The 125,210-nt window shown below is 42.1% G+C and overlaps 5 protein-coding genes across 9 annotated transcripts; 3 read left to right on the top strand and 2 right to left on the bottom strand.

Moving 5' to 3' along the window:
* Positions 1-4,849: 4,849 nt before the first annotated feature.
* bicc1b (BicC family RNA binding protein 1b) lies at positions 4,850-77,422 on the bottom strand. Its single transcript, XM_061232745.1, has 22 exons — positions 77,235-77,422; positions 76,954-77,151; positions 58,521-58,567; positions 43,551-43,620; positions 33,060-33,139; positions 31,415-31,573; positions 28,125-28,178; positions 24,362-24,550; positions 22,198-22,449; positions 20,881-21,012; positions 18,531-18,708; positions 17,297-17,524; positions 16,433-16,620; positions 15,498-15,636; positions 15,015-15,171; positions 13,701-13,857; positions 13,126-13,165; positions 12,435-12,589; positions 11,791-11,944; positions 11,049-11,209; positions 9,904-10,003; positions 4,850-7,948 (listed from the first exon to the last, which is right to left on the bottom strand). The coding sequence occupies exons 2-22, from the start codon at positions 77,144-77,146 to the stop codon at positions 7,818-7,820; spliced, it is 2,964 nt and encodes a 987-aa protein (XP_061088729.1). The 5' UTR covers positions 77,147-77,151; positions 77,235-77,422; the 3' UTR covers positions 4,850-7,817.
* A 2,552-nt stretch (positions 77,423-79,974) lies between these two features.
* Positions 79,975-83,795, top strand: zgc:171971 (uncharacterized protein LOC569690 homolog). Its single transcript, XM_061231868.1, has 9 exons — positions 79,975-80,261; positions 80,525-80,702; positions 81,424-81,470; positions 81,688-81,842; positions 81,937-82,061; positions 82,265-82,367; positions 82,537-82,805; positions 83,091-83,243; positions 83,430-83,795. Exons 2-9 carry the CDS (start codon positions 80,526-80,528, stop codon positions 83,577-83,579), a joined length of 1,179 nt encoding a protein of 392 aa, XP_061087852.1. The 5' UTR covers positions 79,975-80,261; position 80,525; the 3' UTR covers positions 83,580-83,795.
* Positions 82,097-87,926, bottom strand: tfam (transcription factor A, mitochondrial). Of its 3 annotated transcripts, none has more exons than XM_061231871.1 (7): positions 87,822-87,926; positions 86,065-86,186; positions 85,868-85,938; positions 85,288-85,431; positions 84,819-84,911; positions 84,534-84,590; positions 82,097-84,434 (listed from the first exon to the last, which is right to left on the bottom strand). In XM_061231871.1, the coding sequence occupies exons 2-7, from the start codon at positions 86,123-86,125 to the stop codon at positions 84,300-84,302; spliced, it is 561 nt and encodes a 186-aa protein (XP_061087855.1). In that variant the 5' UTR covers positions 86,126-86,186; positions 87,822-87,926; the 3' UTR covers positions 82,097-84,299. The 3 variants fall into 3 exon arrangements, with proteins under 3 accessions (XP_061087855.1, XP_061087854.1, XP_061087853.1); XM_061231870.1 differs by lacking the exon at positions 87,822-87,926 and adding an exon at positions 87,004-87,180 and having other exon boundaries at positions 85,288-85,422; XM_061231869.1 differs by lacking the exon at positions 87,822-87,926 and adding an exon at positions 87,004-87,180 and having other exon boundaries at positions 84,220-84,434.
* A 162-nt stretch (positions 87,927-88,088) lies between these two features.
* Positions 88,089-91,330, top strand: LOC133121965 (CDGSH iron-sulfur domain-containing protein 1-like). Of its 2 annotated transcripts, XM_061231577.1 has the most exons (3): positions 88,089-88,220; positions 88,763-88,968; positions 89,090-91,330. In XM_061231577.1, exons 1-3 carry the CDS (start codon positions 88,196-88,198, stop codon positions 89,177-89,179), a joined length of 321 nt encoding a protein of 106 aa, XP_061087561.1. In that variant the 5' UTR covers positions 88,089-88,195; the 3' UTR covers positions 89,180-91,330. The 2 variants fall into 2 exon arrangements, with proteins under 2 accessions (XP_061087561.1, XP_061087559.1); XM_061231575.1 differs by lacking the exon at positions 88,089-88,220 and having other exon boundaries at positions 88,228-88,968.
* A 997-nt stretch (positions 91,331-92,327) lies between these two features.
* On the top strand, positions 92,328-106,260 carry ipmkb (inositol polyphosphate multikinase b). 2 transcript variants are annotated; one of them, XM_061233178.1, is made up of 6 exons: positions 92,328-93,268; positions 96,198-96,283; positions 98,602-98,698; positions 99,814-99,986; positions 103,979-104,060; positions 104,310-106,260. In XM_061233178.1, the coding sequence occupies exons 1-6, from the start codon at positions 93,049-93,051 to the stop codon at positions 104,945-104,947; spliced, it is 1,296 nt and encodes a 431-aa protein (XP_061089162.1). In that variant the 5' UTR covers positions 92,328-93,048; the 3' UTR covers positions 104,948-106,260. The 2 variants fall into 2 exon arrangements, with proteins under 2 accessions (XP_061089162.1, XP_061089163.1); XM_061233179.1 differs by having other exon boundaries at positions 103,979-104,079.
* Positions 106,261-125,210: the final 18,950 nt, after the last annotated feature.

Below are 125,210 nucleotides of genomic sequence, written 5' to 3'. Positions count from 1 at the left end.
ACACATAAACAAACATGCCCCAGAATCCAAATGCTAGGTAATGGTATTGGGGACCAGATGTATAACTACTATTTCAAAAGCACTGGTAGACAAGTCCACCACTTGTTTCTCTGTGAAAGGTTGTGTGAAAGGTGGAAAACGATCTATTCCTCAGCATCGGTCTGGAAATCCATGGCTGACTGTTTTGTACGGTATCTTTAAGACTTTCTGGGTACAGATCATTACAGACAGAATCACTTGCCTTGACTTGCCACTTGCCACTGCCTTGATTGATATTTTTAGAAATGGGGCGACTTTGGCTCAGGTGGTAGGAGAAGGTAGTTGGATGAATGCCGGTTTGATCCCACCCTGGGTGTGTCGAAGTGTCCCTGACTAACCCCCAAATGCACCTGACGTGCTGGTTGGTGCCTTGACAGCCAATGGCCGTTGGTGTGTATTTATTTTAGTTCTCCATCAAATACAAACACACACCACTTAATTACCTATCTTTCTCTATATAAAGTTCCATAGTTCTATAGAGATTGATAGAGAGAAAGACAGAGTGAGAGAGAGACAGACACAGAGAGAAAGAGAGACAGAGAGAGAGATAGAGAGAGAGTGATAGAGAGGGGGAGAGAGAGAGACAGATGGAGAGAGAGAGAGGGGGGAGAGACAGAGAGACAGAGAGAGAGAGAGAGAGAGAGAGAGAATCCTGATCTCATTCCCCCCTCTTTAAAATCATTCTATTAATAAACCTGAAAGCTGAATAATTTAGAAGCCTACACAGAGCTAACCAGGAATGTTTAAGAGTGTAGAAATAGCGACGTTCAGTTTTGTACTTCACTGCCCCCTAGTGACAATGAAAAAAAGCAAGGAATTGCATCATCGTCCTGCACATACTGGTAATTCAAATCGGTGCCTTTGATTTGCACTAATCAGAAGGCCTCCCCTGAGATGCATGAATTTCCATTCTAACCGCACATCTTAATTGCTTAATTGGAGCCATTGATAGTGTATCACAGTTACTCATTGGTAAAGTTGCTTGAAAGCCATTCAGGACACTGAAAACTGTAGTGGACACTATTACAGTGGTGTTTCTGAGGCCATACATTACATGTCATTCATTATTTGCTAAGGGTGAATGTCAAAGCCATCATTTCAGTGTAATATAGATTAGATATAGATATAGATCAAACGCAGGCTGTTAATGCTGATTTATGCAGCCTGATTTTAATGCGACTGATTTCCTATCAGCCAGGCTCCACCCGCACAAAGCTGTCTCCTTTCCAGTAATTAAATGTGACTGAACCTTATCAGCCTAATTTCTCAGAGTAATGACTTTGCAAACATCCCACCTGAGGGTGCACAGTACCCAGGAGTGGAGAAGCACGGTGTCATAATTAAGCTAATATCGATCAGGGCTGTTAAACACAAGGCACCTCCCTGCATTTTCACCCATCTCCAATCGCTTCTGAGCAGACAGAGCAATCCACTGACCTTGGAGGCACCCTTGGGCAGGAGTCCTCAATCTTATCCAGAAACGGCCAGGCGTTTGTTCCAACCAAGCAGTTACAAACCTGATTCTGCTAATCACAGTGCTTAGCACAAGTCTCTAGTGGTTGATTAGTAGAATCAGGTGTGTTACTCCTTGGGTGGAATGAAAGCTGACGCCCACACCCGCCTTTTCTGGATAATATTGAGGATCCCTGCCCTCAGTCTTCCCAGGGGGAACAGGGTGGGCATCTGAGCCCTTCCTTACCCCACAGAGGTGAACAAGTAGGAAGGTTCTGATAGCAGCAGTTAGCAAGCCTCTGCATGAACAGAATAGTGAGCCAATCAAGGATCATTATTGTATCAAAAAGGCCACTTGGCCCACATACTTTTCTATATTACACTATGTGGCTGCCTGTAGCGTAGTGGCTAAGGTACATGACTGGGCTGCGGACAGTTGGTGGTTTAATCCTTGGTGCAGCCACAATAAGATCTGCATAGCTGTTGGGCCCCTGAGCAAGGCCCTTAACTCCACCTTGCTCTAGATTGTCCCCTGCTGAGTCTAATCAACTGCAAGTTGCTTTGGATAAAAGCATCTGTAAGTTATGGTAAATGTTAAATGGTTGGCATTCATATTGCGGCTTTATAAAGCAATTGATGCTTCTCATTCACCCATTCATAGACGCACTCACACGGCGATCGGCTGCCATGCAAGGCACCAACAAGTTACTTTGGATAAAACAAGTTAGTTTTGAATATAACATTTAAACAAATTTCACAAAATATTTAATTTAGGTCCAGTGTAAATACTTCATGGTGTCAGTGCCATTTTTAAATTGTAGCACATCTGTTAGGCATATAAAAATTGTGTTACTCCTAAATTACCCCAGTTCTCATTGCTTACAGTATATGTTTTTCCACACATAGCAGTCCTGGATTTGGTATAACCAGTTAACTGTCATTGTAATATAGTCACCAAGTCTTGTCAGACCAACCATACCGCAAAGCCATTTTATTTTCTTCAGACCACTGAAATGTTGCTTTAATTTAGGGAAACGTTTCGCTGGTTATTAAAATTGAATGCAACTGTTGACGAGAGAGGAAGCTGAACAATAAAGCGGTCACTGGCAATGCGAAAGCATTCTCCTCTCTCTCTTTCTCTGTCTTTGACACTCTCCTCCTCTGAAAAAAAAATACATACAGCCAAGAGTAAGCGCAAAAATAAGCACACTTAAGAAACTTAAACACTTTAACTCTTAATTCCATTCATAATTGGAAACAGAAGCGTAATTTCATACCTCATTCAAAAGAGCCTAGAAAACCCCCAAAACGTACATTCAGTACATAAACCATTAAACCATTCCCCACAATTAGCAGACATAACAGTGCTCGGAAAGGATATGGAGGATATGGACCAGGCTCTTGTTCTGCGGTGAAGGCCACCCCTTACCTCCTCCGATGGGTTTACCCTGCTCTGTGTTTTCAGGGTTAAACAATCTTATGGCATCGCACAAACTCAAAGGAGAGAAACGCAAGCTCACAAGGGGAAAATAAACCAGGGAAATATGTGAATTGTTGCATTTTTGTAGCCTTTCCCACAAGCCGCAGGGCTGATCTACGAACCTCATTTTGAATACGTATATACAATGGAGGCCTGTTCAGAAACAGGACTGTATTTCAATGCTTTGTCGGATCCTGGAATGTAAGGATGAATATTGGCTTCACCTCAACTACATACACGTGCACACACCTACAAAGCAAGCTCTTCCATATGCAAGCTCATTTTAAATGCAATACATGTTTTGACTACCATCATTTATTAAGCTATAAACCATCTTCAAGAATCACTTTTTTTCATATCCAATCACATAGCGTCTGTATACAGACCTCTACTCTCCGTACCGATACATTGTCACAAGTTGACAAAGATCTCTTATCTCTGTGAACCGCTAACCTAGTGACAGTATTACCCGGGCACAAAGATTTAAGATGCTCCAAATCACCTCAATACTCTGCAGATTCCATGGAAACCAGTTAATTCACCTGTCATTGCCAGGGAAGGCAAACGACTGAAGTATTAAGACGAGCTGCAGCTGTGTTCAGCTTTAGAGAAATACAACAACACGCATACCCCGTTGTCCTGATAGACACCCTCCAGAGGATTACAGGAACGCTGCAGGCTGAATTGGAGGGCATATTTGCTTAGGCATCAAGGTGACATTTCAAGTGAAGGGCTTATATTGGGTCCTTTCATACTGCCAGACTGTCATCTGTATTAACATGGCTTTGCCCTGGCAGGATTAGCATAATTAAAAAGATAGAATTTTACTCAGCACAAACCTTTCCGCAGAGGCAAAAAAAGTGGCCTTTTGTGACTCAATTAGTTTAAACAATTAGCTTTTTAAACCACTTCATCAAATGATTTCCAAAAATTTGACAGGATTCATTAAAAGGATAGATACACAGCCACTTTATTACTCTGATCCAAATGCAACAGAATGCATAATCAACATCTCTCTGTGTAGTGGTTAAGGTACGTGACTGAGAACCAGAAGGTTGGTGGCTCAATCCCTGGTGTAGCCACAATAAGATCCGCACAGCTGTTGGGCCCTTGAGCAAGGCCCTTAACCCCACAGGGGGGGATTGTCCACAGCTTAGTCTAATTAACTGCAAGCCACGTCGGATAAAAGCATCAGCTAAACGTAATCGCTCTGCATGTGCCATTTGCCACATCTGAAATTCAATGTCCAGCAGTTGCACAAACACAAACGCTAGTGAGCCATTAAGAATTTGCAGCAAAAAAAAGTCCTCCTCCAGAACCTTCCTGACCATCTGGAACCACAGTGTACGCTGCAGGCAGCGTACAGGAGCGGATCAGTGTGACGCACGCACACTCTCTATGGGGCAGGGCTGTCATTTCGTGCAGGTGTGATGTGACAAGTGACACTTCCGTGACTTCACTCACATACTGTACTGCATGGGACAAGCCATAGCCAGCGACGCTGCCTGCAGTTTTAAGAGCAGTCGCATTAAAACCTCATTAGTCATGTTTTTGTTTCTCTGGCATTTTTCCCCATTGCTAGGGCCATCTGCAAGAAACTTCCAGATGCCTTCTTAGAGGAAATCAGGCTGACTAAATCTTTAAAGTGTTAGAGAAGGCTCGTTGGCAGTAAGGGGACTTTTTGTACCTTTTGGCTTGTAAACACCAGTGTGTATGTTTTGAGAAGCACAGGTTTGTACAGTGAACTAATGGAAAGTATTTCTGCAACTGATGCATCATGGGAAGATGGGAAGGGCTCAAAACATCAAAACAGTGACTAAGACACAGGCACACATGTAGGCACACACAAAGACAAAAACATTTTTTGCATATGTTTATTATTATCTTGTAACAAGGCCTCCGATTGGTATACAATGTTTGATTTTTTTTTTTTTGATACAGACTTTTGTTTGCTACACAAAGTGTCACCTTGATACACACGTACAATAAACACAACAAAATACAGCTTTACCTGCATTACATTTGCAGATAAAAAAATAACAACCAATAAGGCACTGGCCGGCTACCCTTTGCTTGTACTACTGATTCAGATGTACTGTGTTGTGCATGATACACTTTTCAAAGCCAATACTTAACAATGGCACTGGCGGTATTCCCTTTATCTAACATGAGAACATGTGTCATTTCCAGTGTTCCCTTTTGGACAGCCCCATTGTATCTGGCCCTTTGTTAACAAAAAGTCCTTCTCTCAGGGGTACTCCAGTCTTCCAAAAATGCTTTGCTGCATCAGAAGGCCATGTCCAAAAATGTAAGACTTTTTCCCTCTCAAGCCCTCTACTTTCAAGAGAGCATGATCATTTTTTTGCTAGAGAATCACAGATTTTGATCCACAAAAACACAGCGGAAACCAAGGGATGGTTTTGAATATGGTTTTGAAGGCTAAACCGATTTTAAGAGGTTACCACCAAAAAGGTTTGTGGGAGAATTAAGACAGGGAGCTTTCACCAAGCCTTAAAATTCTAACAATCATGTTTTATGAGGCAGATTTCAGTTCGTGAAATCACACGGCAAACTGGCAATCACTTGCATAGTCTGGAGCACTCAAATAATTTCTTAATAGTAACTTTGTTCGTACACAGTGTAGGGAAGTTTATTTCCGATTGTACTTCAGTACCTATCATTACAACTACAGTATGAAGCAGATTAACTGCAGTACCAGTAATGAAAGAACATTTCTATGAGAAAGACAGGACTATTTACTGTAGACTAACCCTAATGTCCGATCAAACTCACTAATAATGCATCAGCAAAGAACAGTAACTTATGCTAAAGATGTCGATCCTTTGTTTTGTGCAATTCTTTGAAACTACCATTTACACAAAAATGGACATTTTCAACATTACAATAACAAACATAAGCATGATTATACTACAAGTTTCAGGCTATTGCAAAGGCTAAGCAAAGTTAATTCTTGAGTGGTTTACATCCAAATTAAAAGTTGTACCTTTGGAATAACACAGTACATTCCATTCAAACTTCTTCCTTTGGGAAGACTATCCAAAATATACTCGCAGAACTAACAGAGAAGAATATTTAGGCACTTGGTGGTCTTCAATTGGAAAACATTCCTTCATAAGCCAAGAAAATACAAACTGGCAACATTTTTCACAGTTTACGATAACATCATCTGCAAATTGATGGCCAACAACTTGGTCTTTCCCTTTGCTTGGAATACACATCTGACAGAGGAGGCATTTGCTTTATGCTACATTCCTAATGAACGTGGGGCAGAAAACATGAGCTGCTACAGGATTTGTGGTTAGCACCAATGTAGGGTAATGTAAGAGAAATGCCGGACGGCAGTACCTAAAGGCCTCTGCGTCCTGCACTACTTGAGGACTTTACAAGCCTCCAGCCTGCAGATGGCAGTAAGCGAGAACGCTGCTTCAAGGTGTGCTTTTACACCAAAAAACTAGAATGAAAGACCATGAAACTCAACGCAACACTGCCAGAAACTAAGAGAGGAGTGGAAAACCAAACTGAGTGAGTCAGTCAAATTCAAAAACAAAATATTGATGTCAGTCACGGTAAAGCTTTAGCAATATGTTCAAATATTCCATGCAATTAAAGCATTTCAATCTGAACATGAAAATTGAGAGAGAGAAAGGGAGGGAAAGAGCGAGTCGGGGAGGAGTAGGGACAAAAAGAAAACTTGGACACTTGGACACAATCATGACACAAATACACGGCCTAGCCTTTGAGAACAAACATCAGCCCTGCGTAGTTTACAAATTTCCAGTCCTGCTGCGTAAACCAGCATAAAATGGCGGCTCCAGGTGTGAAAATCCTACAGTCCCCAAGAGGCCAGAGGGTAGACAAAATGGCGTCTGGTCCCACAGGGCAGAGGGCTGTTGTGGGCTGATACAGGCCTCAGGCAGCTTGCCTCTTACCCTGGGGCTCCGTCCAACCAGTCTGACTGATATCAGACCAAAATACTCCAAAAATACCAACTCATTCATAAAAAAACAAACAAATGAAAAACAAGAAACAAAACTAAACATGAAAGATTACATTTAACCAAATCATATGTTTGAAACGGATAAAAAATAGGGATAAAAAAAACTTTAAATAAAAAAAAGAATATAAAATAATGATATAAAAATATATATAGGTCAGACTTATACGTACTGCACAATGCAGGGGTGTGAATAATACTGACCAGTCTTAGGGTCAATTGATTGAAACATTAGAATAAAAAAAATCATGTTTCTCACATCCATGCACAGTTGATATGCTGGGACTTCGCTATAACTATCATCATTATCTGTAGCTACACAATGTGCTTACATTTGGCTTGGTACCCAAGTAAGTGCTATGTTATAAGTGGACATTGTATAGGTATGCAGACCAGGGTAATATGAATCCACAGGCATCTAGTGTCTATTCTTAAAGTGCACAGGATTGATACAACAAACTAAGATTGCGTATAAATAGTATCAAAAGATTTTTTTTTTTTAACTAAGCATTCTGTCTATTTCTTCAAACACATGTCAGTGCATGAGTTACATGGGTTCTTCACAATAACAGAACCTTCCCTCATCTGTATGTCCTTCATTGATGAAACTACAAAAGGAGTACCATGTCTGGTAAGTACAAATGTGAGGCTCGACGGCTTGTCTTCCTTTTCTTCACTTTTTTTTTGGCACTTTTAACAGAAGGCAAGCTTTGGTCCCCTTCATCTTGGCCTGGAGTACCTGGAGCTATACGTGGGTGGGGTGGGCCTATGGACAGGGCAACGGGTGGGCGCGGAGGTGGGGCGCCCACGCCCACCGTGGCCCGGGAAGGCCTACCAGCGGCCGCTCACGCTGGCGATGTCCGAGTGGAACTGGCGAGGCAGCCGCCCGCTGGCGCCCCCTTCCAGGAAGGAGGATCGGATGTTGGGAGGCTCAAAGAGCTTCCTCCGGTTCTTATTCAATTCTGCAAAAGAAAAACAAGGAGGAGATTTCTTTAGCGAAAACATTTTTCCCTTGTTTTCTTTTCCCCTCCTAAGAAAGGCTGGACTCTGTACAGTACGGTAATGGACTCCATAAAATACAGTAATGTCAGTCTCACACCCACAAAGCTCGTATTTCGCGTGGGAAGGAACCTTGGTTGCATTTACTGGCGTGCTGGAACGCTCGGTCTGAAACCGACGAGGACCTCTACGGCGGTCAGACCACGAAATACCAGCCAGCGTGCGTGAGATTTTCAAGGCAGTCCCTCCGTGCAGCTTATAGGACAATCCGTCAACAACTGTCAGCGGTAGGCAGCCCGGATGCAGTGCCACGAAGCGTTCCTCTCCGTTTGTGCACCTCAACCCAATGATGCTGGTTTCCAAGAAGAAGAAAAATCCCCAGGACAGTGTGCTTCTAAGCGTGCTGGAATTAATCACGAGATGGCTATATCACTTCGCTGGCGCACCTCCTGAATTAACTGCGTTCCTTGCCAGCAAAAACATGAAATGTGATTCCTTAAGACTGTTCAAAAAAGGGGTTTTCATTTGAGAAAGGCAGTCCTGTGTTTATTATGCCGTTTCTGGCAGGGCTACAGAAAGTGGATCTGAATTAGGTGGGGTTGACAGCACCAGGGTTCTCAGAATATTTCCATTTAATGAAGACGAAAGATGGGATGATATTCCCATTTTCCAGCTCCAGAGGCCATCAGGAGAGATCACAGCGGATGTGCGCTCGGCCGACAAGTCGTAACGGAACAAACTCTAGCCTCCAGCCATTTCCGGTTCAAGGGCAACTGCCAATCAACCCAATGCGCTTCTGCACACATCAGAACAACATTCTTGCATTCTTGCAATTAAAACTAAAGATAGCAAGGTGCAATTAAAAAAGCGGGTGCAGACAATGGCATCCAGCCTCACCCACGAGGATAGGTTTAAATAAGCACAGGGTTGGAAACAATGCAAGTGCCGAGTTAACCCATTCCGTATGGAGCCCAACAGTGGAGCCTTTATGCCTTTTCTGTGGGTGGGAGATTTCTGTTACTGGAGTCAGTAGGAGGGTTTGTGCCGGACTTTTTACCACAGTTTTATTAAAGATTGGAGCTAAATTGTGTGTGACATAGCATATATGGAACACTGATGAGGTCAGGACCTGCAAAACATGAATTCTTTGTTGTTATTGTTCGATTGAACGAACAACATACAAACACAGTGATGTCATGAACCACACAGTGTCATTTGGTGCACCCACAAAACAATAAAAACAACAGTGCCATTTAACAAGCAAGACATTTAATGTTTTTCAAAAAGTTATTGCAGCCTGCATACCATATTCATTTTTTAGGCTCTAGTCACTTATATGTTAAATGAGAACTGTGGGGTAATACAGAATCATTTTCAGAGAACTTCCTTGGATTCCCTAGAGAAACTGCAGTATGGTAACGGTCAAGAGTTGAAAACTTCCGGACTCTTCCATGTGGGAATGCAGTGACATGCCTCATCAACCTAACTGTCAAACACACTGATGCTCAAGCGTGCTGCATCTAGAAAATTATGATTGTGCCGAGCCAATTTCATACTAACTCCAGATTCCTATAAAAAGAAAATGTCCGTACACTGCTTGATGCTCCCAAGAAATAAGACAGTTTAATAGGACCACACACAAAAAAAAACAAGGCACCGTTTCGATCCCACATCCCCGGTCTTGTTTTTTGTGTCATGTGGTCCTAATAAACCTTTTTTTTATTTTCTGGGAGCATCAGGCAGGGTGCAGAAATAATCTTTTTATGGGATTCATCCTTGATCCAGCACTGGCAGAGAGACTTTTGAAGATTTTCTGAACTCCAGATTCCAGTTACAATACACAGCTTGTCCATCAAGACAATCAAGGCCATTGTCAGCCTGCCTAATCCAAAATGGCCGCCTCACACAGCAGACACACCTGAGATGGCCAGCAGCATCTTCCTCCGAGCGCCGAACGTGGTGATGCCGAGCTCCTTCAGATCCTGGTCCGTCAACGTGAGGAACGTCTGAAGATCGATCTGAAGGACAGTGCAGCTCTTAGTTCATAGTTCAAAAACGCCTTAAAACTCATAGAAAACAGTAACAACCAAACAAAAGTTAAATGTTTTGCAAAGGTAAGAATTACTATGTTGTCCTATGAACAAATACAGTGGGGTCCGTAAGTATTAGGACATTGTTCTTTTGGCTGAGTGCCCCAGCACATTGGAAAATCCTATCTTTTGGCCAATGTCTCTGATTGTTTTTTGTTTTTTGTTTTTTTGAGCTCATAAATGGCTTCCTTGACGTTCATTCATACAACTTCAGTCCTCATGTTGACAAATTCCAATAACAGACTTCAATGGCAATCAAAAGCCCAGAATCAGGACTGGAAATGCTTTCTGGTATCAGCTCCAAGGAAGTGATTGAATACACCTGATGGATCAGAAACAGCTAAGAAACAAAATGTCCAATTAATTGTGGTCCCCTAAAATGGGGGGGACACGTATGTATAAAAAGGGATGCAATTCTGACACGGATCACCTGATATGGATGTAAATACCCTCAAATTAAAGATGACAGTCTGCACTTTGTACCACTGTCCAAATACTTACAGATCTCACTGTATTATATTACATTATGGGCACTTACACTACTTGATTGCATGATTTTTTACATACAGTAGTATCCATTTATATCGCTGGATATGTACTGAAGCAACTGAGGTGAGGTACCTTTCTCAAACATACAAGGACAGTGCTCTACCTGAAACCTTTAGGTCACAGGCCCAGTCCTTTATCCATTACCCTACACTGTTGCTTCAATTCAAATAACTGCTGAAGCGTTTGGAAATCATTAAGCTTGATGATGAGGGAGAGATCGCCTCTCCTTCACTGCTCTTCACTCTACAATGCAGGGGTAGAAAATGGCTGACATTTAGGACCAAACCCCCATCTGAATACTTTAAGCTCATGCCAGACAGGGCAGAACTGCAAGGGCATTTCTGAAGGTCCTTAGAAACGGCAAGAAGGCGGCGTTCCCGAGGGTGTTTCCCCCAGGGTCGGGGCCAGGGCCGGGGAGACGCACCTCCTGCTGCTGGAAGACGTCCGTGTACTTCCCCAAGCCCAGCTTGCTGAAGAGCTCGGGGAGGTCCGACCCTTTGAAGGACGCGTTCAGGCTGCAGCCGTTGCTGCCCGTCACCGAGGAAATGCAGTCCATGTAGTTGCTGCTGCTGAGATAGTGCTCCACTGTAGGCAGAGGCCATTGACACACGGGTGGGTTTAGCATGGTAGCATTTCAAACAACATCCACAAGACTATTGTACAGAAGTAATCAATCCACTCCACTGGAATGTCAGCGTTAGCTCAGTGCCAGTGTAACAGGGTCAAACAATTACATGGAATAAGTCACATTCATTATCTGACCCACAGTATTTACATTAATTAAACAACATTATACACTCTACTTTGCCATGTGTTTAAATTATGGCAATTTATAAGAAAGCATAACAGTTTTTATTAGCATTGCAGAGGAGTGCTAGAGTAAGAACTATAATTATTTCTTGGAATGAAGGCAAATAAGCAATTATAAATAATTAAATAAGCCCCTTTTGGTCCAGGCTACTGATTGCTTTGGTTTTGGTAAGTTTAAACTTGCAATTAAATCTATAAAATGGGGTTCAGCTAGGGTATACAGCTTGGTAAATACATTTTTGAGTGAGAAACGACGCAAAAGCAAACCCCATCCCCACATATTCACCCCCCCCCCCCCACTTCCACACATCCACCCCTAAAAGGAGGTGTAGAACAGGGCTGGGCCCTCCGTTCACCTGATTTGTTCTGCTTCCTCTTGGGACTGATGGGGGTGGGGTACTCTGAGTGTCCAGGGAGGGCACCCCCGTTCCTCTCCCTCCAGTTGTCGGAGTCACTGCCGCTTCCCAACACCTCACGGCTGTTGGAGCGGGACAGGGACAGAGGGGACCCCTAAATGGGCAAAGGACACCAGTTAAAAACTCAGGAAAATGGGAGACCAAGATCACATGGTAATGGAGAGCAACATTCAGCTACTTGAGTGCTACTAGCTCCCCCTTGTGGAGAATCTACTGCCTGCCAAATGCTTGCGAGTGTGCGTGTGTGTGTTGACAAAAACATTTGTCAACAACTTTAGGTTTAATGTAACAGAGGGGACAGCACAAAGACATTTGTGTCTACCCATTGTCTCCAGCTGAACAAAAAAATCAAAACAACTCAATTTTGGCTCCTGGGGGTTGCAAGGTAATCAAACTCTCCTTCAACCACAACTCTCTCAGAGCTGAGTAAGGGAGATAAATTTGTTAAATCAAGACCACAATTAGGGTAATTAGGTGGTTAAGCACTTTGCTGGAATGAATCTCCGCCAGCTATCCTGGCTCACAGCGAATTGGCCATCGCCCAAGCCATTTACAGAGCGAAACCCTTAAGTCCTCCAGCGTACCTCGTAGGTGGTGCTCATGGTTGGCTTGTAGGGCACGTGGTTCGCTCTGCGGAGCTCCTTGATGGTCTCGGCGGGCATGGACTTGGAGAAGCCCAGGCCACTCCACGTGTTGGTGGGTGTCCGTACCTCCGTAACCACCGGCTTCTTCAACATGGCTGAGCACCACCACAACACAGCAAATGAAACCAGAGATTCCAGAGGGGCACGCAGAGCAGTGAGGCCATGCAAGGAGAATGGAGAATACGGTCTGGGAATTGTTTTTAAAGCAGGAAAACTGCAACTCTGATCCTGGCAGAATAATAACAGGCCTTGATTGTTGGCTACTGTCAGACAGTGAGAATTTGCAGCCCACAACAAGAGAGTAGTTTAGACTGATTTTATTACAGGGTTTATCGTTTACTGTAAATCAGAAAGAGAGATAATGACACAGCAAGTGAAACCAGACTGCATTTTCTCTTATTTTTATGGAGACATGGTTGTATTGCTCCATTTTCAGCTGACAAAGCGGGATAAACACATCATGTACCATAATCTGGTAACGACCAAGCTTTTCATCGTCACATTAAAAAGGAGGGTAATTCACAGGGATTTATTTTATAGCGTTTACGTCTACTTTATGTTTACTTTATTAAAAATTCAGTTTGCAACATTTTCTGTTTAGATGATGTCGTGTAGTGAAATGGTCACTTACCTTTGGTTGCCAGCAGCTTTTTCTGTTCATAGTCAAATGCCTGCAAGACAGCCAGAGGCCAGAGTTGTTTACACTGTGGAGGACAAGGCTAAAGAATGCCTTCCCAGAATTCCCCTCTCACCATGAAGCGCAGACCCAGCCCAGAGACAAGCTAAACAACCGCTCACAACGTCAGAACTACTGAACACATCGCAGTACTGAACGTTCCTTGGCGACAAAGAGAATTTTACAAGAAGCACTTGATGTTTCCCAGAAAGGTGGATGTGTCATAAGGAAAAGCGGTGTGTGTTTCCACACAGGGGAGTGGAGGGCAGGATGTCCCACCCTGAATGACCCCATGCTCCCACATGCACTTTCTGGACAGAGAGGAACCTCTAACACGGTTCACAAGGCCTTCAGCACACTGGAGTGTTCAATAATCACACTAAGAAGCCAACACAGTGTGAATGTCCTTGTCATGACCATTAAGTTCACATGGATAATTTCATTTGGAAAAAGAGTCCAACTGAAACGAAAGGAAAAGGACTGATGGATTGAGATATTTCTTCTCCTTCTGAGGAGGTGATAACGCGCACCTGCATGCCAGCGAAGGAGGACTGCGGGGCCAGGCGGATCCTCTCCGAGTTCTGCTGGGCCGCCCTCTCCGCGGCCCGCTCGCTGCCCGGGGCCCGCTTGTCCGCCACGGGGCTCTCGGAGGCGCTGGAGTCGGAGTCTGAGAGCAGACAGTCGGAGCTGCGGGAGGAGGGGGCCCTGGGTTAGAGCTCTTTCCATAACACAGCCAGCGTCCAGCTGTAGCCACAAACAACGCAGACTGTAGCTATTCTGCAGTCCCAAAGAATCTGTGCCCTTACTGAGATCCAGATGATTCTAACAGTAACCAACTGGGGTCAGGATGCTTTGCTTTGGAAAATACAGTATAATATCCACCATAATATCCAGTAATATGTCATGTTCATTTAGATTTCAAGAATGAGGACAGAGAAGCGTCATATTCTGCACTTTTAGTAGTCTTTTCAGGTACGTTCACAGACTTTTGCCAAATCGTTTGTTATTGCCAAAATCTAACCATGCCCCCACATCAACGCACTGCCCCAAGGCTCCTTTCTCCCCAAAACAAAAGGCCAAACTCAGCCGCTAGGGTACTTTATGCCTCCACACTGAGAGCTGCTTGGAAACAAGCAATTATTCTTCACAGGCTGACCTTTACAGCTGTCACTGCAGACAATTAAAGAAGGGGAAAACGCTCCTGCCCAAGGGACCGGAGCTACAGGCGGACCGGGGGAACGCCACGCTGCTAGACAGCTCCACGCCCACTGCCTTGTCCTATTCCCGGCATGCGTTTTACCGTCCACCCATAATGAGAGATTTACCGGGCAGGCTACCTTTGGACTGGGCAAAGGGTTCACAAGGCCTTCAGTACACAGGAGTGTTCAATAATCGCATTGAAAAGCCGACATTATGTGAATGTTCTTTTCTTGGAGCAACACGGGCAGTTTACTTTGAGGTTTTCCACATATTTCACAGTTTTTATGCCCATTAAGTTCACATGGAGAATTTTATTTGGAAGAACAGTCAAACTGAAGTTAGTGGAAAAGGAAAGATAGATTGAGACTTTCTTTTGGAGAGGGGGAGGGAGGCCCAAGAGCACTGCAAGAAAAAGTGTGTTGTAGTCTTGTAATGAGACTACAAATCTTATTTCTTTCTCTGAAGTAGAAAATACTAGCTTGTTTTAAGTTACTGTTTGCTTGACAAGTGGAATTTTCTTACTCCATTGCATTGGCAAATCCGTCTGACCTCATAGGCAATATTTTAAGATTTTAAGTGTAAATATGAGACTAAGGTCCGGTTGTGATGGACTTGCGTTCTGGTTCTCGCAGTGAGACACATACTGAAGGTGAGAGTTCTTGGTGCCCTGCAGCAGTTCCACAGCCTGCCGTTTTCCCGCCGAGGTCTTGCACGAGGCCAGCATCTGCTTCAGCTCGTTGCTGTTGGCCGAGTGAGAGGGGCTTCTTGGCATGCCCACCTCCACGAAGGCGTCATTGGAACCTGGAACACATGTGCAGGCCTGTTTTCCTTTCTGCAGCAATAATAAACCCAGGCCCAGACCTGAGCCTCGCCGAGCGCCAAGGAATTTCATGTCATCGGCCTTAATTACCGCCGTCGCGCTCTGGAAATAGCACAATTAATTAACGCCAAGGCTTCAGACCCGCCGCATTAAAGCGAGAATAGCCCGCTCCACTCAGGGAGAATGAGTGGAACAGCGGTGAGGCAGGAAATGACTGCGCTGATGAGCTCGGAGCATGACAGACAGTCCATGTTCCATAGCACCTGTTGCTAGGCAGCGGATATTTGTCCCTAAAGTGTGCCGTTACCTTCGTCTGGGGACTTGCTGGACATGGGCTCGGAGGGGCAGTGCCCGCTGGCCTCCTGGCCGGGGTCGCCGTGCCCGGGGTTCAGGACTTTGTCGGCCAGCGACGCGGCGGACATCCTGCCGTAAACCGACCCGGGGTGCTGCAAACACACAAGCGGCGGTTTAGAAACGGTTCGGAGACAAAGAGTCGCCACGGCCCAGGTGCGCCCCGTTCCGCTCGATGTGCATAATTACTGCCTCCCCAAAAACAAACTACATTATGGGAAACTAAAATTAAAGACTGCTGAACTGCACCAAATCAAGGGCTGACACAATTACACTCTACGAAGCCATACTTGGCCTATGGAATAAAGCTCAATCCAGTTAAATGTATATTTTTTCAGAAATGGACAAAGGTAAGATTTTCAAACATGCATTTTTTGGGCCAATTAAGGGACTTTCTCCAAGGTGGAATAGTTTTAAGCAAATTACTTCACACTCCAGATGACCAATTAGTTTTTTAGTGGAATAAAAGTTTCAGTTAAAGCACGAATGGTCCAATTAGTTACAGTGGAATTATATCAACACATTTCAAGACCTGATAGGAATTAACATCAAGGTAGTTAACAAGCATGGACACATTTCACTGATTGCAATGATTTCTGTCTAATTGGGCGATGCACAAGGCCCAAGGGATATTTCTGTACTTCTCTAATTCGATCCAGCATAACAATATCTTAAGAACCATAGCCTGTCTCATTACACAATGGATCTGTTAAGGATGCTGATTTCACCCGCAGGAGTCTGTGGAGGGGTTATGATTGGTCCCTGATGGGGATTAAGGGTGTGCAGTACCACAGGTGAAACAGCTTGTGTTGAACAGTATTTGCTTGTGAAGGTCACACAGTAGACTTGAACCTCATTTGACCCCGATTGAAGATGCACTGAAACACACACCTTGATATGTCCGTTGAGCGTGGAGGCAGTTTTGCCACAGTCGGGGATCCCGTTAACCTGGGCGTCTATGGGGGCCAGTCCCGGGGGAGGGGAGGGGGTGCTCTGGGTGTACCCCTGGACTCCTGACAGCAGGATACTGGTGAGAGTGGCCTGAGCGGCCGGGTGTATCATCAGGGGGGAGGAGAATCCTGAGAGCAGAGACATCGTCACGGTTACCCAACGGCGCGCTGAGGCTATGAATATCTGTACATGTGTTATAGCCGCAGGATCCTGTGACTTTCTCTGTAGTTATATTTGTACATTGCAATCATTTCGCCAGACTCTTTCAGCCAGAGCAAATGGAAGCACGGTGGAAGTGGTTTTGAATGTGTGATTGCAATGTGCATCTCTCTTTCAGGCTAAAATGTGTGTGTGTGTGTGTGTGTGTGTGTGTGTGTGTGTCTCGGTTTCCGGACTGTAAGTGCGCACACCTGTGTGTGTGCGCTCTTACCCGGTGTGCTGGTTTGGCGGACGAGGGAGCTGGACCAGTGTGTGTGTGTGTGTGTGTGTGTGTGTATGTGACTATGCTCTTACCTGGTGTACTGGAGGTGCTGGCCAGGGAGCTGGACCAAAATGTGTGTATGTGCATGTGTGTGTGTGTGTGTGTGCATGTGTGTGTGAGTGTGTGTGTGCGCGCGCGTGTGTGTGCGCGCGCGCGCGTGTGTGTGTGCGTGCGTGCGCGTGAGTGTGTGTGTGTGTGTGCGCGCGTGTGTGTGCGTGTGCGTGAGAGTGTGTGTGTGTATATGTGTGTGTGAGAGTATATGTGCGTGTGTGCGTGTGCGTGTGCGTGTGTGTGTGTGTGTGTGTACGCGTGTGTGCTCTAACCCGGTGTGCTGGTGGGACTGGCCAGGGAGCTGGACCACAGCGTGGGGCTGGGGGTGCTGGAGCAGGGGGTCTGCAGAGGGCTGATGGAGCAGGGGGTCTGCAGGGGGCTGATGGAGGAGTTGAGGGCGTTGAGGAGCGAGTTGGGCGCAGACGGGCTGTTCAGGGCGTTGAGCAGGGAGCTGGGGGCTGAGGAGCTGGTCATGGAGGCAGCCGTGGGGGCTAAGAGGCCTAGCGGAAACACAAAAAACGCAATTTATGGAACTTTCAACTCCACAAAATAAGGACAAATGCAACTTTACAACTTTATATATTTGTCCGGGCATAATAAAAATGGTTTCTTTCTAGATTACGGGCACCAACGCTCATTTAATTCTATAAATAAATGTTGGCCGCCCTGGCAGGGTAAGCAGTAATCTGGAAGAGTCTACAGCGTTTAGCAGGAGGGAGAGCGGAGGCAGCACGTCTGGCCTGGAGGGAAGTTGGTTTCCAAGGTCAGAAAGGACACTGTAGCTCAGCGTTTAGCTTGCCCAACGGTAATATGGTAAAATGGTCAGAGACAAAGTAGGAGGTTGAGTGGGAACCGTTCAGCTAGAATCAAGATTAGTGCTAGAAACATGCTGCTACTTAAGTGGTGTACACCTTTTTGACCCCAAGGCCCTGTTTCCATGGGAATATATCAGGAACCCCCACAAGAGACATGATAACCTCTATGCTTGTTATCATTGTGACTCCATCTGTACAAACTCCAATGCAGTTAGTCAAGCTTATTTCATTTAACCCCATACAAGTCATTTAAAGTCATTCACCGTTGTAGTAATCCTCAGGTATTAAGAAACCTTAGTTATTTTTACCATTCATAGTACACATTTGCACATGAAATCTAATTACAGTACTTATGATACTGATGTTTTTAAATACTAAGCTTTTAATAATTTCCTATCATCTCAAGAACCCCCTGGCAGCTCTCTGAGGCCCCCCAAGTTGAACACTCCAAGAAAGTGTTTCAAATGTTTTAGTCTTGTAATGAGACATATGTAAATTCTTGTTTTTTTCGGTCAAGTAGAAAATATTAGCTTGTTTTAAGCACTCTCACCCCATTGGCAATCTAACAAAAGTAATAGAAATAAGATTTGAAGTCTAAATGCAAGACAAACATACTGACTGAAGGTTTGGTTTTGGCAGTGAGAAGCCCTGCTGGAACATGGATCATGGTCAGAGAGCTGGGCCTCCTTACCCAGGCTGGTGAGCCCCAGACCGGCCGAGGCCAGGATGTCCAGGCCCACTGGACAGATGACCGCCGGGGGGCTGCTGCAGGGAGGGGCCGACACCCCGCTGGTCTCCAGGCCCAGGAGGAACCTCCGGGCCTCGTACATGTTCAGGGCGTTCCTCTCCACGCTCTTCACTATCACCGACTGGAGGATCATGGGAGAATGACAAAAGCGGGTTAGGATGCCGAGTTGCTCCGCTTCGATTTGGGTTCTGACGCTGCATCTTACAATCCTACAGACTGATTATATGATATCGCGTCTCTCCCCGCTCTTCACAGTCGGAATAGAGGATCACGGGGAAGTGACAGAACTGTCAGGGCACTGCCGTCAAGGCTGGAGTCCCTGCAGAGAAGCCACTCACAGACCCAGACTGCAGCGCTGATTCCTACTTAAGCCACACATCCAGACTCATTACATTTGGGCACGGAGATCTTGCTGAGAAAGAAAAAGCAATTTGGGAAAACAGTGCGGGCGGTGCGGGCATCACCCTTCTGCGGATTACAAGGCCGATAATGGCTGAATATTGATTTTGTGGGGAGCGATTATGGAAAAGCAGAGGACCAAGAGGAAAAAAAAAAAACCACAGCAATTTTACCGCGTCCGCAATCCCAGACTCCGCACCCAAATCTGATGACAAATCTGCCAACTGCCTTCATGGCGGTGAGAGGAAATGGCAGAGGCAGGTTGAGAACTGGCAGCTCTCAGAGCAGGCCCCGGGCAGGGAGAACGCGGGTCACACCGGAGCGCGGTTCACTTTTAACCTACTAATTAGGTCAATTGATATGAAGTAGCCCCTTAGCGATACCTATATACCTATGTTTTTGCTCAGAAGGTCTATATCGCCACTGGAGCACATTCATGATATTTCTTCTCATATACTGATGTTCAATCTATGTTCCGTACATTTTCTTCATTATTTTTTTTTCCTGAGGTCCAATTTTTTTTCCCCCTAGCACACAGACAAAAATGATCTGACGTCAAATCAGACACGCCCTCGTGTGGCAACAGCAAAAACACTTCGGTTCATCCACTTAAGAGACATGTAACTCATTATGCATATGAACTAGCTATGTGTCCTAGGACACAAATGAGCATGAGCAGTGAGCTAAACTGCTGCTTTGCAGGGCAGGATTTCTCCCCATTGGTTTCTATTGGCGTCGCTGTCTCTATAGATCATACACTCTAAGGTTCACAGGCAACACTGCCAGACCAGGGGACCTCAGCAGCAGCCATTACGCAACAGCTGGGAGAGTCAGCAGTGAAGGCTAAACTCCACCTCGTCCGACTAAACGTTGAATGTTGTGAGGGCTGCAGCTGATGTCAAGTTGGCCGTTGGATAGAAACGACCCCCCTCCCCCACTTCCGTCGTCCCCGAGCACACCGTGAGAAAACAAGCAGGTTGCCGCAGCAACCAGTAAGACGGGCGGTTCATGGGCCTGCCACAATTAACAGCTATAAATGTCAGGTCTGCAGGGATGGGAGAAAAATGAAAATCAATACCTTAAAAGGACATTTTGTTCCACCAATACTAAACGATTGTACCGGAATAAAATGACAAAAGAATAATAACTGACAGCTGACAACTGGCAGAACAAAATTAATCTGAAAACAAAATGTATCTATAAAGAAAACAGAATGAGTAAGATGATCTTTATTAATTGAAGTCACCTGCATAGCTAGGCACACAGCTATGCCCCTGGGAGACTTCTGTCCCCATTTTTCCATTGGTGAACTGCTAAAAGCATACACACTCATAACTATCAATAGTGCAGAGCCATTTTAGCCTTTTCCTTGGCTATAGTTCATTGCAATGTGTATGTCTACAATAAGATGTTGGAGGGAGGAGAAGGAGGAGAAGGGAGAGGAGCCACAGTATAAAAGGTAAGGCACAGGAGGAGGGGAGGGGACAGGTACATGGTCAGTGAGGTCAGGGACAGGGCAGGGTGAGGGACAGGGTGTTGTCAGGGACAGGGCAGGGTGAGGAACAGGCCAGCCTCAGGGCAGGGCAGGGTGAGGAACAGGCCAGCCTCAGGGCAGGGCAGGGCAGGGTAGCATCAGGGACAGGGACAGGGACAGAGACAGGGTGTGGACAGGGAAAGGGCAGGGTAGCGTCAGGGACAGGGTGTGGTCTGGGACAGGGTAGCGTCAGGGACAGGGACAGGGACAGGGACAGGGCAGGGTAGCGTCAGGGACAAGACAGGGACAGGGCAGCGTAGGGACAGGGACAGGGTGTGGTCTGGGACAGGGTAGCGTCAGGGACAGGGACAGGGGCAGGGGCAGGGGCAGGGGCGGCTCAGGGGAGTGTACAGTAAGCACCTTGCTGGGTTGCCGAGGCTTTGGCTTGATGCTGATGAACACGTCCAGCTGCTCCATCAGAGAGGTGACACACTGAGGCTCCACCTCCACGTCCTCCTTTATATCAAACATCAGCACCAGGGGAAGACAGCCCTGAGAGAGAGAGAGAGAGAGAGGGAGGGGGGGAGGGGGAGAGGGAAAAAGCAAGGGAGGAGAGATGGAGGGGAGAGAGAGAGGGAGACAGACAGAGAGGGAGAAAGAGAGACGGGAAGAGAGAGAGGGAGGGGGAGAGGGAGAGCAATGGAAGAGAGAGAGAGGGAGGGAAGGAGAGACAGACCAGAATGAGAGCAGTAGAGAGAGAGAGATGGGAGACAGATGGAGAGAGGAGCGAGAGAGAGAGAGGTAGAGCGAGAAGGGGGATAGATAGAGAGAGAGAGGAGAGGGAGAAAGAAAGATACAGAGGGAGAGGGACAGAGACAGAGATTCATACACATTCACACAGCCAACCTTATCCACAGTTCAACCCACAAATTTTCTAAACAGCCAATTATTTCAGAACACCAGCCGGTGACCGGTTTGACCGCGGTCGCGAGGCGCCAGAATCCCCAGTGGGCCGCTCCAGGTCTGATCCATCACCGCTGTGTGAAAACTACGGCAGGTGAGATGGGGAAAGGAAATTGTGTTCACCGGCTGTGACCTTATTTTCCTCCGAGCGCAGCAAAAACTCGTGGACGCTTTCCCAGCGTCCTAATGGGCCTTAATACGCGTGATTACAACTTGTTCAGGAAAGACGCGGCCATCAAACGCCATTATCCGACAGAAGAACAATCATATCTAATCACCCTCCAGCTCCCATTTGGCCATTATTTCCGAATCACACCCCAAACTGTACGCAGCGGTGCAGAAAATCACTGATTATTCTTAAATATGCACTTGCAGCTGGACGCACTCGCGTTGGAGAGCCGGTAGTTGCTGGACCGTAGCTCTCAGCTCTGCCCTCAGGGAGGCAGTCTCCATGGCCTTCAGGACCCAGGCTGCATAACTGCGGGGAGGAGAGACTGCCCCACACAGCAATTACCGTGTTTTCATACGGCACCCAGAACGCCTGCGACTACTTGTGTGTTCCAGACAGGAATCCTGTGTTTACACACCGTTTCCCTTCCCCGTTTGAAGAGCTTTTCCAAGCGCCTTTGGACAGAGACCCGTCGGTTTTTGGAGAAGGGACAGAGCTACGGGACAGAGCGATCAGGGTGCCACCCCCCTGGCCTACGCCGTCGATCTGGGGTGGGAAGATGGGGGAGGAGGGGGGGGTTTTCGAGACGAGAGGCGGGCGTTTACCATGAGGTACTGCCGCGCCAGGCAGACCGAGTCGATGGTGCCCTGGAGGTAGACAGTGGACTTCTTCTGCGGGTTGTTGGGGTCGGGGAAGTGGATCTGCGCCCCGGTCCTCTGCATGATGTGCTTGATGTTGGAGCCGTTGCGGCCCATCATGAAGAGGTGGTGCTGGGGCGCGATGTCGAGCTGTGTGCTCACCGTGATGGCGCCGGACAGGCTGCCCGCCAGGTGCTCCAGGAGGACGGCAGTGCCCCTCTGTGAAACACACCAGCGCAGAGTCACACACACACACACAAACAGACAATATAAACATAAGCATAGTGTTACACACAAACACACAATACAGGCAAATACAGACAATATAAACATGCTAGTGCAGAGTCACATGCACAATACAGGCAAATACAGACAATATAAGCACGCAACACAGAGACATACACAAACACATGAACAATGATAAAGGCAAATACAGAGAATATAAACACATAAGCAGGGTCACACACAAACATATTATACAGGCAAATACAGACACACAATACAGGCAAATACAGATAACAGACATAAACACAAGGTCACACACAAACAAGCGAAACAAGCGAATACTGATATACAACCACATGAAAACAAAAGTCTCACACAAACACACGGACTAACAAAGGCAATCACAGACAATCACAGTGGATGCAAACAAACAGGCAAGTTGCCGCACAAAGGCATCACACAGAAGCGCATGCGCACTGCACGCATGCACGCACACGTACGTACACACACCCACACACACACACCCACACACCCACACACCCACACACCCACACACACACACACACACACACACACACACACACACACACACAGACACACACACACACACACAGACACACACACACACAGGCTCACAGGTGCATCAGAAGCAGAGCGTACAGCCTGCCCACGTCTGGGAGACGAAGGCCCCTGGCCGATCCCTGTGTGTTTTTCTTTGAATATGTACGAACATGAAAACTGTGGAGACTTGAACCACTTTTCACCAGACGCAGCTCATTTAGATGGACGGGGTGGATAAACTCAAGTCTGAAGTCGCAGAAAGAACCACAGGGCCTGTGGATTGACCTAGTTCACTGCTGTTTTTCTTCACTCTATCTCTCTTTCTTTCCCTCTCTCTCTCCCTCCCTCACTACCTCTCTCTCCCTCTCTCTCTCCCTCCGACCTCAGAAACCAGGGTTCCAGTGGGGGCCTCCAGCTCTGGCCGTGGAGGGCAGCTTTTGGCAGTCCCTCCTCTCGCTGCATACCGCACATGCTCCAGAAACCGCGGCCGGTCGGGCCCTCTCCGCAGACGGGCCGAGGCCAGAGGAAGTGTAGGGAGGCTCCAGGTCTGGAGCAGGCGCCGGGCCCAAACCCAGCCTCAAACACAGCCCTCTGGATGCCAACACGTCCCGCAGAGAACGTGAGCTTTACTGCAGGGACCGGACCCAAAGGAGCTCCACACACGGCATTTCCCTTTCCCCCGTCATCGAGTCAGGGCCGTATAGGCGGCAGTGTGGCATCATGGGTAAGAAACTCGGTATGTAACCTAAAGGTTACAGGTTTGATTGCAAGGTGTTGCACTATTCAGTAAAGACACAGAACCTGAATTTTCCTTCACTGTATATCCAGGTGTATAAATGGATGCTATATATTGATCCACTGGAACATACTCATCTACAAAACAATAACTGGTCTATTCCCTTCCGACTTCAGCTGTCTGCTAAATAGAAATTATAGTTCGAACAATCTGCAAAATCATTTTAAATTTTAAACAAGCAACTTGTGACTCAGTAACTGCTTTTAACCACAGCTCTACTTTCCATTATTGTTACACCTCTGTCCTATTCCCCATTTGATGTTTGTAATTGTTGTCTTGCTGGGTTGTCTTGCTGCGTTTCATTCAAGGTCCCCCTTGCAAGTGAGATTTCCATCTCAATGGGGCTTTCCTGTTTAAGTAATGATTAAACAGACAGTAATATAATGTCTTCACCAGGTTGGCACTTGAAAGGGATATTTTAAATGTATTCATTTTATTAAACCAGGAGTAGAAGATTGGGGTTATTCCAGCTAGTTTTTCAAAGTGCCATAGGAACTTAAATGGGTTAAATGAGTGGGGACTTCAGTTAAGGTGGCGCATGACTGTTACCTTGACGGCGGCCGCGTTGTTCTGCGAGCCCCTGACCACGCCCGTGGCTCCGTAGAGTCTGGAGCGCTGCTTGAAGGACACAGAGATGTTGTAGGTCTGGGAGATGTGTTGGATGGCTGGAGAGCTGGGGTCAGGGTTCATCTGGACCATGACGGGCAGCTCAAACATCAGGACCAGGGGGAGCAGCTCCTGGGGGTGCAAGACTGACCTTTAAAAAACTTATAAAACACAACCGGTCTTAAAAGCAAGACCAAAGGCAGAAAATACCTTTCAATTAACTGCAGAGTTCACTGCTTGTACAGCAACATACTGTCTCCAGCTTGTGCGTTTGTACACCATCTGATTATTCTTCAAATAATTCTGTTTAATCTTCTTGTGGTTTGGAACAACGTATATCCTACTGCCTACCAGCAAGATATAAAAAACCTTTGGAATGCTTTTTTAAAATTCTAATTCAGTGTTCCATCACCCCATTCAATTACCAGTTGTTAACTCTGGAAACAGCATTGCTGTAGAAGCTGTTTGGGAGTTAATTTAAGTGTACCTTCTTGCTTTTGACCACAAGCATCCAGAAATCCCTATACCACAGGTCATCAGAAACTTCTAAATATGTAAAATATCCTACACAGCACACTGTCTGGGCCACTCAAAAAAATAGACACTATAACTGAAATGACATATAAAAAAACCATTAAATGAACTACCCATTTAATATGAATGCAGTGTACACAAGACCTTCTTTGGTATTTTTAAATACATTGTATTTTCAATTTCACATTGAATTTTGCAGAAAAACACTCCACCAGATGCCTGAGAATTTCAAAGAAGACTGTTACCCAAATCAAGAAAAATATGAATGAATTTTGGAATCTACAGCAGCTGTATGGGTATATACAGGGTTGAAGTAATCCAAATGCATATTTGGTCCATGACTGGACACCATTTCAATCCATATTGCAGAATTGCATGGAGCAACAAAAGATCTCACAAGCCTGCAACTGAAATTACAGTGGTCACTGACATTATTAAAATAAATAAAAACAAACAGACAAAATACATTGTTTCAAAAACAGTCTGTAGAGACAAACAGCTGGCTGGCTGCCATTATTCCACGCAGTTAGTCTCCAAAATTTCACTGCCAAAAAACAAAATAAAATTGGTAAACAGCATAAATGCGTGTAACCAAAAACTGCAACCATGATCACTTCCATATGCTCTTGACCCTACATTCATGTTTATATCGTGATTGTGGAAAAAATGTAAGACATTCAAAGTGAACTCAGAAGTGGTGAACACCAACATTGTCCCTGAATACTTTCAAACATGAATAGAAGTGCTGGCAGTCTCTCTAGATTTCAACATTTAAGAAATGAAACTTCATCTGAGCGTATAACAGTCTACAGGATATATTCCTGGGCATAGCTGCTCTATGTTAGGGATCTCCGGTTTATGCACCACAACAATGTTACTTAAGGTTCAAAGGGTTCAAGTTCAAAAGGGGAAAGATTTTTTGACTAGGAATTAAAAAGCTGTTTTGAAAGATTTGCAATGAGCATGTCAGTGCCCAATTTGGCTGTAATTTTCAGGATTTGTTTTTGTTCGGTAAAAATATAAAAATGACTTATTATAATTATCTGCATAATTATACAAGTGTAGAGACTAGATGCCCAATCTTCCTTTTCAACCAAAGAAAAAGCAATATTTTCTTTTTCTTTTTAACATAGTTAGTAAAAAATATTTTACCAAAAAAATATTGAGTTAAACAACACATTAACAGTGCATTCATGACTCACACCACAGGAATGAAATCTTCTGTGAAAAGAACGCATAGCTAATTTTTAAACCCCTAATCTGACAAAGAATCAAGTGCAAGATGCAGTGTCAATATACATTACTTCCTGCACACACGCACACACACGCACAAACACGCACACACATACATAACTGTACTTTGCGGCATAGGCAGCAATGCATATCTTGAGTAGTTCACTCTGCAGATGTAAACTACTTTGAGGGAATTACTCTTTAGATCTAGCCACACTACGATTAGCACACAGTGACTTGACTGTTTCAGAGTTATTTGACTAGGCAATGATTTACATAACACTTCTTCAACTTTCTTCCTGAACTCAACAGCAGGCTACCCAACACTTCCCAAACCAGATTTCCATTACTGATAAATCTAACGGGCATATTCCCCTATCCATTCGCACTGACCACTTGCCAGTAAGGCTTGAATACAATTTTTATCATTGATATACAGCTATGCTAACAGACTGTGTTCTAACAGCAGTTGGCACTATAGTTGATACTGAAGATGACAATTAAACAAATTAAAGTGTTATGAACAACCGACACATCCCAATATATCTCTGCCTGCAAAGTGTAAAATTTGCTCTTTAAATTGTACAAATTAACGAGGTTTTGAGGGAGTGATTTCTTCTCTTGGGTAACCTGTGTCACGAATATACTGTACAGATTTAGCATCTGTCTCTGAGTCACACAGGGACAGCTCCTTCCAGACCTTCCCCCCTCCCTCCACTAGGGGTCAGCATTAAAAATACATAAAGTAACAGACAAAGGCCGGTAGGTGATTCCATAGGAGAAAACGAGTGGGGCTTCTGAAGTGGTCTTGGGCGGGGAAGAACGGCGCTCTGCCTCAAGGTATTCGGAGCAGTTGGGTTAAGATGGAGGACAAGGGCGCGTGTGGATTTCGGAAAGGAAGTGCGTTTCCATCTCAACCACTCATTCCGTTTTATATACTTTGGAGTGAAAAAACAAATTGCTTGGTTTATGGGAGCCGATTGTAGCCTACAAAATTGCTCTGAAAACAAGTGTGGCCTTGAGGAGCTTTTTTGCCGTCTTTACTCGGTTAAAAAAGGCGAAGGTTTAAGAGGCGTCTGCTGCCCGCGCGGATGCCGAAAGAGGCGGCGCGCTCTGGCTTGTTTTTCTTGGTTCCCTTGGAGAGGAAGCACGTGTCAGCCGCTCTGGTGCCGAGGAAAAATGAAGAGAGTCTGGACAGGGCCCGGTTGCACGAGCGGACGGGCGCCGCCCATTGAGTCCCGGACACCGCAGGCCTCCGGCGTACATTGTTAGAGCGGCTCCCTCTGATCACCACCATATGTTCCGCATCAAGTCGTTAGCCTTGGATTCCCAGGCCCCGCTATCCACCAGCGTCATTTAGCAGGCCGACTCACGACTCGGCGGGCTTCTTCCTCAAAACGGAAAAACCTTTAACGCCGAAAACCGTATTATCTTTCAGGCGATCGCACTCGAAGGGGAGGCTGTATAAACAAACAGACATTACCACTGACATACTGTACATACAGTATGTCGAAGGGGGAAAAAACCCCACTTTTTCCATAAAAAGAAATGAAAGTTAAAAAAAAAACATTTTCTATTGTGGTCTCCCCTCAGGCGATTCTATTAGGCATGGTGACAGCAGGTGGCGATGTTTCCGGGGTCCCAGACAGCTTAGCAGCGCACTGCTACACGGCGCTAAAGAGGCGACACGCCGCTCGCTCCAGGGACTGCAGAGACTCTGCTCGCGTTGCCATAGAAACAGAGACGCAGGAGGTCTCCGGAGAGCCGCGGAGTGTTGATATAAAAAGAAACACGCACACACCTCCAGTTACAAACCCCCTCTGTTCTCATGGCGGCCTTCGGGCAGTCTGAGAATGCTGAGGTAGGACTCGGACCGCTAGGCCGGGAAGGCCCCGCACCGTGGGGCTGAAGGGCGTGTGTTTTTCTGTTACTTAATTACCCTGATTCTGGCTCGGGCTGCCTCCACTCCTGCCGGCTGGCCTGCAATGGACACCTGGGAGCGAGAAAAGGAGAGGGAGAGGGAGGGAGAGAGACAGAGAGGGTGAGAGAGAGGGAAAGAGAGAGAGAGACACACACACGGTGGTCAACATTTTTCAACACCCACTCCACTGCTTTGACCGCAGTGCTCCCAGCTGCGCGGTGTGACGCTTACCTTGACCTTACACGGTCGCTGTTTTTTTAAAAATGTTCATTTGTCTGGTTCTCTCCCTCTTTCTTTCCCACGTCTTACAGCCTGAATAAATCACTGATTAACCCAGAGGGCCTATTATTCTTCTGCACACACTAATGCCTTTGATTGCAGGTCGGCTGGGACCACATCAGAGACAGACTGTGGCTTCTGCACTTTTTTACAGAAAGCCATTCCGCAGCTTGCGTTACTGATTGTGACGAATACAGTGGCCTTGCCGTTGGTGTGTGCAGGGGGGAGACCGCTAATCTATTGTCACTTGTTTTCACCTGTCTCAACCTTTAGCCAGCCCCGTGTCAAATTTTCTACTTTAATCTAGGACTTTCAAATTTGGATTTGTCCCTACTGTAGTTCTGTACTTTTCTTGGTATGGTACTTACAGACTTGGCCTATCACCTTGCGTACTGGACATATGTTCATGGCCATATAACCAATCATATATGAATTCTACTGTATCTGGAGTGTTCAGTTGTTTGTTGTATGACCTTGATATGCACGGTGTTGTACGTCACTTTGAATAAAAGCCTCTGCTAAATGTAATGTAATGATCAAGTCCAGCCATCCCCTCACTGACTGGTATAGCAGCATTAGAAAATGCAGTAGATTGTGGGGAACAGTCCCGTGACAGAAGGCCGTCCTGTCAAGGGGGTGCACTTTAACATTAGCTGCTTCACACCACAGAAGTCAGGATACGATCCAAACCAGACATGGCTCCCTGTTATTACTGCCTATAAGAAGGGCCCTGCATTTTTGGCAACCTGATTTTGAAGCCTATAATTCAGCATAGATGCACAACGTGACTCTTTAGCCACTCTCGATAAAACACATAAGCAAAAGCAGTTTGCTCCAATTACGCAGTAATACCATTAGACCAGCCCTAATGGGGCACATTACAGTAAATTATGACATTAACCTGACTAAATATCTGACTGCAGATTGTTGACAGTGGAAGCAGCCACGGCATGCAGAGTAAAATAATTTTATTCTTATGGTTTTTCCCAAATCTGGATTGGCCAGATGTCCTGACACATTCCTGCGACGTTCCAGCCCTTAGTTTGGGAGCACAGACAGGAAAGCATGAATATGGTAACTAGGGGGAACCAAAGGGGTAGTATATATTTTCTAACATTCAGTTTGTTTCCTTGACAAATTCTGGAGGATTGCATTTAAAACAACCATGAAATACAGTTAAAAGAAAAAATGTATCCAGCGGATTAAAATGCATTCCACATTTTTAACAGAAACAATGGCCATTCTGATAGTGTGTTTTCTTACCAGGCTGGAAATGAAAGCTCTGGCTCTTGGGTTACAGTCGTTCCACCCACATCCCCACACACAGAACAGCTGAGGAGCGTGAACTTGTCTGATGCACTTTTCTACACCCCATCTTACACATTACAGGCCCAAATTTGTAGGGGACTGTCGATAATAGATGTTTTTCTCACTGACGGGAACTGCCAGTCTCATATACAGTTTGGTTTGAAGGAGTCAATATGGCAGTGTCCGAAGGAACTATGGTGAAACTACAGTCCCCACCAAACTGCCTATCCTGGGGAGATGAATCTCAACTGCAAGTCACGCATCATCAAATCATGGTCCTTGAGGGATGAGCACTGTTGGTTTTCCACCCTCCGTTTTCACCTGGGAGTCAGGTGTGAAGACAGTCTGGCCTATCAGCAGCACTAACTGTTAAATTAATTACCCATGAAAAAAAAACAAAAAAACATTACATTACATGCTACTTGGCAGATACTTTTATCCAAAGCGACCTGCAGTTCATGTGGGGTGGGGTTAAGGACCTTGCTCAAGCTCAGCAGCTGTGCGGCTACAGCTGTGATCGAACCACCAACCTTGTGGGTCCCAGTCATGTACCTTAACCATGAGCCTCATATATTAATGCATAAATGACACAAAAGTCAATTCTGCAGAACATGAAGGAGAGCACATTTTTCAGATGACAAGAATAATTGATTAGCAATAATTACATAATGACTACATTTTACATTATCATTTTTAAACATAATTAATGAAGTCTGGGACCGCAGAGATTGCTTTTAATGATTGATGAATATGAATATTTGAGGTTAAATGAGGCATTCAAGCTGTTTCCCAAGGTCTTGCTTTCAAAGGCAAAGTCTTGACACGACTGAACACTGAAATCCGAAAAAAGATCATCTCCATGATATGATGCCCATAGATTCACAGGTCTTTATCAGTTCTGTCAGACACTTCCTTGGTTGCAATTTGTTCAGTTTTCATCAACTCCCCACTATCGTGAAAACTATACTCTGGCACCATGTACGGTGGTTCTGGCCAAGTTTTATCAAACATTTTGCACAATACCTAATGAAAAAACAAGTTTCGACACAATCAGCGCCTTTGGGTCTAACTGGTACTGAGTATTTCTTTATTCCCTTTGGGGCTGTCCCTGTCAGTCAGTACCAGCAGTACCCTGGGCCCAGTGTCTGGGGCGCCGTAGACTGGGAAGGATAGGAGCTCCTGGCATTCCTCATCGCTAACATTCTCCACTTCATCACTTCCATGCACATATCTCATATCCAATTACAGCCGCTTCCTCCGGCTTTCCCAACCGCTCGCGCGGATATTCCGACTTTCCTCACCCCCGGTCTCCTCCGCGGAGGAGTGTGAAGGTATGCGTCGGACCTGCTACACTCATAAACAGGTCGTCGTGACACCAGAAACCGACTTTCCATGAGGGAAATAGCCCCGCAGTCTACATAACCTTTGGCCTTGTAAAAGTACCCTAGATACTGTAGCAGGTTGTCAGTTTAATTTCCAAATGTCGTATTTTAAAAGCCAATAGTGGACAACCCCTCTTAGAGCCCCATAACCCTGCAGACTTGAACGGTGAAAAGCCCAATGTCTTGGGTACACATTCACTTGGATTACTTCAGGCTACTATTTGGGCTAATTATGTATTTGGGTATTTGGTTTTGGTATTCTGCCTATCTCTGTTCTACAGGAAGATGACTTACAATTTAAGAACTCAATTAAAAAAAGGAATTGAAATAGAAAAAGACCTGGTTGCTCTTTTCGGCCTGGTTGTTGCGGTTGGAGTCGGGGAAGTGGATGTGACAGCCGGTGTCCTCCATGACCTTCTTGATGTTGTTTCCCCCTTTCCCGATGACGTGGGAGTGCTCCGTGTGAGACACGTCCATCTTCAGAGTCACGCGGTTACTCTGTGTGGGAACGAGTGGGAGGAGGAGAAACAGTGAGACGGAGGGAGAGAGAGAGACAATGAGAGGGAGGGAGAGAGAGAGAAAGAGAGGGACAGTGAGAGGGAGAGAGAGAAAGAGAGGGACAGTGAGAGGGAGAGAGAGAAAGAGAGGGACAGTGAGAGGGAGAGAGAGAGAGAGAGGGACAGTGAGAGGGAGAAAGTGGGACATTGAGACTGATGAGATCCTTCCCCAGACCCTTCTCCATCAGTCTCCTCACTGATTTAAACATCAGCTGCCCGTCCAAACCACTCAAACATGGGTAAGTAATGTGTGGTTATTTGCATTATGGTCACCTTCCTGTCAGCCATGCTGGCCAGTCTGGCCATTCTCCTCTAACCTCTCTCATTAACAAGGCATTTTTGCCCACAGAACTGCTGCTCACTGGGAGTTTTTTTGTTTTTCACAGATTCTCTGAAAACTCTAGAGACTGTTGTGTGCGAAAATCACAGTTTCCGACATACTCAAACCACCCTGTATGGCACCAACATTCGTTCCACGGCCAAAGTTACTTCGATTTTTTCCCCATTCTGACACGTGCTCAGAAAAACAGCTGAACCTCTTGACCATATCTGCATGCTTTTACGCATTTAGTTGCATCATTTAAAATGACATTTACAAGATAACTATAAATATATCTTAGACATTCTTTATCAGTGACTATGGGTTTACAGTAGTTTGAAAACAGTACCGGGAAATCGTCCTCAGCTGTCTTATTGTGTAATGGTTAGACACGGGTGGACACTAGTCTGTCAGGAGGTATGCGGTTGCAAACACTCACACACATGCTCACACACACGCACGCACGCACGCACGCACGCGTGCACACACACACACACGGATGCACGCACGCGTGCACACACACGGATGCACGCGCGCACACACACGGATGCACGCACGCGCACACACGCGCGCGCGCACACACACGCGCGCGCACACACACGCGCGCGCACACACACGCGCGCGCACACACGCGCGCGCGCACACACACGCGCGCACACACACGCGCGCACACACACGCGCGCACACACACGCGCGCACACACGCACACACGCACACACACGCAGATTCCTGCAACACGGAAACAGGGAAGCAGAGGACACCAGATGGAAGCCAGATCTCAGAAATCCAGGGGGAGTTATGTAACCAGGATCATCACAGCTCGCCATTCACCCAGTGGCTTAACACACCTGGCTCTGCGGGACAGCAATCCGAGGGGTCAGCAAGAGAGAGACCCCGCCATTATTTCAGGACGTCTGCCAAGGAGGAATCTAACATCCCCCCGCACCCACCTCCGCACCCACCCCCACCACAGCGCCTCCTTCACCTCACGGGACATGAGTCATGTTCAGCACAGTTGGAGCGCTCATGAAAGAGATCTTCCCTCCCTTCCCTCAGCATCCCGCGGTGTGGGGGATTTTGGGGCGTGACGACGATGTTTTTAACTCACTTTCGTGTCGAGGACGGACATGATTTTCTCCTTCGCCTCCTTTACGTTGTCCTTCTTCCCACTCACTTTGATGTGAGGATCTGTAAAGGAAATGGTTGCCATCAATTTAAGAGACGTTAGCACGCACACTTAAACACAAAATGTCCCTGATGTGAACACCAGTGGTATTATAAAACATTCATACATGGATTTAAATCATATGTTTAATCGTTAATTGCAAAAAAACAATAAAAGTTGCCAAACTTCTTTCAGGAATGTTCCAGAGACTGAACAGGCAGTTGCAACCCACATATTTATTGTCATTTGCAACAGCTCGTCCTGCCAATCAACTTCAAACCGTAACACGGTCTCTTTGTCCCGCCAAACTCCGAAAAATCCTCCTGCACAAATCCATTACCCAAGCATTCTCCAACGTGCACAGGGCTTTGTATTCCCTAACCTTGGGCTGCGGGTTCAACCCGACATTGTATATACGACACGGTGTTAATATGCCAACACCCACTCTATGATCGCTGATTAAAATCTTGGTGTGTTGTTCTATAGCGCCATCCAAAACCACAGGCGACGCGGCACAAAGCCACCAATACTGGAAAATAATAATAATGGAGTGAGCAATAAAGAGACCAGGGCTGAATGGCCTTGTTAATACACTACATGGCTAAATCAGCGCTATTGCTACTGTTAGCATTGCAACAGGAGAATGTGATGGACTAAGGAGAACCTTGAGGCACTATTTTGAGTTCTGCCCAACTTCTCAATCACAATGACAGATCCCTGGCTGATCTGTTCCAATTAAACTACAGCACCAGGGATAGATTTCAGTGACGAGGCTTTGACAAAATGCTAACGTGCTGATTTACAGACTGCCGTGATAACCACTACAGAAAAATGGCAAGTATTTAATGTGGGTGTAATGTTCCCATTCTCTGTGGCTTCCGAGGACTGCGTGCTGAAGGTTTCTTGGTTTATTCTGGGAAGTGAAGGAAAAGCAATGTCACGCAGACCAAGGCTATTAAACCTGCTCCATCCATCAAAATGGGAATCAGAGAATCGGATATCATCTTCTCCAATTTCCCTGTATTTCAGTAAAGTATTCTGGGCACTTCTTGTAGGCCCAGATATGAATAGGTTGGGGAAGGTTCAGAAACATCCAAAATTGCGATGGTTGCACAGATCGTGACGGAGAATAACAAAGCATGGCTCCTGGTATATAAGTGGGTCTTCATAAGACTCCAACCCCCATAAACCCCCTCTTGAAAAACAGCATGTATTGCTTCCTGTAGGCAGTGCCTGGGAGGAGACGGAGGCTGTGAGCTGTGAGCAATGTGTTGACTCTGTTCTGACACAGCTGGACTACACACCACCCAGGGGGGCCCCTCCCTGCCGCCTGCCTCAGCCCTCACAAACTCTAATTTACACCAATAAGCCAGGGGGTTTAAAAATAGCCGTTTCCCGGGCCTTCTGAAAGTACCTGGAAGTGCCTCTCACTTACAGTACAGCTGTGTTTTAATGTTTAACTGTGATTATACAGAAAAAATAAAACGCGAAACAAACTGGAAAAACGTGTCTGCATCCAGCACGCAAAACCTTCACATGCTAACAAAAAAAGAATACAATAGGAAACAAAGACAACAGTTTTAAATACAAATTTACCATTGACTGGAACACACAAATAAATATTACACATGTACTCAATCAAGCTAATCACGGTTTAGCCTATTCTTGTAAGCCTTCACATCTGCTGTTACGTGTGAACAGAAAAAACACGAAAAGCACACATCTGGCCAAACAAGGGCAGTGAAGCTGATTTATGTACTCTGGGAATGAGAGTTGTGAGAGAGTGTTTCAGTGAGAGTTGTGAGACAGAGGTTCAGTGAGATTTGTGTGACAGAGATTCATTGGCAGTTGTGAGACAGGTTCAGTGAGAGTTGTGAGACAGAGATTCAGTGAGAGTTGTGTGATAGAGGTTCAGTGAGTAGTGAGACGGAGATGAAGTGAGAGTTGTGACAGAGATTCATTGGCAGTTGTGAGACAGAGGTTCAGTGAGTTGTGAGACAGAGATACAGAGATAGTTGTGAGACAGAGGTACAGTGAGTTGTGAGACAGAGATACAGAGATAGTTGTGAGACAGAGATTCAGTGAGAGTTGTGTGACAGAGATTCATTGGCAGTTATGAGCCAAATTCAGTGAGTTGTGAGACAGAGATTTAATGACAGTTGTGTGACAGAGATTCAGTGAGATTTGTGTGACAGAGATTCATTGGCAGTTGTGAGACAGAGGTTCAGTGAGATTTGTGTGACAGCGATTCATTGGCAGTTGTGAGACAGAGGTTCAGTGAGATTTGCGTGACAGAGATTCACTGGCAGTTGTGAGACAGAGGTTTAGTGAAGCGAAGGAGCATTAGCCGTTTCTACAGAGGGCGCTCTGTACGGAATGGAATGCGGTCGCCTGGAAGTGTTTTTCAGCTTCAGCGCCGCTAATGGCCGTGTGTTTTATGGAGGGGCCCACTGTGGATTATGTCATGTGACGCGGCCCGGCCCAGCCACACCACGGCCCTCTGTCCCCGACTGTGGAAAACAAACGTAAACACACACATCCACACTGAATTGCATCACAGTGCAGTGGGACCTGGGCCCTTTTTCAGGAAACAAAGAAGTGCTGCAGCATCGGGAGACCACGGCTGCAGAGTTTCAGGAACGTTTCCAAGCACAGCTGTCGGGAGGGGGGGCACTCACTTCTTGTGCTGAAGCACTGCCATTAGAGGGCGCTGTGCCTCACTTTTTTCCCCCCAGTCTGAGTATGGCAAAATTTACCTACCAAAACTATGCCTCAGAAACATAACACATTTAAAAACACAACTAAATTATATTAGAAGGGTCTAAAACCAAAGCGTGATTTCAAACGTTCCCACAGCTTTCTATGAGTCTGCATACTTTCACATATCAAGTTCCACTACACAATCAATAAAGTATGGCAACCTACATTTTTCATTTCGACCTACATTTTCTTTCTTTTTTTTTTTACAGTATTTGAAATGGGGAAAAAAATGCATTAAATGCACCATTTGAAACTTGTCAGAAAGCTGGCAACTCCAATCCAAATCCAAGACGTGATTTGAATCATTATTCCAGAATGATCAATGTGCTTGGACCGTGAGTCCAACAGAGGCCCAAAGACCCACAACTCAGCTTTGGCTGCTGCTCCCAATCCTGCAGATGTACAACAGCTTTCAAAAACACCGTGGTGTCACGAACGCTGGAAACATTTCTCTGCACGCACCGTGCAGCACTGCTTGGGCAAACACCGCACTTCAAAAAAAAAAAAGGAAAAAAACAGAAACGAAACGTGGCTATTGGGCGAAACGACGATTCATTTCACCCCCAATCAATTCCGCAGCTTCGGAACTTCGGGCCGCGTTCTGGCCGCGTCCTGCGCAAGGCAGGAAACTAATCTGTTTTCCTACGACATACTTTGAATTGTTGCGCAGTCATGAAGAGACATGCAGTGCAGATGTTCTCCATAAAGTTTGGGGACGCGCACGGCTCCTTGGGGGTGCTGCGGAAACCACGATGTTCAGCCTCGTACCGTCTTTTCTTGCGACGGGAACATGGCGGGCATTGAAGTGAGATTGATTAACATGCCGTATGTATCTCTAAAAGAGAACAGCCAGGCTTCCTGCGGCTGTCTATATAAACAGCATTCCTCTGGGGAGCCCCGTGATGTTTATAGCAGTTGTGTTCCCGTAAATGCCGCAGCCTGAACCACACAAATAAAGTTGAGGCCGGGCTTACTACATTTTTTTTACAAGTCCAAGCCATTAATGAAACATGAAACCAAATGATCTCTTTAATTTTATTGTTCTTCCATGACATTATGTGCATTACATAGAATTCGGTTTTCATTGAGTTGTAGAGTATTCAAATTCCCCAGTACAATAACAGAGCAAGATATCCTACAGATTCAAGATTTCGGCATGGTTAAAAGAAACGCATATGCGAAGAATGTTTGGAAACTGAAAGAAAGGTAATTGGCCTTGGAAAAAAACTAAGATTTGTTGTGCTGTTATTCACGCATTGCTGGCTAAGGGGGTGTTAGGATTTGTATACGGAACTGTCCCTGCCTGTGAAGCCATGAGTGAAAATGCTCACTCATCCATTCAGCTCACCAAATCACCTTCTCAAGACCAGTACTGAACCACTGTCATCCATGGCCAGCATTGCATGTTGGGATTCCTGCATCATGGCTTTTTCACATGGCTGAGGGGTTGAGGGTTTCTTAATGGTTCCGGTCAAGAGCAGCCCATCACGTAGGCGATAAGATGTGCCAAGGCCGATCTCCAAATCAAGAGGCTTCTAGAAGACCCGAAGAGTTTTCCCCAATCTGTCTCAATAAGCAATCGCGTGCATTCATTTAATTTTAATCTCACTAAAGCCCACGTCGCATTTGCATAACAAGACTCCCGCTACTGCCGTTTCGGTCAGCACCAGGGACGCACTCTGATCGCGCTTCAAAGGGAACAAATGGATATAAGAGTAAATTATTCAGACGATCATTAGAGGGCTGTTGAGTTTCTGGAGGGGGTGTTAATGGGTGCTCGCGCGGATACTGAAACACTCTTCCGTCTCTTCACCCCGAGGGTCTCCAGCAGCCTTCGCAGCTGCGCGGCTCGCCGAAAAACGCGCATAGCGGCACGTCTGTTGCCATGGAGACGGGCTCATTTTCCCGCCGTACGCGCGGCGACGCAGAGCCGGCGATTTATGCCCTTGGGAACCCGAGGCCACCGACCGGGAAAAATAAAATATATATTTGCGTGCTGACAAAACGCAATAGGCTCAACAAAGGAAAGGGACCTGAAATCCCCCTTCGTGGGGGGGTGGGTCCGAGTCGGGAGCATACCGGCCAGAGCAGCTCCGCTGCCTAGCAGGTCTCCATGGTGACGCGGGCACACACAGCTGCCGCGTCGGAGAGCGAGCGGGGAGAGTGGTCGCGGCGGTGCGGTCCGGCCGGTGTTTCCACAGCTGCCGTCTCGGGGCGCTGGGTTCCCCGGGAGCAGAGACACCGGCGAGAGCCTTAAATCACACCGCCGCCAGGAGAGAGATTTATCGACAGCCCCAAATTGGGCAGGCGAGGAGTGCCGGGGAATTAATGGGGACTAAATGTCAGCCGGTTTATACTGACCAAGGCCGGTACTGGGGGTAAAAGTCAAATGTATTGCCTTTTTTTGTGCGGATGAAATGGAAACTGCACGTCAGTAAACACGAAGTACCGTACTGGTGCTGATCACTGAGAATACACAAGAACGACGTGCATTTAGCAGACATGTTTATCCAGAGCGATGCCAATTCGCTTTCTTTTGCAAAATTCTATCACTTTTTACAGCTCAAATTTTATTTAAGCAATTCAGATGAAGTACCTCCCCCAAGGGCACAACAGCAGCTGCCCAGCTGGGGACCGATCCCATAACCTTTGAGTTATTCGCTATAAAGCTGCATATAGCCTGGCTATGCATTTTCTTAGGACACTAGCTGCTTTCAATTATAACCATCGCATCTCCTGATTCACACCATTATCTGTATTTCAGACTAAAACAAAATAACACCAGGAGCACACAACCTCTCCATTTTCATCTTAGAGAAATTAGCAGAATTGAGACAGACTCTTTTTGTGACCTCTTTGTGATTCTTATGTGACCTTTGCGTCATAACAGCAATAGAAAAATTTATCTCTTGCTATGAAACAGCTATTTTTTCCATTTTTAATCTGTTCCCTGTTTTCAGGGTCTATTTTAAGCTTGTGCTTATGCAGTTTATAGTAAAATACTTGATAACTTCATTTTACCAAATATCACACTGTCTTTCATCTTCTTCCTAATTCCCCATTTGAACATCACAGTCAGAGCACAGTATGGGCAACATTTTTTCCAAAACAAAACCAAACTGAAGCCAATGAAGTGTGATCGGCCCACTGTGGTCAAAGTGAGTGCAACTTCAGGATGAGCTTTGGACAGTTCAAAGACACGATGAAAAAGCCACATACTTGCAGTAGGCAACTGTGTTGATTATGATGCTAGTGTGCCAGTATCACTTTTTTCTGCAGGTAGAACTATCTTCTTTTCTCGAGACTATGCAGTCAATGCTAATTAAGAAGAAGAAGAAAAAAAAAACAAGCATTTAAAAATTCACTGCTGCCAAAATACTTTTCATCATTTCATCCTGGGTAATTCGTTAAATTATCTCACAGCCAAGGATATCTTCAAATAACTGTTGGGTTGAAGTATAAAGAATTGCAAGTCTACTGTACCAGTCCTGAAAAGCAAGCATTGTCGAGTGGTTCTCAAATCATGCCAATTACAAAGTATGTCTGCTGCTGCAAGTAAAGCCACATATACTGCACTGCACTTACTGTACTGCTAAACAGGACATCTGGACATTTGTCAAGCCACCAATGCCCGTGTGGCAATAGAAATGGTAAAAGGGTCATTGAGTACCTTTAACAAATATCATCAGATGTACACCAAACGCCAATATGTACGAATCCTAAAGCTAAAACCAATGCTAATTTTGAACATTACAGGAGCAGTATTGGACATGAAATAGGCCTATTTATTGACATCATCCATGCAAAATGAAATGGTTTAATCTCTTAATGTTAAACGATTGGGGGAAAAAAAAAAGTTCGATATTGCATGGAAATGGGTTCTATCACTCTAGTCTGCGTCATAGAGAACATAGGGCCATGTTTAAATTATGTTTCATAAGCCTAGCATTGTAACACTGTCATATAGTGAATTAAAAGATACAAATACAATACTGTGCATGGTAACCTCATTTAAAACAACAAAGAAGTACACAACTTAAGTACAACTTAAGGGATAGTACACAGTAGCTTGACTCCCTCATCAATTAACAAAATAAAAAGTTTCATCCCAAATAGTGTGAGCGGAGAGTCTACATAAATAACATAATCAGAATAAAATAAGAGGTTCAATCAATCTCTTCATTGTCAAAGATGACAGTATTGACAGCGAGTCCACAGAGCACAATAGCTCCTCTTTAAGGCTGTCTGGGGCCATTTTGCACCTATTCATCCGAGAGCCGGTAAATCGATGCTCTCGCTGGAGGGAGGCCTTGGGAAGGTTTGTTATTGCTCGCCAGGACAGCTGGAGACCTGCACAAATCCAATGAGATTGGGCTCAAAGTCAAATGAATTAAACAGACACGCAGATCAGACAGCGGGGAAGACCACGTCTCCCACGGCTATGCTGCAACACCTTGGATAGCGCTAGAGAGAACGGAATGCATTCTGGGAGATTCACAGCTCCAGATGAGAGCAGATAAATTCGCTGGGTTCACAATGAGCAAATGCATTAAATACAGGGCAATGTCAATGTTTACCCTTTTCCATTTCTCAAAAGAACTTTTCATCCCTTTCTGTGCTTATCTGTCAATTTGGAATGTGTAATTATCTCTGCGAGAGCATTCCAACACAGCACTGCTGTCTCTTAATTCATGAAAGCACATGAATTTTATCGCCGCCTTTGTTTGTGCGTTTGTTCTGTTTGGTACATCAAAACCCAAGAAAAAAATTTCACACACAAAAAAGGAAAACACTCCACCACCTTTCAGCCAATGGTCAGCCATAGCAGGTAAGCCTCCCGAGGTGACACCATGGGCCATAAGGCACTGTACCGAGGAACTCCCAACAACATTTTGATAGCAGTGTTCATCACTGCACCAAGGTGCATAGCTGTACCGCGCTGTGCTAAATGGGAAATTCCAGTTTAGCCTTTTCTAACGTTTTGACAAGAAGGCCTCTGCTGAGGCAGATGATGCCACCTGAGATCCCACGCTAATCTGTCTGGGAAGACATAAAAAAGCTGTAGGTGACGGGATGTATTCCGGCTGGCTGGAACTCGCAGACAGCTCAGCCTGCATCCCTGGGTGCACTGCATTAATGCTCCCCCAATCAAAGACAAGGAGCGAGTCTTATCAGACCCGCGCAGCTATCAGTTAATGGCAAGCGTCTTAGAAGGCTCCTTTGACAGAGCTACTAATGGAAAAACTTTAAATTCTCTCGGGTCGCTCAGACAGGAATAAAAATGATTCACTCTGCACTACTGAGAGGGCAGAGCAAAGGATTTCTGATGCAGTTCAGGGCAAATAACGAAAGAGAAATCTCAAACAACCAGCCATGGGTGCATGCCATTTGAATTGCTATATTTGGAATTAGCTGCTCATTAATATAAAGAAGACTAACGACGCCATTTTACTGTGGTTGCCATTGATAATATAGTAAAAACAAATAATATGGTTTAAAAAAGAAATAAAAAAGACAAAAACAAAACTAAAGTGCATACACCACACCACACCACACATATCTTGTATAATGCATATTACGAATGCAATGGGAAAATCCAGGGTTGTTAACCCTCCAAACAATCAAATACAAATAATATAAAGTTCTCATTTAAATGCAAATTTCCTTACATACAGATATTTTAAAAAGCACACTATATAACATATAAGGCCAAGCATTTGAGATTATGGTCTGGATTCTATCAACATTGGTTAATGTAATTTACAAGTAAAATCAAGTGCCATGTATTTTATTCATGGTTTGACAAGTTAAGAAAACAAATGTGTTTCATTGACAGTCAAAGCTAAGGAGAAAGGCTGATTAAATCCAGGCCTATGGCTTTTCAGTGGCACAGCCATTCAACTGTGCCAATTCCTCAGTAATACACGGTATCTGCCTGAAGTAATCAAGCAGGTATGTAAAGAGATTCAACTGTAGTTGAAGGTTAATTTAAAGGTACAAGAGGTAATTTTGGACTCCTGACAGTCAAGAGAGGAATTGCAGCAATAAACACCCTCAAACCACAAAACTGTTTAGCCCTCCCCCCTTCTCTGTGAACGCGCTGACGTTGAAATGCCATTGGCTGTGGCAATTAGAACCAATTTTCAACCAATGAGCTTGAATTATTGTACAGCTGTACAATGTTTTGGTACAGAGTGTTGGTGCATCAACTGTATATTTTGAAACCAGAATTTAAAGACTATAAACACAGGCAGAGGGTGAGTCAACATATCAGTGAGCCCTTTTCAATGATAGGAAGGGATTTACAATGGTCTTCTAACAATGTTTTAACACAAAAATCTTAAGTATTGTACCTTTAAAACTAGTAAGAGTCCTGGAGTCAAGCTGACAAAGGCATCCAGTAACAGTGAAGCCAGCCAGCCAGCCAGCCAGCCAGCCAAGAGATAGAAATCCCCATGGTTTACAACTGATATACAGTATGTAGTGGAGTCCACACTCCACTGAGCAATGCATGTGTTTTCCATCTTTAATTTGTGGGGATGTTTGGCGAATGCCGTCACAGGATAACTGTGACTCATTATGTAACATTTTTCTCTGTTTAAGTAATGCGGAGGGGTTCCTGCCAATGCACACAACAGTGTGTCGGAATTTAAATAACCTTTGAGCCCACCAATGGCAACCCGATGCACATAGTATTAGTGGTGATCGTGAACTTGTGTAACATTTGAAAGGTGCAGGACACCCACCTGTCAGGTTGCTGCTGTCAGTCTGGGCTGCTCTGTAGCAACCATGAAAGCCCATCCCTGGAGCCCCAAACATTTATTTAAAACAGAGTTTTACTCCAGAGTTTCCCTCAGTAATGAAAATACAATGTTTTGATTATTAGTACGATGGCCACACTTGAAGCCAAACCAGGAATCCACATCCAAACACTGGTACAATTGTTGATTGCTTCCTGCTGAACTCTTACCAATATATTTCAACAATTTTAAACCTCTTTGAGACAATATTCTGGATTTACACAACACAGTACACATTAATCAGGTGTTTTAGGTTAACAGAACTATGCAACTCCACCCACAAACATGTAGGCCCAACAGGTGTGTCTGATCAGCTTTTCTGAACATGAAAGGGCACCTTTAACAGCACTAGGACACACAAAAAAAAAACACACTGAAAGTGTTTGGTTGGACATGATCAATAAATCAGCATGCTTGCTACAATTGGCTTAACTGATCCCCAAAGGCCATTTTCAAAATGGACACTTACTTCCCAGTGATGTACTGCTCATATCTATCCCTCAGAGAAGGATCAAGTGTTCTTTAAGATCTCAAACACAGTAAAGCATGATAAATCACACTAAATATCCTGCACTTACATTACACAGAGGTTAGCTCCAGCACAGCTCTACAGGCAGGAGGGGGGGGGGGGGGACTCCAGTGGAATGAGCACTCGCACACTATACTGTGTACACACACACACACTGAGACAGACACACGTGCTCTCACACATACACATACACATACACAGACACACACACACACACACACACACAGACACTGAGACAGAAGGAGCGTGATGGAGACACACAGACACAAGCATGTGCTCCCACACATGCACGCACACACACACACACAACTCAAACCCAGATGAGAGAAACAGACCCAGGCCTACCTTTTTTAGACTTGGCACCTATCTTCAGTTTGGAAGGCCATGCGATCTGTGTTTTGGTTTCATCCATGACCTGAAAGAAAGACAAAAAACAGCCATTGTTTTTGGATGCAGGACTAAAAGGCTAAAAACTAAAAGGCATGTCTGGATTGACAATTTGGGGACATGTGTGCAATTCAGTTAATGCTCAAAGCTGCCTTTGCTGTAGGCTTCAGTCACACATAGAAATCTAAATATTGAAGCTATAATTAAAGCAGCCCAAATAATTAATCAATCTGCTGTTTTGCGTAGCAGATTCACACAGAGAAAATAATTACACTGTCAGAAACAAAAATGATTTTTTTTTTTTTTTTACCATTGTTTTACCAGTTGCATAGCCGGAAGCGTACTACATCCAGAAATGCAAATGATCGAGTCATTTAATGGAAAAACTGTGCAGCAGTTCAGACACAATGTCAAGATAGTTGCATTTTTTATGGAAAATAAAATATGCAGCACAGTGTACTTTCTATGTCTATCACAATCATGACATTCTGCAAGTAATGAAAAAAAAAAAAAAAAAATACCCAAATTGCTTAATTTGTTATTGAAGTGCAGTTAATGAACTACAATCCACAAACTGCTTAGGCTTAATACTTAATATACACATGGAAGTGAATCAGGAATACTTCATACACTACTTGTATTGCTGTAAGAAAAAGATGAAAAAAGGGAAGCCAAACAAAATGCAAGGAACAGGTCATGTGTGGATCATTTGTACAAATGCATTTGCAGGCAGAGATACAAGTGACTTCATCCAGTTAGATGCAAATGCAGATAAATCGCGCACACACACGTAGACATGCATGCACAAAGCCAAAATCTGAAGCCAGAATTAAGATCTGAATCAGGACACGGTACAGTATTAAAGTCATTTAATTTGCTAAAATATGATGCCTTAAAACTAGGCAAAGAAAATCAGTGGACCCAAACTGCAACAGGCATTTATTTGGCCATAATCAAGGCAAAAATGAAAGCATACTCCGTTTAAACTTGATTGCAGCAGCTGCCCTCTAAGTTTTTCTCAGCATTTAACAAAGTTCCAGCCCTTCAGCTCACATGCACCTTCCAGAGTGCTCAAGGTCCCACTGTGCCCTGTTGACTTTGGAAGGTACACCTGGTATACTAATAAGTCCCTTTCACTAGGAATTTAAAAGGGCTCGTACTCCAAGGGCATACCTCAAAATCAACTCAACGTGCCCAGTATCCCATTACAGCTCCGCTCCAGTCTCCCCTCTCCGTCCAGCATCCGGACTGGGAAAACCAGGCCAGTTCAATGCAGAGTCTGGTACTCTGCACCACACCGAACGCACCATAGCATCAAGTGCACATCAGGCAACCTGCGTACGGTGGTCAAGAACACTACAAAAACACCTCCTCGCGACTGGAATGATTAATTATTCAAAGGCCCCATTACCCAGGGACGTCAAAGGTAATGAGTCCTGAAAAGTGTGTTGAAGCTAGCGAATGAAAGCAGTAAGAACATGGGGGGGAAGGTGCGGTTGTGAACGTGCTACTCTGGGCCCCAGGAATAACGGCGTGTTACACTTTAACGCTACGTGCGTTCTCGACAAAGTCGCAGAGCCGTCTCAACTTACGCTACTTCCGGTTCGCAGACAGGTCCGACCCCGAGAGGCAAACACAGGCCATCTGGTTCGCTTTAGCGCCGGGCTGCCTGCTGTTGTAGAAAGACTTCCCTCCCCGTTTCCGTATTAGCATTAACGTCCTGTGGCAGTGGCGATTTGGCATCACGCACGCTAAAGGGCGTGAGCGTAGCGGGTTAGCGTGCGGGTGGAGAGCTCCACTCTACGCTGAGTGTTGCTGCTTTCCTTCGGAGAGGTACTCCACTTAGTGGAAACCCAGCTGTACAAAATGGCCCACGGTACGCACGACACGTAAACCGTTTCAGCTCATCTCTTTCAGTCCATCTGCATAATGTCCGCCATTATAAATGCACTGTTTACAAATGCATACTTTCATCAAAATGAATGGAAATAAATAAACAGCAATAATAATTATGGCTTTTAAGCTTCTGGAAAGAATCCACAGATGATGACAGCTAATAAATATTTACAACAGAGTAAAATGTGTTCATAATAACATAATATAATTGCGAGCAATGATACAAACACAATTATGCAAAATGGCAAAAAAAAACATATTACCATATTATGAAAACTATACATATTTAACAATTATTCATAAAATAATCTGCTTTTCTGTGATGTAGGAAAAAACAAGCTGGGGAATTTGGTCGACAGAGGGAGCGGGGATTGAGTGCTTAGTTCAGTTATTAGCTTTAGTTCTTTAGTTCTACAATTTCAGCAAATACAGGAAGAGGAAAGAATCTTATTTATACGGACAGCAGATTGCAGCTGTAGCCTTCATTCAAACGACAAGCTTTCCAAAAAGGGCTTTCTTCCAATAACATCATATTGCAGATGACTCAAAATATCAAGGCAGCCATCTGGGAGGTGTTTACAAATGAGACACCCCTTAAAATCTGTCCTGTGATCATGTGATTAGTGAGAACATGATCCTCTCACTAATCAACCATGACTTATCAAGTTGACACCCAATCAACCATGTACAGTATCATAGTCATACTGTATGTGTAATGTTACTACATACATTTAATGTATTTTATAATGTTTTGCTGCACATATGGCACTGTGAAAGTACCAATACAGGGTGATTTCAAGTGATGATATCAATGTTTTGATGAATGTTTTTCTGCTTAGTCTCAAAATCCTTACTCAGGCATATTGATGTAAGCAAGGTACACAACAGGGGCTTATCTGTTTCTACATTTCAGAGCAACCTCGGTTCATAATGACTTAATTAGCCCAATCATAGCCAATGTAATATGTCAGCCTACTCTGGTCTGAAGAGAAAACCAGCATTAGTTTATACCAATTACCAATTGGATTGGTTGGAACAAAACCCAGCATACACACTCGGCATTCAGGACAGGTATACACCACACCATTTTACTTGCACAATGAATTACATGCCATTTCACTGATATCAAGGTCAATCTTCTACAGATTTTGATTGATTGCCATTCCTCTTTCAGAAGTTTGATGGCTCGCAATTGACTTAAATAACTGCCCCCAGCCTATTTCAATAAAGAAAATTTGCCTTGGTTTGCAGCGCGGGGAATGAATGTTGAGGTGTTCATGAGGTTATAAAATAAAGTATTGTCCCAAATTTTGCAGGCCAAGCTTTTTGTTTTAATAGCAAACCTCAAATTCCCATGCACATTGTGTAAACTCACACACTATCACGGATCAACCTGAGAAAATATTCTGCGACAGCGGTGTGTTTAAGCTATGAGAAAACATCAAAGTATTACCATGAACTGTGGCATGCCTGCTTTTATAAAAATCGACATGCTGCACAATGACATTTCCCAGAACTGAAAATGTAGCACATTATTGGGACTACGGTACTTTGCGTGCAGTTTTAAAAGGAATTCATTACTCCCAACAGTACAGGTCTCCTGAGTGAATGGACGTTACTGTTTTCTGTCACTGCGCCTCAATTTCTGACAAAAACAAATGTTTTCATCTGTAAAAAATGCACCAGAGAGCAGCCATTTCTGTGCAGAACATCTAAATCACTCAGTTACCCATGCACAGCTGCTACATACACGGCATCCAGTTAAAACAATCAAACTTGAAAGGTTTAGCCTACAAAATCCCAAACTACACAGTTCCTTTCTGGAAACGGGGATTAAAGAAAAAGTACAGATTTGGACTGGTTTATACTAGTTCTAAAAGCCACAGCAATAAAGAGCTAGTTTGTCCGTACGCGGGATTGGAAGGTCTTTAGCGGTACCTTTAGGGTAGCTGATGCACAGCAGAGCTAACATCTGCATGGCCTGCTGCGTCTCACCTTCTCTTTAGCCAGCGAAGGCTGCTGCTGCTGCTGCCTCAGCAAATAATCTTTAATTCCCAAATGTTCAGCGGTCAACTGCAGTTTTCTCCAAAGATGAACATTTTTGGAGGGCCGCCACAGACCTTCAAGCCATACATTTCGGGGACTGTAGACAGCCGCAAATTTGAATCACATGATTGGGGCTTTAACACAACTGAATGTTCCCCTGGATTTAAAAGTTCATCGCCGATTAGATCAGCGAAAAAACCAACTTACAACTTCACTTGATGATTACATTGGCCAGTCTCCCATTTCTTCGTTCTTCATACCCCCCCTTTATGAGTCTATTCTGTAGTTAGTTGATGCTATTTTTGGTAGCACTATACCCATGCGAACGAGTTTAAAAAAAGAACAGACGTCTTAATGGAAACAGAAGTCCTTTTTTTTTCTTTCTGTTATCAAACAGGCTATAATAGTTGTGCACATTAGGTTATCCTGACCTGAACACATGACACATTCCCATCACTTAAACTATGAACACATCTACAGATTTGTTATTGTTTTTGGTCCCGTGGATCCCCTGAATAGTAGACCTATACAGAGACTACCCTTCTAATTTCACAAGACTTAATTTCCTAAATGTCCCAGCTCACCAAATTCTCATTGAAGCATGACCGCCAGCCAAAATTATGCGTTAGGCCAATTGGGAACTACTGTAATTAGCTGGAATTTATCATTAATCAAAAGCAACACAACTGAAGCTTCATAATGCAAGAACAGCCTTCTCTTCCAGGCTTAGTGCAGCTCCATGTTTCCGGACTGTTCTCCTCCGCTCTACTGCAACTCAATGCTAAGTCAAGAATTAACACTGAATTTCACATTTCTATACTTGTAGCTAGAAGTCCTGTGAGGTGATGTATAGGGTCACTCGTGCAGCCAACCAGCCCCTGATATAACAATATATTTTCACATTGATTCATGAAAATGCCACAATATCCCATTTGCCTTAGACCACAAAGAACCTGGTGATGAAGGTACTGGATCACTAAAAGGCTTCAGCAGGGGGGACCATGTGACCCGGTCCATAGGGCAGTGGATTCTCACAGAACACTGTGCAGTAGGCCCCCGCGTGGCCTATGCATTCATGACACTACCTAGACTGATATCTCTTCTCCATCTGCAAACCACACTGATTACACTCAATCTCAATGAAAGTAAAAACTACATAAACCAGGAAGATGTTTTATAATAATACATTCACTATGATTATTTATGAATGTTCATGCATGAAAAAAAATACAGTCACAATTTAAAGTAATATAATTTCCTATTAACATCTTTTATAACTGATCATTAAAACTGCCGCATGCACCCAGTATAGATAAACTATAAGGATGTCTACATTTAGATGTCTTCATTTACCCTTAATTAAGTTTGAATTAAACTTCCTACACTAAACGTTACACTGAACTCAATTAGGGGTCTACAAATTGAAAGCAACAGTAACTAAGCAACTAATATGGCACCTCTGAGCTCTTCCTACATGTACATATATACTCACCGAGCACTTTATTAGGAACATTTTTACTTTATTACACCTACTTATTCATGTGATTCTCTAATCAGCCAATTGTGTGGCAGCAGTGCAATGTATACGGGTCAGGAACTTCAGTTAAAGTTCACATCAACTATCAGAATGGGGAAAAATGTGATCTAAGTGACTTTGACCATGGAATGATTGTTGGTGGCAGACAGGGTGGTTTGAGTATCTCAGAAACTGCTGATTTCTGAGATCCAGTGAGCAGCAGTTCTGCAGACAGGAACACGTTGGTAATGAGACAGGTCAAAGGAGAATAACCAGACTGGTCAAAGCTCACAGGAAGGTGACCGTAATGCAAATAACCACACATTACAACAGTGGTATATAGAAGAGCATCTATGAACAAATAACGCATCATAACTAAGTGGATAGGCTACAGCAGTATAATAAAAAAGTCTAATAAATACCTAGTAAAATGCTCACTGAGTGTACATTTTCAAAGGATTATCAACGTTCTATTGAGCATCTATAGCTGTGCCCTTATATGGTAACAAAAATGATGAGCTTGAGTCGATTTTGGACATTAGGTTTTTGTAAACATCAGCTGAGGGGCTGCGGATCCTCCAATCATTTGAGGGGAAACTGATCCTTCAAGTCCTCGAGCCTTACTATTTGTGGGTCTTCAGTGTTTTGACCACACCATAGATATGCTAAGAAATTCCCCTTTCTTTTCCAGCATGTAACGTATCCCATACAAAACTTTCCACATAATAACAAGATCTGCCACCGGCAGCTTGTGTGGTGTCTAGCGCTTTCCAAGAGTTTAGTGAATATTGGTTTCTTTCTCTTCCACGGTGTTAAACTTCTGTCAAGAGAGAAGTGCAATGAGGTGTGCGAGACTTGTTTTTGCTTTCTTATTGGTTAAATGTATCCATGGCCTGTCCTCTAAAAATGTGATGCATTGCCCCTACTGAACTACAGTTCCCAGGATTCAGACACGCAACTCAAAAGCAGGTAATTCCAATGAGCATTGAGTAAGCAGCACAATATATAAAAAAATGGGACTAAAAAAAATCAGAAATGGACAGCTAGCTTCTGGCTTTTTGCCCATTCGGCTGTACAAAGCGTCAAGGTCAGTCAGTGGACCACATTATACACAAATACAGGGAGAAGAATTAAAATGCCCTTACAAATGCATTTGAACAAATATATTACAAAAGTAATATTAGAGCATTGTTAAATGAATAACACACATACACAAACACACTGCTGCTGAACCCTTTGGACATCCAGCATGATGACACAGACACAGGGGGTGGAGCTCTCCGGTCCAAACTGAAGAATACAAAAGAGCCTCTCATCTTCTGATACCACCTCTATTTACAGCTGGAGTGGTGGAGAGGAAATGGCTCTAACCAAATCCACAAAGGAAGCTGGGACAAAATAATCTGTTTTTCTGCCTTTCCTATTCTTCTATCTTAGTTCCTAGAAATGCCGATGAGCTTTGAAATGACTCACCCTCCTGTACAAAGTCACAGACACCAGAGGAACCCCCGAAAAACCCGCTGAGTCAACAATGCCTGAATGGAAAGAGAAGCTTAAACAAAAAAACAAGACGACAGACCAGAGAACTTTCGAGTAAAGCGGCCCAGGGGCATTGTGGGTGCCGAACAGCCTTAAATCGCCCTGGATTATGAACAAGAGGTAAGGTATCCCTTCCTGATCCATTAAAGTAAAAGTGAGACATGGCATACAATTCTGAGCCACTAAATACATCTGGGATCCAACGGAATTAAACCGCAAGCCAGAACTGAGTATCTCTGACACACACGGTACTTTCCATCACTCCCAGTAGTCTACAGGCACAACGGATTTGTAGTCCTTCCCTCAACATCACTGCAGTGTTCAGTACTCATACTGTGCAAGCAATGTCACCTGGTCTATGAATAAGCAACCATACATATACAGTTGTGTTCAAAATAATAGCAGTGTGTTTAAAAACGTGAGTAAAGCTCAAAATCCTTATAATAGTTTTTATTTCGATGCATTGGGAACACTGCACATTATATCCTAAATCAAAACATGAAGAAAAATGGGTCCATTTTTTAATTACTTTACAGAAAATGAAGAAAAATGAATATTGGGCTGTTCAAAAAAAATAGCAGTGTCTGCATTTTTCTTTACAAACTCAAATATTTACAGTATAAACTGAAAAATCTTCAGGATTTAGCATTCCTGTGAATCACTAAACTAATATTTAGTTGTATAACCACGGTTTCTGAGGACTGCTTCATATCTGTGTTGCATGGAATCGACCAACTTCTGGCACCTATGAACAGGTATTTCAGCCCAGGATGATTTGACAATTCCTCTGCATTTCTTGGTTTTGCCTCAGAAACAGCATTTTTGATGTCACCCCACAAGTTTTCAATCGGATTAAGGTCCGGGGATTGGGCTGGCCACTCCATAACTTTAATTTAGTTGGTCTGGAACCAAGATGCTGCTCGCTTACTGGTGTGTTTGGGGTCGTTGTCTTGTTGAAACACCCATTCGGCATAAGGCAACATGACCTCTTCAAGTACTTTGATATAGGCAAACTGATCCATGATCCCTTGTATGCGATAAATAGGCCCGACACCATAGTAAGAGAAACATCCCCATATCATGATGCTTGCACCACCATGCTTCACTGTCTTCAGAGTGTACTGTGGCTTGAATTCAGTGTTTGGTGGTCGTCTGACAAACTGCCTGCGTCCCTTGGACCCAAAAAGAACAATCTTACTTTCATCAGTCCACAAAATGTTTCTCCATTTCTCTTTAGGCCAGTTGATGTGTTCTTTGGCAAATTGTATCCTCTTCAGCACGTGTCTTTTTTTTTTTTTACAGTGGGACTTTGCGGGGGCTTCTTGCCGATAGATTAGCTTCACACAGGCGTCTTCTAATTGTCACAGTACTCACCGGTAACTTCAGACTGTCTTTGAGCACCCTGGAGCTGATCATTGGCTGAGTCTTTGCCATTCTGGCTATTCTTCGATCCATTCGAATGGTAGTCTTTCGTTCTCTTCCACGTCTCTCTGGTTTTGCTTTCCATTTTAAAGCATTGGAGATCATTTTAGCTGAGCAGCCTATTATTTTCTGCACTTCTTTATACGTTTTCCCCTCTCCAATCAACGTTTTAATCAAAGTACGCTGTTCTTTTGACCAATGTCTGGAACAACCAATTTTTCTCAGGTTTTCAGAGAGAAATGCATGCAAACATGTGCTGGCTTCATCCTTAAATAAGGGCCACCTGATTCACACCTGTTTTTTCACAGAATGAATGACCTCACTAATTGAACTCCACACTGCTATTATTTTGAACACGCCTCTTTCAATTAATTATGCAATTACACAGACTCAGGAGCTTGTGTATCATGAATGTTGGGTCTGTTGGTTTTCTATGACTCCACTACACCTACTGGTAAATTATTTGCCATGTAGTAATATATTTTCTACCAAAAACAGTGATTGATCTGGTAAGTCATGTTGGACTGCTATTATTTTGAACGCAACTGTATAATAGGGGAGGGAGGCAAAAACTGGTGCAAAGGGAAGTGACAACTTCACACAATGCATGAAAAAACCATTAGGTTTCTCACAAATTAATGTTAGTATTAAGCTATAAATAACTACTTATTTCAAGCAACTGAGCAGCCAGTTACTCTTCACCACAACCTACTGCATATACTTGGCTTTTATCATCAACAAAACAGCTATGTAGTCTTTGAGTTAATCACATTTTATTCCACAGATGATCAGGCAGTTCACATCCACTAATCTTAATGCCATTACATGCCCTTTCTATTAAAATCCTTCAAATAAACATAAACTGATGTTAAGGTACTTTCTTTTTCTCTCAAACGACAAGGTGCGGAATTGTGCTCCAAAGTTAAAGCAGCAGCATACACTGGCTCCAGCTTACAGTCCATCTGTGATCATATTTCTCTTTGGCATTGTTTACAGCACGGTCAGGCCAGGGGATGGGGGAAGAGACAGCAGTGGCCTAACGCTAAAAGAACTCGCTGGGCCTTTCTGTTTGAAATACGGGGACTCAGAGGAGGGGAGACACTGTGTATGTCCAGGCACAGTAAAAGCACAGGAACACACCACCACTCTCAAAATAAGATTCTCACGGTGAGAGCTTGAGGGGAAACAATGCCTCCTCTTGTGCTGCAGACGGTATGTGTGTACGTGTGCATGGGTCAAAAACGCCCCATTGACGCAGAGTTGTTCATTACAGCCATTGACGGATGATAAACAGTGGAGTAAGAGGGGGAGGGAGGGGGGGCACGAGTCATCCACAGCACCAGCAAGCTAACGCTTACGCTAACGCTTACGCTTACGCTAACCAGTGGCCTTCCCAAAGCATCCTCTGCTCCACTGTCTGGAATGCCGCCTTTAATCAGTCAATCTCAAACGCAGGTCCGGCATATTTAAAGCCTGTGCTCTCGTTGTTTTTCCCATGAGTCAACACGACCTCAGAGGTCTGCAATGCGTCCAGGACGTGGGCGAGTGAATGGGGGGGTGGGAGGAGAATGTGATCCAAATAAGTGTTTCCATGAATGCCGGATTCTTCCCAGAAAAAAAATGTAAAAATCCATCCCCATAAACTGACTAGGAGCTGTAATACGAAGAGAAAGCAGAATGAACCTTGTCAGTTTGGCTTTTCAATTTTCCAAACATCACCATAGGAATGACAGCCCTCGCTCTCAGCATCTGCTTGCTTTCCTGCCAGAAGAATACTGCACTTCTTAAGTTAGTCTACGAGGTGATTACGTGGCTTATGCAGCATAGTTTGCCATTTACATGTCCCAAAGATAGAAATTTACCAAAGGCTTACTGCTAAATACAAGAAGGGATGGTAGGAAAGCTTCACACAGCAGTGAAGTACCAGATAAATCACTTTTGCTGGCAATCTACCTCCACCTCTATCAATGTGAAATCAATGAAGAAGGCAAAAAATAGCCAGCTTATTTTTGGGAATGTAATATGAATTATTGTTGTACAACAAACATTACTTATGAGCACCATTACATTTCAGGAGACAGTTTTACACAAAGCACAAAAATACCTAATTTCCCCACTCTTAACCCTTCCATGAAAACAATCAATAACCAATTTCCTAAAATTGCTTTGTGGAACAACAAATACATTAATAATTGGACAGACACAAACACATTTGAGTGTTATGTGTGTAGTCATCCTATGAAAAAAGCAAAACACGAGAGGTCATCTGATGCTTTGTTATACAGTACCAAATGGATACATAAAAACCGATCTTAATGTTGTTACAACATTGTTTTAAAAATATGGCATGCATTAAAACTAACGGAAAATAATTTACAAAGCCCTCACGATTGAGGGATGAAAGTCAGATTAATTCAACATAACATCTGAGGATTTCTTTTCCAAACAGGCATAAATGTTCTGTGCAGGCACGACTTAATGAAATATTTGCATTCCTCAAAGTATTTAGGTCTTACTGACCTCAACATCTCGAAATTAGTTCAGCTTAAATGTTAAAACATGAAGCTGTTTCCCAAAACTCTCTCTTACTTTAAATACTCTTTAAAAGGGGTTTAATTCCTAATACCCATTGAACTTTTCTAATTAAAAACAATATTTTCAATTTCTGATCAAATATACACGCCAAGCCAGCCTGTTAAGCAGTTCTGTCTGTTTTTTAATTAAGGAACGGCATTAATAGGAAATCCAACTGCCTGAACAGTAGATCAGCAATGAAAGGAGAAAACAACTTCAACATACTTAAAGTTAAAATGACCTTAACCAAAACCCAAAAATACACTGTTCAGGAAGTACAAGCCACTCATACTCTGCGTCAGAGCACTCTCATACATTATACCGCTGACATTCAAATTCCACTTGAGGCTAGAACCCATTTTGGTTACGATCCATTTTATGATTGCTACACCAATCATCTACACTTTCAAAACGGCTAGCTGGTATAGTTCCTCATAAAGTAACTAAGCAATGGACCTTTGTCAGGAGTTGTACTGTGAAATCTGGCTTTGGTAAGTACATTCATTTATGATATACAGTTCCACACTACTGTAAAGTAAGATCAGCACTGACTCTCTAGCCAACAATGGCAGTCATATTTCAGATAACTTCAATGGCAAGTTGTCCTGAAGTCTTTCATTGCATTATCATTGCACTGGTCTTGGGCCCCACCAAATGTTATATGTGATTGAGAACAGATTCACATTTCTGTCCAGGTTCTTAATTTGTTTCATTGTGCCCACGGTAGCTTTAGGAATTACACTGTATCTATATTTGCCCCATTGTAGCTGTTGATGAAACAACCGTCAACACACCTGTTTCTTATTCAACCCCTCCTGTTTCTATTCTATTAATTAAATGGCTTACAAACAACTCTTTGTTTACAAGTGCTATTAATCAGCAATAAGCATGCATTGTGCTAGTACAAAATAGCTGTGACCGAGCATGTTGGTCCATCAGCTGTGGTCAGTTCAAAGTTCAACCATTCAAAGAAGACTCAAGATTTCATTAAGTTGAGTTTACATCAGATCTGCATCTGAAGACATAATTTATAAATACTTTGATTACTCATCTAAACTGATGGGATATTTACCCTGAAAAGATTGTGTGTGTATGGGTGTGTGTACTGTACATATGCTTGTGTGTGCCTGCTGTTTCATTAAGTTAGTTTTGGAAAAGCTTGTAAGAAATACTGCATATGATTATTATCTTCTGAACTCTATATATCCTTGGACAGCTTAGGAAGTGCAAAGCAGCCAAAAGTCAAACGTTCAAGTGAATTCCCCAGTATTGCCAAAATAAATTACTTTCAAGTATATGCTCATAAAACTTCTGAATATTTGACTGTGAACTGCGCCTGACTGTGTCACTTTAGTAAATCCATGCATATTGCTACATGCTATTGAATATAGCACTGTTAGCATGCCATGCAACATTCATAAGCAGCTGCCAGCACAGAAAAGTTGATGAAAACCCGAGGAGGTTGTGGGGTTGGGCAACACCGCATGAGTACACAAACCCTGGGGTGTAAGGCTTCATTACCACTGAAGCCTGCAGGGAGACACCCCAAAGTGAAACCACACAGAGGTTTACCATCATCCCCAGGGGGTCAATGTGAATCCCCTACACCACAGTCAAGCGGCATTAGCTCGGTCGGCTGGCAGTCGGAGGGTTGCCGTTCGATCCCCCACCATGTGTTCGTGTCGCACTGTCACTGAGCAAGACAATGAACTGAGCTGGTTGGTACTTTGCATGGCAGCCAGTCGCCCTAGGTGCGTATGTGCGTGTGTGTGTGTGTGTGTGTGTGGGTGAGAGAGGCATCAATAGTAAAGCTGTTTGGATAAAACGACACGACAGCATGTAAATTTACCATTAACGATTTTACCATTTCAAGCACTCCACCATTGTTCTGAATGCTTGTGCTACTTGTGCTAGGGCAATGTTAATCTTAAAAAATGAACATTTGCAAATATTATTCAGCCCCATGTTTACATTTAAGATAGAAAGACAATCTTTTCTTCAAACTCACACATACGCAAACTCCAACAACCTTCAACTTCAACGGTGAACCCTGCTTTTCATCCACAATTGTATTCAACTCAGTCTAATACTGCGCAGACAGAAATAAAAATCAATTTATTTCAAATAAATTTAGAATACAGCCTCAGGAAACAGGTGCATGGGCTGGAATAATCAATTTCAGATGAACCAAGTAAAATATGCAGTTCTGAATTTCTCCATCTACCACACTCAGCAGTCTCAGATATGGCCCTCATCTCAGACCTCTGAGTGAAGATAAGCATCTTTGACAAAGGATGAATTAGACCATTGTATAGCTTAAAAACACTTAAAAACCTGGCACATCGTGATGCGATCGAAAAACGCATGTCATTTTTTGAACTAGATCTTTTTCTTTGTTGATGCATTAAATAATGTACACACATGTGCCTCTCTGTCTCAGTTTGAACTGTCACCAAATCTAGGCTTGGACCAGATGATTGATTGCCTTTTAATTCACCGACCCGCCGTTTTCTGGAAATACAGTATGCTGCAGCCAAAAGGCACAGGAGAACAAAAATCAGGTCTCAAGTCTTTATTTATTGATTTTCAAATAGAAAGCGTGATCGCTTTCACATTTGTAATGGAACGTTAACTTGTAAGCATTAGCTAGACAAATGGAAGGGAACGTCAAGTAAATTATAAATTATGAATGGGTGCCACATTTTCAAACATTTAATGCACTCAAGCAGCCTGTTTAAATAAACTATTATTTTTACTAGGCATGAATATCAATGTCTGGGGGGGGGTGGCGGTGGGGGGGTTAGGTGACCCAGTTTTACCATTGATTGCAAGGCCTTTCCAAACATAACCTGCTGAAACGTGCCATTTCTCTGTGCCACTTAGCACATTCTTCGCTTTCATCATTTGCTAATTTCAGGAACAATTTATAAATCTACCGGGTAAGTTGGGAAAGGATTATTTTTAAAGGCAGGATTGACATTCCGGTGCTTTAATACCATCTCCGCTCCGCTCAGTGAAAACAGAGAGGGTAGAACAGCAGCCGTGCCCATATCCTCAGACAAGGTCCCGCCACCGCAGCTATAAAGCTCCATAAATACAGAGGTTTATTTTCTCACACATTTCACATTTTTACACAAACGGTGATAAGTTTCACCATGTGCAGGGGGGTTTTTTTCTGCGAAAGTGGCACATCGCTCTCTCCGTATTTATTTTGAAGACGTTTCGCCCTCCAGGAGAGGCCGTTTTCTCCCTAGCCGGGCACACCCGGTGTCACCTGATGTCGACTTCAATGGTCGGGTCCTGCAGCTCATTACCGGAGACTTGTCTGGACACAGGCGCTCGCTAGGAGATATTTTTCAAAACTGCACCAATTAGCCTTGCAAAGTGCCTTTCTGAAAAGCCTTTGGCAAAAACCTTGTGGAGAGGTAGGAACTTGAAAAAATACATAGTGAAATTAGCTTTCCTTGGCTTGCTCAGAAAGAACAGGAGGACTGCTTTCATCTTCCTTCACACAGGTGTTTGGTTGAAGCCCAGTGGAGACAGCCAGGAAACACCTTCTTTATGGTCTACACACCCTTGACCCAGAACAGCCTCATGTCACAGCTAGATCTCACTTATTGTCACCGCCATTCCCTGCTGATAGCAATCACCACTTCTCAATGACCAATAAAGGGTGAACGGGGAAAGAATCATTTCCTCAGGAAATGATGCCCTAGTACCCTGAACACCACATCTCCAAGATGTCTACAAGCACTCAGCATCTTCATGTGTCGTTTCCAAATATTCAAGAGCAAGAGTTATTAATGTCTTGTTTATGAATAAAGAAATATAAATCCATCATTGTGTGTCAGATTTTTGGCTTGCTTTGTACAAGCAGAGGGGGTGATACCCAAACAGTCCTGACTGTCAAGAGGAATGTGTTATTCTGCTCTTACCTTCTGAAAGAAATCCTCCCCACCATTGATCCTCCCTTCTGTGGCAGCTGCAGAGAGAAAAACACATTTAACAGATCGCTTGTTCAGGGACTAGTTACTGAAATGACACAGGTTGGCTTCAAATATTTGAGGCCCTGAATGATGCTGGCAGGAAATAGAATTACAATTACACTGTCCATGGACATATAGACCACAGCAGAGGACAATAATGTTAAACATTTTTTGGTTTTTGGTTAAAACTTAGACCGGTTACAAGCTGTTAACTGATCTAGCCCCAATGAATATGTATAGGTTAACAGGCTCAGTCTAAAGCTCCCCTGGGGCCTCCCTAACCATCAGCAAAAACCATAACAACCAGACCCATCAGCTGATGTCACTGCGTACAGTTTATATAGGCCTAGCCATAAACCAAAACACCACACCGTTGAGCACTGATATCTTCAGCATTAGGGACTTTAATGAGCCATTTAACAAACAATATAGAGCCCATTAAACAACATAAGCCAATATGAAATCCTAGAATTATAGACTCCACTGTCTCCAGGCAGACTGCTGGGAAAATTTATTTTCAACACTAAAATATTCCTTTTTTTTTGTTCATATCATTAGTAAGCTTTCTTTTTGGCCACAATATTATGTAAAATAAGCCCTCATTCTTGGCAGCAGGTCAGCTTCAATACCATAAAACATTTAATGATACTTATAAAGCAAAAGCCATTATTTTGTGGGTTTTATCTCAATACCAGCAGGGAACAGCAAACCGACTCAATACCGATCAATTATACAAACAAAATTCCCATGGAAAAAGAAAATGCCTGTGTACATCAATCTTACTTCGTTTATTTAAGTTTGCGTGAAAGACTGGGTTTCAGGGAGAGAAAAAAAAGATTTTGTTCTTAGGGCTGTGATAGTGACAACAAAATGACAGCAGCATTGTGAGAACTAATGTGGTAGCTGGTGAAGTCTTCAATAAACCACTTTCTAAAGATAACATGTGGGGAAGCACTGCAAGTAGTCACATAATGATTTAGCAATACAAAAACATATTTTTTGTCATAATTAACCCATATTCAATACTTGCCATTGAATTTGATACCTCGCTTAACCACAGCCTGCCCATGTGCTAATAATTACACCCCCACACATAGACGTCTGCAGCTGCTGAGAAAGCCAGGAAGAATGTGGCTCGTAATTTTCAGATCAACTGAAATAAAATTTGCACATTTACAAATAGTTTCTCATTTTGTACACAGGAAAAAGTCAGTTATAGGCGGGGTTACTGCAAAATAAACACAGCATATATGGCTTCAACTCTGAACAGCATCTAGAAAAACAGTCCATTGACTCTCAACTTAGGCTACGATGTCGGGGGTCTGAAAGTGGATCCCGTCCTATCGGTTTGTATAAAACAGGTGAGGGAGATTTAGTAATGAAGAGAGTTTAACATCCACTGAAAGTTCTCCGTTCAGAAAAAAGAAACTCCATGGAAACACCTTCCATTCACTATCTTGGTCATTGCCACACACAGACTTGCCTCGGCCATAAATCCACACCCAGCGTCAGGAATGCTACATCTTTAAAATGTCACAGTGCCCACCACTGGACATGCTACCCTTTCATTTATATATGAAAAAATCTTGACAGTACAGAAGTGCCCATATACTTGATATCCAAGGGCCTTGATATAATAACAGGGGCAATTCTAATGCTGCAACAACATTAGGGCAGAGCCTAGAAACATTTTCCCATGATTTCCAGAAAATTTTCTGGAAAGATCAGAAGATGGTATGCATTTCATGAAACCGTTCAAGAAATATTTCCACACCAATGAAGCATGAAACCCGAGAAACTCATGAAGCTTTAGAACGGGGAAACAGACAAAACAACCAGTAAGAACCAGTAGCGCTGAGACCATTGATTCTTTCAGATTACTAACAACAGTCACATGAATTATTACTCTGGAACGGTCTTGCACATTCAGGACAGTTACAAGGTTGGAAGAGTACTGGCACACACCATTACACTCCTAAATAAATGTTTATGGCACCCCATATACACAAGATAAAAAATGCCACATTTCTAACCCACATAAAAGGAGCTGGCAATGCGACAAGATAAATGTAAACAGTGCGTTGGAACAAGGGACCCTATAAGGCTACGTTAGTTAAAAGACTTTATGTGCGGTACTTTGCAAAACACCTCCAGAAATTATAGGACCATTACCATTAGGACCATGGCAGTCACCATCTCCGCACAGCTCTATACAGATTAAATCAAAGGATCATTAAGATCCAAGATTTTATAGATTGAACTAACTTGTGAATTGCACAAATTTCAATTGACAAAAAGTACCTTTAGCTTTGACTGAAATAACTATTCGCTCTACATGCCAGGCCTGTTCATTATTTCTCAAGATACAATTCTTGAATGTTGGTAGAAACAACCCAATGTAGGAACAAAGATGCAAGTTATTTGTTTCCATTTTATCATTTATGATTGATGGCTTAATATATTCTGTTGCTTTTAAGTTGAACAAGCCCATTGGCCATCGCTTTTCTGAACAAGAAACATATTATAATCAGTGTTTGCCCATGTACTACACTAAGAATAAATAGTACTCAGGTAAAAGACAGCTGCAGTATGCGATAACAGAAATCACTTTCTGTGCATGAAAAAAGTACAATACATTAACCATGCCTCACTCCTTTATATCACCTCACCATGCTGTTCAATAAGTGCTGAAAGCCTTCCACATGCACATTGTGCTTTGAGCGGTTTTAGGTCCAATGGTTCTTACCAGGACAGGTAATTGAGACCAGGTTTCTGCTAGCAGAATTTTCAGATCCATTGGATGTATGACAATGCCACAGTTCCATACGCTTGAATCAATCAACATGCACCACAATGCCTGGCCCCAACCTACCCACCAGTGGAACCCAAAAACCGTAGATGACAACACCAATTCTGTGCAAAAATAGATGAGCAACTCAGCGCTGGCAACTCCGAAATACAAATCTGCTGTGCTTGTGCATGTAAAGGACTTTTTGAGCCCAATAGGTTCCATGAAATAAGGTTGAATTCACACCAGGAAAGCATTTATACACTGCACATACAAGATAAAGTGAAGGCATTAAGGAAATAAGAAGCCAGTATTGACACAAAGTAATCTACCCAGGAAACTGACTGAGGGGCACATAATCAGGGAAAATGCACTTCTTCTGGGATAATGAAGTCTGCTTTCCACCAGCCTAATCCACCTTATGTCAAGAGACCTGAATACAGACTCAAATAAAGAGTGAACCTCACTGCAATGCCCTATTAGCCTTATGAGCCGGGCCTGTATGGGTCCAGCCAACAGTTTTCCTGTGAGGAGGATTTGTGTGACACAATGAGGCAGCAGTTCAAGCTGTCCCTCTCCCCTCAACTAAATGTTGATTTTCCAAATGATTAAAGTTCACCATTATACCTTATCAGATCCTAAACAGGCACATATCTACTTACCGCCATGCTATATTATTGTTTTGGTTGCAGTTCCAACTATTAAACTATGTGCTCAAAAAAGTCAAATTAAATTTAGGAAACACAATTAAATCTTGCAGCCTTAGATACAGCCAAACTATACTATTTAAACTGACAGTCAGGATCCTATGAAAAGCAGCATAATGTCTTCATAAAAATTTGGAAAGGTCAAACATTGTATTAGCAAAACTATGGCCCTCAGGTATTTTGCCTGGTGACTTGCTTCTGAGAAAAGCAGGCAGCTAACACATTACCAGAGTAGTTAAACATTCCCTGACCTCAACAAAGAGTAATCAGAGTTCACACTAGCATCTTACAAAACGGCTTTGGGAGAATCAATTTCAGATGGAGTCATGCGTAATGAAACCACCAGCCTGATAAAGGCAAATTCCAGGCATACTAGTTAGAGATAAAATAATTATTCAGCCAAAGTTCTGTTAAACATCTGTTTTTCTTTTCTGGCTAAATGAATGGCATGTACTGCAGAATGTTATTGTTATGCAAGTATCAGCGGTTTTCTCCACAGACATTATCAAGCTAAGCCCTTCGTAACAAAAAAACACAAGGCACAAAACGGCGACGCACAAACAACGGAATGGTCAGGAGCCTGCAGTGAGTCCAGAGCAGAACTGAAGCACATTGACTACAGGATCTCTATCCCTCCGGCAAATCGCACAAGACCCAAAACCACCAAAATGGAGGACAATAAGATGGTAAGAAAGTGGCAAGGAGTGGGCGCTGTGCCCTATATTTCAGAGCACTGTGGCCTGTTTCGCAACGGCCTAGCTGTTTAGCACGGGACGAAACTACAGGGAATACATGGGTACAAAGGCTTTCACCGTTAAATTATATTTGGTCAATGAAGCTAAAGGGCTGCAATGGACTCCAATGGAACAGGTTTAGGAGCTGGATAGTAAGGATAGGGGAGACAAGTTTGAGTTCTACCTGGATAAAGAAAACACAACATTAGCAAGCACTGAATTCTACCCAAAAGGCGGTTTAGTGACTACACACAAAGCGCACACACTTTCAGAGTCAGAACACGGCACTGCAATTTAGAACGTCATTAAAAACTCATCCGACTTGCACCGTTTCCTCTGCCAAACCGGCCTCTGGTTGGCTCCTTCAGCGCATCTACAAATATGCACCAGGAAGACAAACGAGCGAATAAAAGTGAAAGAGTGAAATAAACCCTTGTTGAAATCTGACAAAACAAGCCCAGGAAAGCTACACTGAACAGGCAGCATGAAGGATGAAACCATGCGGGGCTGGCAAGGCCTGCCACTCGATGACTGACGACGCCAACAGCCAGCTGTCTCGTGCCAAGGGTTATGCTAGGAACCCACGATATCCCAGATGAATCTCGACCGTTTATTTATGGCAAGGCCTTTTTTTTTTCTGCTTTTTTTCTTCTTCTTTTTATGACAGGGATGTTTTGGGAGCACACAGGCGGAAAAGGGAAGAAACCACGGGCACCATATGAGACAGGTCTTAAAAATCTCGGCAGAGTTTGAGTTGAGGAAGCGGGATGTTTAATAAGGGTAATGTAGTCCTCACAGGCCCAGTATCGATTCTCATTTCCACAGAAATATGGCTATCATAGCATTACATTTTATTAGCATATGCCCTTATCTAAGGACATTCAAAATCTTTACACTTTTACATATTTTGTCTCCCGTCTGAGAAATTGTTTTCTGGGACCCAGGAGGTAGTGCACTTTACTGCAAGATAACTCGCAGTGCTAGAAACATGGTAAACACCCTCCAGAGCCTAGATCCATTACTGCACTTAGAATCTACACCGAACTAGGGGTACGAAATATTTTGCACACACAAGCGTGTGCACACACATACATGAACTTAAAAGCAAACAAGAATACACGCATACATGTGCTCAATTCGGCAATATAGCAAGCTCCTTGCAAAGGCATGGGGTTCAAGACAGATAACCAGACATACCACATATTGACTGAACCATAACCAGTACAGTAAGCTAGGCTACTTATAGCAGTGACAAAACAAAGCAAGATTGTGTGAATGATACCAGAGACAATTCCACAACAGCCCTGTTTTGCTGCTGCCCATTCAAATAGGCGAGTGTGGCCTTCCAAGTTAATGTGCAAATACAAAAAGTTTCCCTTTGGCATAGTTTAAACAGTCATTTGTTTATTTCAACACATTCCTTAATTAATAATGTATTGTCTTTGAATCCTATTAAATATCTTCTTTATTCAAATGTAAGGCCTTATCACCATTTTGCAGAACTCATAGATGCTAAATATATTGAGACTTTGGTCATACAGACACAGGTATATGGTAGACACAGGTTACAACTCTTATCAAACAGATTACATCTAACTTGACATATTGCTAATCATGCAAGTTTGATGTTTGGTCATGACCACTTGCAGTCTTATGAAGAGTGATGGATATTTGGAGAAGACATTTAATGCTAAATCCAGTCAGTACTCTTGATGGAGGAAATTCATGTCTGTGGAAACTAAATTGTAGGTACAGTGGAATCTTCAAGAAAAAATACTGCAGTTCTTCAACATGCTAAATAAATCAAGTTAATGAATCCTAAGATCAATGCCAAGCCTCTTGTTTCATTCATTGGGAACCGTGTATTAACATCAAAATCATTTCTGATGTTTCAATTGTTATGTTCAAAATTCTTTGAGAGTGGCTCACATTATTATAATCATTATCATCATAATTAACTGTCATAATTAATGTCGAACACAAGCAGTTGAGGAACACAGTTATGTCCTTGCATGAACCCTACTTTCTTAACCTCATGTTTCAACATGCCACTGTACCATTGTGTTCATATTAAAGAGTGTGTGAATGACAGTGTTATGACAATGCAGTGGTTTTCTTTTTCTATTGCCTGTGCCCTGTGGCTGACTGTACTTCCAACAGTGGAAGGCTTCATGTGGCCCCTGCTGAAAAACTGCATCTCCCAGAATTCCTTGAAAAGGAGTATGTGATTCTCAGCTGCTTGTTTCACTCAGCCTTTTGGCCTCCGATAATTGTTGGGAAATGTCATCATTCTCAGCAAAACCTAATGGAAATGCTACATAATGCATACAGAACACAGTACACCCTAATAGTTTTTAAATGGCAGTAAAATACATAACACATCATGAGCAGCATAGACATTAACGCAAGAAGACTATTGACAAACTTATTGAATCACAAATGTGATTTTACTATTTGGTTTTGAAAAATATGTTTGCCTTGTGGAAATATTTTGGCTTAGTAATATGTTTTGAGACTTTAGTTTTGTTCATAACAAATATATGCAAATATTACAAAGTTTTTTCATAATTATTCATAATATCCCAAAGCATATCCCTCAAATCATTTTCATATTTCAGAGTTCATGCATTTGCCAGTGGGATTTGATCTTACACATATCAAAAGCTAACCGTTTGCCTTTTTGACATGATTTCTTCAAGCTGAGGGTTATCAGTATAACATATTCAGAACATGTTCAGAAGAAATGCGGTTATGTGTCCCATGAAGTCATTTCAGGAATAAAACTGGAGTGCATGAACAGCACAGCCAATATTAAGTTCAGCAATTCAGTTGAGATTATAAACAAGCTATTTTCTTAAGAGCATTCTCTTGGTGCATCTGGAGAGTTCATAAGCACCACTGTATCCTTTCAGTGAACCCAGAGTGTTCTTATCACTATCAGATGGGACTTCCGGGACTTGGAGTTTAAAGTCAAAATGCATTCTGTACAATGTTTTTTATTGCAAAAAGAACAAGAACAAGAACAAATAAAACAAATGAGAATCCACTGGTACCTGCTTGTCTTGGTCTTAAGGTTGCTTAAAGTAGGTTAAGGCATACACTTCAACCACACAAAGACTGCATGTTTTTCCATTTAACGTGACGACAAAGGCAAAACACAGTCACCATCTTCACAATCATCTTCCTCCAGATCAGCACAAGTCACTCTCACCTCACATTGCCGGGAACCAAAATTCACTTAAATGCAGCAATGCACCTATACAGCAGGGGGCAGTGACTAGTATCGGTTCACTCTAACCAACCATAGACTCATGTTCAGATTCAATGTACCCGCTATGTGCTTTCTCCAACTCTGGAAGTTAATTAAGCCTTACTGTACCTTCATAACTTGCACAGGGTTAGGAAATATGACCAAAATGGGTCACAAAAAGGAAATAAAATATTCCAACACTTGCTTTACCTAGTAACTGAATACAGGGCACATTATTATTCCACTGAGCCTGGGCCTGGTTCTGAAAGAACTCTCACAAGGTGCCAGCATGATTGAGTGTGACAGAAAGTATGCAAAACTACTCACGATTCCCTGACAAGTCATCTACTTCTAAGTGACACACCACTTCCACTGAAAAAATAAATTGCTCTGGGTCTATTTAAAAAAATAAATCAGAACCAGATTCACCTTTAAGACCATACAAAACATTATTGAGTTTATTTCTTTAAATACAACAGCTTTTGCATTCAATAACAGCCAAGACACAACTAAGCTGAGCCATGTTTCAAATCTTCAGTCATATTGATTAAAAAAAGAAAACAAAAAGAAAAATGCCCACAGCTTGTCTAATTACAACTGATACAGACCATTTCACAGATACCACAAACCTGGCGGAATACAAATCTGTTCTCAGGAAGGACTGCAACCAACTTCAAATGAAATATTAGAAACAGGCTGACTTGTGGTATTCCCTATACACTCAGCTCTAGCCAAGCACAAATGGGTCAGGAAAACCAGAATCAGTCAGGTGGGCAAGTTCAACCTCCTTCCGGTTTTTGTTTTCTTAAGTAATAAAAGGCAGGTTTTCCATAGACTTCTAGGGCTAGACGATATTATGTTTCTGGGAGCTCCATCATGTGCCAGATTAAGGAATCTTACGAGTAAGCAAGTTCTATATAATTGTCTAATTGTAACAGCATGTTCTGTAGCATGCTAGAATAGCAGAATCTGTAGCTCAAAGGATAAGTTTGTTCAGAGACTTGCATAAGGGCAGACATAAGAAAAATGATAACAAAAACAGACTACGTTTGTCCGCACTGTAATGCAGTCTGTGTGTAGGTGGTGTGGTCTCTGTAGTGTGATATTCCATGATATGTCATCTGATATTCAGAACAATAGAGAGATCCCTTCACCAAAATAAACAAAATGTCCTAGTTCAGAACCTGAAACAAGAAAACCCATAGTCCAGCTGCCAAGTTGCACCAAGTCCGTTACAAAACATACAGAACTCGTGCATTTGATTTCATTTTCCTGTGTTTCAGAAAGAATATAGTGTCAACAGCCAATGTGCATAAACAGGTTATGGATGTCGATTTTAAAACCATGTACGAGATTCTGAATGGTAGCTAGCAATTTACAAGGAGTAGTTCAATTGTAATGCATAAAGTAGGGCAGTCCTCCAATTTCATATTGTAAAAATTACAAAAGACTTTGAGATTAAATATTTTCATAATATTTGAAGGAGCTAATCAAAAAGGTAAATAAAATTAATGCATATTTTTACATTCAGTGATTTAGCAGGGTATGATTGGTCAGAATGGTATGGACAATATGTGAGCCAGACAACCCTAAATCCAGGGCTGTGTCAGCAAGTGTCAATTGTTATTTTCTTTGGACCAACGAATGGCTAATTTATATCCTTTTTTTTTTTTGCAGTTGGCTGGACATTAATGCTATTTGAAAATATTTTGACAGGACATGGCAGAGTCAACTAATCACCGGGTAATTATGATATATTGTGTACCGTAGCTGATCAAACAGAGCTTGAGAGCCAATTCACAAAATTATAAAGTAGACAAAATTTACCTTTTAACAAGTGAGCAACATACATGCTGCACTTATACTACAAGAAATTTGCCATGTATCATCTTGGCAAGATCCTGTGCAAGTAAGGCAGGAGCTATAAACAGTGGACAAACTGCACAAAGGTTCAACATTAATACACATCATTTATTTGTATTATAAAGAAAATTGCAAACAGACAACACCATCCTATAACTCGATTTCTTTTTACAAAATAAGCATAACCAGTCTGGGATGAAATAAAGATACATAATAAGAGATAAATGGTTTGGATGTTTACTTTGCCATCAAAATAATACAGTAATACATCTGTTCTGTTTTGTTTGCGGCCTACATCTCTCGAGGACGCAAGCTGGCTGTTGTGTAATGGCCTATTCTTTCTCTTGTCATAACAAAAGTGGCTGGTCCAAGCCAGTGTTTTTCTTTTTTCCTTCTTTCTTTTTCTCAAATGCAGAAGTGCTCAGACAGCTGCTGTGAATTAACCCATGTGAACACTGGGAAGCTTTTCCCAGTCCCCCTTTAAGACCACTCCGGCCAGCCCCGCACAACAAGCAAGAATGCCCCGGCCGCCCACGACTCGTTTCAGATACCAGCGAAGATGAACTGGCAAGCTGAAGTAGAAGCATAAGGAAATAAGTATAAGGTTTTAGCGATTCAGGTCATAGCCTGTAGGCTCCTGGGGAAAAAGGCACCCAGAATTTCAGTGGGAGTTTGATTATGCACCTTCACTCCTGTGCACAAAGCAAATCCACCATTGTCAACAAAATGTTTATTCTGCGATAGACACAATATGGAACGAGTTTTAATTCAATTGGCCCAGTGCTGCTCGAGCACAGAGACGCGCTTGGTTTTTTTTTTTTTTTTTTTAACAGGCCCAGTTGTTTCCCTAGGCCCCACTCCAGCGGAGAGCCTGCCCTGAGCACATTCCTCACGGTTCGAGCTTCCTGCCCCCTTACTTTTATTCAGCAGACAACAGAAAGATGAAGACTTTGCTCCTGCATGCAACCAAGCCTATCAGGAAATATCTGCGGTTACACGTTTAAACAGATTTGTCTTGCTTCCAGTCCGCTACAGTCCCCCAAAACCAAGTTTTCTTGCTGTAAACACTGGGTGAATCTGCTGCCCGCTTACGCGGTTGAATCTGGACAACAATAAGAAACGCTATACAGTATAAAAATCTATTCAAACAAAGGCCACAGAGATAATGATAGTCTGGGTTAATGACCTGTGGAAGGAAATGCAGAGAGAAGGATTTTGTAATGATAATTGTATCCTGCTGTAATTTTTCTTTTTATTTACAATTTAGTAATGGCAATCACTTTGCTCCCTGCTCTGAATCTTAACACTGTAAGCCTGGCAGGTGCGTGAGCACACAATGAAACGGCAGACGTCAATAACTACATGAACATTTTAACGAATCGGCACAATAAAATGAATGTGTTTATATTACACACTGGCATCTAGTAAAGTACCATCCTAGACCTTATTGAAAAAAGATGATGACCAGTATCCAAACTCTTAGTACCATAGATCTAATTCACATAACTGATAAATAAGAAATTTTCTCTGAATACTGGAGTCATTACTGTTACAAATGAAGAATACTGTGAAAATGCTGTTCAGAGCCCATAGTTGTGCAGTGAATATATAATGGTTACACTCTCATTACAGCCACTAAGTTACATACATCTCACAGTCTAGCGAATCCATATGCCTCATAGCATAATATAATATAACATAAAGAGGCCATTCATCACAACAAAGTGTACCTAATGTTTACCTTAAAAAACAGTTAGTATTTAGAACCTTGGTCCTCCTCATATCAGTACCCATACATCCTATGAACCCACGCGTAAGATTGCTCATATCCTGAAATCATATACCCTGCCTGCCACGCTCCTGATAAATTAACATGCGTCATCTCTGCCTGTCTACCTCATGTGCTACTGTTTAGGCAGGTTACCATGGAAACCCAACAGAAAGGAAAAACGGTTCATATGCGCAGCCTCTGAGGAAGGGAAAATGTTTCCCGTCTCGACAATTGATTAATTATTTGTATTACATTTGTAGCAATATCTTATTTAGCAGGCTTCAGACACTATAGAGCTCAGGTGTACATTTGAACAAACACGCTTGTCTAATGGACTGATGCAGTTTGCCCATCTGCAGTTCTTACAGCACATTTTGGTGTGGGACCCACACTATCCGGGTCACAGCTTTCTCCAGGGAGCTTGGAGAAGAGGATAAAAAAAAAAGAACATGGCCGCCTACGCAGGATCAGAGGACTTCCTGCCCAGGCCTAGCTCACCCACAGGCGGCCCAAACAGGGGGATGTATGGGGGGCCAAGGGCAGCCCAACTCACCCGAGCGATCGCAATCATGCACTCCCATGCCATCAGGAATTCAAGCAGGATATGTAAATAAAACGCAAAACCGGATGACATAGAACATACAATGGTAATTCTTTTTGTTCTTCAGTAACATAATATTCCTTTAGAGAAAAACTCAATCCTTTGATGTGAATGGACATACTGTATTTGAATAGTTGAAGTTTGACTGAAAAAAAAAAACTTCCTTAACTTCTGATGAAAATGAGAAACAAATATGAGAATTAGATACGAGGAATATAAAAAAATAAAATATAAACGTGCATGTTCCTCAAACTTTATGAGGTGAGAAAAAAAAAAAAGTATCGTTAAAAACATGCCAAATTTAAATTCGGAGGGAAAGTACTGTACAGAATGTGGGAGGGTAATTTGTCATGTGGTAATATCATCATTAAATTCCTCCGATGATTTCAGAGATGCTAAATTATGTAATTCCTTTTGGTCCCCCCCTCCTCCCGCCCATCAATATTGGTAATGTTTCACAGAAAGAGGGAAAATGAGAGGAACACTTTCAAAACAACTTGTTCCTCTGACAATTTACAATCCTTGGAAATTGTGTCATACCCGTGTGTGTGTGTGTGTGTGTGTGGGGGGGGGGGGGGGGGATATCCAAAGTGGATAAACCACTTTGACAACGGAATAATTTCATCACAAATGTCCAATTGTGAAACTATCAAACAGGATGCAATTGTGCTGCAGTGTTATCATGGATGGGTGAGCTTTCTTTGCTGGTTTAACATGTGAGACAGAATGACAGTTCTTAGCTACACATTTAGTGCACTAGTTGCCTTATGGCCCAATAATACAGCTTAGTTTGGTCACATTGTGGCCACAAATGATCTGCCTAACACATTCCATGACTGCTCAAGTCCAGCTTCAAAGTCCATCAAGAGCTTAATTAAATTCCTTTTTTCCTTAGAATAATGTTTACCCAAACATGGGAGAGTAATAGATTTCATGTATATGTGGAAAATGTTGACTTTTCTCCTGGTTTTAGTCAGACCGAGCATGAAGTCTGCAGATGAGGAGATAAACAACCACTCGCAGGTAGGAAATTCTTAGTTACCACTGATGCGCGTTCTTAACCTTGCAAGAGATTCCGCAAGTTAACGGTCATGTTTGGGGGGGGGTTACGTTACCTCAGTTTCTAAAATAGAAGATCAGGGTCACTTCACAGAGAATGTAATCTAGAACAAACATCCTCACCCCATTAATTCATACAATTCAGCAGAGTTCTGGATTATGTACTGTATGTTCGGGAAAAGGGACTTCCTTATCTAAGGGGCTTCCAAAATAAACAAGGCCACATATGGAACAGTCATCCCTGCGGTAATGATGACAAAAGACCTTATCAATTCGCTGCATGAGTGCAAAACAATGTCAGTTATCATCATATTTACTTGGGCAGTAAGAAAATGGAGGTAGTAAAACAGTAAGCTCAATTGGAACAGAGGGGAAATGGATTCATAAAAGTTTGAATAAATTAAAATATCACACAAATATTGCTGACATTACATACGGCACAGGTGATCCAGTAGTCCTAGACTGGACCAAGAGTGCAAGTTACAGTGTAGACCTGCTCATAACGTACTGTACTCATGTAAAAGTTGGCACTTCACCTTGTTGTCAATCCTGTCAATCCACTTAAATGAGGAAGACTGATCACCTGGTAGGTCAGTTATGCATGAGGAAGTCTACAGTAAAAGACTGATCTGAAAGCTTGGGCCACTTTGATCCGCAGGAACAGGAACTCATCAAGTCACTACATTCCATTTTGCTCTGTCACTGGAATGGCTCAAAGATATTTTTTTTTTTTTAAATATCCAACTGGATTTAAGACATAAAACATCAGATTGAATTCCATTCCTAAAACGTCAATTCATCAGGCTTAAGTTACCACAGAAAACACTGTGCGTAACATCCTCATCTTGTTCTACTTAAAACCATAGGCCAAATATCAAACAGACCAAGAACTACATTCTACATACTAATGGAGTAATGTGGCAGAGTGCTTGGCTCCTGATGAGGGAGGAACAGAAGAGAATTCAGTCATCAACTCATGAACAACTGAAATTTCCATTCCAAAATTCTATTATTCCACAAACATTCTTATGATCATTACGCTGAAGTTCACACAGACACACACAATCCAATACATCACAAAACCAAAACATATCCAGAGTAATAAAGTAACTGGAAATGATACTTGACGATAAAATTCTTGATTTAAAAAGAATTGCAGCCGTTTAATTGCATTGGGTGATCGCATACATTATTTGCAGGAGGAATGTGTTCTTTAATGTATAATAAATGCTCATTTGCTGACTACTACAGATTACAATGGTAGTAATGGATGTATGCTTCTATAAAGAAAATTCTCTCAACTCTCATTGATTGCATAACCAATTATTCTCGTTTCAGTTGTAATAGTCTCCACATCAGTGAAGTGTAGTATATTATTAACCTCTTATCTACTCACAAATCACAAATAGCTTACCTCATCAGACATGTTCACAGCTATGGAGCACAGTAACTTCCCTGACGATTACATCAGTAAAGCCCTCCAGACCCCTAAAAGCAACCCACATGTCACAGTCAATGGATTACATTGAAATGGAAGACTTTATGCTCACTCTTTCCACATGAAGTAAAATATGCTACATTTCCAGTTAAAATAACAGGACGTTAGGGCTTAGCAATGCATTCAGAAGGGTTACACCCAAAAGAGACGAAAATGTAGGCTAAATCTTGTTTAGATGCAATGGGTGAAACGTCTAACCGTCTGAGCAAAAAGTGACCTGCAATTGTCCAGACCTGGGAGAGAGCCAACTAAATCGTGAGCCAAAATATGAAGGTATGAGACACTGAAAGACATCTATGGACAAGCAAACAGAAAAACAGTGGGACAGAAAACTGGCTAAAATCTGCGAGAGAAGCAGAACTCCATATTATCTGGTTCAACATGGTTTCCGGCTCCTCTTTCGCCCTGGTCTGGCAAATCTGTCTTGGGCATTACTAAAAACCAACCTCCTCTCTCTCCATTTCTAGATGGAAAAAAGTAAATAAGGACTGTATTTTCTGAATTCAGCCAAGCTTCATCAGACACTAAACACTTGTAGATGTCGAAAAACAAGCATGCGACAGCCGAAATAAAACATTGAATTATGGCAGTGAGTGGAAAAGCATTAAACTGTAACTTAAGCGTAGAGACAGTTGGGTTTACTTGACAGATGTATTAAAATAGGATACATATTACAATAACCATAACACAGCCCATATCGCTAGATATTCTCTGAAACGGAAATGTCCATAAAACAGTGTTCACATTATGTTCTGGACAAGTGAAAAATATGGTGCCACTTCAAAATAAGCTAGTATGCAATGATAATCTAAAAGATACTTTGGTCTTTGGTCCTTGGTCCTCAGCAGATCCCATTTTTACAGGTCCAGCCCCTCACTAGGAGTCAATTATAAACAAGTGACTAGTTCACCATGTATAGAACTGACTCCTAGGAAGATGCCCCCCCCCCCAAAGAAAGTGATTTTTTAAAAACAATTTATTTTTTCCTCAAGGATTGTCCCATATGTCAAAGACAATGTCAAACAATGGTCCTCTTGAAGATGCAGAAGGAGATGGAATCTCAACAGTTGAAGATTAACTGGCCTCCAGCAGAGAAACCCGTCAACAAGCACATACCACACAGCCCTACTTTAGTCAGAGAAGGGCAAGAAACACTCACAAAAATATTTCCTTAGGGGTGAACAAGCATTATTCACTTAACCACAGAGGTGGTGCACATCCCTGGTTGTACCCAGCTTCTATAAGGCAATTCAGCCTCAGACGTAATCAAGCCTATTTCCCTATGAAATTCCTATTCGCCATTTCCTATCAGGGTCCTCTGTGACTGTCCTTTCCTACAGTAAAAACAACTGGATACTTTCTTCTTTACTCTTTATTACAGAGGTTAGACAGGAAGTAAATAGGCCATATGCTATTTGGTGTGTGGTCCTTGAGGTAGCAGATTTGATATATACAATGAATAAATCTGAATCTCATGGTGCATGTCATTTAAAAAAATGGCATGCGCCATCAGCCAAAATAACTCAACAACCCAGCCATACTGGACATATGCCATTTGTTTAGACACATGCATCCCAAAAGTAATTGTATGCAACCTCTGACATTACATTTGAATCCTGTAACCCATCTTAGCATAGGATGAGCAATATGGGCTTAAGAAGTCTGTTTTTGATCAATAAAAAAAACAAAGGAATCTCTGACACCCAGGCTGACAGCTTACCAATTCAACAGATCATCAGAAACAAATTGGCATCTGAAACAAAACTGAGGTCAGCTTCCTATTCCCAGCATAGATCCACCCACAGTATGGAGACAGGCAAAGGAATGCACAAAGACACTGCCAGAGGATTACAACAGAGCTTGTCAAAGCCGGGGAACTTTTATACCCTCCCCGAAGGGCTGTCAAAAACAACAACTGCATTTTTCTACTAAAAAGCCTGACACACTTTTAATGGACATTTGCACGAAAAGGCTAACTCCAGTTTGTTTGTGTGCAATCCAGCCATCCACAGATGGCATTATTTTCACACTTAAAAAGTTTCCCTGTTTCTGATTGTGAAACAAATATTTTCTTCCATATATTCATTTTTGGGGAAAACATTATTTTTTTATCACGGTTCCACAAAAATTAGAGCAGTTCAAAAGGTACGAAAGGTAAGATTTTTGCGTGAAACCTTGTTACAAGACCATTGTAAATACCTTCCTATCACTGAGAAAGGCCTATTGATATGTTGACTCATCCTCTGCCTGGGTTTATAGTCCTTAAATTCTGGTTTCAAAATATGCAGTTGACAGTACCAAAATATTGTATAGCTGTACAATAAAGCTCATTGGTTGAAAATTGGTTCTAATTGCCACAGCCAATGGCGTGTGCGTGTGTGTGTGTGTGTGTGTGACCCAAGTCTAAATGTAGACTTGGGTGATTTTTATTCTTATGATAGGCTACAAACCAAGTTACAAACATGCACATACAGTTTTAAGACAGCAAGGCACATTTCTGTGTCATGTGTTGCCATACCTCCCAGAGACAACCTACCATGCCTTTGCTTGTGAATACAAATAGGAATGGTGTTCTATAAATTCAACACTGACCTCTATTGGTCATGCTTTAGATTAATTTGTCACATATTAAGGAAGTTTTTACATAATCTGATAGTTAATGCACACAAGGCTCTCTCAGTCTATTATAGCTGAAGGGCAAAAGGCCACTGATAAGCTCTCCAAACTTTTAAACATACAGACCTACCATGGCTGGAAAAGGGGAAATAAATCAAATAAAAATAAAAACCACTTGGAAAGCATAATAGCGGTCAGAAGTACTAATTACCTAAACAACTTTGCATGAAGCAACCTCTTACATGCAGATGAGACATGAAATAGGCTACTCAATTCTACCAACTTCTCAGATGAGATATGAAGATGACAAAACAAAAACTAGATGAGACAAACAGACATAGGTACACCTAAGATGATAGCTTATGTTCCAAGGCTGAAAATGTAGCCTATGATTTCTGAAACAAACAAAATGATAAAAGAACAAAAAAGGAAGGCTAGAAAACCCTGCGTTTGGCCTTCTTTTATTCTATTTAAAAACATTTTTGGATGTACAACATCTGTCAATTTAAACTGAAAGAATTTTAGGAAGAAATGGCAACAGTACATTACAGCAAAATAGATTATCAGAAAAAGAAATCTGCAAACTTGGCGTTCCAAAACGCGAGCTCCATGGAGGCAATGTATCCTAACAAATATAATGTAGCTACAATGAAGCGCCACTTTCCCAACGTAAAGGGATGCTACAATGTAGATCTTAGCTGTACCTTGAAACAAACAATATTGGCTAGCTCATGATTACATTCATTCCATACTTAAAGTATCAAAGGCAAGCTGCCTGAGCAGTCGGCAGCTAATATTGGACATATTTTAAATCAGTGTCGACTCAAGACCAACTTTCTTTTGTTAAAACAAACGTGACATCTGAAGCAGAATACAGTAATAGACTACGGCTATTACAGGAAGGAGTGAATGGGTATGACATCCTGACTTCCCCTAAAGCTTCGCGATCCGTACTCGAACATGCTGTATTAACAACCCAAGTGTAGCCCACAGACGCAGCCGACTACTTTATGCGAATCAACTGAAAGTAGCGTATTTCCTAACCTTGGAGGCACCCACGTCTGTACAATAGGCCTATCCGATTGATCAGTTTTTGACCACACGTTTGCGCTATGGAGAGCACAACTTTTGCCCTAACTTCTGGCGCTAGCTGGGTAGCAAGTAGGCTACTGTAACCTATCAGGCTCCGTCTTCAAGGCAATTTTTCATCAAAAAAAGTAAACACCACTGAAGTCAGAATAACAGTGTATTTTGGAAAAACCGCGATTCTTTAGGCATGGTTTAAAGCTAACGCGGTCGGAGTACAGTTTGTGCAACATTGTAGTCGAATTTCCCCCTTGAAGTCGGCTACAGCGCACACAATGTCTCAAAAAGTTCGTCAACTTGGCTAACTTTGAGAAGTTGGTGCACCCCTTGAATCTGACCTCACATGGAAAACTGATGACATTTTGCACGACCATTTTAGAAATCAAATACGGTTTCTTATTTAATTTACCTAATAACATTACTTCCAGTTTCTTACGATCCACGCGAAATCTCTCCTCTGTCCACTCCGGGTCTGGCGGGGCGGGTGGTCCACTGGAGTCATCCTCAGAAACGGGCAAAGGGGAGTCAGTGCTACGTTCGCTGTTTGAGCCCGGGTCCGATTGTTGCAGGTATCCGGTCAAAGAGTCGCATTGAGCAGCCATGGCGCCTACAGAACACCGCTAAGAGTAGCCCCAGTGCTTCGCATTGACTTTAAACTTCACTATACTTAAAAATTAATCACACGCATACCTTACTCTTGTCGCTGGAAGTAAGTGAGTGGGGCTCATTGTTTTTTACTGCCTTACACAATTTCCTTTAGGGTTTACACTTTTCTCCATCTGCAAAGCGCCGCCCTTAAACCCTACTCCACTAGTTTAACCAACTGAAAATTCAAGTATGCGGACGCATCCCGACTGCTTCGCGGATTCTCACATGTGTCAAACTTGCTCCCCCCACACCCCTCCCAAATCCCTGTCTTCTGTCGCTAATGATCAGCAGACGTTTTGCTCAAAAGTGCTGGGTAGGAAAACACAACCAATTTCACAATGCACAATCATTCAGATGCATTTAATTACAGCTAGGCTATAGGCTGCTCACAAACTAATCAGTGCGGCGGTGAAACGTGGGTTTTTGACGCACACTTAAACATCTTAGAATTGTCGATTTTATAGGCCTACTCTTGTGAAACGTGAATGGACAAAATTGCGCCTTCAAAGTCATGATGGCAGAGGGAAAAAACAGGAATCAGTCTACTTGAAATATGCTGTAGTGGAAAACAAAAAGCAGTGCAACACTTGAATGTGGATTTTATTCTTAACTTGATTTTTTTTATTGGATTTAGTTATTGTGTTGGCTATTCAACCCTGCATCTCCACAGAATTGCCTGTAGCGTAGTGGTTAAGGTAAATGACTGGGACACACAAGGTCGGTAGCTCTAATCCCAGGGTAGCCTCAATAAGATCCGCCCAGCCGTTGGGCCCTTGAGCAAGGCCCTTAACCCTACACTGCTCCAGGGGAGGATTGTCTCCTGCTTAATCTAATCAACTGTCTGTTGCTCTGGATAAGAGTGTCTGCCAAATGCCAATAATGTAATGAATTGACAGACCATGTTCACACCCCAATCTATTAATAATCATAAACTGATAAATAAACTGTGAATATTGTAACATATGTGGCCCAAAATCTTTAGTGACTGAAGTTGGCAAGTGGCTCTACATTTTTTTTTTTCCACTTTGGCTCATCTTTGTCTTGACTGTTACACAGAAAGTACATTTACCAAATTCCTTGTATGCATGAAAACATTTGGCCAATAAAGTCATTGATTAAAAGCAGAATCAGAGCCCTTGAATAGGTCAATGTCAGTAGGGGTGTTTTGAATAGTATCCCTACTTAATTAAGTTCCAGACATTTAGAGGGAGTCATGGGCAGATGATGAGGAAGACTGCTAGGCTATTAAACAGGAACAGCCAGTAGGTAAAAGCAACCTTCATACAATTATCTAGTAGTCGATAGTGGTGGTGAAAGTACTGGATTACTCTGAGACTTCCCATATCCTGGGGCAGGCATAATCCTTTCTGCCAGCCACATCCGTGCAAGAAGCAGTACAGCTGAAGAGAGTACAGTTCCCCAATGTACCCACCTACAAAGACCTTTTTTCACACAATACTACATGACAACCGCAACTGACAAGAGTACTGTATACATCAGGGAGAGTGGCAACCTATGGGCACCTGGCCCATCACTGTGAGGAGCCAATGTCGTGCTTAAACCCTATCCCTGGTGAGATGATGCCAATCAGCGATCCTTCTGTGAACGTGTGGTCATATACAGTAGCAGTTGCCATTGTTGGCAAAGCCCCTGGCCAGTGCCTGGAATGTGTAGGCCAGCCCCTTGTCTGGCTGAGCTTCATAATAATGTGTAATCAGCTATTCACCAATAACCAATCTGTGGCCAAAAAGGAAGAGAGAACAATAAAGACATTCCACACATTTGTTGCATTTAAAAGCCCAGCTTTCCTATGGGTTTACGATAAAGGAGAAAGAAATGGGGCTTCTTTAATTACACAAAGTTACGTTAAATGTACAGTTACACATCTAAAACAATCTACAATGTAAGAGAAATTGAGATATGTGAGCAACATTTGCAGACCTGTTATGTACAAAATCATTAAAGCATCAAATGTAAATTAAATTATGCCAACTGTTTTATTTCAAATTGTAATAATATAAAAATACAATACAAATACATAACAACACAAAACAAATTAGTCATAGCAGTAACATTCATATAAAACCACAAAGCATGCTATAAACACCATAAACAATCCTAATCTTAAATACATAAGAGTGCTATGGGGGTGGGAATAAAGCGTGCGTGCGTGCGCGCGTGCGTGGCATTGTACAGCACTTTGGATAAAGATGCTATATAAATGCCAACCAACTTAAACCTTGGAATTTATACTACAGCTCTTCCCGCCCTCTATATTGTACATGTTAGAGTAGTTAAGTCTCTGTAAAGCACCTAAAATATAACACCTAATATGTAAGAACAATTCCAACAATAATGGCACCAGCATTTTAAAACATTGCATCAGTTTTCATGAGAAAAAGACAATGGATGAACCATTCCAAACTGAATAGAATATAATGGCCATTGCAGCGAATGTGCTTTTATATGTAGTGGTAAATGAAGAGGCAACATATTCCAAATATATTTTCAACAAGCATACTCTCATCGATACGGTTCGATTCTGATTTGTAGAGGACGGATTTTCGACCGTTTCAAGCTTGTTAAACACCGCCACCCTGTGGCCAAATTCAAATTAACTAGGGGTAGTGAGACAGCTTAGAAATAAATAATATAGAAATGCAAACCTGACGTAAACATTATAGCGAGATAAGCAGGCTACACCATGATATGTCGAAGCCTCACTTCTAAATACATAATGTGAATTCCAGCTACTTGCTGAAAGGTTCTAGATTAGATTACCATTAAGCATCACCAGCACTGCTTAGAGCACGTGACTGCCATTTGACGTAGACTCGCGTAACTACCAGAAGGAAGTCGCGCTGCGTTGTTTTGCCAGATAACAAAGCTACAGTATGTGAATAGCAATAATGCATGCATTAGGCGATAACGTATAGCTTGTGCAAGGTAAAATAAATACATAACCGAACCAAGCTTCAGTGCTGTAATGCACTACATTAGCTCTAAGTTTTAGGGATGCAACTCGTCTTGGAATTCTACAAAATGGAGGCTCTTGTATATAGACTGGAGGTGCGCGATTTAAAATATTGACCCTTTTCTAACCCTCGTGAGCGATTCTAACAAATTTATTTAGCCAATAGTCGCGGGATGCAGCTTCGATTAACAAACAATTTTGGCAAATTTCATTTTCGCCTGACTATATGCCAACTAGCTCGTAAAATGTAATATTTTTCATACATTGATGTTGAAAAAATCATGTTGAAAACAATGTTAATATTTCTAACGTGTGATTTATTCTTTCCCCTCCTTTTCTTTTTTTCTTTTTCTTCCAGAATGTCTGACCAACACGACTCTGATAACGCAGGAAGCACTCCGGGGACGTCCGACTCCAGACAATGCTTTGCTCTGGGCAGAAGTTTGCCAGGACGAGTGTCCCTGAATCCCCAGCCCCCTCCGGGGCGACTGAGCTCTCTGCGCTCCAGAGACCTTACACTGGGCGGGTTTAAAAAGGTGAGATTTGCATCGTTTCTGAGATATTCAGAAAAGTTAATAATATTGTTTTGGGGAAAAATGACGTTTCACATCTAGTTGTTACTCGAGGGCATACTGCATGTGTGTTACTACAGTCATGTTGGGAAAACGTCCAGTGCATATTTACAGATTGAACTACACCCACATATCGCCACATACACCTCAGGAACTCAGGCATTTGTCTGCAGAACTTCTGCTCACTGGATTTTTTTGGTTTGTTTTTTTATGCACCATTCTTTGCAAACTCTAGAGACGAGTGTGCATGAAAATCCCAGGAGATCAGCAGTTTCTGAGATACTCAAACCACCTTGTCTGCCACTAACAATCATCCCACGGTGAAAGTCACTTGGATCACACTTTTCCTCATTCTGATGGTTGATGTGAACATTAACTGAAGCTCCTAATCCATATCGACATGATTGTATGAATTGCACTGCTGCCACACAATTGACTGATTAGATAATCACACGAATAAGTAGCTGTAATAAAGTAAAAAATGTTCTCGGTGCTCGGTGAGTGTATATTCAGGCCAGGTAATTGTGCCTGCAAATATAAGCATTATGTCATATGATAAGGTCTCAAATGAGAGGTATTGGACTTGACAGTTTTCTGGCAATAGTTATGTACTTAGTCTAGGAAAAATATTTATTTCCCCAAGGTTTCTAAAAACGTGTCATTACTCTACCCCTATTTCTTGCAGAAAACTTTTATTCCGAATGTGCATTCGGTTCGGAAGTCTAAAGACGAGTAAGTGTATTCTCTAATAATAAATTGAATGACTTTACATTTTTCCACAAATTATGTACAGTATCACAAATGCATCCAAAAAAACATTGAATGAGCCCCAAACTGATCCGCCTTTTCTGACTTAAAAAGACTGTAGTATTTTGATTTTCACCACTGCATTGCAGTTTTTTTTAAATTATTTGGTGAATTTCATTGATATGTTCATTTTTATTTGGAGGCTAAAGGAAGACGTTCACAGTGCTCCAAAAAGAGAGAAAAAAGAAAAAGAAGAGAAGCACAGGGAGGTCAGAGGAAGGAGGAAGGAGCGACCCCAGACCATTCAGTCGCACTCCATATTTGAGCAGGGTCCAGCTGACACCATTAGGAAATCAGGTAAATAATCAATTTTCCAGCAGTCACATCGGAATACATGCTCAGTATTAACGTCATGATGTACATTTGCTGACAACTCTTTGACCTTCCTCAGGGAGCTGGGACAGTACAGAGCAGAATGAGTATGGACACTCACCGGTTTTGAAATGCATTAAAAAGGAGAAACATGTCGCTGAAGATGATGAGAATGAGATTCTGCAGAAGCTCCAACGGGATGATGTAGGTTTGAGCAAGATGACACCCGCAAGGCCCAGTTGTAAAAGTGCTTTTAGTTGTAGAGAAATAAAGGTCACACTTATTAGACTAGACAAGCTTCCGCTGTAAACATTGACACAAATCTACTATATCATTGCTGTTATAGTCAGAATAAGGAATCACGTAAGGTTAGTTAAAAACAATTTCACATTTTTGTTGCTTTTTAGTTTTTGGATGACCCCGGTTTGAAAAATGATGCAAGAAACAGACCAATTCAACTTCCACTCTACCAATCAAGCAATTTTTTCACGGGTGATGCAGCTGTCCACGGTAAGTCACCTACCAGACAGAACACAACACCACTACCATAGGGACTAATGTAATTTCCTCTGAATAAATGATCACATTCAAATAAACAGAACTGAATAATGGTGATGAACCAGCATACACCGCTATAAAATAGCGATAAACTGCAGGTTTTCTTTCTCTTGCTTTGCAGTGAAAGAAGAAACGGCAGGAGATGGCACGAGCTCTGCGGTCCCCAGAGTGCAGACGCAGAGGTGCTCCCGGCTCACAAAAGGGTTTCCGAAGCCTCAGCAGCCAGCTGTGGCAGAGCTCTTCCAGCAGCTCGCCGTCTCGGAGAGGGAAGAGCTGTTCTTCATCCAGCTTCCAGACAGCCTTCCTGGCCAGCCTGAGTCGCACACAGAAAAGCCTCCAAAGAAGGACACCAAGTCTGACGACAAGCGGCAGTCTCACATTAAAACAAGAGTTAGTTCTTCATACTACAATACTATAATTTATTTTTACATTTCATGGTATTTAAGAGTATGGTTAAGTGTTCCAGAAAATCAATGACTTCTAGAAATTTACAGAATATTGAAGCTGCATATGTTGTAAAATCAGCTGTGAAATAAAAGCTGAAATTCAGATCTGTCATCTCATCTTTTCACCTCAAACTCAACTGTCTTCACGGTTTAGCAAAAACAAAGGATTGAGCTTTCTGTTCTAATACTTTTGGAGGGGACTAATTCTTATGCTGGGATACTTTCACAGGAGCCTGTGGGTAAAGAAAGCGCTCCAGTCCTGTCAGATTTCTCAGAGGGGTCGATAGGGAAACTGCAGATCAGGAAATCTGGAAGAGTCCAGCTGGCCCTGGGTGAAATCGTGATGGATGTTTCAGAAGGAGCTGCATTTTCTTTCCTGCAGGTACAGTGTGTGCAAATGGTGCCTTTGCCTTTGTGATTTTACTATGATCCTCTATACAGTGCTAGTCTCTTTTCAACAGTTACTGCTTCTCTGTAAACACAGGCATACACAGAAACCATGTACGCCATAACATATGAATCATTTGCTGCAAATGGGAAGGAACTTAATGTCTGTTCATGTTTCCAGCAACTTGTATCTGTCCGGTTATCTGAAGGCCTCGCTGGAGATATGAGCATTCTGGGAAATGTGAAGCACAAACTGGTGTGCTCTCCAGACTTCGAAGCACTCCTGCAGGAAGTCAAGCTTCCCCCAAATACACGTTCAGGGAATTCTTAGCTAGGTCAATGTAGTACTCCTTAGTGGAACACTTTGTAAATAGCCTCATGTCATTTTGTATCTCGGCAAGTGAAAGTATTGTCATGTGCAGTGCAGCACACAGTGTTGGGTAAAGATTTGCTAGTACTCGTGTTGTGTACTTTTTACAAAATTGAGAATGTTGTTGATTTGTTATAGAAAAACATGTAAGCATTTATTAAAAGATACAATACAAAACACAGAAGTAATTTTTTGCATGAAAATGTAAATATATTTGTGTAGCCTAGTTGTCTTTTCCGGTTATTTGATCACATATAGCAGCACACAATCTATGGGTTTATGGATACAGTGATTGTATTCATTTGCAATTATGAACCACTTCTTTTTTTAAATACTGTGCTAAAAATAACTTCAGTTGGATGAGCTTGCACATGGGCAATGGAGACCGTGACAACTACATAGGTCTTCAGTGCTTCAGTGCCTCAGTGCTCATGTTTTAGGAGCATTTGCCCCGGAAAATAAATTAGCGCTAACTGGAAAAATGTAGGAGCACATCTAATTGGGATGCATCAGTGTGCTCCTAAATTCTTTAACATGAGAAACATTTTGACATTGAGCCCTGCTACATTAACACCAGAGCAAATATTGATCACTCAAAGCATTTCCCATAACTGAGCAATTTTATTCAGGACGGTCAGTAGCTTGCCTTTGTCACAGAGAAGTGAAGTCTTCTCTTGCTTCTTACTTCCGTTTTGCCTTTGGCTTCATATGTGCCCGGACAAGATCGGTTCGTCCCATTTTTGTCATGGTTTCCTCCCAAACAGTCGTTTCTTTTTCGTAACGGATTTTGTCATCATCAGCTAGTTTAAGGAAGACCTTTAAAATAATGATTGTGACATGTTGATATTGCATCAGCCTTAGCTCATAAACACTAGACACTGTAGCCAATTATGTTTTAGGGTGTTAGTCACATACCGTTTTTTGTGAGTGAGGCAGATTCTTCCAGGTATCAACTAATGATGTGAACCTTTCCTGGTAAAGAAATAGAATTAACAAAATATTATGTTCTGTCCACCATTTCATCAATGATGGAATCACTCTACAAAACGAATAATTCAACAAATGAATCAAGGAAGGAAACAAAAGGTCCACCATCTGGCAAGAAAATTGTGTATTTACAGTATCAGATTCTCTACCAGTGTGGCATATTCTAACAACACTTAGTGGTTACATGTGACTACCATAGATGGCATTCCTCACCTTTTTTGTTCCTGGGAAATCATGAAAACGCACTCCCACGAAATAATTAAAAGGAGACCTGACCAGTTTGGGCTTTCCCAGCTTCCGAACATCCTGAAAATGGAAATAAACTCATCTTGGAAGGTACTGTCATGCATTGATGTCAATTCAACATTCCTTTTCATATCCAGTTCTGAAACCACACCAATTTCCGGTGGCAAAATTTGCTATACCAATCAGTCACTTCAAAGAAAAACAACAAAAAATAATGTTGCACACAGTATGCAACATAACTGACTGACATATCATAGTGAACTTGCAGCTCCAGGTTTTCCAATGCATGTGATGTAAAACCGCATCACTGAAGAACCTCCATAATATGTGCTACTACTGGATTCCGTAACAAAATTATACATGAGGGCAGAAGTAAGGCTCAGATGTGAGGCAGTAATAGTCCCTATGGGAAAAACGACCAGTTTATTTCACTCACCTTTCTATACATCTTCTTCTTTTTTTTGATCAAATCTTTCGGCCTTTTCAGTGCTGCTAACTGTGCTGGAGAGAGCTGGGATTTGTACTGCATTAAGTCCATTTGGTACTGTGCAACTTCAGCCTGCGAGGCTTCCTGAATAGGCTTAAAGAACAACAGTGCAGCTATACAGTCACTAAAATATCACTGCAACATGTTTCTCCCATTAATTGGTCAATCAATCAATGCCAGGAAAGTAGTTAATGCTTAGGAATACTGTGCTTAACTTGGAATTGCAAGTCAAACTCAGTGGGATGTTCACAACAACTTGCTTAACGAGAGGCCATTTTCTCACTCAATTCAACTTGCTAAAAGTGGCCTTTAATTTCAAAATGTATAAGCCAGGTGTGCTAAAATGTGTTGTTTTATGCTTGGAACACAACCATTTGTCTCATGCTGAAAGAGATAAGAATGAACATTTATTGTAGTTTTGCTTGCTGGCATATCAATGTAGTAAGTTAATCCATATTGACCCTCCAAATAGACCAAATTGGATGAAAATGCTTACAAGCCTAAAACCTTAACAGTGCACATGTCTTACCCGTTTCTGTTCTGGTGGCAGGGCATTCCACTGCTTGGCAATTGTTGCAATTACCCCGCGAGCTTTCAAATCTATGACGGAAAACACACATACACACACACAAAATTGTACTTATAAGAGGCATGTAAAAATGTTGATAACTTCTGCTAATTAATAATAATGTATGTATATTGAATGAAAAAAGTTTGTCTAGGCACCTGGGTATTGTCTGTACACCAGCGGAAACTGCTGTTTCACAAAACGGAGGTAAGCAGTCATGGGCCTTTTGGGGGGCGGGGCCAAAGTGGCACTGAAGCTTTTGCACACTGCAACTGTGCACCTTAACAAGAAACAGAGGTTTAAAATAGATATGTACAACATAAAAATGTTTTTGTTTTTTTTCGCATTTGAAATTACTATAAAACCAATAATGGGAGAGCATAGACTCTGATACACATCAAGCGTAGTGCTATCAAGTCTTGCTCAGGGACACTTCAACACACCCATGGTGGGATCGAACCGGCAACCCTCCGACTGCTCTTACCGCCAATGCCGCCACCTAAAGATTTTAGACTAAGAATGCACTTTGGTCAAATCCTCCCCTAAGCAATGCAGGGTTAAGGGCCTTGCTCAAGGGCCCAACGGCTGTGCGGATCTTATTGGCTACACAGAGGATTGAACCAGCGACCTTGCGGGTCCCAGTCTTTGAATACAGCTAACCAGTTAAATCTTCAGCCAGCACAGATAAGTTAACTTAACATTAATATTAATTTAACGACATTAAATAAATTTTAGGTTGGAGCATTATGCTAACCAACTAGGTAACTTATTTTCCAAAATGAAACAAAGCCAACTTAATTAGCGAACTGATTTTATTCGGTGTAAAAAAAAAGACTGAAAAGAAACCACAACAAACTGACCATGGAGGCTCATTCGCTTTAGTGTACCTCATCGTAGTTCAAAGTAATTTTAGCCAGTATAGCTTGCGGTCAAGAGTTGGAAAAGAAATGTATACCTAGCTAGACAGTGATGGACTTTGTTGTTGATGAATGATCAAGCAACTCCAAGATCTACACTTAGCTAACTAGATAGCTCTAATATATTTGTCCGTGTAACCACCAAGAACCTGAGAACGAGCTTGTTCGCTAATAGCTTACCTTGCAAAAGATGATACGACTGATTTAGCGAAAAGATTGACTCCAAAAGGAATTAAACCCATGCTTGTTGAAAATACCTGTCTCACATTTCCTTTGAAAGATGATATGCGTTGGTTTATTAACTAGCTACCGAGCTAACCACCTTAGTTTGACTCCACGCTGTCATAAAGGCGCATAATTATGATGCAGACTTGGTTGAACCATTACGAACCACCTACATATACGCGTTTTCATTGGTCACTGACTGGACAAGGCGGGATCTTTCCAGAACAACGGTGTATGAGACCGTGTATCAAAAATATGTTCTGTTGTTTCTATATATGTATAGAAATCATTCATTGTCTTATAGTGAATTTCTTTTGTTTTTGGTGAGACTGGATAATTGAGATATTTAGTTCTCAGTTCTGATACTGTTGTAAGGTCAAATTCTGTTAAAATACATCCCTAGTGAGCTACATTTTTAATCATGGTATTATCCACTTTTATTTCCCATAAACTCCCATTCTCGTTTTAAAAACGACATTAGCAATCAGAATATTTCTGAAGGCAGTATGTGATTGAATACAAGAAATGCATTAACATCGGGCTGTGGACAGGTCTGTTAATTGTGACTTGTGGAATAAGGTAGCACATACAGTACACTACATACATCAGTGCGCTTGCAACCAAAGTCCAATGGAAATTACACGGATATGTGTCCTCTCTATGATTTTCAGTAAACTACAGGTGAATAAAACTTTTACACATATCTAAAGGCAATCTGCAAACATACAAGCGTAGGATGATACCCAGCATTGCTGTGCTGTCATAGACGATACCTGCCATATGTGATAAACCTTCAGGAACGCTTCGACACAGCCCTGGCGGGGGATCGAGCCAGCCATCCTCCGACTACCAGAGGACTGCTCTTACTGCCTGAGCCATGTCTCCCCCATATATGATAAACTGATTAAAAAAATTCTTCCGTTCTTACGTCATAAATCTTGCTGCGAATAGGGGATTTGTTTACTCATCGCATGTGACACACTAGGACCAATAATCTAAGAGTACGCTAGACCATGCGGAAAAAAGTGCATTCAGGTCACGTGATAAAGCGATTTTTTTTTTCTTTTTCTTTTTTTCAAGCGGTTGACCTTAAGTAACTGCGAGAATAAGTCGATCGAGACAAATTTCACAGTACCTACCATCAGTCATGAGCTCAAATAATCTCTCGAAAGGTAAGGGGACTTTCGGTTCGGATTATACCTAACGTTATCATTCTTCGAAAGTCGACTGTTTTATAATCTATCCGCATCTTCTCACCTTGGAACAACGGCCTTATCTGAACTTGTTGCAGCGTTTCACTAGCTGACAATAACAGCCTATTATTACATGCAAATTTGTAACAACTTTTAGTGTTCTGGTTTCACCCGAATTAATTCTTGAAAGGAAAACACACAATTTGATGCTTCGTGTTTCTCTCTTTTTGTGTTTCCCTGTGTTTGTCACTGCCTTTTGGAACCGTGTCAAGTAATAAGGGGGTTATGTACAATATGATTGGACTAATATCTAGAAACATGGCTATCGACTTCTTCTGTTCCAGTAACATTCTAGCTTTATTGAAATTTAAGATCTGTAGAGATGTATTTGGCCTGACCTAATCCATACTTTTAAGAAGTTGGATCAGGGTTTGTATACATTTTGGATTATTAATGCACTTTGGTCAAATTGAATCAGACCTAATAACCTGCTATGGACCCTTCTATTCCCTATAATAAAGCTGAATGGGTAACAGCCATTTCTTTGACTGCTGGTGCTGCAGCGGTGAGTATACTAGTCTACAAGACATTTTTCTCCAAGTGCAAAAGCAGCAAGTCCAAGGTGAACTTGGACCTGCAGAAGGACAACCCTAAAGTAGTGCACGCCTTTGATATTGAGGACCTGGGAGATAAAGCAGTCTACTGCAGATGCTGGAGGTCTAAGAAGGTAAAACCACACAATATAATAAAGCATACCAAACAAAACAAAATTAGCAAGAAGGGAGTGAAATCAAACATTGAGGTAGTTTTCTGTTGTGTTGATATTTGTTTTCTTTTTTTTTTGACAGTTTCCTCTTTGTGATGGTTCCCACTCAAAACACAATGAAGAGACTGGTGATAATGTGGGTCCTCTCATCATAAAAAGAAAGGAAGCTTGAAGTCCTAAAACCACTGCTTCCAAAAGCTGCTGCAGACAATTCCTTTGCTCATCTGAATGTACATGGTGGTTTCAGAAAAAATGTTGCAGCATATTTATTATATATTGTCTTATCTTTCACGTGTGTGCCATGTGTGGATGTTGGCACTAATTCAGTACAGTTGCATAACATGTATGGTGTGGGTTTTGGGTAGATCTTGATGCCTAGGGAAGGGGAGTGTCATCTCCAGTGAACTGTACCCACAGTGTTGCTTTTTGGAACCAATATTCATAATTCCCATGAAGTCACAGTCTCCTATGCAGCTTTTAAATTGGTAACTGAAACCATGCGTGCTATACTCATTCAACTTAGCAGTGCTTTTAAGTGCTTGTAAAACCTTTATGACTGTCAGCAAAACCACTTGTGACTTTATCACAATGTCTACCAGCACTGCACCAATGGATCACCAATGAACTGACTTAAATTGCTTAATCATAAGATTGGTACAATCCAAAACTGGCACTCGTCTCAGACAAGAAAAAAGTAAAGTCAAATTTGTCAGTTATTGACTGGGAAATCCTCAATTTGAATTGAGCTGTCAATTAATGGTTTAAAGTTTTGACCGTTAAGTATGTTTGAAGGTGTGTGTGCAACAAGGGAGTGAACATTTTTGTGGGTATAGTCTGAGCGGAAGCCTTTCATAGAAAAATATATGTAACTATACCAACAAGTTTCATGAGGAGGCCCAACTGTACATGTTTCCTGCACAATTAACCAGATCGTCACTGACACATTTTAAATGTGCACTGTCCTGTTAAATCTCATTATTAAAAACATTGTAATTGTTTAGGTACACTACATTCTGAATGTAATGATGCAGTTTTAGTGATAATTTGTCAAGATGAGCTCTGCTTGTGTTGTCTGCTCATTCTCAAATGTAATTTGATTGATGCACTATATCTTGCTCATTTGCACATGAAGCACTCCGTTTTTGAAAGTCATTTTTGATATTAAAATCTTTAGTATATTGTTATTTTGGTACCTTGGGCTTCTCTTGGGTGAATATGAAAACTAGTACTCATGCCTTGCTGATATCTGCAATGCAATTTTGTTGACTACAGAATAATCCAATTTTACAGTGTATGAGCTATTGTATCATTTTCCTGTGTTGAGTGCAGTGGAATATAATGTATGAATATTATCAAATGTATATAGATATATACAATAATAATAACAGATATATAAAGTAATAACAAATGCTGAGATAATGACTGGCTGTACTGACTGCATATAAAATGAAATGTAAAAAGTCTTATTTGTGCTTAAGTGTAGAACTGATCTACACAAAATATTTGACACAAAGTAAAAATTACAATAGTCAATGTCCTGCTTTTGATCAAAGACATTCGGGGAAATGCATTTCAAGTTCCCTGCAGTGTAAATGAAACCCATCTGCACTGTTTTGGAGTACATTTCCTAAATGGCCCAAAATTTCTTAATTATTTTTGAGATGCAGTTATTGCATTCACCCAGGAGAGGGCATTGTACTACCTTACTTTCAGGTAGTCAGTTTCAGGATGTGATCTGGGTTCCTATTCTCATCATGCTCTTTCGTATTGCTTCTACTTAAAGTAAAATTTAAACATTCTGATATGTGTTAGTAAGGGAATGTAACAATTTATTCATAGTGTACTATGCCCCTATATTTCAAACGTAAAGACTTGTTTGCAGTTTTGTACCTGATCAAATTCCTTAAACTGAACATCCTGCAAGGCTTATCCATGTTCATTGTAGTTTCTATTTTTCATTGTAGATTAGTCTATACTTTGGTGCCTGTGCTATAACCAGATTCAACCAGATTTCAGTGATGGCATGGAGCAGGTCTGCAGTTTCTTAATTCAATAACCAGTATTTTATGCAAATTCATTTTTTAAGACAAGATAAGACAACAGGGGAGTATATACTGTATAAATATGGACTATTTGAAATGACGATAAAGCATATATAACTACATGATAAGAACATTTTCCAACGGACAGATTCAAAGAATTGCTGCTATTTAAATCACCACTGCATGCCTTTTCTTGTAAACAAGAATGTTTTGTTCAAGCTGGAAAACATGCCAATGAAATGTCCTTAATACAATAAAAATAAAATGTATAATTTCTGCTTTGCACTTTTTTGGGTTCCTTTATTCTCAAATGCCGATTTGACATATAGTTTCAAATCAAGTATAGTTTCAAATAGTTACTATGTAAACAATCAAGTAAGGCCTTTGAACCATTCTTAGCCAATCAGCAACTTAAACAAATTACTGGTTCTAAACACACCAAAAACCACCCGGACTGGGAACCTCCAGGACTGGATTTTGGCCCAGTAACTGGTCAATAACATTGGTTCCCAAACCTGGTCCTGGGAGATCCTTGCATTTGCTGGTTTTGTTACAATCTCTTGATCAGTAAAATGTGTTTGTTGGTCAGTTCATAAACATGCATTTCAATTATTTTAAAATGTATTTTCTTACAGTTATCTCACCTTCTTGCAGGTCAGGAAGGCTTGTTGATTTAATTTCACTGACTAAGTATCAAAGCTGGCTGTCACTTATTTCACCTGTCAGTATACCTTTTACACAATAAAAAATCTATCTGCTCACTAAAGGAATCATCTTTTACATTAAAGAAAATGAAAGCAGTTGTGTGACTGATGACAATTCCTGCTGTGGCATTAATTATTCTTCATGGCATCGCGTTTTCAGAGATCTGTATTCCTTCAATAGATATTAAACGTGTCTTTAAAGAATGATTGCCAACATGCTACAATTCAGCCGTTGCAGTTGTGGTTGGAACGAAAACCAGCATACACATTGGTACCCCAGTACCAAATGGGAACCCATGACCAATAGTTATTCGTAAAATGTGCCTTATTTTCAGTTTCGAAGTAGTTTGTCAAAACAATTGAATAATTTAAAACTAAATACCACTTTGTCATGTTCTATTATGACTTTATGATAAATTGTCTACCTTTCAAACGAACAAACTACATACATACAAACTATACAATTAGCCTACGTCCTCTCTAAATATTTCAACAGTAGTGGCAAACGTAAAGTCGTCGTCGGCGTCAGTTTGAAATATTACGACAGTACTGGAAATGCCGCAAATGTGTTAGACGACAATGGGTAGAGTCGCTGCTTATCCTAGTTTACGGGAACTGGATCATACGGGATGACAAACGCGTGACGCTATAATAAACTGGGAAGAGATTCATACAGCATCCTCGCATTCTGGACAAGAGAAATCTGGAATTAAGCAACCGTGCATTGGCACAGGTTTATTTTCTGTTGCTCTGCTCTCACGTCGGAGTGGAAGAGGGAGAGCAGCTAGCTGGCTAATGCGTCAGGGTGATGACACGTTTACTTGCTGCTGGGATGTGTAGATGAAAGCTACAGACCAGGCTTGTTTTATTATGTATCGTTATGTTATTCAGACATCAGATTTTAAGCGACACTAGCAGTGTCGCGAAAAATTCCAGTAGTCTTGGAATTGTAGCCGATGTGGTTCCTCTCTTCAGCTGTAATCACAATACAGAGGAGGAGCACTGACGTCCCTCGGCGAGGAAGTGGGATGTGGCGAGCCTGTATTTTGTGTTGCCGTTTAAAATGTGAAAGCATTTTAACAAATGTTCGCGGACCTTGATACGCATAGCCTGCAGTTGTCCTATATCATGGTAGCCTGATAGACACTACTAAAATGACAAGTTATTTCAGTGTTCGTCGAAATTGTGTCGTGGAGCCACGATGGCTTGCCATATAAAACCAATATGTGAAATTTAATTCAGTGATGTAGCTACCTGGCTATTATTTTAATATTTAAACGGAGCCATTAACTTTAATGTCAACTGTTAAAATGTCAACTCAACATGAAATAGGCCTAATGGACTCATCTCTAGCACTGGGGAAATTGGAAATAAATAGTCCTGGGAGTCTGGATATAAGTCACTCCGTAACAAAGAAGGGAAAGACCGTGCAGGATGGACCTCAGACTCACCTGAATGGCTGCGTGCCACTGTCCCATCAAGTGGCTGGTCATAAGTACGGCGTGGATAAAGTCGGTCAGTATATTAGTGAAATGCTGATATTAGTTGGCTGTAGGTTTGCTGACATTTCCAATATGAACAATGTAACTTGAAGCTACCTATGTGTGCCTTTATTTATTCTATCATTTTTGTTCTATTATTGTAGTTAGCCAATAGGGTATTATGTATTTACCAGCCTGTCGATTGACGTTTTATTTAAACATAAAAGCATCACACCTTAGTGAAACGACAGGCATAAACTGTACCCCTCGTAGAAAATAACGATATAATGAGATATTTCGAATGCCATTTCAAAATAAATCTCTTTTATAAATGCTTAATACATTCAGAACTATTGCAGTTGTTATACATTCTTGGAACCACGATATTATGTATGTCAGGACCACTTGAATTACAATAGAAATGGCAGTTATGGATATGTTAGAGTAACACGTTTAGGTTGTTCCGGAAAGGATCACAGAGTTCTCTTTGGAAATGAATGTTCCCGCAATTAAAATGACATATTTCACTGATGAACTGTTGCACAAGCTACCTTTTGGCACATTAGTTTTACCAAGTAGAAACCAGTTAGTTAAGTATTTAGAAACATGGAAATGTAATTACAGCACTTCATTTCACAAGTGCTCCCGGCATACTGTAGCAGTGAAATAATCTCGCCTTAATAGTTCAACAGCCTACTTTTCCACCGTCACGCAGTAGGTTTCATACAGTTATTGAAATGGGCAGCTACTCTTCGTAGCAAAAAGTAAATGTTATTAATTTATTGCTTACTATTTTGTCACGGTGAAAACAGCATTATGTAAATAAAGTCTATAAGACTAAATAAAGTTTTTAGGAGTGGTTTGGTCAGTATTCAAGCCTTTGGTCACCTGATGGGTGATATGTTGATGAAGCCTTGAGAGTCTGATGTTTACAGGAAACAAAGGTGTTGAGTAGAATAGTTCAGTAATATATGTTTCCTTATCTGTGGTGATGGCCTCTAGTTGAAAGAATTACTCCCAACTTCACAAAGTCTTGTCAGATGTTGTCTTGATTGGCGCCTTTAGTCTGAATAGCTGAATAAGTTGATTTCACCTTTCCACTCATTAAAAAAAACAAAGAAAACATTGCATTTCTGTATCCATAGTGAATGAATAGCCAAAGGATATTTTTTTTTTGCAAAATTTCAAGTAGATTAGAAGAGTGGCCACACTATTTGTGTGAGGATATACACTCAGTGATCACTTTATTAGGTAGACCTGTACACCAGCTTGTTAATGCAAATATTTAATCAGCCAGTCATATGGCAGCAACTAAATGCATAAAGCATGCAGATATGGTCAAGAGGTTCAGCTGTTATTCAGACCAAATGTGGAATGGGGAAGAAATGTGATCTAAGTGACTTTGATCATGGAATGATTGTTGGTGCCAGACAGGGTAGTTTGAGTATCTCAGCAACTGCTGATCTTCTGGGATTTTCACGCACAACAGTCTCTCGAGTTTGCAGAGAATTGTGCAAAACAAAAAACATCCAGTGGGCAGCAGTTCTGCAGAAAGAAATGCCTTGTTAATGAGAGAGGTCAGTGGAGAAGGGCAAGCCTGATCGAAGCTGACAGGAAGGTGACAGTAACACAAATAACCACACATTACAACAGTGATATGCCGAAGAGCAACTCTGAACACACAACGCGTCAAACCTTTAAGTGGATAGGCTACAGCAGCAGTGACTTAATAAGTTAAAAAAAAAGAAGTAATAAATACCTAATAAAGTGCTCACTGAGTGTAGGTTTTGGCTACAGTGATTCACAGTGTGAGTTCAGCATAATGGAAAAATTAGAAATAGCAATAAACCTGGTCTTATTTGCACATCCTACACTCTCATAAATAGAGTGAAACTGGAGGTACATTTTTGTTCTTCAAGGATCACATTTCCCAAATGTACCCTGAAAGTACAGTAATGTTCTCTTTGTGTACAAATTAGTATGTTTTACAAACAAAAAAGTTACAAATGAATTGTATATTGCTGGTTAGGGATATACTTTTATGTATCTATAAGGTACCACCCTAGCTACTAGCATTTATACATTTTTAGGCACTTTTCATACCTTTATTTCTGATAGTGTAATAAATGGTTTTCATGATTATAGTAGGCTGATTTATTGTGTATTTGTACTAATTCATGATGTACTAATTCTGTGTTTGATGTATTGTTTTAGCCATGTTTGCATACACATATACTATAGATTTGTCTTTGAGATAAAGAAATATGGTTGGAACCTATGAACTAGATGTGAACACTCCCTGTAAACACCTTTGAGAAGCAGTAGAAAGGGATTCATGAGGTTGGTTTTTTGGTTAACCTGTTCTGCATTGACTGATGAAAGTTGCTGTCATGAAAGTATTGCTTTGGCTGTCCCTCTTGTGGGACTTAGGCAATAATCCCAGGCAGAGGGCACAGCGTTCAGATGGAGGTTTTTTTTCCACAGTTGACTCGGAAGGGGTCAGCAGTTTTGGAGATTTTGGACAATGCAGCGCTGAGGTACTGCAGTTCTCTGAATGGAGCCCAGTGAGGGCGAGGGCTTTTTGTGTAGGCGCAGTCCTGTCGAGTCAGCTCTTCAAAGAATCCCATTAAATGGGGCTGGGGGTATGGTTTTCAGGAGATGTGTAACTGGCATTTTGCTTGTCACCTTCAGTACATATGCAGAACTTATTTCCTTTATTCACCTTTTACAAAACTTTGATTTGTTTTGCCAACAATTATCTTGTTCTATTGCCCAAGGATAGCTTTGTTTTGTTAGTAAATCCCCACATTTTCAGTGTCAATTAAACTCTAATAGGGTTTACATAAGACCAACAGAAATCCAACTTACTGTGTATGCACTTAGTATTTTGGCCTATATAACAACTGAAATGTAGCTGTGCATACAGGTAGTGCTCTCTCCCTTAGCCTGTGTGTCTTGAACAGGTATTCTGCAGCATCCAGATGGCACGGTTCTGAAGCAGCTACAACCTCCACCCCGAGGCCCAAGGGAAATGCAGTTCTACAGCCAGGTAACACCTGGACCTTTTGGCTAAAGGACATGGTTTCTGTCAAGAATTTTTTCTGGGCCCAGTTAATTCACACAAGGGCTCTGAAATAGAAAAGTTTGCATACAGTAAGCATTAATGTAAACTGCCATTTATTCTATTTTAAGAAAGCATATGCTATACATATATAAGGGAACTGTACATATGCAGCATGTGTAATAATTTCAGAATAATTTGTATGATTGCGTAAATTGTGTGAGTAATGTGTTTGGGTTCCTGAGGATTTGGTCAGATTCCTTTTTTCTGAAGTCTGGTCCTCTGACTTTATGTCAAGTATAGGCAACTGATTTTGAGGATGGGTTCCCTCTGCTATTTTATTTTCTGTCCTTGAGAAAAAAAGATGAATGCTGAATTTCCTCTTCTCTAGCTCACCAACAAACTGTACCCCAAAGTAATACCTGCACTGTTTTCTATTACCTCTCACAGTAACCCAAATATGTTTACATGTACCACTGAATGGCATAAGTTCATTTTTATCTAAAAAAAAAGATATATATATATTTTCCCCTGCGCTGTATCGTTATGCTTAAATCAATGTTTTTTTTTGTTTTTTAATTTTCATGTCATATTGCCTTTAACTTGATAAAAATTGCATTAGTATTCTTGGTTTAGGCCAAATGAAAAATGTTGGGAGATCTGAAGAGATGGTTAAGGAGTGAGGGAAGAGCAGAGGAGGCCACTGATCTTGAGAAGATCAGCTGCTGGAATGCCTTAATTACTGATCTGATCAGTGATCAGGATTCCTTCCCAGAACTGCAGAACACATCGCCTTTTGTGGTTACGCTGTAACTGAAGAATTTACTACAGCAAACTCACTGTCCTCTGCAGTGAAAATATAATTAAAGACGAGAAAGACTTTAAACACTGTTCCGATCATCCTGGGATGTTCTCCGTGGGACCTTTCCCCATTCTCTCTTTTTTATTTCTTTCTTCCTCATGTAATTGTGGCCATTGTAACAGTGTATTTATATTTTTACATAAATACATTAGTATTTTTATTCAGACCTGTACTGAGGGAAACTTATCTTACCTGTGGTTCATGTACGCATCCAGTTCGACTGTCTTTCTAACTGGTTATCTTAGTGTACACATGCACCATGTAAAAACATACGCAAACAATGATATACTCCTGCACAGTTTTGCCAGTCATGTTAAGTGCGCACGTACACTTCACTGTCTTTTCTTCGGACATTTTCCATCCAGCTCTAAATCCAATTTCTTAAAAAGCTGCATGTTTTTGCAGCTAAGCGCAAGTAGCTGTTAGCCGTATATTGTTTGCTCGTGCCTGTATAAATATTTTCAGCGGTGTGCGGATAACCTGCTCGGTTTTCCTCTGGCAAACGCAGTTCGCTTCAGTCGCACCCCTCACTCTCTCTCCAGTCGGAAGCCAGGTGGCTAATCTGTTAAACTGACGTGGGAGTCGTGCGCAAATGACCCGTTGCTCTTTCCATCCATCACCCGTGACACACACTTGTTGTCCTGAGCAGTTTCAGACATGTTTAAAATAGTTTGTCAAGAGTGGCCTGAACGGGGGCTGTGGTCGTGCAGAGCAGTCTGATGAGGATGTAAATAGGAATCCCTTCCGCCAGCAGCGCTTCAGCGCCGTATCGCACAGCACTGGAACATAATAACAGACTCTAAGGGGATGGCTACTCCAAGGGCCTGATTTGTCATTTTTACACACGCCAAAGGTTTTCCTGTAGGCCGTGCCCTTCGAGTGGCTGGGAGGGTTTTCGGTTTGGCAGGGTTCGGTGGGCTAATGCGGCGCACTTGAGCCGCTCAGCAGGAGAGGTCAGTTGTGCGGATAAATAACAGAGGGTCTTCTGTTTATTTAAAGACTTTAAGAAGGTCTTTACTTCACGCCGTCCACGACCGGTGCCCGCCACGTCTACACTTGACTGCCCACCCCCAAGATCCCACCTCTGGTGTACTGTGGCTTGAGATGCTTGGCTTGCTCGTCGATAATCACCCTGTAAATAATGAAAGTTGTTTATTCAGCACTGCATCACGCATACATTATGGAGAGACAGAATGCAGCAGTGGAAGTGGGGGTGGGGCTTGAATGATCTGTTTAAATCATACACCTAACCAATACTGTGGTCACTAATGTGGTAACTAATGTGAAGAGAATGTATCCACTGTTCGAAATGGTTTGTTGAAGAGAAGGTGCTTGGCTCTTCTGCCAGTTTGAAGATCACTGAATTCACCACAGTTAATTGATACCTTGTACATTTAGTCAAAACATATTTTTTTCTCCCCCCTTTCCCATTTATTCTCCATAGGTCTATGCTGAAGACTGCAGTGACCCAGTTCTCTTGGAGCTTCAGCAATATCTGCCAAAATATTTTGGGGCTTGGTCTTCACCTGACACCCCCGCAGGTAAGAGCGCTTCAGGGAACACCATCCCTCTCCTTTCCGAAGTGATTGTGAAACATTCCCTTCCGTCAGAGTCCTAGAAAACGAGTTTGTGCACAATGCCGTACGTTTCCTTGTAAAATTAGGTCATAGGTTTTGTGGTAACTGTATACACAGTTAAATTTTTTGACAGAATGGCTTCTGAGAAATGCGCGTGCATTCCTCAGAGGAAACACTTGACTGCTTCATTAACTGATAACAACCGTGGACTCTTCGCCCCACACACACACCCCCAACACGGTGGCCCAAAGGGACGTTTTTATTAGGCTTTTTATCCGAGACAGGGAGTCACTGCACTCTCATTCACACCGTAGGAATTGCACTTTGTTTAGTTACGGCATTACTCCTTACCCTAGAGGTAAGATGCAACAACAACAGATATAAAGATATCAGGCTCACATTAGGCACAATTCCCACACCTATCATCTGGAGTGTTGCAGACTTAATTTGTCTCCTGGTCTTTGGTGTTGTTTGTCTATATGAAATGGTGCCTGCTGATATTGTTGATTGTTCATCCATTTTCTAGCTGCACTAGCTGAGTTTTACAAGATAATGTGTTGGTAATATTACTGCATGCCTGTCCAGGCACAGCAGATGGAAACTTAGGGAGAACTATTTAAGAAGAAAGGCCTTTGATGTTGTAAGGCTCATCCCTGTAAGCATTTGCATTTTCTCTGTTGTGGAAAGTGCTGTTTCACAATTGCCCAGCAGCACTCTGATAATGTGAATGATAGTTCTGCTAACGTGAGCAGGCATTTTATCTCAATGCCGATTTGCATTTTTCTTCTTGCTTAACCACCAGACAATTTTCCACTGTAGTCAGATAAGACCTCGCTAAGTCACACAAGGCCTCTTTTCAGTTGCACCGCAGTGGTATTTCTCCTGTGGTTTGAGTGACTAATTTAAATGTTGTTCTAAGTAACAGAAAAGCGATACAAAATGACTGAACCAATCCTTCAGTTTGAACCCTGGTGATTAAATGGAATTGGAGCCCTGGTGATCGAATTGAACGAGGTTGCTTTGAGACGGCAATCGTTCCCTTTTCTCTCTGACCTTCTGCTTGGCTTTTCGGCCCACAGAGCTGTACCTGAAGCTGGAAGATGTGACCAGAAAGTTCCAGAAGCCCTGCATCATGGACGTGAAGATCGGGCAGAGGAGCTACGACCCCTTCGCCTCCCAGGAGAAGAGAGAGCAGCAGATTAAGAAGTACCCCCTCATGGAGGAGATGGGATTCCTGGTGCTGGGAATGCGGGTGAGTCCAGCAGCCTCTCCAAACACCGAAAGAACCATTTTTCTTGATGAAATGGGTGTTCTCAGCACAAACTTGTTTGTTGGATGTTTTTTGTTCATGAAGCACCCTGTTGTTGCAAGGCAAAAGGACTGGGTTGTTCCTGTGATAAGTACTACTTGTCAGTTTTTTTTTCTGTCCACATATACACAGGAGTGGTTGAGGTAATTTATGACTTACAAGATCAACAGCAGACAAAGCTGTGGAAAATCTCTGGGCTTTTGTCACCCTGCTGATTGTGCTCGCACTCTCACTGACATGTGACCTTTGGTGCAGTCTTTGGAATGTCATGTGACCCCTTCCCTATGGGAGCGAAGCACTCCCACCCCTCTTTGTAGGGGACTCTGTGACATTTTCAGCAGAGTGTCTCCTATTCAGGCCCTGACTTGAACAGGCCTGTGGGTACAGTGCAGTCGCGGTCGTAGCTTTGTCTCCTCAACGGTCTGTCCGCATTTGGCCGAGTCTCTCAACAGACACGTCCGTTGACAACATCCACTTGCCGTTCTCCCTTCGGCCCTGTCCCACGCACTAATTCCAGGGCGTGCCGCGCTTTAATTAACGTCCTCGGCTATCAGACGGCCGGGGAGGGGAGAGCACAATAGGTCAGTGTTCTTTGGATCGCTGAATTAGCCCCGCAGAGACGCGGTCAGGAACATCAAGCCCGAGATGGGATTTATGATGTAATAATGTTACACAACGACGCGCGAGGAGCTCTTTCCTCAGGTGAAATAAATCAGTCCGCCCGACGCGGGCCTTAACCGGAGCGGACGCGCGTGTAACGAGAACAAACGCCGCGCCCGCCGTGCAGCCAATCACAGCCTGCGACCGGCGGGCGAGGAGGAGCCTCGTTTCCCTCAGTAACCGCTCCGTCAGCCCTTATCTTCCCGCCGGGGCCCGGAGCGACGATGCTCCAAGCCCCGTAAATAAAGAGCGCAAAGAGGACTTTGAGCTGAGCGCAGGCAGCCTGGGCTGGAATGGAGCCGTCTTTTCACCACCCTGCCCTGAGCGCTCTCACTGGTAACTCCCGTACACCTGGCCCCAAGTTCACACCGCCAGTCTGCGTTATACGCTTGGAGGTTTGAATTTAGGATTTATTCATTTGTCTTTAATGCTATCGGATGTTTTGTGTAAACTATCGATTGTCTGAAATGAGTTAAATATTTTTTTTAAACCGGATAAGTATCACATGCCTGCAGACACACACACGCACATACAGTGTGTCAGTGTGAGTCATGGATCTTGGATCAAGAGTGTATTTGTCACTATTACATTACTGTTGAACGGGTGTGTATTGTGTCAGGGGTAGTGAGGAAATCAATGGAAACATTGTCTGTCCATCCCTTTGCTTCCTGATTACTAGTATTTAGCGTTTTTCTGAGTTTCTGAAATTGATGCTGCTAATGGACAAAATCCAATTCTCATGCACACACCCCTGAAACACAATTAAATTATCTTCCCATCAGGTCTGAAATTATTCCCAATGTGCCCAGCTAGAGCTTATACATCGACAAAACCCTTCGATATTCGCCCTTGTAGATTTGTTGTTTTTTGTCGTTATTTTATTTGCACTGTTAACTGAATATGGCAGCATTCCTCTATTCTGAATCCACAGAAAACACACAAAGCTTCCGCTGTCGCTCAGTCCATGAATGAGTGCCATCCTGTGTGTGAGTCACGATATCTCCACTCCGCCCTGGACTGCTCTCTCTCAGAGCTCAACAAACCCTTTCTATCATCAAGTAATTCCTCAATTTTCCATTGTGCTATTTGCGCACAATAGAAAATCTCAAGTTCTATTCCAATTCAATTTCTTACGCCTATTTTCATGGAGCCATTTTTACCATTTGGAGACTGTAAATTGAACCCACTTCCCAGTACACAGAATTTAGTCTGATATAATGTGTTTTAATTACATCATGGTGTTGCTGCCCCTGTTGCTCGGTTATCGAGTGTATCAACATGACACAGAGTACGTGAGCAGATCAACAATAACCTTTTATAACAGATCATACTTTGCATAACTGCATGTAATGAATAAATATGAAAGGTTATATTGTTGAAGATCATTAAAAACCCCATGAAAGAGTGTATAATTTTGTTAGAAGCAACAGGATTTGGATGCCTGGTATGACAAGCGTTTAACATGTCTGCAGCCCTCAGGAAACATCTTACCCGTGTTGCTTATGCTAGGACAATTGAAACACTGTAGGCCCATGTGTGCAGATACAGCAGCTGCGATAGTATTTGGAAGCAAGCACAGTTGACAGAACGATCCACAATAATATCCTATCTGAAGGCCTATTATGCTGTATATTTAACGCTATTTGCATATTATTTAGATTACATTTCGATTGGTGCCTGTAGAGTTAAGCGTACATAGACAGAGTAAGGTCACTTGACCATTCTCTTTGTCTCTGTACCCTTACACTGTGAGGAATATGTTTTTCAGTTCTAACAGTATGACATCTTTTAATTGAATAATTGAATGCAGCTGTCTTTCCATTCCAAAGGGCAGAGCCTGCCAGGCAGCTTATGGGCTTCTTCCACAGTGGCTGTAGAACTGAGTCCTGAATATGCTCGGATTAACAGGCCCTGCAGTATAAAAAGACGTTGGGGATGTCATGTCAGTGATTGTAGGAAAATGGTGTTTCTTTTTCCCGTGTAACTCATAAACACCCTGGAAATGTCGGAGATGGTATCGTTTCGGCAGAGCAGCGCGTTCTCTCGTTCTCCGGGGCAGCCGGGGAATACGAGGAGGAAGCGTCCTGTTATCACTCCGGCAGGAAGCAGTTATCCTAATTCCCAAATCTGCTTCATCCTGGGCCCCGCCCGTCACTGCAGCCGCCCTCCTCAGCTCAGCTTCTGTGCGTTGTGCGTGAGGCTGACATCCTCCAGATAGCGGGGTCAGGCTCTCATTAACCGATACGCGTATGCTGCGTTCACATCGGAATGTTCTGGAAGTTCTCTTTGAAGCGCTCAGAAATATGAGTTGGCTTGACAGTAGCGGGAAGGGGGATGGGTGCCACGGGAGCATGACTCGATGGTTTGGGGAGGGGGAAAGGGGCCAGGCCTCCTCTCCAACACGGAGAAGGAGCGTGTGACAGGCCGGCAGTCTCCTTCCTGGCCCCGCCGACGGACTCCCTCTGCTCCCTTCGGCCCTCGGTGGAGAGTGCGTCTTCGGTGAAAGGAGGAGGCGTGAGGAACACAGGCCTCCCTGGGGGCCCCCGGCACGGGTCGGCGCCTTCCAGGATGAGCCTCCCTTCTGTCCCCTGGGGGCCGCGGCCCTCTGGCAGGGACCGTGGAAAAAGCACCACCCCACCCCCCCCACACCCTGACTCGGCCTCCCCTCTAAAGCAAAGCGACCCATTACAGTTAATTACCCTGCCGATCCCACTGATACTGGAGGAATGCTACCCGATAGCGTAGCGTAGCATAGACTTGGCTAGCGGCTAGCCAGTCCGCAGACTAGCTCCCTTTACCCCCTCTTCATCTCAGTTCAACTTCTTCCATTTGATCTAGACAGTGTTTTATAATTACATTTACATTTTACATTTTAGTCATTTGGCAGACGCTTTTAATCCAAATCCAAAAACACTTTGTCAGTGGAGAAGAGATTGGAATTCCAGCAGTTTGCCTGCATTTCACCATGGAGTGATTGTGTCATTCTTCCACCAGGGGGCGACCTCTGACTTAGTTTCAGTGTTTAAGCTGACACCCTTTTTGTCAATCTTAAACATAAATGCCTGAAAACTGAATATATCTTTTTGACATAGTTTGATTTCATTGTCTTGTACAATTTTTGAACAATTTTAAAAATGTCAACCTATTTTGAAAATGTTTCTAATTTGAGATTTGTTTCTTAGATTTATCCTCTCCCAATATTATAGAAATTTATCAGAATTTGGTTAAAAATCTAATCTCAAAAACGGGATATTCTCTCTCTTTTGCTCACGCAGATATACAAGGTGAACTCGGACAGCTACGAGACTCACGATCAGCATTACGGAAGAGGCCTGGTGAAGGAAACCATCAAAGACGGTGAGGTCCTGCTCCCCCTGTGAGTTCAGTCCTGCTACCATGACGTAGAGGACTTCCTGTTTGCACAGGCTTCTGTCAGTCAAACGGCGCTCTTTATGCATATTTAAAGATAGGTAAAGCTATCCAGTTATCAAAATCCTTTTGCTCGGAAAGGGAATAGAATATTCATGTTAAAGTGTTTACCACAGGCAGTCTGTGCTTGCCTCTGCTAAGCTGATGTTAGAAACACTTTCTCTCCTTCTCTGGCAGGCTTGTCCAAGTTCTTCTACAACGGGAACGGCCTGAGGAAAGATGCAGTCAGCGGCGGTATCCAAAAAGTGGAGAAGATCCTCCGGTGGTTCGAGGGTCAGAGGCAGTTACATTTTTATGCAAGCTCCCTGCTGTTTGTGTACGAGGGCTCTCCCCAGGAGGGAGGTCCCAAGATGGCCGCCAGCAGTCCGCCGGGGGAGACCCCGCTCCCCAAAGCCCGGGTGCCGAACGACAGCGTGGTGGCGGAGTTCAACAACAACATCCACGTGACTGGCCCCGGGGAGAACGGCCTCCGCCTGGGGCCCCTGGGACAGAGCCTGTCCGGCATGTACGCCCTGCACCGGCGGGGCTGCGGCCAGGGTCGCCACGGCGACACCCCCGACGACGTCCGCAACGCCCGGCAGGACCAACTGTGGAAGTTCATTACCCAGAACCCCCTGGAGCAGCCCAACGGCAACGCCGTCCAAGCCCGGCGGGAAGAGGAGGACGGGGAACGCCGGGGGCCGGACCTGGGCGGGGACGCGGAAGTCCGGATGATCGACTTCGCCCACGTCTTCCCCAGCCAGACCCAGGATGAAGGCTACATCTACGGCCTGAAAAACCTGCTGTCGGTGCTGCAACAGATCCTTAGTGAATAAGTCCCCTCGTGTTGTGGTTCATTGTACGTTCTCTTGACACACTTCTAATTAACTCGGGCTAATAGGGTAATGGAAGTGTAGCATCACCCATGCAAGGAAATCTGCACTATCAATCGAGTAATTCTTTGTAGGTATTTGTGTATTAAGTGTGCTTGTTTTGTACCGTTAGGAAATGTTTATAACTGTCTTACTCAGGTAAATTAATCGCTATTCACATATTAATCTTTGCAAAAGAGAAAATTGGTGCAGTGGATTCTGGACATCTGGATGTTTTCTATATTGTTCTTCTCAGACCCGTGTTTGTGTTGAAGGCCGTGGCTCGCACGTTAAACTGCGCTGGAGTACAACTGGACACTGTGCTTCCCCTACGCGCCCTCCATTTGGAAAAATGAACCCAGGCAAACCGATAAAACTACTGATTTTTCTAATTTATATTTTTTTAGATGTATATTTCTGTTTGGAACAACCAAATAATCATCCAGCATAGGGGAAAAAATAATCGTGATTCATATTTCCTATAGGTATATTTGCTGCCAAATTGCTTTGCCTGTTCCTTGGTAAATATTTCAACACCGGGATCCAAATTATTTAATTTTAATTGATGTTATTAGTTTAGCTTATTTATATGGTGTTGCCGTGGTTTTAGTGTCACCTGATGCAATATGCTGCTTTTACTATTCTTGAGTGCAGAGTAGGAAAAAAACCCCCCCAAAAAAACGATACTGCATGATTGGAGGCTTTCTTCTGCTGCAGGAAAGGGCCTCCATGCTTCACTGAGCAGAGGAGACTGAAGCCCTGTAGACACTATGATGTCTTTAGATCCACGGTTCTCTTCCCATCAGCCTCTGCTCATCGTTTCAGCAGAACGTGGCTGAGCTGACGCCTCATTGGACGGCCCAGTGCCCCCAGGTGTGCTCCGCATCGATTGGACGTGACACTCACTGTGACGGGTCGAAATGCATGACTTGACGGTAACCGTTTTGCATTTGTTCTTGGGCATGGTTTTCGGTCGTCTGTGACCGTACAGCATTGCAGAGGCTTTAATGTGCGAGACTGGATGACATTTCCATTGGGATCTGAATCGCGAGTCGAGCTTCTCTATAAGGCAGAGCAGCATTACAGTTGTATTCGAAACCCCCAGGAACTTCCATTGAGGATATTTATGTCACTTAACATGGCTGTTTTGGTCCTCCTGAGCAATCAAATGTAGGGGTGGAAATCCAAACTTGTTTTGCCATGTAATTTTTTATATGTTTTAGAATAATCAAAAACGAATGAGCCCTATAAGATTTTTAATATATATATATATATATATATATATATATATATATATATATATATATATATATATATATATATATATATATATGTTATGTATTTCTGATGATGCAGCTTCTAAGACCATTGGGGAAATTACCTAGGGAAGTCTAATCAAAGAGTGGCATTAAATTAAATACCTATGTATTCAGGGCTTTATGCTTATCCAAATAGCACTCAAATTCAATTGTTTCATTTGACCTATTAGCATTCTTTTGTTGACGTTGTTATTCATATGCAGGAAATTGAATTTGGAAGAATTTATATGATTGTGGTCATACTCCTTAATCACTGCCTTATTTCCTTTTTTGGTTAATGTCATTTCTGGGCTTTACAGCATTAGCTTTTTATATATTTCCTGTTTCTGTACACAAATCTGTTCTACATAAGACTAGAAACTAATGATGATACTAATCCTAACATGCAAAGTGTAAAAACTGGATGACATACATTGAGTTAAATGTTTGTCAAAAACTTTACAAGCAACTCAGTGTCACTAGAGATTTAGAAAGGTTATATTTTCACTACATTTAGTTCATCTTAATATTTGATTCAGTGGGTGTCTAATTAGTGTGCACCAATTTAAATTTCACAATCATGTTTTCTGCCCATCTAGATATTTGAATATGACAGACTAGTTTTATTTTTTGCCGTTATGTTATATCTCACAGCATAGCTGTGAGTTCAGACCAAAATAATAATTCAGAACCAGCCCAGTTAATGTATCGTACACCGAGTGCACTACTGGAATTTATCTCCTTCTAGAAAGTGAATCAGTTGATGAAATTTAGCAGAAAATATGTTGCATCTTCCTTGGTCAAAGATAGCCAGGGTACTGCTGTGTACTGCACAACATCAGTCTATGCTTAAAACTATGCTGAAGCTTCGTGGTTCAGACTGCAGCAATACTGTAAATAGCAGGGGCTCATTTCCTGCAGCTGCTCACGCAATGACATGCAGTGGTCTATTCTGTATAAATATCGATCCAGTTGAAAGTCTCGTTTACATTCCATATATATTTTGCTGGTTTAAAATATGTTCATGTAGTGAATATTCATGTGCAGGAAAATAACCTTTTACGAAGCAATTCATTGTTGCCGTGTGTTCCTCTGAATTTTATTTGTTGTGTAATGCACTGACGCAAGTTAATACACAGTTTAAAATTCTGTCCTTTTGCTGTGAACTCGCTGGTGTCTTTTCCCGTTGAAGTCCAGTTGTATTTGTTACAACAGCCGACAATGTTGTTTTCTTTTGCTCACTGGACTGAAAGCAAGCGGTGCACTAAGGCACTTTAAGGTATGGGACTAGACTGGATATTGTCCAAGGAACTGAGCCAATCAGGGCTGAGTGATAACAACCCCCCCCCCCCCCCCCCATCCCGCTTTACTGGAACGTTAACAATACTCCTTGGTAAGTACTATATTAACACACTCATTTATTTATTAATCAGTCATATTTCTCAAGACTTGGTTAAGATTTGGTGCCATAGGTTGCCAGAGTACTTAATTTGCAATCAGAAAATTGCAGGTTTAAACCCAAAGCAGGGTGTAAAATCCATTAAAATGGTATTTAATCTGAGTTGTATAAGCAAATATGTCCAGCTACATAAATGCACGATATTTTAAATGTGAGACACAGTGGATGTGGGTGTCCGCTATACACACGATTTGTATTTATTTGGACACTGCAGTCTCTGCTTGAAATGTTTTCTGGAATATGCAAGGAGAGCACAGAGATGGACATCTCTAACCTAGACCATGTGACTAGGGAAGATGACAACATTGTAGGGGTAGAGTATCTGATGAATTTAAACCAGGGAAGTGCACTGTTTTGTCTGTACACAGTGACCAATTATACATCTTTTCTGCAGAAACTTCTGCCTTGTGTGGATATATTATTGGCTTTTAGGTTGAATGAATCACAAATTTGTGAGCTAGTTTTTATCATTATCAACTTGCTATATTAAATACATTATACAGTAGCCTACTGTAAACGCATTGACTTGTTGATAAACCAATTTTAAATTGTGATTTATGAGTATGATTATTATTATTATTGGCTTATCTGCTGACGGGACATTTGTGTCACATAATTTTAAATATGGTGATGGAATATTATTCAGATTTTACCTCAGCTTACATAGCAAGTTTGTTAGTCCCTCGTGGCGGGTAGTAGGTCAGAGATGTCCCCCTCTGTCCTGGTATATGCAGACTGGAATATACTCTATCTGAACGCTTTCTGTGTGACCTCACCATCCCTTCTGTTTTCTGTTCTTGGAGGCCTGCCTTTGGTTTCTTATACACTATGTAATCACTGTATGGAGAAATAGCAGGGGAAGTGCTTGTGCTCTCTCTCTCTCTCTCTCTCTCTCTCTCTCTGTCTCTCTGTCTCTCTCTCTCTCTCTCTCTCTCTCTCTCTCTCTCTCTCTCTCTCTCTCTCTGTCTCTCTGATTTGACCACATTACGAATTACTGAACATTACGGAAGAAACAAATGACCTACTTTTGTAAATGAATTATATGATATAATATTTAGATAAAGACATTAATGGCTGTATATTTGGCAAATATTAATTACTAATAAAATGTATTCCCAGTTGTATGTTTGTTTCATTTGGTCAAAGATCTGATTTATGTTTTTACACAGCTAAAGTAGTGAATGGGAGATAGGTGGTTAATGCTGGCCAAGACCGATATGGTATGAATTTAGAAATGTTCAAAGTAATCCTTCTTCAGACCAAGGACCTATCTACTGTATTAGGGGTGGGCAATTCCAGTCCTGGAGGGCCGGTGTGTCTGCAGGTTTTTCTTTCCACCAATTACTCATTGAGCTAATTGGCCGTATACACCAACACTACTTCACTCAGATTAGATCACAGTAAAGCCATAATTGGGGGGCGGCCTGTAGCGTAGTGGTTAAGGTAAATGACTGGGACACGCAAGGTCGGTGGTTCTAATCCCGGTGTAGCCACAATAAGATCTGCACAGCCATTGGGCCCTTGAGCAAGGCCCTTAACCCTGCATTGCTCCAGGGGAGGATTGTCTCCTGCTTAGTCTAATCAACTGTACTGAGTGTCTGCCAAATGCCAATAATGTAATGTAATATCATACAGGAACACAAGAACAGTGTCTGGCTGCAGCTAAAATGTCAGATGACGTAAATGTTAGAACCAATTAAGTCATTAAGACCAGCAGTTGGCATGAAAACCAGAAACAGATACGGTCCTCATTGCCCACCTCTGTACTGTACTGTATATCAGAGATACCAACAGGGTAGAGGTCTATCTGGTAAACATGCACACACAGCCTCAGAAGGGACCCTATCCCTGGACATTCAGAGACTGGATGGAGGAAATGTACGGCACACACACACTGAGCGTCTCTGGGGGCCATCTTCTGGCATGTGGAGGTCTCTAGAGAGGAGCCACCTCCCTGCTGTGTGCCCTCAAAAAAGCACTTCAGCTGCTGACTCAAACAGAAGAGGGCAAAGACCAGGCCATTTCATGAAGATGGACAGCGCTGCTCCTTTCATTACATTATCAACACGATTCAGTGAACGTAATCGTGTACAATTCTGAGACGGCGGATTTAACCACACTTCATGCCCACTGGGTACACAAAATAAACATACTTACGCATTGCGATTTTTCATTCGGGACCGCAGTTAAACACGACAAATTGTAGAAGTGATTCATCAGCCTGTTTGTCTAAGTACCCATTGCAGTTATTCAAGATTATGAAAAGGAGTATCTTATCGAGACAGGGAGGCTGCTAATGATGGCTGAAACAGAGCAGAACCTACTGTAGCTGACGGTTTGCTTTTGGGGCAGTTTGTGATTTACATCCTTTCACAACTAGCCTATGTACATGCCCCAGAATCCTAAAAATAACAAATGAACAGTTGGCACTTGTAGCAAAGATGGCCTATTTGGTTAACCACAGATTGATACACACATACACGTATATACACACACTGTTGAGTAGACCTGTACACCAGCTTCTTCATGCAAATATTTAATCAGCCAGTCACGTGGCAGCAACTAAATGCATAAAAGCATGCAGACATGGTCAAGAGGTTCAGCTGTTTTTCAGACCGAATGTTCGAATGGGGAAGAAATGTGATCTGTGGAATGATTCTTGGTGCCAGACAGGGTGGTTTCAGTATCTCAAGAGACTTCACACCCAACAGTTTAGAGTTTGCAGAGAATGGTTATTCCAATTAAATAATATGTAGTATTATTATTTATAATATTGTCCATGTTGTTACTGGCTGTCTGGCTGCCAGACAGCACACACGCACTGTGTGCATGAGTTCTACACTTTAGTTTTAGTTTAATTTAAAATTCTATAATTTGCATATCCAGGATGAAGAACATGTCTTACTAATAAAAATGTAGAATTTAATTGTACAACATATTTCTCACAGTTCACTGTCATTCTCAGGGATAAAACAAGTGCCACGTTTGAGGCATGACCCTGCAAACTGTCGTGGCAGGTTCAATGACCTAAATCCTGTGCTACTTTCACTGCAGTACTGCCACAAATGCATTGTAAAACTTTTACAATGCGTAGCCTGGTGCAATCCATGGAATATGCCAATATACAGTACATAGCTGAAGGGAAAATAGAAAATATTGAGAAAAAGCCACAGTCGTTCTAGAACTATTACATTATAATCTCCAACACTTCTAAAATGGATTGGTGCAGTACATGCTATTTACAGCTAAATTTCTATTTTGGCTCTCAAAATTCCTTCTTTTTCTTTGAGGCAGTTTTAGCCTTCAGTGTCATTAAAGCAGGAACTGAGGCTTTGTCAGCCCGACACTATCCAACACTTACCTGTACCTCTGAGAGCTTTCAGTCTGAATATATAGTTTTTCAAATGAGGTTTCCAACTGAGGAGCACTTTGCCATGTCAATCTCCCAAATGAACACTATAATTGCTCTGAGGTCTGTGCTCAGCTCATTAATAAAATATGCCCTGATTCATTGAGTTCCCCGTCTTCCAGTCAAGGCTCACTTCTTTAAGCTATGTGGCATGTGTACCAGACATGCCTGCACATGGTCCATGCGCAGGATTAAATTCCCATCACAATTTATAAGTCTCGTTGAGCTCATACGTTTTTGCAACAATCTGCAGCTTTCAATTTCTCAGTAGATGCACTCAATGTGTTTTCTCTTTTTTCATGAATGCCAAATCCATTGTAAAAAGTACTTCTACTCAGAGTAAAGAGAAGAAAGCTTTGGAGTGCTACTGCTGCATTTATGGTGCCATTCAATAGCTAACATCTCCTATTGTGAGTCTATGTCTTCTGGAGAGCACTGACAGAGCTAATTACAATGCAATTCACACTGAAACTCTGGTACTGTGGCTATTTTCAAAGACAGAAATTGGACCAAAGATGGATCGTGGCACTTCAGTTCTCTATTTTAACGTCATCAGTTGAGCCTATTGCCATTCTTTTATTAAAGGGGGAAGGGGGGAGGGTAGGTACTATTTCAACACCCTAAGTAGTCCTGCATTTTTTTTTTTTGTTAATATTTATGTGTGGACTGTGTATTGCAGGGGTGGCCAACCCTGTTTCTGGAGAGCCACAGGGTATGCTGGCCACAGGGTGTGGTTACTCAGCACTTAATTGATCAATTACAGCAGTTGATTACACAGTTAACACACTTCACCTGGTTCTTGGGTCTGAATTGGTTGCTGACTTTATGGTGAAAACAAAAGGCAGCACAACATTCTGCTCTCCAGGTACAGGGCTGGCCATCCCTGATGTATTGCGATGGACAGATGTGAGGGATGCTATGTGACCACTTGATGGCGCCAAAACACCTTGCACATCACAGGAGACCCACAAACCCAAGATGAAGTGATAGTCAAATTTACAATTCAGAACGGTAGCCTACAACACGTTAATACCCCCGGTACACTGTTTGAATGCAATTAGATTTCATGTAATCTTCATCAACATATTCTCAAACATCTGTTAAGTTATATCACGCTAGAAGCCTCATCCCACAGAATCTATACCAGTACAACTGAGGTACTATTACCTTGCTGCCCTAGGCTAGTGCTATATAGTAAATATGATTTTGAGAGAATTCCTCAAAGGGGAATGGCTCCTTCTGCCCTTAATAATTGAAGTTCATGATTTACTTATTGTGCCCCTGAACAAAGAAATGACATTACATTAATGCATCTTGCATTCAGCTGTCAAGTTATATGTAATAACTCTCTCTGATTGAATTACAGAGGTGAACTTCATTGAGAACACCCCTGCTGTGGCTAGCCTGGATGAAGTTTCTGTGGATGACTGTGTGTCTCTCTAGTGTGCTCCACCGGGGAGCTACCGTGACCGTTTTGTTGGTCCGTTGGATTCCAATCTGGAGCTCTATTTTAGGACATCTTCCAGAATCGCATTCACAAATACATTACGTTACATTACATTAATAGCATTTGGCAGACGCTCTTATCCCGAGTGACGCACAGTTTATTAGACTAAGCAGCGTCCAGCCTCCCCTGGAGCAATGCAGGGTTAAGGGCCTTGCTCAAGGGCCCAACGGCTGTGCGGATCGTATTGTGGCTACACCGGGGATCGAACCACCAACCTTGCGTGTCCCAGTCATGTACCTTAACCACTAGGCTACAGGCTGCCCCACAAATACGTATTACGTTCTTTGTCTTTCTTTGACACTCTGAGACCTCTCAGAGAAAATGGACACGGCGTATTGCAGAGACCGTCATGTTGGTTGGGAGCGCAGCATATGCAAAACGAGGGGAAGGCTGGAGTGTGATGATAAGCTTGTGGCTACTGTCAGTACAGCTAGTGGGCACTCCAAAACTGCCCTCCCCACCCCCAAAAAAACAAAAACAATAAATAAACATAAAGCAACAACAACAAAAAAACAGCAGTCAGGGAACCTCAAGGAGAAATTACTTGGCAAAGTAGTCAGTTCCCAAGCTATAGCTTTGTTGTGATAAATTTAAAAAAGGCTGCATGACAAATATTGGATGCCTTCACATTTTCTTTTTGCTGTTTATCCTTTCTAAGAGTTCATATGGAAGAGCTCACTTGCATACTGCGATAAGAGCACATCAGAGACAGTGATTTGGCCACTGTCATGCATTAGTCACCACAAAAAATATGAACATGACATGCTATGCATCAAGCCATTGTTAGTAATTTAATTTTACATATTGTGCTCTAGCAACTTACGGGTTAGGTGAAATACAGAGAGATATTACAAATGACAACACAAGGAAATAGGGGTTGCGTGATATAGAAATTTCAGGGGTAATAACAATAACCAATATTTGTTGGACCATGTAATGTTTTGTATTACAGTAAAAATGCAAACTGTAAGTAACCAGGACAATATTCATGGAATACGTAGAGGAGCACCGACTATTAACTTATGGAGGAAAAGTTTTACAAATGACATTTGTATTACAAAATATTTCAACTTCCATAATTAATTATTAATTAGAGAGAATTAATTTAGAGAGCTACTGAGTCTTGACTTGCCAGTTTGGAAAGAATGAAAAATGAATAATACATAAGAGGTTGACTATGATTCAGCTACCTTTTGTGCATGTCATTTCCATTGAATGTACCTTACAGAATCACTGGAGCATCAAATGCATCATCTTTAAAAGACATCTCTGGATAAATATGTTCGCCCAGGCCTGCCCACTGCAGAGAGCTGACAGAGTTTGGAAATAGGTGCTAATCAGTCTCTTTCCAAATCTTCTATTGCATACAAATGGAACAATTATGTTCTGTTTTTGCAAGGCGATTTGAACTGCTGTCATTAATCAGCAAAGATCCTTAGAATCAACGGTTGCCCATTAAAAAATCTATTAAATGTAGCTTTCTAATGCGCTATGACATTTCGAATAAAAGTGGTATATTGTTACTAATGTATTTATCATGGCATGCAAGTATTCCCAGAAGCTAAATTGATGTTCTGGATGTGGGGAACTCGAGGATCCAGTGTATGATAAGATATAGTACATGGGAGAGAGACATACATGTGTGTACATATCTTCTCCTCCTTGCAAGTGCCTGTATGGAATGAAAGTATGAATTGAACTATGCTTGCAGTATGTTCTGCTATGTGACTATTAATTATAATTGTGATTATAATGTTTTTTTTTACATATACCCTCTCTCTCTCTCTCTCTCTCTCTCTCTCTCTCCTCTTACTTCAGCTAATGGAATGAGCTGATTCTTTGTGTGCGTACTGGCAATAGGAATAAATGTCCTGGCACACATGAAATTTTAATTGTATTTTCCGTACTATTTCTGGAAGCTCATTTATTTAGTGAAGGTGACGGGTTTAACCCCTGGGTATTGTAAAGGGTTTGGTTGGGCTTCTTTTCTCTCATGATGCACACTGAGCAGCTGCATCCTCCCTTGAAGAGTCTCGGGGCTCACAGGCTCAGTTGCTGCACTGTGTTTCATATCAGTCTGATAAGCCTTTTCACAATCGCCTCACCCGTTTGCTGAGTGGCACCCATTGTGAACAAACACCTGGGACTCGTATGTTTGCAACTTCTCACAGGGAAAATTAATTTCTCAGTGTTGGGGGGGATTCCATACGTGAAAATGATCCTACATTACATAAAAAACTATACAATGTTTAGGATTTCACTTTTTCTTTTACATTTTTTTAGCTTCATTAAATGGTTTGTCACCATGAAATGGTTTGTCTTTTCTCTGACATATTTTACAGTGTGGAATACATACATTTAAAACATGCTAGAGATATGACAAAACACAGAGGCATATGAAACACAACATACAAAAGGAATCCTCATGGTTTGTTCTTTAAAATTATATCTTCACATTAGTTACGACCCTGGCTTCTTCTCAGGTTGTGAAAAGCCTGCAATTTTTCACAGTAGATCTAGTGGGCTTTTTGAAAGACACTGCAGAGACTAAATTGTAATTTCATATTTCTCAAGAAAATCCCTGATAAGCGTGACACACTTTGATATGCCTTGTTACAGCCTGATAGCAATCTAATTTGGGACTAAGAGGAGTACAGGAGAAAACAGAAAGAGCGCAATAGCATTTTTTGTCCCTCATACGTTTTGGAGGCACAATATCACTGTGCCTCATTTTGTGGGTTTGTCAACATGAGTAACGTGTTTGGTCCCTCGTGTCAGCCATGTTGTTGGAGCTGCTGTGACAGGGAAGTCATTTTTTTATTCTGGAAGTTCATAACTCTGCAGACCACACTCCAGAAAGTGTTGACAGTTATTTATAAGCCATACTCCTTACTGCACATTAATCAGCAACATTTATCAATGTTTAAAATGACACATAAACATATGTCACCAAAATGACGCTGCCATTGCAAAATGTTGGTGACATCATGGCAGGTATTCTGGAATTTAATAAGTTTTATTGTATCCTTGTTTTTAAGCATTGGGAGATATTTGTTTCCTTAAGCAACATAGGGGGAACCAGTTTGTTTTTGCATCCATTGAGAAGAACGTCACTTTAGGACTGTATGGATGCACAATAAACAATAAACTTCCTTGAGGTATCTTTATTCCATGTTATTAACTTTGACAACCTGGGGTGCATCATGGAAACACATTTAAAATGCACTGTATCCACAAAGCTTAATCAAGACTCAAAGCGCCACGAGAAGCATAAAATAAACCTGGATTAATTGGATGATACTTGGCGTTATATCAACCCACACAGGGTCAATGTTGTTAAGGCTAACTTGTATCTTTCCTCATTATTACAAAATAATTGGTTATTTCATAATAACGAGTTAGCAAATTAATGTGTAATGGGGAGCTCTATTGTTGTAATGAGATTAGTTATTTCTTAATAACGTCTCTTCTTATAATGACATGATATAGTCTCGTAATAAGAATATGAATAATTAATAACACTACATGGCGCATGGTTTCGGCTTTAAGCTGCTTCAGTGAACTGTTTTGTGTATTGAATGTACTCCAGGTGTTCTTGTAGCCCCCTGGCCCAGAAGCTTATCAATGCCCAGAGGACCTCCCTCAGTAATTACTGATCGCAAAGCTTCTGATCTCTGTGGATTTGACGGTATTTCCTCTTTCCTCTTATTTGTTTCTAACAACTGATAAGCTATGGATTGTCATACAATACATGCTAAGCAGACACAGTACATAGTCAGAAAGCATAAGGCCCCAAATGCTCTCTTTCTGTTCAACATTTGTCCCGAACAAGGTGTGCAAAGAGTGTTCCATATATTTAAAGGAATTCTGCAAAGTCCGATTTAAATCAGCATGATTATATTTGAAAATCAATTCAAGAAGTGGATTCACACTAACCTCTGTAATAGTCTCATTTCCACAGACAGGAATCATGTCGCCACGAAAGGTCTGTCCATAAATCACATTATGATAACGTAAATCCATAATAATATCAAGAAAAGACAGCTTTGTTTGCGTCAATAGAAACATTACTGAAGGCTGCACAGAAAGACAGTTTAGACAAGTCATTAATAGTAAAGCCATTCTTCGCTGTAACAGTCATGACAGCACACATAATCCACTGCATGCCAGAAAGTGTCCCGGAAGGTTATGATAGTAATATTGTTGGGAATTACCACAGGGAGCTGAAATAAATATATAAAGGAGCAACAGTGCATAATGTAACACGTCAGTAGTGTGGCCTGGTGGATAAAGAGCTGGATCTGTACCCTGGGGATTGCAGGTTCCTATCCCAAACTGGTGCACAGCCATTGACCTTGAACAAGGTGCTTCCAGGGCCCTGTTTGAAGCAGGATTACTGAGTTCGTTGGATAACTGTACTAAATAAAACCCAGAACCCTCCAGGAATGTGGACGGCAAAAAGAAGAAGAAAAAGAGCTGTTCCAGGTTCTTCTCAGCAGAGTTACCCAGCTAACTCCAAAGAATAAGTCAAAAGAGCTGTTCCAGGTTCTTCTCAGCAGAGTCACCCAGCTAACTCTGCTTTGTGAAATACCCCCCAGGGAAGATCCAGGAATAAAAACTGTAAAGAAGACATTTTTGAGAATAAATACAGTATGTTTTGCAATGGTTTTAAATCATACTCGAAGATAATCAGTCTGTTGATGGTAATGGTGTATCTTGTGCTTGGAAACATGGCTCTTGCTATAGACGCATTGGAAAGGGAGGAGTGGCTTTCCACGGGGAGTGTTTATATCAGCCGACTTGAGCAAGTTAAAAGAATACAAAAATTTTAAGAGCTGAGCTGACACTATTCTTGGGGTGACTCCAGAAATCACAGCCCTGAGCAACCCATAGTTCCACAAAAGAAAAAAGGAAACTAACATAAAACCAAAGCACAGAATCTACCGTAAAAAGTAGAACAGCAGTGTTGGTGTCTAATATTTATCAAGCTAGGGTCAAACCCAGGTTGTACTGTGGCATAGCATAATAATATGCTTTTCATGGAAGGCAAAAAGACCTGGAAGTACCTGCATACAAATATACACTCACTGAGCTCTTTATTAGGAACACCTACTTATTCATGTGAGCATGCGCAAAAAACAAAGAACACCCAGTTAATGAGAGTGGTCTGAGGAAAATGGCCGGACTGGTCAAAGCTGCCAGGAAGGTTACAGTAATGTAACCACACATTTCAACAGTGGTATGCAGAAGAAAATCTATGAACACACAGCGCATCAAACCTAACAAATACCTAATAAAGTGCTCGCTATATATATAGTATATATTCAAATTAAATGTATCTGATAGGACTTCTATAATTATTTTATTTTTGAGTACGATCAGTATGGAAATAATCATTTTAGTTAATTGGATATTTTGGTGCATTTAAATGATTCTGTAATTAAAGAAAAGGCAGCACCACAAAAATATGATTGACTGGCAGCTTGAATGATAGTCTGCACAGACTCCATTTTACATTCTGCTGCACAATTTTTCATAAACAACTGTAGACAAGAGGCTCCAGCGAATAACAATGCTACTGATTACAATTCAGCTGATTGCTGAAGCTTTAAGTTAAACAAACACGCATATTGAGGACTAAAACATCTAAACGCAGTAAAACGCACTCAAATGGATTTTTAGCAATCAAGAAAATTGGGGGGGTGGAGGGGGAGCTGAAATAATATTAAATCATTAAAATTTCAAAGAGGTGCAATTTAATATTTAATACGTGGTTTAAAATGTCAATGAACACACTACTGAGCTGGAATGCGATAACAATCAATCACTGAGAAATGGCCATGACCGGATGGATTTTTTTTTCCAGTGAAAATGCTCACTCTAGTAATCTGGCCATTCTCAACCAATCACAATCCATCCATTCTCCGAGATAAACATTGCATTTATCAATGATCGTTACCCCTCCTAGACCGATTAACAGCGCACAATGCAACAACCAGGGAAAAATTACCCACCTATTTCTGTAATCACAATTACCCATTTAGTGTAGTACACTCCAATTCAGAGGTCCCCATCCGTGGAACCAGATGGTTATTATTTGTGCTGTTTTTGGCTTAAAATCAGTTCAGACACAGAAGACCATGTGACCGAGGTGAGTTACCTATACAATGAACCGAATTAATAGATCAACTGTGTGCTGAGCAGCATGGAAAGCCAACACATTCCTCAGCATACAGGGTTGGGGCCACCCACACTATTTACGATCTTTTCTGAGGGGAAGCAGGTCACACTACAGAGAACCGCGTGGTGCAGGCAGCCCAGCCCCTGTGCTCTGTATCACTTTGGCGTCATCGGTTACTGCCCATCCGGTGAAAATAAATGGGGGCTTCATCGACCAAGCCGCCCCGCTCAGTGGAAAGCAGACTAATTTACAAGTATTGTGGGTAACAAGGAGGAGAGGGACGGGCAGAGCGGTTGTGAAACACTTCGATACTGGCGCGCTATAGATAACGGCATCAGCACATCTCGGCTGCTGTGATTGAGGAGAGTGCCGCTACGGTGAAACCTCTCAGGTCTCTCCTGATCCGCTTGTCTATCATGTCTATCATCTTACCGTTTTAAAAATGAATATTTAATTTTCGCCGTCCCTTGGCAATCGCACGTTTCGTGGAAAAATGTACGAAAGCCAGGAGAATTCTAATTTACTAGAGATAGAGAGCAGGTGGCAGTTTCAGTTCGTTGGGCAGCTCTGTTGGGTGCGGTTTTTGACATTTGAAGGACGCACGACAAATAGCCATCGCGAGTTGCGTGTGATGTGTATTCATAAGTAGCTTCAGAAAAAAAAAAAAAAGGTTTAGAGTGAGTCTTTCAGCTCCATCTTGATTCAAACCTTTTCTTTGCAAATGCTAAAGTTGTATGGTATAAGCTGTGTATGAAAGAAACTCAAATCATTGCCCATGTCACCTTCTTCGTATTGTAAAGTATAGCTTATTGTAGTTCATATTTGCCTGAGACACTATGAAGAAAATCAGGGTGCTGCTAGTGATATAGTTGTTGGGGTAATGCAAGCTGTTGCAACATTTCCTATTTCATGAAAGAGGCTTAAACAAATCCTGTTTCAGTATTTGGAAAGCCAAGTTGGTTTTAAGATGAATTGTGTGTTCCTTATACGGATGAATCCTATCTTGCAGTTGCCGCAATGCAAATAATACCTTGGAAAATGATTTATGGAAAATCAAGTTAACGCGAGCACAACAGAATTCCTTCAACAGATGCCTTCATAACTCTTCAGTGTGATGTGTCCATGTTTGCAGCAACAACAAAAACTACAACTGTACATTTTAATAGCACCATATTAAACAGGGCCCAGTTGAGATACACCAATGCTGGTCCTCCCTCATGGAGTCTAATGGGTAAAGGCAGACGAGAGACTGCTTAGAAAAGCTTTAGGAAGCACATGGGTGACATTCGCATGCTTGGCTGGACTTAAACCCTGGCCCAGGGGACGGGACTCACAGGTGTGCGGTGTAATAAGAGGAAAGCAGAAACAGACGGGGCCAATGGCCCCCGTGGCCCCTGGGCAGGCCATTGCTGGCGTGTCTATGGGCCCCCTGCAATCGGTCGGCCCCTGCAGGCAGCAGAATCACACGCAGAGACAGATCTGGGGCGCCTTTAAACGCTGCCCATAGAAATAAACCGTAGCGCCCTGGTTACATTCAAAGAGCGTTACCGCTGTCACCAGGCCCCATGTCCACACAGCTGACATATCTCTGTTATTACGGCAACATAATCCTCGAAACAGAGAGCAAAACACCTCAGGGTCCGGCCCTTCAATCCAGGGGCCTTCCACTCACACTAAAGAACGTGCGAGACGCTGTTTCATTCTGAAGCACAATGACCAGTGTATCGATAAATCTTCCAGGCAGGGTATATGATGTGATGTGTAGGCTGAGCCTTTTACATTCAGCTTTACAGCAGGTATGTAAAGGAAGACTTCTGGTGAGAAGTTCTGCTGTAATTTAGGCCTATTCTTCTGCTCAGTGGTAATGAGTGTTCAGTGTGCTGGACTTCTAAAGAAAGACTGATGTTAATTATTAAACTTGGGAAGAAGGATGTGTGCACTTAGAGTAATGCTCCTCAAATTATTTCATTTATTTATATGCCCTGCTTTATCAGAACCTTTAGAAAGTTTTGATATAAAAGTAGTTTTGATAAAACAATTTAAATGATCAACTGTTCAACTGATAAAGTTAATCACTGGGCTCAGTGTGTAATGACAAAAGCATGCAAATATATTTGTGAATAACTTTCCTCATTCAATGGACCCTGACTTTCTATTAAAAAGGCTTTGTTCCTTGACTGAACTGGAGCACTTCATTTGATTCATAAGGATTCCGTGATGACCCTTTCTAAACCAAGTAAACAAAAGTCTGCACTAAGAAAAAAAGATATGTATCTAAAACATGTATTATATTCATATATAACAAAACATTAAAAGAGGTGCAGAATAACGTATTTACAGATTTGGTTAATCTCATGGCTGAATAAATAGAGGCATTACTTTGTTCCGTAATATTTTATCATTATTATTATTTTTTCACATATTGCATTATATAACATTAATAGACTATGAGCAGATAAATAAAATTAGATACAATTATTTATTGTAATTATTTATTTTGTACATTATTTGGGTGCTGTATCCACTCGGCATATACTGTATGGTCAGTGAAAATAAATTTTTAGCTACATGCTTCCGTCAGAGCTGAGCATCAACATCCTTTTCAATATGCACCTTTTAATGACAGAGCACAACAATTTGACTCATTATTGTGTATCGTTCAGAGACATACACTGGAATCGGTGGTCATTCACTCGGTTTTTGGCATGGACGACCCCCTCCATTTATTTGTTGTGAAATAACGGCCAATGGATTGTTGCACTCCTTCCAAGCTGACTGATGATGTGCCTGAGACTTCTGGCCTGTAATTACACAGGACTGCAGCGTGAGGCATTAGGCTAAGAAGCTCCGCAAGAGCATCCTATAATTACGCAGGAGGATGAGCTAGCAATTTATGAGGCTTTCCCTCAGTACATGAAAGGGTAGAGACTCACATTAATATTTCAATTACAACATGCACGTCTGCGTACGCGCATGGCTAGAAGCCCTTCATGGGCCTACTCAGGGACATAAAGAGGCCACAACAAGTGTAAAAGCAGGATCAGAGATAGTTCTTCGCTCCGCTATTGTGTTCCATCTGCCAGTTTAAGTAGCTTCAATAGGCAAACAAAACATTAGCTTAATTTGATCTGACATTTATTTGAAAGAAACATGAACAAGAAATTTAAAAAGCTTGTAGATAAACAGTTTATGCTGTTGTTGTATGAACAGTTTCAGGCCACTGTAATGCAATTACGCTCCTATGTAATCGCTCTTTGTCCTAGAGCAGTATCTGACAGCTAACAAGGTAATTTCATACCGTGACAAACCATGTTTTCAGAGCTTTTGCAAACAAAAGATTGCACCATTGTTCGCAAGTTCTGCGTCATTAATAATAAAAAAACATACTAAACGTCAAAAATAAACCCATGAACAAAACAGAATGACAGAAATCACCAGTCCAAGGGAGACGTAACGTTGCAGCAAACAGTTAGCACAAAGGACGTTGGTTTTCTGAGTCACTCCATATGTGCGCAGTTTACAGACTCATGGATGATAGCTTGTTTGTCTTAATGAAGCTGCACATGAGATTAGAAGGACCCACTGTGGCTGTCTGTCTGAGTGCTCCTCCCACTCTGCGTTACTCAACCACTATGGACTCTCAGCGAGCTGTGATTCATTGGCCTCTGCCTTTGTGCTTTGATGTGGTGCAGAAAACAAATTTAATCAGAGGAATGATGGTCTTTCATACAGTAAGCCATTCTCGGGCTTACAAAAACAAGCCATCAACTCCAATATTTATTGATCTTGCCTTCGTTCCCCAACCTGTCTAATCCATCAGTGTTACGGTCCTCAATTAGTTGATATTGAAAGGCAAAGGTGACATATGAAAGGTCCGCCTTTTCACTGTTTTATTTCCCTCCCCGTTAGGTGAAAGCCGATCATTATTTTTCCTGTGCGGAAAATACAATCTGTCAGTCGTCTGGCTGCGGTTCACCAAGACTGCTGAGTGCAGAACACCTCTTCTTACTGTCGTGGCTTGTGGTTTCTTCGCATCCAAACCCCTCATCTCTCCAACAGTCAGTGTCCAGCAACCAGTGCAAGCTGCTTATCTGTTGGTGATACAGGGAAGGAACAATCTTCCCAAATCTGCTGTTCTATCTGTGTACTAATATGTACCTTTCACAAGCGAAAAAGGTACAAATTAATTATTTATTCCTGGCTGGGCATACCATTTTATGTACAAACAGTATAGGGTACCGCCCCAGTGACTAGGGTTTGTACCTTTTTAGGCACGTTTTGTATCTCCTTTGCTCAGTAATCATTATTTTGGATTTATGGTCCACAAAATACCAGTGGGATTGCACAACAAACAGTCTTAAGCATGACCTATGCTGCAAATGTGCACTATTACAATCTATATTTAATATGTGCATATCAAAGTACATTTTCTCACGAGTATTTAGAACTGAGTATGATAATGGGAATCCCTCTCCCATGTGTCGTGTTTCATTTCTGACAAGCTTGTAGGTCAGGTCAGGTGAATGTGAAAATCTAATTCCTGAATTATGGATGCAGATCTGATTCCCTTCCGTGGATGGCTGGGCAGAGTTTGAGTTTCAGAATGTCCACAATGTTTAAACGCTCTCCAGGTAAAAAAGGGAGGCTTGAAGCAGTGAATTGCCAAATCCTGTTTCATGTGTGAACTTCTTCAGTTCCTCTCCTTCTACGTAATTCATATTCATTTCATGTTTTCAATTAAGACTGAAATAAAGAAATATGTCAATAATAGATCAGTGCAACAGTTATCCTTTTAATCTGTCATTAAAAGCAAATGATATCGATGGACAAAGTCCTTACGGATGGCATAAATCTCTATGCAACATGAATGACATAGCTTGGTAAGATTTTCAGGTGCTTTTAACCATATTCTGATACGAGAAACGTTTATTTCTCAAAAAGGTAACATGCTTTGGTTATGTTGCCTTATTAACACTCTGCCCAGCTGTATTAAAATATGAGTGTGTGTGTTGTGGAAAGGGAACCTTTTGAGAGCCATAAAATGAACTTTAGATGACCTGAGAACATGAGGCAGGAGCAAGGATAGTCTGGATAGGCCTCTCTGAGATATTCAGTCACATACATGCCCTCAACTGCCTATACAAACAGTTCAGTATCAATCACTGTTATATTTTGTGTCTGGGGTTGAGCAGTATCTGGCCCATTTATTGAACACTTTTCCCTGGGTTCAGTGCAGTCTTCTCCCACCTGAGTGGAGAGGCAGTGGCACAAAGCCTTTTTGTGGGTTGATATTAGAAATAGCAATAAAGTTTATTATATTGTCATATTTTCGGCAATGCTAACAACCATTTATTTTGCGTGAACCCCAAACTGTTGGCATCCATTCAAAATGATATCAACTGACTGTGTAAAGGGCAATACATTTCAAAAACAGGCATTTAGTAAATGTCAGTCATGCTAAGCTTACTTTTAGAAAGGCGACAATGGGGATAACAGACCAAGCGTTATTTTTGTTCCGTGATTCTGTTCAGACTGTTAAAATCTAATTTATAGCTTTCTGTTCCGTTGTGTGTTACTTACATTGTTTTATCTGTATGATTTAATTCTGTCACTAACTTTTTCTAACTGTACTTTTCTGTTCTGTGCATTATTGTCATTATGTTCTATATTGATCGTTCTGCTCTAAACTGTGACTAAACCTTATTCATTCTAATAACATTTCATTATTTGTAATCACTGCTTGGCAGTAGGCACTGCTCTGGGCTGTGTAGTGATCATGCTGTGAAGGGCTTAACAATATAAGCTATAAGTGAGATCATATTTATTAATGAATACTGTACTACAGTAATTACACTGACAAAATCTGCCCCTGAGTTGCATTTTTGAGAGAACAGGACATCAGCCATTGAAGAAGGATTAGCCTTCAGCTTCTCCTGGAATATGAAGTGCATGTATGTGTTTGTGTGAGCATCTGCATTTGTATGTGAGAGTGTATGTGTGTCTGTGTGTGTGTGTGTGTGTGTGTGTGTGTGTGTGGGTGTGTTCATTTTTTCAAGGAGGCTGTATATGCCAATGTCCCCCTGTGAATATGTTTACATGCAGTATGTGACTGTGTATGTAGGTGCCTGCGTGTATGTGTGTCTTGCATAAATTAGATGGGCATGAGCTATTACAATATCTGAAATGTACACATGTATAAGCATATAAACATGCATTTGCTGGGATGTGTGTGTTCATCAATACAAGCAACTGGATGCATTCTGATTTAAATCCAGCAAGCGTCTTGTGAAACATTATAGCTGAATAAAAGTTGAGGGGAGATTTGAGTTTAAAGTTTGACAATGAGCAAGCACAGATAAAATCATCACAGAGC

This window comes from Conger conger, chromosome 2, assembly GCF_963514075.1.
Source record: "Conger conger chromosome 2, fConCon1.1, whole genome shotgun sequence".
In the NCBI taxonomy this organism is placed as follows: Eukaryota; Metazoa; Chordata; class Actinopteri; order Anguilliformes; family Congridae; genus Conger; species Conger conger.
This window is presented reverse-complemented; position numbering and strand designations above follow the sequence as displayed.

Bases quoted from the DNA above. Each gene is read 5' to 3' on its own strand.
- LOC133121965 (XM_061231575.1), top strand. From the start codon at position 88,735: ATGGACCCTTCTATTCCCTATAATAAAGCTGAATGGGTAACAGCCATT. The intron at 88,969-89,089 runs GTAAAACCACAC...TTTTTTTGACAG, and splicing joins GATGCTGGAGGTCTAAGAAG to TTTCCTCTTTGTGATGGTTC.
- bicc1b (XM_061232745.1), bottom strand. From the start codon at position 77,146: ATGGCTGCTCAATGCGACTCTTTGACCGGATACCTGCAACAATCGGAC. The intron at 33,140-43,550 runs GTAGGCCTGGGT...TTTCCTTTACAG, and splicing joins AGGTGCCAAGTCTAAAAAAG to ATCCTCACATCAAAGTGAGT. The intron at 28,179-31,414 runs GTCTTTTTCTAT...TCTCGCTCCCAG, and splicing joins AGGCCGAAAAGAGCAACCAG to GTGTCCATTGCAGGCCAGCC.
- ipmkb (XM_061233178.1), top strand. From the start codon at position 93,049: ATGTCAACTGTTAAAATGTCAACTCAACATGAAATAGGCCTAATGGAC. The intron at 96,284-98,601 runs GTAACACCTGGA...TATTCTCCATAG, and splicing joins AAATGCAGTTCTACAGCCAG to GTCTATGCTGAAGACTGCAG. The intron at 99,987-103,978 runs GTGAGTCCAGCA...TTGCTCACGCAG, and splicing joins TCCTGGTGCTGGGAATGCGG to ATATACAAGGTGAACTCGGA.
- zgc:171971 (XM_061231868.1), top strand. From the start codon at position 80,526: ATGTCTGACCAACACGACTCTGATAACGCAGGAAGCACTCCGGGGACG. The intron at 82,062-82,264 runs GTAGGTTTGAGC...GTTGCTTTTTAG, and splicing joins AGAAGCTCCAACGGGATGAT to TTTTTGGATGACCCCGGTTT. The intron at 82,806-83,090 runs GTTAGTTCTTCA...ATACTTTCACAG, and splicing joins AGTCTCACATTAAAACAAGA to GAGCCTGTGGGTAAAGAAAG.
- tfam (XM_061231869.1), bottom strand. From the start codon at position 87,065: ATGGGTTTAATTCCTTTTGGAGTCAATCTTTTCGCTAAATCAGTCGTA. The intron at 85,939-86,064 runs GTGCCTAGACAA...TTTCCGTCATAG, and splicing joins GGTGTACAGACAATACCCAG to ATTTGAAAGCTCGCGGGGTA. The intron at 84,591-84,818 runs GTGAGGAATGCC...TTTCTTTACCAG, and splicing joins ATTTCCCAGGAACAAAAAAG to GAAAGGTTCACATCATTAGT.